The 144,179-nt window shown below is 38.0% G+C and overlaps 1 protein-coding gene across 1 annotated transcript; it reads right to left on the minus strand.

Annotated features, from left to right (window-relative positions):
* Positions 1-23,813: 23,813 nt before the first annotated feature.
* CD36 (CD36 molecule) lies at positions 23,814-110,496 on the minus strand. Its single transcript, XM_053719756.1, has 13 exons — positions 110,291-110,496; positions 100,756-100,913; positions 87,836-87,980; positions 86,362-86,526; positions 71,184-71,275; positions 67,692-67,741; positions 66,457-66,523; positions 61,697-61,884; positions 48,732-48,850; positions 31,212-31,285; positions 27,854-27,908; positions 26,062-26,219; positions 23,814-24,741 (listed from the first exon to the last, which is right to left on the minus strand). Exons 1-13 carry the CDS (start codon positions 110,405-110,407, stop codon positions 24,738-24,740), a joined length of 1,392 nt encoding a protein of 463 aa, XP_053575731.1. The 5' UTR covers positions 110,408-110,496; the 3' UTR covers positions 23,814-24,737.
* Between the last annotated feature and the right edge of the window lie 33,683 nt (positions 110,497-144,179).

The following is a 144,179-nucleotide window of genomic DNA, read 5'->3' on the forward strand; positions in this document are numbered from 1 at the left end:
TCCTGACACCCAATGGAACAACTTGTCTCTGTGAAACCAATTTCGCCTAGGGTTGTCAGAAGCCATTAAGGATGAACTATCACGTACCCAAATACCCCCTACTCTTGAACAACTAATAGATCTCAGTATTTGCATAGATAGGAGGCTTAGGGAAAGACATCATGAAAGAAGTAGTCACGACACACCCTATAGGCAAAAAACCACATCAACTCCAACCACAACACATTCAAAATCCCCAGCTGAACCTATGGATATCGCTTTCCTACGAGGTCCTCTGAGCTCCCAGGAAAAATTAAGGCGTCGCACAAATAATCTGTGCATGTACTGCGCATCAGAAGACCATGGGGTCAGAGACTGTCCCAACTTAACCCGTCAAAGAAAGGGTAAGTTGCTTACTCCCACTTCCTCAATAAAAAGCATTCTCAAATCTGCTCATTACTGTAAAATTCCTCTTGTCTTACAGTGGGACCAAACTCGGGTGACACTTCAAGGGATCATTGACTCCGGTGCCTCTCTCTCTTACATTGACGGTTCTTTCTGTAAAATAAATAATATACCCTTGCATAAAAAACTGTCTCCTGTCTACTTAAGGGGGATTGATGGTAAGGTTCTCTCCACTGGTCCAGTTACCTTCGAAACCATTCCCATCTTAATGTCAACAGAATGCCATCACAGGGAGTATATTAAATTTGACGTTATTACCTCTTCTGACTTTCCTTTGATATTAGGGTTACAGTGGCTTCGGCAACATGATCCCTTGATATCATGGTCCTCACTCTCCTTACAATTTAACTCTGAGTACTGCAAAACTACCTGTTACCCACATCTACTTCTACAAAACACCTCAGAGAGTTTACAGTCAAATGTACCTATGGAATATGCAGAGTTCAAAGATGTATTTAGTAAAACCCAATCTGAAACTCTTCCTCCACACAGGCCATATGACTGCCCCATAGATTTACTACCTGGAGCAGTCATACCATGTGGTCACATATTCCCTCTCTCCAAACCGGAATTACTACACCTCAGATCCTACATCGACGAAAACTTGAAGAAAGGCTTCATCAGGCCATCAACCTCCCCTGCTGCAGCAGATATCTTTTTTGTAAAGAATAAGGACGGTTCCTTAAGACCTATAGTGGATTATAGGCAGTTAAATAAAATAACCATAAAAAACCGTTACCCCTTACCGCTGATTTCGGAACTAATTGAGCGGTTGGTAGGCTCTAAGATCTTCACCAAGTTAGATCTTAGGGGTGCGTACAACTTGATCAGGATGCGGGCAGGAGACGAATGGCTGACTGCTTTTCGTACCCGTTATGGGTTATACGAATATGTAGTTATGCCATTCGGTCTCTGCAATGCCCCTGCCACCTTCCAGCACCTGATCAATGACATCTTCAAGGATGTGCTAGACACCTACGTCGTTATCTACTTGGACGACATTTTAATTTTCTCAAAAACCCTCGCTGAGCACAAGATGCATGTCCGTCAGGTTCTTACACGTCTACGAAACAATTCATTATTTGTGAAGGCCGAAAAATGTACGTTCCACGTAAACAGTATTCCTTTCCTGGGCTACATTATATCTGATATGGGAATACGCATGGACGAAAATAAGATCAAAACAGTATTAGATTGGCCTGTTCCCACAACCAGAAAACAAGTTCAAAGTTTTCTTGGTTTCGCCAACTTTTACAGAAAATTTATTAAGAACTATTCTACTCTGGCAAAACCACTCACTGATCTCACAAAACAAAATATCAAATTTGTCTGGTCCAACACCGCCCAAGAAGCTTTCGACAAACTGAAGACAACTTTCACATCTGCTCCTATCCTTAGGTATCCTAACACCGAACTCCCATTCACCCTTGAAGTAGATGCCTCAGACTTCGCTCTTGGAGCCATCCTGTCGCAAAGAGAGTCTCACCAACAACCACTGCACCCAGTAGCTTACTACTCTAGGTCCTTGACCTCTGCAGAAAGACATTACCCAGTGGGTGAGAAGGAGCTCCTTGCCATAAAGGCTGCTTTCGAACAATGGAGACACCTACTTGAAGGAGCCTCAACACCTACCATTGTATACACTGACCACAGGAATCTACAGTTTCTTAAATCCACTAGAACGCTTTCTGCCCGCCAAGTCCGCTGGAATCTCTTCCTATCACGCTTCAACTTCCTCATCACTTACAGACCTGCGAGCAAAAATGGCAAAGCAGATGCTCTCTCTCGGATACCACACACATTGGTAGATCATACCTTTAACCGGCACGTTATCCCAGAAAATAATTTCCTTCTCTTCTTGATAGATTCCCTACCACTTCTTCGGTCCGAACAAATCAAAGACCCATTAAAACCTCTACATCTCTTACGGAAGAATAACGACGGTGTTTATTGCCACAACCAGAAGTTTTACGTTCCCCCTTCTCTACGTGACCAACTTCTACGCTCTGCACATGACTCACCTCTCGGTGGACATTGTGGGTTGCAAAAAACGAAAGAACTCTTACAGAGGTCATATTGGTGGCCTACCATCCTTCCTGATGTCACTCAGTTCATAAACACCTGTCGAGCCTGTACCATCTCGAAAAGAAGTAAGAGGCCTCCCTTCGGACTCCTGCTTACCACACCTACTCCTGATAAACCCTGGCAAGAAATCGCTTTGGACTATATAGTAGATCTTCCAAAATCAGACAAAAACACAACTATACTTGTTGTAGTAGATCTGTTTAGTAAAATGCTCCACTTGATACCTTATCACAAGCTCCCAACTGCTGCTGAGACCATCCATTTATTGCTTGTGAATGTAATTAAACTACATGGACTTCCTAGTAAAATATTAACTGACCGTGGGTCTCAGTTCACTAGCTCTTTATGGTCTGCTTTCTGTAAACAGTTCTCCATTGACAAATCCCTGTCCTCTTCATATCATCCTCAGACAAATGGACAGACAGAGAGGTGCAACCAATGGGTGGAGCAGTTCCTACGAACATTTTGTCATAATAACCAACATTCTTGGTCCCAACAGTTACACTTTGCTGAATTCGTCTTCAACAATACTATACACTCAACCACTAAACAGACACCCTTCTATACCAACTATGGTTTTCATCCAAAATTCCAATATCTTCCAGACTTAGCCGCAACCCATCCTCACATATCAGACCTAACTTCCACCATGGACTCAAATTTCACTACTGTGAAACATGCCATTGAAGACGCAAAACTTATACAGAAAAGATACTATGACTTACGCCGTACACCTCCACCTGCATACTCTGTTGGAGATCTCGTATGGCTCTCCACCAAGAATCTTCGATTATCCACACCATCTAGGAAACTCTCACCACTCTTCATAGGACCTTTTCTTATACAAAAGATCATAAATTGTAACGCAGTTCGCCTCACTCTGCCAACCAGCTTAAAAATACATCCTGCCTTCCACGTCTCTCTTCTAAAACCCTACCGCTATGTTCGTGACCGTGGCTTAGATGCCACCTTGCCTCCTGTATCTGTGGACCCTAACCTGGAATATGAGGTTGAGGATATTTTGGACAGCAGACTATCGAGGGGTGTGTTGCAATATCTTATTAAATGGAAAAACTACCCTTTGGAACATAACTCTTGGGAACCTTCTTCTAACATCTCCGCACCCAGACTGATATCCCGATTCCATCAGAGGTTTCCTGATCGGCCTCGATCTTGAGCTTCGGTGCCGCTCCTTGGAGGGGGTATCCTGTCACACATATGCAATTCACCGTTATTGTATACTACTGTCCCTTTAAGATCCTAATACAAATTCCTTTAAATACCTCCCTCAACCTTATGTCAGTGCTTGGTATTGATTCTCTTTCCACCCAAGCTCCACCCAAACCTCCCAACCTGTTTGGTGATCACTCAGTTCGGATACTGACAGCCTGTGCCTTCCTAACTTCACACAGACCTGCTTCGCTAATCCAGAACTTGGCCTCTGTGACGTCACACGCCGTACTCAGCCGCCACAAGCCAGCTCTCACTGCTCTCACCGCTGACACCGCTGCTGCGGTTTACTCTCTACTACAGCCCGCTAAAGGTACCATTACTAAGAGGATCTCTCATAAGTTTTTGTCAATCTGTCTTTAATGCTAATTCCTTATCAAAGTACCATTTCCTATTTTTTCTGACACTTTGCTTTGCCTGACCCTCCGCTGATTTTGTTACCTTACTTTTTGGCCATTAATGTCCATTTTGCGCATATATATATATTGTTTTTCCATATTTTCTACCAGTGATTACAAGGAAGCAAGATACACTGCTGAAAACCTTATTTTTACTTGCTGCATCAGCCATAGTTCAATCTGCTGCAACTTGCATATCATATAACAAACTGCTTCATGTGTGTGTGCTGGGATTTTACTTGTTACACCGGGGTAATGCTCATGTAATTTCCTGCTACATACTTAGCAACAACCTTTCAAATTTTATATATCAGCAGCTGTGGTCCAACTTCTATTTTTTTGTCTTCTTTCCAGACATTACAGTAAGGAACTTAGTAATTTGCCTAGGTCTGTAGGTTTAGTCCCTGCAGGGGTATTAATAACAAAAAAAGAAAAAACGTGTCTAGTCTGTAGGAGACATAAGCTGCAGAAATATCACAGATGCTCAACCTAATTAACAATCCTTGAAAAGAGAAAGGTTGCAAAGGTAAAATAAAGCTTAGTCAGCACAAAACCGATAAACTGAAGTGTACAAATGCATAGAGGAAAACAACAGGTTGAACTTAATATAGATTATGAGTCTGTGTCTGATTTAGGATGGTGGATGGGATATATTATGTTCATTATGCTTGTGTAAGCATAAGAGTGATCAGTTAATGAGTTTGAGTATGTATATGTGGGGTAGGGATCAACCGGGGCTAACAAGATCATTCTTCAGATACAGCTTATGAGTTATTAGTCCTTATCTGTTCAGGGTGAGGAGTAGATTATTTGTATGTCCAACAGGGCTGCTGTCAAATTGAGTACATTTACCGTCCTTTAAGGGGTTGTCCAGAATGTGGTCTTACACCTATCCCTCTCTGTCTTCTGTAGTGAGGCATGCGTTAGGTATATCGCGCATCGCTTAGCTCCTGTTTCAAGCTGTGCACTCAAGATGGCCCCAATCTCATCAAGCAGCTCTCCGGATAACTTGCTTAATAGTGTATGCAGAGGGACTGCTCCGCTATCGCATGAAAGTTGCCGCCTCCCGGGTCCCACATACCAGGCTGGCTTGTCTTGCAGTGTATAGTCGAGGTCTTCAGCACTGTGACCGCTGCTCCCTCGCAAAACGGCAGGCCGGTAAGCCAAAAGTGAACTGGCTCTAGAGAGAAGCTCGTCTTGTTGAGCTCTGGGGTGAGAGAGATTTGTAGGTAGGAGATCATGGGCCTGAGGTACTGTGGAGCAAGTGGCTGAAGCTGACACTTAATGGCTTCTTTAAACATCGCTTGGAGATCCCCTACAGATGTGGTCTCTTCTTCCATGTCGGTCCGGACTTTCAGTGTCCTACAGCGTTCTGTATGGGGCTCCAGATTGAGTAGTGATCTCTCTTCTGCCGTCGGTTTGCGAGGAGGGAGGGTCCCTATGTTAGGCAGGACTGTGTCAGCAGGCAACAATCTAGAAGTCGGTATCTCCATTCTTGCCTGTAGTGCATCCGTATTAGATTGCGCTAGGAGGAAAAGCTGACTGATCTCCTCTTCCATGCTCCGAAAGTGGCTCTGTAGAAGTTGTTCCATCCTAAGCTCCCATCTGCACACTGCGTCCATGATCAGTATATGCGGTTTTATATCTCCTAATGGAATATATGGCTGCTTTGCTGAATTGGGTGGATGCCGAGAATTAGCTATATTAGAAGGTGAACCAGGTAGCTTATATACATGGTGTATATATGGTGTTTTCAGCATATTACAGAGAGGCTTACTGCGTGTGTAACAGCCCAGCTTAAGACCAAAATGGCGGTTCGCGCTTCTGTAGTTTGACACCAGATCCACTCTAAATACATTTCTGGGGATGTTAGGAAGGTTCAGGTTTCACGTATCAGCGTCCACATCCTTAATGGATATTCTGGCTCAATTAGGGCTAGTTTCTGCTCTTTTAAAGGTGGTAATAAATGTTAATAGACCAGACTGGGAGTCTGGAGCTCTGCAGAAATGTGTCCAGCAGCAACGGCGGTTAGCCCCGCCCCTGGTAGCTTAGGTTTTTATTAGAGTTGGGTGGTGGGTTTTACTGTTGGTGGGTCTTTGTGTTTTTTTTTTTTTACAGGTAAGAGAGCTGTTTAACTTAGGGCAATGCCCTACAAAATGCCCTTTTAAGGGCTATTGGTAGTTTATTGTAGGCTAGGTTTTTTTTATTTTGGTCAGACTTTTTTTATTTTTATAGGGTTATTAGATTAGGTGTAATTCTCTTTTATTTTTGATAACTTCCGGGTAGATTAGAGAGTCTTGCGTTAGGGTTAAAAAAAGCAGCGTTCAGAGGTCCCGACTCCCAACGCTGCTTTTTAACGCCCGCTGGTATTACGAGTCTGGCAGGTACAGGTGTACCACTCACTTTTTCTCTGCAACTCGAGCATACCACAAATCCCCTTACGTCAATTGCGTATCCTATCTTTTCTATGGGATTTTCCTAATGCCGGTATTATGAGTCTTGGAAAAAGTGAGCGGTACAGCCTCTCCTGTCAAGACTCCTACCGCATTTAAAAGTCAGTAGTTAAGAGTTTTATGGGCTAACGCCGTAACATAAAACTCTTAACTAAAGTGCTGAAAAGTACACTAACACCCATAAACTGCCTATTAACCCCTAAACCGAGGCCCCCCCCACATCGCAAACAAATACAATTTTTAACCCCTAATCTGCCGACCAGACATTGCCGCCACTTTAATAAATGTATTAACCCCTAAACCGCCGCACTCCCGTCTCGCAAACACTAGTTAAAAATTATTAACCCCTAATCTGCCGTCCCTAACATCGCCAACACTATAATAAAGTTATTAACCCCTAAACTTAAGTCTAACCCTAACCCTAACCCCCCTTAACTTAAATATAATTTAAATAAATCTAAATAAAATTACTACAATTAACAAAATTATTCCTATTTAAAACTAAATACTTACCTATAAAATAAACCCTAAGCTAGCTACAATATAACTAATAGTTACATTGTAGCTAGCTTAGGGTTTATTTTTATTTTACAGGCAACTTTGTATTTATTTTAACTAGGTACAATAGTTATTAAATAGTTATTAACTATTTAATAACTACCTAGCTAAAATAAATACAAAAGTACCTGTAAAATAAAACCTAACCTAAGTTACAATTACACCTAACACTACACTATCATTAAATTAATTACCTAAACTACCTACAATTAATTAGAATTAAATCAAATAAACTAAAGTACGAAAAACAACAAACACTAAATTACAGAAAATAAAAAAATAATTACATTTTTTTTAAACTAATTACACCTAATCTAATCCCCCTAATAAAATAAAAAAGCCCCCAAAATAATAAAATTCCCTACCCTATACTAAATTACAAATAGCCCTTAAAAGGGCCTTTTGACCCCCTCCGGAGAAGCCCTCACAATCTATGTCCTTATGGCCACAAAACTAGCCCTAGCAAGGGCTTGGAAAAAGGAGGAACCCCCAGCTCTCTCCCAGATAATCTCCACTGTACACTATATTGGTCAAATGGAGCAATACTCATACAAAGTACTTGATAAGACTGACTCCTTCCACGAAATCTGGTTTCCATGGCTTACAAAATTCCCAAATTGGACATCAAACCTCTAGGCCCTACCTCAGAACATCCTCCCACCTCCCTCTCTCCTTTCCCCCCCCCCTTTTTTTTTTTCTTTTTCTCTCCCCCTCCCTCGCCCCCCCCCCTCACCCCTATTGCGCTCACCTCTCATAAACCCCGTCTTTACACGCCCTAACAATATATGAGCATAAATTCTATTATATTTCTAACCACAGACACCGTAACCAAACGCATATCTATTATAGATCACTTTCAGAAAAGAGACCCTATCTATGCCTTTATTTGTTTTTACTTTTATCTTTCACCGCCTATACACATACGTACAAATATTTTGTTTATATAACATCCCAATATGTGTTCCATCTGTACTTATTTATGGCTTCAGATTACTTTACCCTAAGGCACTGTTGTTGCATATAAATCTGTCTCTTTTCAGAAAAGAGACCCTATCTATGCCTTTATTTGTTTTTATTTTTATCTTTCATCGCCTATGCATATACGTACAAATACTTTGTTTATATAACATCCCAATATGTGTTCCATCTGTACTTATTTATGGCTTCAGATTACTTTACCCTAAGGCACTGTTGTTACATATAAATCTGTCTCAATAAAAAAAAATTGTTTAAAAAAAAAAGGGCTTTTTGCGGGGCATTGTCCCAAAGTAATCAGCTCTTTTACCTGTAAAAAAAATACAATACCCCCCAACATTAAAACCCACCACCCACACACATAAACCTACTCTAAAACTGACCCAATCTCCCCTTCATAAAACCTAACACTAACCCCTTGAAGATCACCCTACCTTGAGATGTAGGGCTGAAGTCTTCATCCGATCCAGCCAGAAGAGGACCTCCAGACAGCCAGAAGTCTTCATCCAGGCGGCATCTTCTATCTTTATCCATCCGGAGTGGAGAGGGTCCATCTTTAATCCAGCCGACGCGGAGCATCCTCTTCAAATGAAGTCCAACAAAGAATGAAGGTTACTTTAAATGACGTCATCCAAGATGGCATCCCTTGAATTCCGATTGGCTGATAGGATTCTATCAGCCAATCGGAATTAAGGTAGGAAAAATCCTATTGGCTGATGCAATCAGCCAATAGAATTGAGCTTGCATTCTATTGGCTGATTGGAACAGCCAATAGAATGTGAGCTCAATTCTATTGGCTGATTGGATCAGCCAATAGGATTGAACTTCAATCCTATTGGCTAATTGCATCAGTCAATAGGATTTTTCCTACCTTAATTCCGATTGGCTGATAGAATCCTATCAGCCAATCTGAATTCAAGGGACGCCATCTTGGATGGCGTCATTTAAAGGAACCTTCATTCTTCGTTTGAAGAGGATGCTCCGTGTCGGCTGGATTGAAGATGGACCTGCTCCGCTCCGGATGGATGAAGATAGAAGATGCCACCTGGATGAAGACTTCTGGCTGTCTGGAGGTCCTCTTCGGCCCGGATTGGATGAAGACTTCGGCCCCTCTGGAGGTCCACTTGTGCCGGCTGGGTGAAGACGTCTCAAGGTAGGGTGATCTTCAAGGGGTTAGTGTTAGGTTTTATTAAGGGGGGATTGGGTCGGTTTTAGAGTAGGTTTATGTGTGTGGGTGGTGGGTTTTAATGTTGGGGGGGTATTGTATTTTTTTTACAGGTAAAAGAGCTGATTACTTTGGGGAAATGCCCCGCAAAAGGCCCTTTTAAGGGCTATTTGTAATTTAGTATAGGGTAGGGAATTTTATTATTTTAGGAGGCTTTTTTATTTTATTACGGGGATTAGATTAGGTGTAATTAGTTTAAAAAAAATTTAATTACTTTTTTATTTTCTGTAATTTAGTGTTTGTTGTTTTTCGTACTTTAGTTTATTTAATTTAATTTAATTGTAATTAATTGTAGGTAGTTTAGGTAATTAATTTAATGATAGTGTAGTGTTAGGTGTAATTGTAACTTAGGTTAGCGTTTATTTTACAGGTAAATTTGTATTTATTTTAGCTAGGTAGTTATTAAATAGTTAATAACTATTTAATAACTATTGTACCTAGTTAAAATAAATACAAACTTGTCTGTAAAATAAAAATAAACCCTAAGCTAGATACAATGTAACTATTAGTTAAATTGTAGCTATCTTAGGGTTTATTTTATAGGTAAGTATTTAGTTTTAAATAGGAATAATTTAGTTAATACTAGTAAATTTATTTAGATGTATTTAAATTATATTTAAGTTAGGGTTAGGGTTAGACTTAGGTTTAAGGGTTAATAACTTTATTATAGTGGCGGTGATGTTGGCGGCGTCAGATTAGGGTTTAATAATTGTAGTTAGGTTGTGGCGACGTTGGGGGGGCAGATTAGGGGTTAATAAATATAATGTAGGGTTCGGCGATGTTGGGGGCAGCAGATTAGGGGTTCATAAGTATAATGTTGGTGGTGGTGGTGTCCGGAACGGCAGATTAGAGGTTAATAATATAATGCAGGTGGCGGCGATGTCGGGGGCGTCAGATTAGGGGTTAATAAGTATAAGATTAGGGTTGTTTAGACTCGGGGTTCATGTTAGGGTGTTAGGTGCAGACATAAAATGTATTTCCCCATAGGAAACAATGGGGCTGCGTTAGGAGCTGAACGCTGCTTTTTTGCAGGTGTTAGGGTTTTTTTCAGCCAGCTCAGCCCCATTGTTTCCTATGGGGAAATCGTGCACGAGCACGTTTAACCAGCTTACCGCTACCGTAAGCAATGCTGGTATTGAGGTGAGATGTGGAGCAAAATTTTGCTCTACGCTCACTTTTTAGAGGATAACGCGGGGTTGAAAAAAACCTTTAATACCAGCGTTGTATGCAGGTGAGCGGTGAGCTGGAACTAAGCATTAGCACCGCACGGCTTTACCGACAAAACTCGTAATCTAGGTGATTGTTTGTTATTTTTTGTAATTTAGTATTTTGTAATTTTTATAGTAGGGTTTTTTTTAGTGATTTTTTAATGTGTATTTTAGTTTTCTTTAATTGGTAGTTAGTTTAATTTTAGTTTAATAGTTATATTAGTTTAATTGTTAATTTAAACTTAGTTTTTTTTTAATTTGACAGGTAAGTTTTAATTTAATTTAAGATAGGGAAATTGTAATTTTAATATAAAGTTAGGGGGGCTTTAGGTTTAGGGGTTACTAGTTTTAAATTAGTTTATTGTGATGTGGAAAGCTTTCGGTTTAGGGGTTAATAGTTTAATTTAGTATATTTCATTGTGGGGGGCTTGCGGTTTAGGGGTTACTATGTTTATTATAGTGGCGGCGGTGTCGGGGAGCGGCGGAATAGGGGTTAATATCTTTATTATAGTTTGGGCGATGTTGGGGTGCTGGGGAATAGGGATTAATAACTTTAGTATAGTGGCGATGATGTCGGGGAGCGGCGGAGTAGGGGTTAATAAATTTAATTAGTGGCGGCAATGTCGGGAGCAGCAGATTAGGGGTTAATATCTTTAGTTTAGTGTTTGTGATGTGGGAGGGCCTCGGTTTAGGGGTTAATAGGTAGTTTATGGGTGTTTAGTGTACTTTGTAACACTTTAGTTATGAGTTTTATGTAACAGTTTTGTTGTGTAAAACTCATAACTACTGCTCTCAGATTGTGAAACCGATCTTGTCAGTATAGGCTGCAACGCAAGCTTTTTAGCTGCAACACAAAACTTGTAATGGCTGTGCTATGGAAGTCCCATGCAAAAACGTCATTTCTACGAGTGCGGGACTGACATTGCGTTACAGGCTAAAAGGCTTGCGGTACAGCTATACCGACAAGACTTGTAATGGCTGCGGTGCTGTTTTAACTCTGAAATTACCATGTTTTCAACATTAAAACCCGAACGCACAACTTGTAATCTAGTTGTATGTGAGTAGTACTTTTCTTTTTACAGTGGAAGAGGTTTCAAGGGCTTTATCAAAAATAAAAGTAAATAAGTCTGTTGGTCCAGATAATATTCATCCAAGGGTTCTAAGAGAACTTTGATCAGTAATAGCTACTCCATTAGCTGATTTATTTAATCAGTCACTTCTAACAGGGGTTGTTCAAAAAAACTGGAAAATTGCCATGTAGTCCCTCTTCATAATAAGGGTAGTAGGGAAGATTCTGCTAGCTATAGGCCAGTCAGTTTGACCTCAATTGAAGGGAATTAATGGAAACTCTTTTAAAGGAAAGACTTGTATCTTTCCTTCAGACAAACAACTTAGAAGACAAATGACAGCATGGTTTCGCTGCTGGAAGATCAACTAATCTAATTCATTTCTTTGACCATGTATCTAAAATAATAGACCAGGGAGGAGCCGTAGATGTTGCATATCTAGACTTTAGCAAAGCATTTGACACCGTCCCACACAACAAACTTATTCACAAAATGTATTGCTTTGGAATAGATACGTGGGTAGAATGCTGGCTTAAAGATAGACGACAGAGGGTTTCAATTAATGGAGTACATTCAAATGAGGCATCAGTTACTAGTGGTGTTCCCCAAGGGTCAGTTATTGGGCCTGTTTTGTTTAACATGTTCATAAGTGATATTGGAAGTGGGCTTAAGGGGAAGGTTTGCTTGTTTGCTAATGATACAAAAATTTGTAACAGGGTAGATGTTCCAGGAGGGGTTGATCAAATGAGCTGTGATAATAAAAAACTAAAGGACTGGTCAAATAAATGGAATCTGAAATTTAATACGTATTACCAAGAGCAAAATTATGCATATAGGATCCAAAAACCCAAAGGCCAATTATAATCTCAATGGTACATTACTGACTGTAACTAAAGAAGAAAGGGACTTGGGAATTATTATTTCAGATGATTTAAAATTTGGTACACAATGCAGCAGTGCAGCCGGTAAGGCCAGTCGAATATTTAGTTGCATTGGAAGAGGTATTAGTAGCAGAAATAGCACGGTTCTTATGGCACTTTACAGATAATTAGTTAGACCAAATCTGGAATACTGTGTACAGTTCTGGAGTCCATATCTTCAGAAAGATATAAATAAACTAGAAGCTGTCCAAAGGAGGGGTACTAAAATGGTACATGGTCTAAAATATAAAACGTACAAAGAAAGACTCTATGATCTAAATATGTATAGTTTAGAGGATAGAAGGGAAAGAGGTGACATGATAGAAACCTTCAAATATATGAAGGGACTTAATAAAAGAGAAGCTGAAAGCATTTTTCACAAAATAATAAATACCAAAACAATCTAAAGTTAGAGGGTAGCAGATTCAGGAGAAATTTGAGGAAGCATTTTTTACAGAAAGGGTGGTGAATTCATGGAATAAACTTCAATTAGAGGTGGTAAACACAGAGACTGTAAAGGGTTATTAGACCCAGAAGCGAGAATGCATTGCATTGACTCAGGAAGGAAAGTTACTAGACCCAGAAGCAAGAATGTATTGGATTGAATCAGGAAGGAGAGATACTAGACCTAGAAGCAAGAATGCATTGGATTGATTTAGGAAGTATTGATATTAGACCCAGTAGCAAGAGTGCATTGTGTTGACTCAGGAAGTAGGAGTACTAGACCCACAAACAAGAATGCACTAGAACCTCTCCGGGAGAAGAGGCACTATGAATACATTGGATACATTCAGGGAATGCTATACAGAAGAGAAACAACATGGATGTTGTAAATGAAGGCTAGAGTTTGGATAGGAAAGTGAGCAGATAAGCACTGTTTAGCTTTATTGTATTTCATGTACAACATGACAACATGACAACAATATAAAATGTTGGTTTGCTAAGCTTTACATCTTTATACTAGGAAATGCCATCTTGGAGCTTCAGTATTCAAGTGAGAATACATTGTATTGATTCAGCAAGGAGAGGTACTAGACTTTATAATGATGTACAGGGGGTCTGACTATTCATGGTCTTCCCTGTACAATCCTGCCATAATACAAAGGACTGATCTTAGCATCAACCTAATGAATTTTAGTCATTCAGACTTGTCAAATAAAATTTTAACCTAACATACACCTAGATTACGAGTTTTGCGCTAAACAGTGTGCGAAACGAACGCTACAAAAGTTGCGCCATTTCACCCTCTATAGCGCTGCCATTATGAGTTTCTGAAAAGCCTCCTTGTGCGTGCGATATGGTGGCTTTAAGCTCCATACCGCACAAAATCCAAGGGCTGCTTTGCTCATGCACGCTTTCCCCCATAGACATCAATGGGGAGAGAGTGTTAGAAAAAAAACTAACACCTGCGATTGCGGAATGAAAATTTTCATTGATTTCTATCGGGGGAAAAAGTTACGTTTAAATCTAACACCCTAACATAAACCCCAAGTCTAAACACCACTAATCCGCAGCCCCGACATGGCCGACACCTAAATAAAGTTAATAACCCCTAATCCGCTGCTCCCGACATCACCAACACTGATAAATGCTATTAACCCCTAATCCACCGCTCCCCGACATCACCGCCACTATAATAAAGTTATTAACTCCTAAACCTCCGGCCTCCCACATCTCTGCCACTAAATAAACCTATTAAACCCTACACCCCCGGCCCACTACATTGCAAAACACTAAATTAAACTATTAACCCCTAAACCCAACAAACCCCTAACTTTAAATTAAAATTACAATATAACTATATATAAATAAATAAAAACTTGCCTGTGAAATAAATATAAACCTAACATTAAACTATAAATTAACCTAACATAACTAATCTAATAAAATAAAAAATACTACCAATTAAAATATCTAAATTGCAAATTTAAAAAACCTAACACTAAGAAAATTTTTTAAAAATCTAAATTACAACTAAAAAAATAAATCCTACGAGAAATTTAAAAAATCTAAGTTTACCAAAAATAATTAACGCTAAAATCACAAAAAATAAAAAACAATAAGATTACAAAAAATTAAACAAAATTATCAAAAATAAAAACAATTACACCTAATCTTATAGCCCTAAAAAATAACCCCCCCCCCACAGCCTACAATAAACTACCAATAGCCCTTAAATGGCCTTTTGTAGGGCATTGCCCTAAAGAAATCAGCTCTCTTACCTGTAAAAAAATACAAAGTCCCCCCAACAGTAAAACCCACCACCCAGCCAACCCCCCCCCAAAAAAACCATAACTCTAAAAAAAACCTAAGCTACCCATTGCCCCTAAAGGGGCATTTGTATGGGCATTGCCCTTAAAAGAGCATTTATCTCTTTTGCATTGCCCTTAAAGAGGCATTTAGCTCTTTTTCAAAGCCCAAAGCCCTAATCTAAAAAGAAACCCACCAAAAAAATAAAAAAAACTAACACTAACCCCAGAAGATCTACTCACGGTTTATTAAGTACGGACATCCATCTCCATCCAGACGGTGAGGTCTTCATCCAGGCGGCGAGGTCTTCATCCATCCCGGGGGCATCTTCTATCTTCATCCCAGCGGTGCGGAGCGGAGCCATCCTGGAAGCCGAAGACATCCTGTGCGGAGCCGCCGTAGACTGAAGTTGAATGCAAGGTAGCCGTTTCAAAATTGCGTACCTTGCATTCCTATTGGCTGATTTGATTCTTCAAATTCAAATCAGCCAATAGGATGAGAGCTTTTGAAATCCTATTGGCTGTTCAAATCAGCCAATAGGATGAGAGCTTCTGAAATTCTATTGGCTGTTCAAAACAGCCAATAGGATGAGAGCTACTGAAATCCTACTGACTGATTTGAACAGCCAATAGGATTTCAGTAGGTCTCATCCTATTGGCTGTTTTGAACAGCCAATAGGATTTCAGAAGCTCTCATCCTATTGGCTGATTTGAATTTGAAGAATCAAATCAGCCAATAGGAATGCAAGGTGTGCCATTTTGAAACGTCTACCTTGCATTCAACTTCAGTGTACTGCGGCAACCGTATGAAGAGGACCCTCCACACAGGATATCTTTGGCTTCCAGGATGGCTCCGCTCCGCGCCGGATGAAGATAGAAGACGCCCCCGGGATGGATGAAGACCTCGCCGCCTGGATGGAGATGGATGTCCGTACTTCAGAAACTGTGAGTAGATCTTCTGGGGTTAGTGTTAGGTTTTTTAAAAATTTTTGGGTTTTTTTTTTTAGATTAGTGCTTTGGGCTTTGAAAAAGAGCTAAATACCCTTTTAAGGGCAATGCCCATACAAATGCCCCTTTAGGGGCAATGGGTAGCTTAGTTTTTTTTTTAGAGTTAGGTTTTTTATTTTGGGGGAGTTGGTTGGGTGGTGGGTTTTACTGTTGGGGGGACATTGTATTTTTTTACAGGTAAAAGAGCTGATTTCTTTAGAGCAATGCCCTACAAAAGGCCCCTTTTTGGGGCTATTGGTAGTTTATTGTAGGCTAGGGGGTGTTTTTTTATTTTGGGGGCTTTTATTTTTATAGGGCTATTAGATTACGTGTAATTATTTTATTTTTGATTGTTTCGTTTATTTATTTTTTGTAATCTTAGTGTTTTTTATATTTCATGATTTTAGTGTTAATTATTTTTGGTAAACTTTGATTTTTTAAATTTTTTGTAGGATTTGTCTTTTTTGTTGTAATTTTCAATAAACTACCAATAGCCCTTTAATGGCCTTTTGTAGGGCATTGCCCTAAAGAAATCAGCTCTTTTACCTGTAAAAAAATACAAAGTCCCCCCAACAGTAAAACCCACCACCCAACCAACCCCCCCAAAAAAACATAACTCTAAAAAAAACCTAAGCTACCCATTGCACCTAAAGGGGCATTTGTATAGGCATTGCCCTTAAAAGAGCATTTATCTATTTTGCATTGCCCTTAAAGAGGCATTTATCTCTTTTTCAAAGCCCAAAGCCCTAATCTAAAAAGAAACCCACCCAAAAAAATAAAAAAAAACTAACACTTACCCCAGAAGATCTACTCACGGTTTATTAAGTACGGACATCCATCTCCATCCAGGCGGTGAGGTCTTCATCCAGGCGGCGAGGTCTTCATCCATCCCAGGGGCGTCTTCTAATCTTAGTGTTTTTTATATTTCATGATTTAAGTGTTAATTATTTTTGGTAAACTTCGATTTTTAATTTTTTTTGTAGGATTTGTCTTTTTTGTTGTAATTTTAATTTTTTTTAAAAAAATCTTACACCTAGATTACGAGTTTTGCGTTAGAGACTGTGCGGTGCAAACGAGAAGTTTTCCCTCACCGCTCACTTACAGACAGTGCTGGTATTACGGGTTTTTACAAACCAGACAAGAAGTGAGCGTTGAGCAAAATTTTGCTTATTACCGCACTTACTGCTTACGTTAGTGGTGAGCTGGTGTAACATGCTCGTGCACGATTTCCCCATAGGAATCAACGGGGAGAGCCGGCTGAAAAAAAGTCTAACACCTGCAAATAAGCAGCGTAAAACTCCTTAACGCAGCCCCATTGATTCCTATGGGGAAATACATTTTATGTCTACACCTAACACCCTAACATGAACCCTGAGTCTAAACACCCCTAATCTTACACTTAGTAACCCCTAATCTGCCGCGCCCAACGTCGCCGCCACTATAATAAACATATTAACCCCTAAACTGCCGCACTCCCGCAACGCAAACATTAGTTAAATATTATTAACCCCTAATCTGCCGTCCCTAACATCGCTGCCACCTACCTACATTTATTAACCCCTGATCTGCCGCCCCCAACTTCGCCGCCACTATACTAAATGTATTAACCCCTAAACCTAAGTCTAACCCTAACCCTAACACCCCCTAACTTAAATATAATTTAAATAAGTCTAGATAAAATTCCTATCATTAACTAAATTATTCCTATTTAAAACTAAATACTTACCTATAAAATAAACCCTAAGCTAGTTACAATATAACTAATAGTTACATTGTAGCTAGCTTAGGATTTATATTTATTTTAATAGGTAGAATAATTACTAAATAGTTATTAACTATTTAATAGCTAGCTAGCTAAAATAAATACAAAAGTACCTGTAAAATAAAACCTAACCTAAGTTACACTAACACCTAATACTACACTATAATTAAATTAATTCCCTAAATTAAATACAATTAAATACAATTAAATAAAATTAGCTAAAGTACAAAAACAAACAAACACTAAATTACAGAAAATAATAAACAAATTACAAGATTTTTAAACTAATTACACCTAATCTAATCCCCCTAACAAAATAATAAAAAATAAAAAATCCCTACCCTACACTAAATTACAAATAGCCCTTAAAAGGGCCTTTTGCGGGGCATTGCCCCAAAGTAATCAGCTCTTTTACCTGTAAAAAAAATTATAATTCCCCCCCAACATTAAAACCCACCACCCACACAATAAACCCTACTCTAAAACCCACCCAATACCCCCTTAAAAAAACCGAACACTAACCCCTTGAAGATCACCTTACTGGGCGAAGTCTTCATCCAACCGGGCCAAAGTCCTCAACAAAGCCGGGAGAAGTCTTCATCCAAGCCGGACGAAGTGGTCCTCCAGACGGACAGAAGTCTTCATCCAGATGGCATCTTCTATCTTCATCCATCCGGCGCGGAGCAGGTCCATCTTCAAGACATCCGATGCGGAGCATCCTCTTCTGACAATGGCTAACACTGAATGAAGGTTCCTTTAAATGACATCATCCAAGATGGCGTCCCTTCAATTCCGATTGGCTGATAGAATTCTATCAGCCAATGGGAATTAAGGTAGAAAAAATCCTATTGGCTGATGTCTTGAAGATGGACCCGCTCCGTGCCGGATGGATGAAGATAGAAGATGCCGTCTGGATGAAGACTTCTGCCCGTCTGGAGGACCACTTCGCCCGGCTTGGATGAAGACTTCTCCCGGCTTCATTGAGGACTTTGGCCCAGTTGGATGAAGACTTCTCCCGGTAAGGTGATCTTCAAGGGGTTAGTGTTAGGTTTTTTAAGGGGGTATTGGGTCGGTTTTAGAGAAGGGTTGGTTGTGTGAGTGGTGGGTTTTAATGTGGGGGGGGGGATTGTAATTTTGTTTACAGGTGAAAGAGCTGATTACTTTGGGGCAATGCCCTGCAAAAGGCCCTTTTAAGGGTTATTTGTAATTTAGTGTAGGGTAGGGCTTTTTTTATTTTGGCGGGGCTTTTTTATTTTGTTAGTGGAATTAGATTAGGTGTAATTAGTTTAAAAATCTTGTAATTTGTTTATTAATTTCTGTAATTTAGTGGGGGGTTTTTTGTACTTTAGCTCATTTTATTTAATTGTATTTAATTGTATTTAATTTAGTTAATTTATTTAATTGTAGTGTAGTGTTAGGTGTTATTGTAACTTAGGTTAGGTTTTATTTTACAGGTAAATTTGTCTTTATTTTAGCTAGGTAGTTATTAAATAGTTAATAACTATTTAATAACTATTCTACCTAGTTAAAATAAATACAAACTTGCCTGTAAAATAAAAATAAATCCTAAACTAGCTACAATGTAACTATTAGTTATATTGTAGCTATCTTAGGGTTTATTTTACAGGTAAGTATTTAGTTTTAAATAGGAATAATTTAGTTAATGATAGGAATATTTATTTTAATTATATTTAAGTTAGGGGGTGTTAGGTTTAGGGTTAGACTTTAATATAGTGGCGACAACGTTGGGGACGGCAGATTAGGGGTTAATAAATGTAGGTAGGTGGTGGCGATGTTAGGGCCGGCAGATTAAGGGTTAATAATATTTAACTAATGTTTGCGATGCGGGAGTGCGGTGGTTTAGGGGTTAATATGTTTATTATAGTGGTGGCGACGTTGGGGCGGCAGATTAAGGGTTAATAATTGTAGGTAGGTGGCGGCGACATTAGGGGCGGCAGAGTAGGGATTAATAAATATAATGTAGGTGTTGGCGTTGTTGGGGGCAGCAGATTAGTGGTTCGGCAGATTAGGGGTTAAAACATTTTTTTTAGTGTTTGTGAAGTGGGAGGGCCTCGGTTTAGGGGTTAATAGGTAGTTTATGGGTGTTAGTGTACTTTTTAGCACTTTAGTTAAGAGTTTTATGCTACGGCGTTGTAGTGTAAAACTCTTAACTGCTGACTTTAAAATGCGGTACCAGTCTTGACAGGAGAGGGTGTACCGCTCACTTTTTGGCAGACTCGTAATACCGGCGCTATGCAAGTCCCATTGAAAAAAAGAGGATACGCAATTTATGTAAGTGGATTTGCGGTATTTCCAAGTCTCGCCAAAAAAAGTGAGCGGTACACCTGTACCTGCAAGACTTGTAATACAAGCGGGCGTTAAAAAGCAGCGTTAGGACCGGCTAACGCTGCTTTTTAAGCCTAACGCACAACTCGTAATCTAGCCGTTAGTGTTTTTTTAAATTTGTAATTTAGATATTTTAATAGGTAGCATTTTTTTATTTTATTAGATTAGTTGTGTTAGCTTAATTTATAGTTTTATATTTATTTCACAGGTAAGTTTTTATTTTTTTAAATAGTTATATTGTCATTTTATTTTAAAGTTAGGAGGGTATTAGGTTTAGGGGTTAATAGATTAATTTAGTGTTTTGCGATGTGAGGGGGTGGGGGTTTAGGGGTTAATAGGTTTATTTAGTGGTGGAGATGTGGGAGGCCGGAGGTTTAGGCGTTAACTTTATTATAGTGGCGGCGATGTTGGGGTGCGGGGGAATAGGGGTCAATATATTTAAATAGTGTTGGCATGCGGGTGGGCAGCAGATTAGGGGTTAATAACTTTATTGAATAGTTACGATATGGTTGGGCAGCAGATTAGTGGTTAATAAGTTTAATATATTGTTTGCGATGCGGGAGGGTGGCGGTTTAGGGGTTAATAGGTAGTTTATGGGTGTTAGTGTATAACACTTTAGTTATGAGTTGTGAAACATTTTTGTGGCCCAAAACTCATAACTACTGCTCTCAGATGGCGGTATGTATTGAGTCAGTATAGGCTGTAACGCAAGCATTTAAGCCTCACCACACACACCTGTAATACCGGCGTTATGGAAATCCCATGCAAAAATGTAATTTTGTTGAGTGCGGGATTGACCTTGGGTTACAATCTAAAATGCTTGCGGTATAGCTATACCAACACGACTCCCAATTACTGCTTTTACACTGAAATTGCCATTTTTTCAGCGTTAAAAGCTGCAACGCAAAACTCGTAATCTAGGTGATGGTGAGGTAGGAGATTAGAAGAGGCTCAGACATTTTAATCACTTTGATTAGAACTATTTGAACATGCAGTTGTTTGATTTCAGTGCCTCTGTGAGCTAGTCATTGGGGCCCATTTATCAAGCTCCGAACGGAGCTTGTGGGCCCGTGTTTCTGACGAGTCTTCAGACTCGCCAGAAACACCAGTTATGAAGCAGCGGTCTAAAGACCGCTGCTCCATAACCCTGTCCGCCTGCTCTGATGAGGCAGACAGGAATCGCCGGAAATCAACCCGATCGAGTCGGGTTGATTGACACCTCCCTGCTGGCGGGCAATTGGCCACGAATCAGCAGGGGGCGGCGTTGCACCAGCAGCTCTTGTGAGCTGCTGGTGCAATGTTAAATGCAGAGAGCGTATTGCTCTCCGCATTCAGCGAGGTCTTGCAGACCTGATCAGCACTGTCGGATCAGGTCCACAAGACCTTTAATAAATAGGCCCCATTGACTCAAATTTAATCAGATAGTTGTATGTTCTGATAACATTAAAAGAGTTTTTTTTTAAATTGTTTGGATCCTATAGTGTAAGATTTTTCTTAAAATTAGCTATATATATTTGTTGTTCCCTTTGGAAATAACAGTAATGGGTTTTTTTCACCCGTGCTGCCATATGGTAACCTAGCTGTGCTTCTCTGCAGAGAACGATTAGGGACTGTTGGGACATTAGAGTGTGTAGCCAATCACTGTTTAGAATACAGCAGCTTGGAGTCTGCACAGAAATTGTAAAACGTACAATTTAAAGTATGAAATTACAAGAAAAGGGGAAAAATAAATCTAATGAAAGTATATTACAAGGTTATTTTACTACATATAATTAAACATTTTATAAAACATTGAGAAAGTGTCTAACATCCCTTTAAATAATGTTGTATTAGTATCTAAGTCAGGAGTTTCATTTTTAAGATAGCAATATCGCATCATTACTTTATCTTTAGTTGTGTTCATAATAAAGGACTTTTGCCTAGCCTGAAGGTCACAGTGATTATTATTGTAGATACGTTTCTTTGTCCATTTAATTATGGGTTGTTTTTTCTTTTTTTTGTCCTTCGAGACAGAAAATCATTATTACTTTATCCTTTTGTATCAGTGTTTATTACTTGGTGGATAATATTTGCAGTTATATTTCTACATGCAATGTTGTGTCTGGTTATTTGTATGTTCTTATAATTGTTCAATAAAAAAAAAATGTTTTTTTTAATTTTTATTTCATTTTGAGAAAAAAGGGCATTGAAATACCAAGATATTCTGTTTTTCTGTAGTAAAATACATAGCTTAGATAATCACATAGATGTAACATGTTTCAATTATTGCAGATATTTAATGGCTACTGTGTATCATTCACATGAAAAATACAAGAGTTAAAAATGTAATGGGTGCTGAAAATTTTAGTGCAAAAATTGAAATTTACCTCTTGTACATTTTAGTAGTGTCAGCATAGTTATGCATTATATCTGCCAATCAATACTGGAAATACATTGTTACAATTCCATAGCATGTTACAAAAAACAATATTTACTAGGCAATATCTGGTCTGGGAATGATCTGTCTTCTATAAATAATGGTTTGTAAGTCCATATATCAAGGATGTGCGAACAAAGATACCGAGGGCTTTTATGAGGTGTACTTTCTGTGGCTGTAAACAGTTGGGTCATATTTATATACTTTAGTCGATATATTATTTCTCAATATTATGTGCAAATCTCAGAGTCTGCTATTTTTTTCTGTAGTTAGGGTAATTTGAAGTGAAAGACAATAAAACTATTATGTTCAGTTACACCACACATGCAGTTGTGGTAGACATATTCTGCTGACTTGTGCTGGTTAGTATGTTGGTTTCAACTGACTTTAAATGGACTAAAAACAAGTTGCTATAAAATTATTGGAAACAATCAAATGCTTTATAGCCAATGAGAATCAATTAAAATTTTATGGAGATAGATTATGTCAGTTTCAATTTGGTATATTTTGTTGTTTATTTATTTTCTATCATTCAACCTTTCAAACTGACTTTTTAAGCATAGCCTTCTGTGAATAAGGCCCTTTATGAATAATACACTCTAAATACAATAGTGGTTGCAGACATTTGTCTTCAGTGGATTTGGATACAGGTATTTTTTATCAGCCTATTATTTAAACATTGTTACACATCAAACTACCTCGGATGAAGTGCATTGTTTTTAAAGTTTGTTTGAAGTGACACTGAAGTCAAAATTAAACTTTCACGATTCAGATAGAGCATGCAATTTTAAACAACTTTACAATTTACATCCATTAACAAAATGTGCACCATCTTTTTATATTTACACTTTTTGAGGTGCCAGCTCCTACTGAGTATGTGAAAGAATTCATAGAATATACTTATATGCATTTGTGATTGGCTAAAGGCTGTCACATGATACGGGGGGAGTAGAATTAGACATATCTTTAAAATTTGTCAGAAAAAAATTTACTGCTCATTTGAGGCTTAGACTAAGTGCTATTTCATTCTCTTTTTATCACACATCTGTTGATTATGCAAATCTATTGTATATTCTAGTCCTTTAAGTTCGTTTACTGTGTTGATTAAGTTTTTTTTTTTTATATACTGGCTTTGCTCTGTTTATTTTCTTAACAGTTAATTGAACTGAGAACTAAGGAAGTTGATATCTATCAAGTGCAGGTTATGTCTCTGTCATAATAGGTATGGATAGAGTGTAAATATATTTTGCCATATTCATTTGAAATAGCAAATATTGGCCACAAATAATTGCCAAAACTTGTCCATTCATTGCTACAAACAAATGTTATCTTCAATATTTCTTACATTATATTTAGTTAAAGGACCAGTCAACACTGTAGATTTGCATAATCAACAAATGCAAGATAACAAGACAATGCAATAGCGCTTATTTTGAACTTCAAATGAGTAGTAGACATTTTTTTCTGACAATTTTAAAAGTTATGTCTTTTTCCACTCCCCCTGTACCATGTGACAGCTATTAGCCAATCACAAATGCATACACGTACCATGTGACATCAATCAGCTATTCACAAATGCATACACACTTATTCTTGCACATGCTCAGTAGGAGCTGGTGACTCAAAAAGTTTAAATATAAAAAGACTGTGCACATTTTTTTTAATGGAAGTAAATTGGAAAGTTGTTTAAAATTGCATGCTCTATCTGAATAATGAAAGTTTAAATTTGATTGAGTGTCCCTTTAAAGAAAAAGTATCATAGAAGTACATTGAACTCTTAGACAATGAAACATTCAAACGATACAGTTTAAAATACATTAAACACTCATTGTTTTGAGTAAAAATAGTGGTTTGTCTCACTCTCCTTGGAGAAAGACAAATTTGCAGGATTTTGACAGATTTTGCTTTTTTGGGCTCTTTAAGGAGTGTGGACAAAGCATAATAAAAACCCTTTAATTGACAAAAATACTCACTTTCAAAATAGCAAAATTAACATTTGTTCTATAAAAACATTCAGTGGTAGGAATTAATGTGAAAACAGCACTTGTTTTACCATTCCTGTTATATTTCTGACATTACTGAATTCAAAATATTCCAAAATCTAAGTAGGACAATTACCTTTAGGACTTGTAAAAAAACATTTATTACAAAAAAATTATTTACATATTGAAATATATATAACACCTTGTGTGTTATTTGTGATGTATGAATTATTTATAACATACACGCATTTTATCATGTATCATAATTTCTTCACAATATTTTCTTTTTTAAAAGTATATGGAATCCTTTTACAATTGTAGCATTGTGTTTGCTTATATGAGTGAAAATAGGCCCAATTTTTTTTTAACTGTTCATGTTCTCTTTATTGTTGTATTTTCCAAAATTGAAAGATTTGCAAATTCTATCCATGTTTACCTGAAAAAAAAGATATAAAATGCAATTGTAAAATCCAAGCAGTTATAAAAAATGTAATTACAAAATTGAAACAAAGGTTACAGAGTAAAAAATATTTTTGAAAATATTCTAAATGCAGAAAGTTAAAGAGTTAATGATGATTTATAAAAAAAAAAAAAGGATATACACATAAATATATGTCTGTCAGTGTCTGTTATAGGCATTCACAGAAGCACTACTTGAGTAGCAGATGATTATTAAAGGGACAGTCTTGTCAAAATTAAACTTTCATGATTCAGATAGGGCATGCACATTTAAACAACTTTCCAAATAACTTCTATTATCTAATTTGCTTAGTTTTTTCTCTATATCGTTTGTTAAAAAGCATACCAATAAAGGCTCATTAGCAGGAGTGCACTACTGTTTGCTGTCTGCTGATTGGTGGCTGAACCTAGTTCAGCTAGTTCCAAGTAGTGCATTGCTGCTTCTTCAACAAAGAATATCAAGAGAATTATGATAATAAAAGCAAATCAGAGATTTTTTTTATAATTGTGTGTTCTATCTAATTCATGAAAGAAAAAAATGGGTTTCTGTTTTTTTTAAACCCTTAACAGCAGCGACCTACCTTGTACATTGCATACCCCAAGACCTTTTAGCCCTGCAATAGCTTGAGTCTTGCCCACATTGGTAAGACTGCCCTATTACTGAAAACCTCACTGCATGAGGCATGTAGAAATACTACAGCCTCACCACTGTCAGCAAGACTCTCGCTAATTAACCCCTAAAGACAAAAGGGGTTAAGTGGTTAAATGGACAGTCAAGTCAAAATTAAACTTTCATGATTCAGATAGGGTGTGTAATTTTAAACAACTTTCCAATTTACTTCTATTATCTAATTTGCTCAATTCTTTAGATATCCTTTGTTGAAGAAATAGCAATGCACATGTCTGAGCCAATCACACGAGGCCTCTATGTGCAGCAACCAATAAGCAGCTACTGAGCATATCTAGATATGCTTTTCAGCAAGTGATATCAAGAGAATGAAGCAAATTAGATAATAGAAGTAAATTAGAAAGTTGTTTAAAATGGCATGCTCTTTCTAAATCATGAAAGAAAAAATGTGGGTTTCATGTCCCTTTAAGATCTAGTGAATGTGAATTTATAAAATGTTCTAGCCAGCTTAATATATATGTAATTTTATATGTAGCCTAACAATTCAATCTAATTGTTAAATATAAATCTTTATTTAAAAACATTAAAACAGTGGCATCTATTTCTAAAGTTATAATTCTTGGTTATTCTTTCTCAGATATTTGTTAAATGCTTCTATTATAGACTCACCTTTTTTTGCCACGTGTGACACAGAGTGTTATTGAGCATGCTAGGAAGACAACAGCACCAGCACACATAAATACTATTTGCACTATGCCCAGTGCTGTTGTGGGGACAGTTACACTATTTTTGAATTCATTTACTGACTCATCTGTAATGGTGGCAGTCTAAAAAACACAGGAAAAAGAAGTTGTTAAAAGTTTGAATTTCTGATGCGGATTTAACAAACATCTGTAAGTTATCTATGTTGATATAAAAAGTTGCCTATAAAAGAATTCCATTCTCCCTAAACATTGTAATTTTTAATGAATAAAAAGCACTCAGAGAGATAATATTAATTGAGCTAACACTATAAAAACTTGCACAATATACATAAATTAATTAATTTTACTTTTTTAGTAGAACATACATTTTTAAAAGTGTATTCCTAGCACCTGACAATTATATTCAAATCATATATTAGCATTTGAAGACTTGAAAGACTGGAGTGGCCTCATGTACTAAGGGTTGTGCAGACAAGGTTCTCAACTTGAGAACCTGTCCCCGCGGCTTTATATAGAATGGGCAGAGGACCATGTACATCCAATGCTGGGATGTATTAAGTGCATAATGCCGCCTTATTTTTTTGCACGACCAACTGTGCGAGAGATGGGACTGTAAATCCGAATGAGCAAGTATTTTCAGGGATTTCAAAATACCCCTTCAGAGGTGGCAGTAACCGCTGCTTCTTACATTGTGGGAAGCAGGCTCACACGTGAGTCTTGACCTGCAAGAGTTCAAAAGCAGCTAACGCTGCTTAGTTCACTAAACCCAGAGTCCGCTAATGATTTTTCTGACATTTTTCTGATATTGTTTCCAGACAGAAAAACATTTTTTACTTGATCTTAATGCTTTTTCTTGTCCATACCCTAGACCTGCTCAAATATCCCTAGTCACAAAGTATGATCTTCCTAGAGTCATTCTGAATAATCGATTACTCCAGGCTTGTCATCAGAAGCCATCCTGAAGTATGCCCACAGGCCGAAATATTTAAATGAGATGACTCTAGAAGCATTCAGTGGCTGTTCATGCTTGTGAAGTAATCAGTAAGGTAGTCTGCTAATCATTCTGATGTCATCACCGAAAATGTTTTACCTTCGCTGATGACTTTACAAGTCTGGTGATGTCTGATTATGTGCAAATTAGTTCTAAAATAGTTTGATGCTCATCAAATGACTCCAGGATGGTCTCTAAAGTAATCCTGTTTGTCTTGGGATGGCTCATCACAGACAGTAATGAGAGAATAATGAACTAAGCAATACAAATTTAAACCCATCTTCTACTGATGAGAGTTAAAAACTTGAAACAGCTGCCCACAATTGTTTTTTATTGCTTTATGAACACCATAAAAGGTATTGATGTGTTTGAAACAGTATTTGGAAACAAAAATCATGAAATATTGTTGATCTAATTTGCATACCTTATCGAGAAATCCCTGGTGCATTGGTAACACTATATATAGAGAACTTTGGGGGGAAAGCAAGCTGGGATACGTGCCTAGATTTGCTAATTTTCTATACAATAATTAATTATATGTCTCTATTACTTTTATGAAATGTAGGATTTTAATCTCATGTTTTTATCTCTACCATAACTCAAATGAATAATTATGGTACAATGAAACAAAAGAAAATGGATAATCCAGTTTATTATTTATGTATTTCTGGATATTTTTTAAAGCAATGCAGAAGCACACAGAATGCTTCATATTTTTGTTCTAAATTCTTTTAGCTATCAGTTGTACATTTTTATATCAATTTACCTCATTTAGCCATAAAACAGGGAACAAATAGTCTGACTGTAGATTTGCCATGATTCTGTAAAGAGATATTTAGATATTAATATAACAATATATTTTTTTTCCATTACATCAATACTTTTTTGAAGAGCATTGATTTTAATATACACATTTTAACATGTTTGAATATAAGTATTACAGTATATTTTTCTTCAACTGATGTTGAACTTAGTTATGATTTATCATATGAAACCAATGGGGATGGGCTGGTAGAGCTAAATAAGCTTTTATCAATTCCCCACAATGTTAATATATCTGTACCCCCCCCTCATTTGAAAAAGGGGTCTTGTATCCTTCAAATAAGGGTTTTATGTCCTTACAGCTGACAAGGAATCGTCATAGTGACAACAATTACCCAATAGCAAAATCTAGCTTCATGTTATGTTATTGTTAATATCAGGACCTAATAGATCCTTCATGAACAAATATAAAATATGTGGTCTGTAAATAAATAGGAGAACTGGGTGAATGTAAAAACGTGTCTATTTGTAAAAATAAATATATATATATAGGGTGGTTTTCAGTTATTTATTTTCTACGTTACTCAGTTAGGAAAAAAAAAAATCTTATTTGTAATACAAGTAAAAGAAATGGAGAAACCACGTAAAAAAATATTTTGTCACCCCTCTGTAAAATTAGAATTTAGGGAAGTTTCAAACAGTATGTCATATGTCATAGTTTGGACATTTATTCATTCTTAGTAATTTTCTGCATAAAATGCAAGGTGGTAAACTGAGAAGACATTACATCTTATCTTTTATTTGTCAGTTAAAGGGACATTATACACTATTTTTTTCTTTGCATAAATGTTTTGATGATGATCTATTTATATAGCCCATAAAGTTTTTTTTTATTTTTTTTTTTAAATGTATAGTTTTGCTGATTTTTAATAATAAAACATTGCTCTGATTTTCAGACTCCTAACCAAGCCCTAAGGTTTTATGAGAATACCGTCAGATACCTACTCCAGCTTGCTCCTGTTTGTGTAAAGAGTCTTTTCATATGCAAAAGAAGGGAGAGGGGGGAGTGTCTTATATCCCACTTGCAGTGGGCTTTCCAACTACCATTTCAACAGAGCTAAACTGAGAGCTTCTAAGTAAGTTTATAAACAGTTTTATCCTGGATTTTTATATCAGTATCTGTGCATCTTATTCTTTATAGTAGTATCTATTACATGCAGTTATATGAAAAATTAGTGTATACTGTCCCTTTAATCATTTGTATAGGAAACATTTTGTGGTATTTGGGTAAGGTGAACTGACAGTAAATGTTTATTAAAGGGACAGTCTAGTCAAAATTAAACTTGCATGACTGAAATAGAGCATGCAATTTTAAGCAACTTTCTTATTTACTCCTATTATCAAATTTTCTTCATTCTCCTGGTATTTTCATTTGAAAAGGCAAGAATGTAAGCTTAGGAGCAGGCCTATTTTTTTTATTTTTTTTACAAAATGCCCACCCTAATCTAAATAACTCCCCCTCCGGTGCGGAGCTGAAGACTGATGACTGCAGAGCTGAAGACCGGCAACCGAGGAGCCTTGGAGCATGGAGGATTCTTTTTGTATGATCGTCGCCGTACACTGGATAGTGAATTCAAGGTACGCAATTAAAAATAGCATCCCTTGAATTCCTATTGGCTGAAAATTCAAATCATCCAATAGGATGAGAGCTACTGAAATCCTATTGGCTATTCAAATCAGCCAATAGAATTTCAGTAGCTCTCATCCTATTGGATAATTTGAACAGCCAATAGATTTGAGTAGCTCTCATCCTATTGGCTGATTTGAATTTGAAGAATCAAATCAGCCAATAGGAATTCAAGGGACGCCGTTTTTAATTGCATACCTTAAATTCACTATCCAGTGTACGGCGGCGATCATAAGAAAAAGTTCCTCCACGCTCCATGGCTCCGTGGTCGCCGGTCTTCAGTTCCAGGGTCACTGGTCTTCAGCTCCGCTGTCATCGGTCTTCAGCTCCGCTCTCCTCTCCGTGCCGGACTGTTTCTGGAAGAAGAAAGAAGAGGTCTCCACTTGGAAGAAGACTTCACCGCATGGGACAGGACCTTCTCCGCCGGACTTCAGGAATGGTGATTACCAACCTGGGGGTTAGACTTAGGGGTTTTTTAATTTTTGGGGGGGGTTTACTTAGATTAGGGTGGGCATTTTGTAAAAGAGCTAAATGCCCATTTAAGGGCAATGCCCAAACAAACGCCCTTTTCAGGGCAATGGGTAGTTTAGGTTTTTTAGTGTTTATTTTCATAAGGATTAGGTATAATTTTTTAAAATTTTATAATTTTGTTTTTTATTTTCTGTAATCTTAGATTTTTTTTATTTTCTGTAATTGTAGTTTAAAGGGACAGTCTACACCAGAATTTTAATTTTGACTAGACTGTCCCTTTAATTTATACTTAGTTTTTTTATTTTAATAGTAAGTAACTTTAGTATTTTGTAATTTACGTAATTTTGGGTTCATTTAGAGGGTGTTAGGTTAGGGGGTGTTAGGTTAGGAGGCTTAGTAATTTAATTATTTATTTGCGTTGTGGGCTTTGGAGGTTTAGGGGTTAATACTTTAATAGGTAGTTTGCATTGTGGGTTAATTGCGGATTAGGGGTAAATAGTTTTATTAGGTAGTTTGCGATGTTGGGGATGGCAGATTTAGGGGTTAATACTTTAGCTATTACTTGCGGTGTGGGTTTGATGGTGGATTTAGGGGTTAATACTTTAGTTATTACTTGTGGTGTGGGTTTGATGGCGAATATAGGGGTTAATAGTTTAATTAGGCATATTACATTGGGGGGGATTGTCAGTTTAGGGGTTAATACTTTTATTAGTTCCGATGTGGGTTTGATAGCGGATATAGGGGTTTTACATGTCAGGCTTATTTTTGGAAGGCATGTTATACTTTTACGGGAGATTTTTTTTTTTTTTCTTAAGGGCCATCAGTTTCTAAAGTGCCGTAAGTCACTAGCGACTCCAGAAATTTGTATTTACGCTCATTTCTGGACATCGCTAGTTTATCCGACTTATGGCACTTTATGAACTGCCGGCAGGGTTTATTGAATACCCCGATGTGCGAGGTAAAATTACGGGTGGCGCGGGTTGCAGCGCTTGCGCTGAAGCCTGCTCCGTATATGTAATCTCGCCCTTGATGTAAAAATTTAGGAAATAATGACTGGCAATAAAGACCAGTGTTTATCATTTATTGCTATAAAAATTATGCATAAAATTTACTTATTTTGAATTCTCTTCAGCACATAGGTGTAAAATGGAGTTAAATACATATTATATTTGAATTACAAGCAAAATAGACATTTTATACTCACTCTATTTTGTCTGTTTTCTGAAACATTAGATTGACTTGTAATCGCTTTGCAAAATGCATAGTAAATCCAGTTAGCTGGAAAAAAACACATTCTGTTATTCCTCTTAAAATGTAAAGTATACATAATTTTAATTCTGAAATAGAAACAACATCTCAATATATCATATGTTAACAAAATTAAAGTGAAATGTGTATTTTATGTATTGTACACTGTAAGCCTACAAAAAAAGGTAAGATTTTAATGCAAACATTAAGGGCTAGATTACATGTGGATCGGTATTTAATGCTCCCGCTCGAAACGCTAACTCTGGTAGAAGTAAGCTTTTTGCACGTTTTACAAGTTGAAAGCAAACTATTTTCGCTTGTGCGTTTACCTGATGAGCGTAAAAAGCAAAACGTAGAATATCCCACTTGATAACGTATACCCCATAGAAGTCAATGGAGCAAAAAAAGTGGGAAAAAAACACTCAACTCACGCACAAACATGATTGCATATTCTCATGTGCGCAAACACGACATGAAAATATGATTTCACATTCCAATGTTCTTTGAATAACAGAATATGTTCTATTTATTTATAAATACTGAAAAAGAAAAGAAAACAGCGCATCCCAGATTCAAGGTAAAATATTTTCCACTTTATTCTGTGCACACAAACTATTGAATTATATGAATTACTAATTAATAAAAAAAAAATTAAAAATTGCTTGCGTATAATTTTATTTATTCTTAAAGGGCATTTTATATTGAATTGTACTGAAATTTTTATATAGGTGAATTTTGTGGCAGCTTTTTTTTGTTTCAATCAATTGTTGTTATTAATCTGAGCACTCTGTTGATGAATCAATAATTATAATTTAAAGTAAAAAATACTGTTTTTTATGATATCATATTTTTTTTATGTTTATTTTATAAGGATTGTTTGAAGAGCATAAGTAAGAGTGTTAAAGACAGATTATCAGTAAAACAGACTGTGTAAGAAGTCAAGCGCAGCTTAAATAAATAGTTTGTTTTATTTATAAATACATATTTCTATATATCTGATGGTATTTTGGTGTATATATATATATATATATATATATATATATATATATATGGAATTGGAAAATCAGTGGAAAAAGAGTATTATGTAGTGACAAATCCAAGTTTGATATTTTTGGATCCAGTCGTCGACAATATGTGAGAAGAAGACTTGGAGAAAGATGGAAGAATGAGTGCTTATGGCCTTCAGTGAAACATGGTGGAGGGTCTGTTCTGGTTTGGGGCTACACTTCTGCCAGTGGTGTTGGCGATATTGTCCGAATTGATGCTGAAAAGTACAGACTGGTTTTATTTCATCCTGCCATTCCTTCTGGAAAGCGCCTGATTGGGAATGGTTTTATTTTTCAGCATGATAATGATCCCAAGTACACTGCTAATACAGTGATATCATATTTGGAGATAAAAACAGCTGATAACACACTGGCAGTCATGGAATGGTTCCTACAGAGTCCAGACTTGAATATTATAGAGGCAGTATGGGATCATCTGGACAGAGAAAGTAATAAAAGACAATCTAAATCTAAAGAAGAACTCTGGGAAGTGCTGAAAGAAGCCTGGTATCTTATACCAGAAGATTACTTCAGAAAACTTCAGCACAGTCTCCCCAATAGAGTTCAAGATGTGCTTAGTGCCAAGGGAGGTCAAACCAAATACTGACTTTTGCCTGAAGAAACCATTTAGTTCTGACATTTATGGTTTTATTTTATATTTTGTGTACATATTTTCTGTATTTTCTGTTTGTATCTTAATAAAGAGACCAAAAAATAAATATGGATGGTCATTAAAAATTTGCTAAAACAACAAATCTAATGGTGGCCTAAGACTTTTACACAGTACTGTATATCGCTCATGCGATGACATTTACTTTCAACTTGTAATACGATAAACCCCTTTTCACGGGTGCGTAACTGTTAACGGTCCACTTGTAATCTAGTCCTAAATGCTTTAATTCATTACAGAATATAATCTGCACTAGTTTCCTTTCTTAACTATGGGCTAGATCACAAGTGGACTGCAAGAATATTAGAGCTATTTTCTTTTAACATTGCTTAAGCTTAATCAATACTGGTTCTATTTTTGTGCTCATATTACAAGTCTAAAATTACTTTTTATTGCTTGAGAGATAGCTTAGTGTTCGCTAACATCTTCATATTGGATGTGCCAAATCCCTCACATAACAGACATATATCTTATGTCTCTAAGCCAATGAAGTGCAATAGTCTGCTCAAGTAATAGAGTTCTTCATTTAGTTCTGTGCTATTCTATGTTAATGAAGTTTAAGCATAAATGACTACACACATATGTACATACATACACATACACACATATATATGCACAAACACCTTTGACCCCTTGTCATATACCATATACCATATGACCCCTTGTCATAGACGCAGTCCTGCCCCTTGTCATTTACCATATCCCTTTTTATTCTGCCACAAACCCTTTTTTAAATTAATAAACCTTTGTTTCATAATTATGAAGTCTAAATAATAATGATAATAATAAGCATTTCATGTGTTTTATTATGCAAACTAGATAATCATTTACATCATGCCTCAAATAGAACTAAATTTTATAGTAGTTATATTTTAGACTGTGCTCAAGCACTACACTCACCGCTTGTAATACAATTAAAATATGAGCACTAATAGCACTCTCCTGCTATTCATTAAAAGTATGGGGCGAGCTAAAAAAGGTTTGATTAAAAGATTTAACCATCAACACCTCACTAGTAGCCACCAAACTAGAATTTAAACAAAAACTCATAGAGGTACATCAACGTAAAGCATTATCTATGAAACAACAATACTATGAGGGGAATAAACCTGGGAAACTGCTAGCAAAAGCCCTCCGCAGGAAACAACTTGGCTCATACATACATTCTATAGCTAGGCAGAGGGCACTTTACTAAAAAGTAGCACCCATATAGCAAAAACCTTTAGATCATATTACAGCACCGTATACAACATCAAGAACCAAATCATATACACACAACACCAAGGGGCCAAATTATCAAGCTTTGAATGGAGCTTGATGCCCCTGTTTCCGCGTGAGCCTTCAGACTCGCTGGTAACAGCAGTTTTGAAGCTGCGGTCTAAAGACCACTGCTCCATAACTTGTCCACCTGCTCTGAGGCCACGGACAGAAATCCACCCGATCGAATATGATCGGGTTGATTAACACCCCCTGCTAGTGGCCGATTGGCCGCAAATCTGCAGGGGGTGGCATTGCACAAGCAGTTCATAAGAACTGCTTGTGTAATGATAAATGCCAACAGGGTATCATGTCCGCTCACGCATTGATAAATAGGCCCCAAAGACTCAGATGACACTAAACTATACTTTATCAACAATTACATCCAAGATCTGGGACTACCATGCCTAGACAGGTAAACTAAAGAACAATTAGATTCCCCAATAACAAATGAGGAATTAATTCAAGCAATTAAAGACCGCCCGAATGACAAAAGCCCCGGACCAGATGGGTTCACCCCGAAATATTATATTATAAGACATTCTGAGACTCACTCCTTCCCACCATGCATAAAATATTTAATGACTTACAAGACCAACCACTCCTATTGAGCTACATGCTTGTGGCACACATAGTCGTGATCCCCAAACCTGGCAAGTCAGCAACTAAACCAGAAAAATTTTGACCCATATCCTTATTGAACACAGACATAAAAATTCTGGCAAAAGTGCTGGAAAACTGATTGAGCAAAATTCTCCCAGAACTAATCTCCACAGATCAGGTAGGCTTTGTGCTTGGCAAAATGGCGCCAGGCAGGGATGCCCCCTGTCTCCCTTTTTGTCAATAGAAATAATGGCCTATAAAATAGGGCAGAACAGTAAAATGTCAGGTGTAAGTATCAGCGACACTGAACACAAGCAGGTGCTCTATGCGGATTACATTCTATTCACTCTCATGAACGCAGACACCTCTATCCCAGAATTATTGACAGAGCAAGAATCCTTTGGGGCTGTAACAAACTTCCTTAATCTATCAAAGTCATAAATTCTAAATATCAACACACAACATTATCACATACAACAACTTCACAATAGATATCATATCACTATAACAGCTCACAAATTGAAATATCTAGGTTTCCAACTAACAACGTATCCCCAAAACCTTTTTAAGTATAACTACATTCCACTAAAAGAGGACATATCTAAAGACTTGTCCTCTTGGAGGAACAAACTATTATCTTGGTTTGGCAGAATAGGGGTAATAAAGATGAATATCCTTCCCCGTATTCTATATCTGTTACAGACTGTCCCTATACCCCTCCCCCCAGGATATCTCCCCCAACTGCAAAAAATACTTTAGCAATTTATCTGGGCTAGTAAAAAACCTAGAATTCGAAAGAAACAATGTATCTGCCATGAGATAGAGGTGGGTTGGGAGTCTGGGACTAAGTATCCAATAGAAGAGCTATACTGTATTACTACAACACTTGGTGGAATTGGCTCATAACACTGACGGCAAAGCCTGGGTCTGACTGGATAGTTAGATCCTTGGTTTAAATAATGTGGACACACTAGCTTGGGTACCTCCACAGTCATGCACCAAATTAATAACCAAGTACCCCCTAATGGCAGAAATATTTTCAGAATGGGACTAGCTACTAGCTACTAGTACACACATTTCCTTTAGACTTTCTCCACTCTTGCCCATCTTGGAAAACCCTGAACTTTCATACTAACACTCAGGTGCCAACATTAAAAGACCTTTTAGCCTTAGAGAGGTGATACTACAATATGTAATAGATTATGGAAAAATGTACACCCATCTACACATGCAGGTCAAATTTTGAGAATTTTTCTCATCATGGCTTAGATATAATCAACATATCCACTATATTTCACACCACAAGCACAAGACTTAATTAGATAGGGACTCTACCACGTTTGAACAGCTATGTATAATGTCTACTTTACAGAGACACCTGATTTTATTATTATATAAGATTATTTTAATACCGCAGGACACAACACTCCCAACATATAAAATCACGTGAAATAGAGAATTGGGCTCTGACGACAATTACAAATTGTGGTCTACAACCTTCAGATTGTCAAAATGTTCCTGTCTCAGCCAGCATCCAAGAAATGCACCTCAAGTTTCAGTGCAGATGGTATTTGACCCCTACAAGACTACACAGATGCTTCCCCAATTTAAGCATGAAATGCTGGAGAGGGTGCAATGGAGAAGGTACACTACTCCATTTATGGTGGTCCTGCCCGAAACTGACCAGTTTTTAATCAGAGGTTCTTGGAATAATATCAGATAAACTGAATGTAATCATACCTAATTCTCCTGAAATCCTACTTTTCCACACCTTGCCAAAACTGAAAGATGAATCCAAGTTAGCTCTCTTGCTGATAATGCTCACTGGTGCCAAAAAGCTTTTACCTAAAAAATGGTAGACAAACTGCTCCAACCACTACAGAATGGCACTCACAGGTAACAGACTTACTGTTGCTGGAAAGATACCATTACTTTAAAAACCAAAAATTAGAAGTTCAAGAGATGATGCTGGCCACTTGGAAAAATACACCCCTGTAACAAAGTTGATGATCTAATAGCAATTGAAATATGTTTCTCGCTTAGCAGTGTACCCCACCAGGTCATTTACCACCCCTTTTTTTGTGCACATTACTCTTTCCCTCTTCTTACCTGCTGATGGCGCTTAACAATGTTTATATTATTATTGTTAGTCTACTGTTACAAATGTTAAAACTTAAGCTGACAAGCTTTTATAAGGATATAACCCTTAAAAAATATGGAGCGACGAGTGAGGAAGAAAAAGAACAAAGAACATAACTACCTGGAAATGTGGACTCGCCCAATTTGATGTTCCCAACTCCAAGTTAATTTTCACATGGCATATACAGTAGACTTACAGATTCAATGTGATAGTAAACTGATGTACACGTCGCAACACTACAGTTAGCATGTAACAGTCAATATTTCATTTATAATGTATGCACTTCTGTTAATTATTCAATAAAGCTTGTTTTTAAAAATAAAAAAAAGATTTAGCCATCTACTTGTAATACTGGATAGTGTTATTCATAGTGCGAGATCCTGCGCTATGAACTGTGCTCCACTTTTAAAGGACCACTCAATACAGCAGAATGGAATACACAGTAAAAATATAATTTGATAGCACTTGAATTTGAAATGAGCAGTAGAATATTTCTGGCAAATTTCAAAGTTAATCTAATTTTATCTCCCCCTTTATCATGTGACAGCCATCAACCAATCACAAAATGCCTATACATATATACTATGCACTATTTCACATGCCATGTCTAGTAGATGCTGGAGACTCAGAACTTGTGCAATGCTGGATATTAGCAGATACATGCGTATGCTGCTCCTTATGGTTTACTGTCTTATACTTGGGTCTAGTGTATTGCATCTCACAAGAGGGATTTCAGCTATATATTAAGGTGTTAAATACTTAGGTAAAATCAATCATGCAAAAAATACATGTTTCAAGGAATATCCCTTTCATTTTTTATGCTGACCTTACAGTAATGTATTACTGGTATTAAACAATTAACTATTTAAATAGTCCAGCAATCATTATGTCATTATATCTGACAGTTTACAAAGCTGAAGGTGATTTTGGCCTCCCATTAATGTTTATAGGAGCCAACAATGATAATTAGTGCAGACTTTCCACTGAGCTCAACACCAGCTTTCGGCTTGACGTATTATCTAAACTTTTCAACAATCTCTCCTAGGGGAAAAGTGTGAAAATACCACAGTATTTTAAATGTTAAAACATTTTTTGAATATACTCAATAAAATTATATGATTAATTAAGATTTATATAAAAAAGTATCTATATTATTATAGTAAATGCTGAAAAATTGTATATTAAAGTTATAAATCATAATTACATAAATGTATTTCTTAAAACCATGATGAAAAATATATTTACTAAACTTAAGGGACAGACATAGATGTAAATTAAATAGTTTAGAACATATTTAAAAAGATATGTTGGTGTCTATTGCTGCTGAGTCGACTACAGGTGAAGATTGCAAGAATAAAACCAGTCATTGTACCATGTAGTTAGAGTTGCTAAGCAACATAATCTGAGATGTTCTGGAGGGTAAATTAAATTGGGGGAAGATTAATGCATAGCACCCCGCAAAATGTGTCTGTAAATCAAAAATTAAATTTGGAAATATGCAGGGGCGGACTGAGACCAACCAGGGCTCCTGGGCAAAAGTGTGGCAGGGCCCCCGACCTCCTCTTTGCTCCACCTACCTACCTCCTCTGCCCCTCCTCTACCCTATTGCCCCTCCCATCTCCTGTGCCCCTCCCACCTCATATGCTCCTCCCATTTCATATGCCCCCCCCACCTCACATGCCCCTCACCCACCATGTTTTAATTGCCATATAAAGAGACAATTTTTTCCTTAAATATTTTTAATAAGATCTAAATATTGTAAATTAACAAGTGCTTGTGCAAAAAAAAAAAAATTCCCCTGCCCATATGCACTACAGTATGGAGCAGAAAGTAGTGAGGGACAGACAAGGGGTTAAATCACTCTGTTTACTTGTTACTGGAAGGTAAAGAGGTAAAATCAATCATTTGTATGTTACTGGCAGCCAAGGGGTAAAATTACTAATTAGTTATCAAACATATACATCATGGGGTTAACATTGGAGCTAAGGGAGTGCTGTTAGGTGGGACATTGTGTTACCCAACTATCCTTGTGCCCATCATAGATTGTCCAGTATATTGGTGGAGGACTGCTGGAGTCTGGTTTTGAGGATACAAATAAAAAGAGCCTTTAACTTACCCTGGGTCATGTGATAATTGGTTGCAAAAAAACATTTTAAATAAGGAAGTTATATCGTCTTTTAAAGGGACAGAAAGAGAAAATTATTATATTACAGATACTGCATGTCATTTTTACAGTGATATTATCCCTCATAGCTGTCAGTAACACACAGCAGTAATATTATCCCTCATAGCTGTCATTAACACATAGCAGTGATATTATCCCCCATAGCTGTCAGTAACATATACCAGTGATATTATACCTCATAGCTGTCAGTAACACATAGCAGTGATATTATTATCCCTCATAGCTGTCAGTAATACATAGCAGTGATATTAGCCCTCATAGCTGTCAGTAACATATAACAGTGATATTATCCCTCATAGCTGTCAGTAACACAGCAGTGATATTATCCCTCATAGATGTCAGTAACACATAGCAGTGATATTATTCCTCATAGCTGTCAGTAACACACAGCAGTAATATTAGCCATCATAGCTGTCAGTAACACAGCAGTGATATTATCCCTCATAGATGTCAGTAACACATAGCAGTGATATTATCCCTCATTGTTGTCAGTAACACATAGCAGTGATATTATCCCTCATTGTTGTCAGTAACACATAGCAGTGATATTTTCCCTCATAGCTGTCAGTAACACATAGCAGTGATATTATCCCTCATAGCTGTCAGTAACACAACAGTGATATTAGACCTCATAGCTGTCAGTAACACATGACAGTGATATTATCCCTCATAGCTGTCAGTAACACAGCAATGATATTATCCCTCATAGATGTCAGGAAAACATAGCAGTGATATTATCCCTCATAGCTTTCAGTAACACATAGCAGTGATGTTATCCCTCATAGCTGTCAGTAACACGTAACAGTGATATTATCTTTCATAGCTGTCAGTAACACATGACAGTGATATTCCCCATAGCTGTCAGTAACACAGCAGTGATATTATCCCTCTTAGCTGTCAGTAACACATAGCAGTGATATTATCCCTCATAGCTGTCAGTAACACACAGCAGTAATATTAGCCCCCATAGCTGTCAGTAACACATAACCGTGATATTATCCCTCATAGCTTTCAGTAACACATAGCAGTGATAATTTCCCTCATAGCTGTCAGTAACATATAACTGTGATATTATCCCTCATACCTGTCAGTAACACATAGCAGTGATAATATCCCTCATAGCTGTCAGTAACACATAGCAGTGATATTATCCCTCATAGCTGTCAGTAACACATAGCATTGATATTATCCCTCAAAGCTGTCAGTAAGACATAGCAGTGATATTCTCCCCTCATAGCTGTCCTAAATATATTGTGCAAATGTATTATTTATTTCTATATAGCATAGTATTCATTTATATTTGTCATATTTAGGGTTACTTATCTTGCTTTTATTGGACATAATTAGCCATAATAAGATTTAATTTGGCATATGTAATGTCTTATATTTGATATATTTGTTGTTGACTTTTTAGTTGAAGTTCATTTGGCACATTTAGTTATGTTGTATGTTCCAGTTTTATTTCATATATGAAATATTTATTAAAGTATGATTGTTTTATTACTAAATGCTGATCCTTTAGTAATAAGGATGTGTATACAGTAATAAGGACAGTGTATACAAATATACTCTTAGTTGGCCCCTAAAAATATAAATATGGTTCATTAACGTTCTGGCTTAATAGTCTGGCTTCTACTTTGAAAAATATACCCATTATCTATCAATTGCCACTTAAAATAATAGATATCATATTCCTTTAAAGGGACATGAAACCCAACATTTTTGTTTCATGATTCAGAAAGAGCATGTGATTTTAAACAACTTTCCAATTTACTTCTATTATTTAATTTGCTTCCTTCTTTTGTTAGCCTTTGCTGAAAAGTTTTCTAGGTGAGCGCAGGAGCAGCAAACAACCTAAGTTCTAGCTGCTGATTGGTGGCTGCCTATTTATACCGATTGTCATTGGCTCACCCATATGTTCAGTTAGAAACAAGTAGTGCATCGCTGCTCCTTCAACAAATAATACCAAGAGAATGAAGCAAATTTGATAATAGAAGTAAACTGGAAAGTTGTATGTTCTACCTAAATCATGAAAGATTTTTTTGAGGTTTCATGTCCCTTTAAGGCATCAACAAGCTTTAAATAATCTAGGACTATGTGTAATACTCTAAAACCTAGGGCCCGATCCAATATGCAGCGTCACCCGCAAAAGCTGGCGACGCCAGATTTTGCGCTGGTTTGGTATTGCATATACGGCGTAGCATACAACTTACGCCCGTATATTTCACCGGTCGCCCGCAAATTTTACTCTCATAGACTAACATATAAAACCGCGCAATTTGGTATCCAATATCCAGCGCAAGGCCTTACGTGGCGAAAATGGAGAAAACTTACTCCATTTTCACCTCGCCATAAAATGCAGCTATAGCAGGCCTTGCGCTGAGTATGGGAGCACCGTAACTCCCTAAAATGCCTACAAAAAAAACCCTAACACCTAACGCATGCGCAATGTCTATCTACCTGTCAACTGCAATCGCCCACCGCAATCCCTAATAAAGTGTTTAACCCCTAAACCGCCGCTCCCGGACCCCGCCGCCACCTACATTAAATATATTAACCCCTAAACCGCCACTCCCGGACCCCGCCGCCACCTACATTAAATATATTAACCCCTAATCTGATCCCCCTACACCGCTGCCACCTACATTAAATATATTACCCCCTAAACCTAAGTCTAACCCTAACACCCCGTAATTTAATTATTATTTAAATAAATATAAATAATATTAATATTATTAACTAAATTATTCCTATTTAAAACTAAATACTTACCTATAAAATAAACCCTAAGATAGCTACAATATAATTAATAATTAAATTGTAGCTATTTTAGGATTTATATTTATTTTACAGGTAACTTTGTATTTATTTTAACTAGGTACAATAGCTATTAAATAGTTAATAACTATTTAATAGCTACCTAGTTAAAATAATTACAAAATTACCTGTAAAATAAATCCTAACCTAAGTTACAAATACACCTAACACTACACTATCAATAAATTAATTAAATAAATTAACTACAATTATCTAATATAAAATACAATTAAATAAACTAAACTATATTACAAAACCCCCCCCACTAAATTACAAAAAATAAAAAAAATATTAAAAGAAGTTTAATCTAATTACACCTAATCTAAGCCCCCTAATAAAATAAAAAAGCCCCCCAAAATAATAAAATTTCTGTACCCTAAACTAAATTACAAATAGCCCTTAAAAGGGCCTTTTGCGGGGCATTGCCCCAAAGTAACCAGCTCTTTTACCAGCCCTTAAAAGGGCTTTTTGCGGGGCATTGCCCCAAAGTAATCAGCTCTTTAACCTGTAAAAAAAAGCAATACAATACCCCCCCAACATTACAACCCACCACCCACACACCCCTACTCTAAAACCCACCCGATCCCCCCTTAAATAAACCTAACACTACTCCATTGAAGATCACCCTACCTTGAGCCGTCTTCACCCAGCCGGGCCGAACCCTTCATCTGATGCAGGCACAAGTGGTCCTCCAGCCGGGCAGAAGTCTTCATCCGATCGTGGAAGAAGAGGTCCTCCATCCAGCAGAAGTCTTCATCCAAGCGGCATCTTCTATCTTCATCCTTGCAGCAATGAGCGGCTCCATCTTGAAGACCTCCGGCGCGGAACATACTCCTCGCCAATCGGAATTAAGGTTGGAAAAATCTGATTGGTTGATTTAATCAGCCAATCGGATTGAAGTTCAGATCAGCCAATAGAATGCGAGGTCAATTCTACTGGCTGTTTCAATCAGCCAATCGGATTGAACTTCAATCTGATTGGTTGATTAAATCAACCAATCGGATTTTTCCTACCTTAATTCCAATTGGCTGATAGAATCCTATCAGCCAATCGGAATTCGAGGGACGCCATCTTGGATGACGTCATCTAAAGGAACCGTCATTCGTCGGGTAGTCGTCGGCCGAGGAGGATGTTCCGCGCTGGAGGTCTTCAAGATGGAGCCACTCATCGCCACAAGGATGAAGATAGAAGATGCCGCTTGGATGAAGACTTCTGCTGGATAGAGGACCTCTTCTGCCCCGATCAGATGAAGACTTCTGCCCGGCTGGAGGACCACTTGTGCCCGCATCGGACGAAGAGTTCGGCCCGGCTGGGTGAAGACGGCTCAAGGTAGGGTGATCTTCAATGGGGTAGTGTTAGGTTTATTTAAGGGGGGATAGGGTGGGTTTTAGAGTAGGGGTGTGTGGGTTGTGGGTTGTAATGTTGGGGGGGTATTGTATTGCTTTTTTTTTTACAGGTAAAAGAGCTGATTACTTTGGGGCAATGCCCCGCAAAAAGCGCTTTTAAGGGCTGGTAAAAGAGCTGGATATTTTGGGGCAATGCCCCGCAAAATGCCCTTTTAAGGGCTATTTGTAATTTAGTTTAGGGTAGGGAAATTTTATTATTTTGGGGGGCTTTTTTATTTTATTAGGGGGCTTAGATTAGGTGTAATTAGATTAAACTTCTTTTAATATTTTTTTATTTTTTGTAATTTAGTGTTTTTTTTTGTAATATAGTTTAGTTTATTTAATTGTATTTTATATTAGATAACTGTAGTTAATTTATTTAATTAATTTATTGATAGTGTAGTGTTAGGTGTATTTGTAACTTAGGTTAGGATTTATTTTACAGGTAATTTTGCAATTATTTTAACTAGGTAGCTATTAAATAGTTATTAACTATTTAATAGCTATTGTACCTAGTTAAAATAAATACAAAGTTACCTGTAAAATAAATATAAATCCTAAAAAAGCTACAATGTAATTATTAATTATATTGTAGCTATTTTAGGGTTTATTTTATAGGTAAGTATTTAGTTTTAAATAGGAATAATTTAGTTAATAATATTAATATTATTTATATTTATTTAAATAATAATTAAGTTAGGGGGTGTTAGGGTTAGACTTAGGTTTAGGGGGTAATATATTTAATGTAGGTGGTGGCGGTGTAGGGGAATCAGATTAGGGGTTAATATATTTAATGTAGGTGGCGGCAGTGTAGGGGGATCAGATTAGGGGTTAATATATTTAATGTAGGTGGCGGCGGTGTAGGGGGATCAGATTAGGAGTTAATATATTTGATGTAGGTGGCGGCGGTGTAGGGGGATCAGATTAGGGGTTAATATAGTTAATATAGGTGGCGGCGGGGTCCGGGAGCGGCAGTTTAGGGGTTAATATATTTAATGTATGTGGTGGCGGGGTCCGGGAGCGGCGGTTTAGGGGTTAATACATATAATGTAGGTGGCGGCGGGGTCTGGGAGCGGCGGTTTAGGGGTTAATACTAGGATAGGTTTATTGTGGTGTGGGCTATGGCAGTTTAGGGGTTAATAATTAGGCTTATTGCATTGTGGGGGGTTGTCGGTCTAGGGGTTAATACATTTATTATTAGGAGTGAGAGGGGGGATTGCGGATATAGGGGTATACGTGTCGGGATGATGTTTGGGAGGCGTGTTAGACAGTTATGGGAGATTTCATACTTTAGTAAGTTTTTGTAGGTGCAGGCAGTTTCTAAAGTGCCGTAAGTCACTGGCGATTCCAGAAATTTGTACTTACGCTTATTTCTGGACATCGCTAGTTTGTCCGACTTACGGCACTTTAGCAACTGCCGGCGGGGTATATTGGATACCCCGATGTGCGAGGTGAAACTACAGGCGGAGCGGGTTCCCTCGCTTGCACCGAAAACTACGCTGTATATCGGATAGGGCCCCTAATGTTTAAATTAGCTCAAGAGAAAGTTAAAAAATCTATCGCCTAGTTCTGCGTTAGCCGTCAAAAGCAGCGTTAAGGGGTCCTAATGCTGCTTTTGGCCGCCCGCTGGTATTTAGAGCCAGCCAGGAAAGGGTCTAACGCTCACTTTCAAGCGGCGACTTTTCCATACCGCAGATCCCCTTACGCCAATTGCGTATCCTATGTTTTTAATGGGATCTTCCTAACGCTGGTATTTAGAGTCTTGGCTGAAGTGAGTGGTAGAGCCTCTACCGACAAGACTCCAGCCGCAGAAAAAAGTCAGTAGTTAAGAGCTTTATGGGCTAACGCCGGTTTATAAAGCTCTTAACTACTGTGCTCTAAAGTACACTAACACCCATAAACTACCTATGTACCCCTAAACCGAGGTCCCCCCACATTGCCGCCGCTATAATAAATTTTTTTAACCCCTAATCTGCCAACCGCACATCGCCGCAACCTACATTATCCCTATGAACCCCTAATCTGCTGCCCCTTACACCGCCGACCCCTATATTATATTTATTAACCCCTAATCTGCCCCCCCCCAACGTCACTGCTACCTAACTACACTTATTAACCCCTAATCTGCCGACCGGACCTCGCCACCACTATAATAAATGTATTAACCCCTAAACCGCCGCACTCCCGTCTCACAAACACTATAATAAATAGTATTAACCCCTAATCTGCCCTCCCTAACATCGACGCCACCTAACTTCAAGTATTAACCCCTAATCTGCTGACCGGACTTCGCCGCTACTATAATAAATGTATTAACCCTAAAGCTAAGTCTAACCCTAACCCTAACACCCCCCTAAATTAAATATAATTTTAATCTAACAAAATAAATTACATATTATTAACTAAATTATTCCTATTTAAAACTAAATACTTACCTGTAAAATAAACCCTAATATAGCTACAATATAACGAATATTTATATTGTAGCTATTTTAGGATTTATATTTATTTTACAGGCAACTTTGTATTTATTTTAACTAGGTACAATAGCTATTAAATAGTTATTTACTATTTAATAGCTACCTAGTTAAAATAATTACAAAATTACCTGTAAAATAAATCCTAACCTAAGTTACAATTAAACCTAACACTACACTATCAATAAATTAATTAACTAAATTACCTACAATTACATACAATTAAATAAACTAAACTAAATTACAAAAAAAAAAAACACACTAAATTACAAAAAATAAAAAAAGATTACAAGAATATTAGGCTAATTACACCTACTCTAAGCCCCCTAATAAAATAAAAAAGCCCCCCAAAATAATAAAGGTCCCGACCCTATTCTAAATTAAAAAGTAACCAGCTCTTTTACCAGCCCTTAAAAGGGCTTTTTGCGGGGCATGCCCCAAAGTAATCAGCTCTTTTGCCTGTAAAAAAAAATACAACCCCCCTCCCAACATTAAAACCCACCACCCACATACCCCTACTCTAACCCAAACCCCCCTTAAATAAACCTAACACTACCCCCCTGAAGATCTCCCTACCTTGAATCATCTTCACCCAGCCGGGCCAAAGTCTTCATCCGATGGGGCAGAAAAGGACATCCAGACCGGCAGAAGTCTTCATCATATCCGGGCAGAAGAGTACACCCGGACCGGCAGACATCTTCATCTAAGCGGCATCTTCTATCTTCATCCATCCGACGAGGAGAGGCTCCATCTTCAAGACCTCCGGCGTGGAACATCCTTCTTGACCGACGACTACCCGACAAATGAAGGTTCCTTTAAGTGACGTCATCCAAGATGGCGTCCCTCGAATTCTGATTGGCTGATAAGATTCTATCAGCCAATCGGAATTAAGGTAGGAAAAATCTGATTGGCTGATTGAATCAGCCAATCAGATTGAGCTCGCATTCTATTGGCTGATCGGAACAGCCAATAACTGATTGGCTGATTGGCAATCGGATTGAACTTGAATCTGATTGGCTGATTCAATCAGCCAATCAGATTTTTCCTACCTTAATTCTGATTGGCTGATAGAATCCTATCAGCCAATCGGAATTCGAGGGACGCCATCTTGGATGACGTCACTTAAAGGAACCTTCATTCGTCGGGTAGTCGTCGGTCAAGAAGGATTTTCCGCGCCGGAGGTCTTGAAGATGGAGCCGCTCCTCGTCGGATGGATGAAGATAGAAGATGCCGCTTGGATGAGGATATCTGCCGGTCCGGATGTCCTCTTCTGCCCGGATAGGATGAAGACTTCTGCCGGTCTGGATGTCCTTTTCTGCCCCATCGGATGAAGACTTCGGCCCGGCTGGGTGAAGATGACTCAAGGTAGGGAGATCTTCATGGGGGTAGTGTTAGGTTTATTTAAGGGGGGTTTGGGTTAGAGTAGGGGTATGTGGGTGGTGGGTTTTAATGTTGGGGGGGGGTTGTATTTTTTTTTACAGGCAAAAGAGCTGATTACTTTGGGGCATGCCCCGCAAAAAGCCCTTTTAAGGGCTGGTAAAAGAACTGGTTACTTTTTAATTTAGAATAGGGTAGGGACCTTTATTATTTTGGGGGGCTTTTTTATTTTATTAGGGGGCTTAGAGTAGGTGTAATTAGCCTAATATTCTTGTAATCTTTTTTTATTTTTTGTAATTTAGTGTTTTGTTTTTTTTGTAATTTAGTTTAGTTTATTTAATTGTATGTAATTGTAGGTAATTTATTTAATTAATTTATTGATAGTGTAGTGTTAGGTTTAATTGTAACTTAGGTTAGGATTTATTTTACAGGTAATTTTGTAATTATTTTAACTAGGTAGCTATTAAATAGTTAATAACTATTTAATAGCTATTGTACCTAGTTAAAATAAATACAAAGTTGCCTGTAAAATAAATATAAATCCTAAAATAGCTACAATATAACTATTAGTTATATTGTAGCTATATTAGGGTTTATTTTACAGGTAAGTATTTAGTTTTAAATAGGAATACTTTAGTTAATAATATTTAATTTATTTCGTTAGATTAAAATTATATTTAATTTAGGGGGGTGTTAGGGTTAGGGTTAGAATTAGCTTTAGGGTCGGCAGATTAGGGGTTAATACTTGAAGTTAGGTGGCGTCGATGTTAGGGAGGGCAGATTAGGGGTTAATAACATTTGTTATAGTGTTTGTGAGACGGGAGTGCAGCGGTTTAGGGGTTAATACATTTATTATAGTGGCGGCGAGGTCCGGTCGGCAGATTAGGGGTTAATAAGTGTAGTTAGGTAGCGGCGACGTTGGGGGGGGGCAGATTAGGGGTTAATAAATATTACGTAGGTGTCGGTGATGTTAGGGGCAGCAGATTAGGGGTTCATAGGGATAATGTAGGTTGCGGCGGTGTACGGAGCGGCAGATTAGGGGTTAATAATATAATGTAGGTGTCGGCGATAGCGGGGGCGGCAGATTAGGGGTTAATAAGTGTAAGGTTAGGGATGTTTAGACTCGGGGTTCATGTTAGGGTGTTAGGTGCAGACTTAGAAACTGTTTCCCCATAGGAAACAATGGGGCTGCGTTGGGAGCTTAACGCTGCTTTTTTGCAGGTGTTAGGTTTTTTTTCATCCCAAACTGCCCCATTGTTTCCTATGAGGGAATCGTGCACGAGCACGTTTTGCCAGCGTACCGCTACCGTAAGCAACGCTGGTATTGAGAGTTGAAGTGGCGGTACATTCGGCTCAACGCACCCTTTTTGGAGCCTAATGCAGCCCCTCAGACAACTCTAAATACCAGCGTTGTCTTAAGGGTGCGTTGGGAAAAAAAGCTGCGTTAGCTACGCGGGTCTTTACCGACAAAACTCTAAATCTAGCCGTATGTAAACAGCATTATATTTTTTTAACTTACAGGTTCCACATCTATGTATGTCTGGTGTTCTTCTACGTTTGGTTTCAGTCCAGTCACTTGGTCCAGGAAGAAATCGCTTGCATACAGGTAGTGAGGAAGTGAAAGGAAAATTGGCTTACCTAAAAAAGAGGAGGGCACATAAATCTGTCAACAACGCCCTATTTGAAATACATATGTGAACAAACACAGCACAAGTAAGTTTGTGAGACAAAAAAAAACTTAAACTCAAAAAAGAATACCCACTAAAGTGAAGTAAGGGCCTTCGTGGAGAATAGCACACAATCTGGTATTATAAGTGAGAGGTAAGTTTACCGTTATTTTTTTTTAGTGCAGCCTACGCTTTCAATAGATAGCGTGACAACACTAAACACCAATCAAAGTGGTGAGTTATGTGGTTAGGGCTAAAATAAAAGTTATGTGTTGAGGCTAAAATAAAAGTACATAAAACACAAGTAAAACATTCAAATAAAGTATTTTACTCATATTTATAATTATTAAAAGTAGAAGATATGTTTATTATTAAGATAAATGCATACACACATATGTATACTCACGCCTACACATACAACTTTGAGCTGTTTCCATATATCATATCCCTTTATATTACTGTTTAAACACCTTTATTGATATACAGTAAATATACATATATGGATATATATATCATTTTATACTATAGGTCCGATCATTTAAACTTCACTGGTTCTGACAGGGTTTGTTTCACGTCGAACTAACAGGGGCTGCCATTGTGGAATTATCTTAAAAAAGGGGCAGTTCTTGCGAGTGGCGAGATGTCTCCTATAGAAAGTAATGGGGCTCGGTGGAAAGGGAAACTTTGCTGAGTAGAACAGGGGGAGCACTTTATAAATTAAAACCTGCATAAAAAACTAATCACTTTTGGCTAATTTCTGCACATAGCATATTACAATTGCTTCTATTTTCTATGCATGTGTTTTGCTATTAGGGTATTAACTATTTTGCGTATATTGTCACAACCTTTCCACCTTTTAATTTGCAAGAAAAAACTGTGAGATCTTTAGGACGGAAATATTTAGATAATTAAACTGGGATTTGAGAGAGAGTTTTATACACGCCCATGGTCAGCCCATTTCTTTCTAATGACACCATGAGTCCACGGATCATCATTAATTACTGTTGGGAATATCACTCCTGCCCAGCAGGAGGCAGCAAAGAGCACCACAGCAAAGCTGTTAAGTATCACCTCCCTTCCCTCCCACCCCTGTCATTCTCTTTGCCTACATTAGAGCAAGGCAAGTGGTAAAGTTAGGAAAACAATCCAAAATGCCTGTTATTGAATCAAAGAAAGTGAGATGAAGTAACCAAGCGCTAAAATAATCCCTAAGATGTAAACAGAAATAGAGGGTCTAACCAACCCCCAAAGAAGAGATTAACAGTGTAGAGTTGTGAGTACAGCGCCAAAAAAGGCCAAGGGATAAATATACACACTACAAAGAAAAACACTAAATGAGATTTAATACAATTAAAACAATAGGTTTACAAGTTAATACCTTATATCCGATAGCAATACATTATCTAAGCTGGAGGTAATAGGCAAATAATTCTAGTTACTAGAATATAGTATAAGCGAATAATGAAAAATAACTAAAAATACAGGGCTAGTGTAGGCAGCTTGCAATAAAAAACACAGTAATGGTCGTAGCAGCACAGTATACAGCTATAGGTCATGGATCCATGATGAATAATAATGTAAAAAATAAATGAATAAATAAATTAATTAATTAGGTGAATTTTGTGAAAATTAGTGTAATGTGCAATGCGATATATGAAACAATGCAATAATCCGGGACCGGATCTTGTGGGGGCAGACGTTCCTTCTTCACTCAGGCTTGGGTTCGAGATGTTCAGGATCCCTGGGGACATAGTGTCCCAGGGATACAAACTATAGTTCAAGAATTTTCCTCCCAGGGGCAGGTTTCTGCTTTCAAGATTATCTGTAGACCAGACTAAAAGAGAGGCGTTCTTACACTGTGTTCAGGACCTCTCCGACCTGGGAGTGATAGTTCCTGTTCCGATGCAGGAACAGGGTCTGGGGTTCTATTCCAATCGGTTCGTGGTTCCCAAAATGGAGGGAACTTTCATACCACTTTTAGATCTCAAGAGTCTAAACAAATTCCTCAGATTATCGTCCTTCAAGATGGAAACTGTTTGTTCCATTCTTTCTTTGGTCCAAGAGGGTCAATTTATGACCACAATGGATTTAAAGGACGCATACTTGCATGTTACCATCACAGGGACCATCACAAGTTTTTAAGTTTTGCTTTTCTAGACAAACTCTTCCAGTTTGTGGCTCTTCCATTTGGTCTTGCCACAGCTCCCAGAAATTTCTCAAAGGTTTTGGGATCCCTGCTGGTGGCGCTCCTTTGCGGGGAATTGCAGTGGCACCTTATCTGGACGACATTCTGGTTAAGGCGTCTTCCTTTCAACAAGCAAGATCACTCACGGAAACATTGTTATCTTTCCTGCGGTCTCACTGATGGAAGGTGAATTTGAAAAAGAGTTCATTAGTTCCAACTACAAGGGTAGTTTTCTTGGGAACCATAATAGTTTCCTCATCAAGAAAAATTTTTCCGACAGAAGTCAGGAAATCAAAGATTTTCGATTTTGCCTAGCACTTCAGTCCTCTCCTTGGCCATCAGTGACTCAGTGCATGGAGGTAATGGGCTGGTGGTAGCGGCAATGGACATCATCCAGTTCATCCGTTTCCACCTCAGACCTCTGCAGTTAAGCATGCTCAGGCAGGGGAACTGAGATTATGCGGATCTGTCTCCACGATTACAGCTGGAGCAGGAGACAAGGGATTCTCTAGTTTGGTGTTTGTCTCGGGATCATCTCTCCAAGGGAACCTGCTTTTGCAGACCTTCCTGGGTGATTGTGACAACAGATGTCAGACTTCTGGGATGGAAGCAGTCTGGAGCTCTCTAAAGGCTCAGGGAACACGGACTTGGTCGGAGTCTGTTCTACCTATACACATTCTGGAATTAAGAGCAATCTTCAATGCTCTCCTGGCCTGGCCTGGCCTGGCCTTAGTTAGCTTTGGCCCGGTTCATCAGGTTCCAGTTGGACAATATAATCTCAGTGGTTTACATCAACCGTCAGAGAGGAACTCGGAGTTCCTTGGGCATGACAGAGGTAGCAAAGATCATTCAGTGGGTGGAGACCCACAATTGCTGTCTGTCGGCGATCCACATTCCAGGAGTGGACCTTTGGGAGGCGGACTTCCTAAGCAGGCAGACCTTTCTTCCGGGGACTCCATACGGAATTTTTTTTTTAGCCTGATTCTCAAAGGGTCAGTCGGAATTGGATCTCATGACATCTCGGCAGAATGCGGTACGGGTTGAGGTCAAGGGAACCTCAGGCTGTAATGATAGACGCCATGGTGGTACCTTGGAATTTCAGTCTTGCATACCTATTTCCTCCGTTTGCTCTTCTACCTCGAGTCACTGCTCTTCTACCTCAAGTTATTGCTCGAATCAAGCAGGAGAGGGAGTCAGTGATCCTTATTGCACCGGCATGGCCTCGCAGGATTTGGTATGCAGACCTGGTGAACATAGACCGACTGGTTGCTGTGGAGTAATGGCATACCTTTTTTACTCATATCTTTCTTAAAACCCCTATTTTTTTGAGTGCAATTTTTTTATGTGTTCTTTTTAAATAATAAACTTACCACATTTTTCCTATGAGGCTTGCTGGATTTCTGTATTTTTCTTCAAGACCTGGTGAACATGTCATCTCTTCCATCTTGGAGATTTCCTTTGAGGAAGGACCTTCTTCTTCAAGGACCCTTCTTTCATCCAAATCTAGTTTCTCTGAAGCTGACTGCTTGGAGATTGAACACTTAATTTTATCCAAGCGTGGATTTTTGGAATCGGTCATTGTGACCATGATTCAGGTTTGTAAACCTGTGACTAGAAAGATTTCCATAGATATGGCATAAATATTTATATGGGTGTGAATCCAAGGGCTACTCTTGGAGTAAAGTTAGGATTCCTAGAATTATGTTATTTATCCAAGAAGGTTTGGAGAAGGAATTATCGGCAAGTTCCCTAAAGGGTCAAATATCTGCCTTGTCTATTTTGTTACATAAACGTCTGGCAGACGTACCAGAAGTGCAATAGTTTTGTCAGGCCTTGGTCAGGATCAGGCCTGTGTTCAAACCAGTTACTCCTCCCTGGAGTCTTAATTTAGTTCTTAAAGTGCTTCAAGGGGCTCTGTTTGAGCTTATGCATTCCTTAGATATTAAGTTGTTATCTTGGAAAGTTTGTTTCCTGTTGCTATTTCTTCTGCTCGTAGAGTGTCAGAGCTCTCGGCATTACAGTATGAGTCACTTTACCTTATTTTTCATTCAGATAAGGTAGTTTTACGTACCATGTTAGGATTTTTTCCCTAATGTAGTTTCTGTATGGAACATTAATCAGGAGATTGTTGTTCCTTCCTTGTGTCCTAATCCTTCTTCTTGGAAGGAACGGTTTTTGCACAATTTGGACGTGGTATGTGCTCTAAAATTTTACTTACAGGCGACTAAGGTTTTTCTTAAGTCTTCTTCCTTCTTTGTGGTTTACTCTGGAAAACGTAAGAGACAGAAAGCTACGACTAGTTTTCGTTCTTTATGGCTGAAGAGTATCATAGGTTTTGCCTATGAAACTGCTGGACAGCAACCTCCAGAGAGAGTTACAGCTCATTCCATGAGGGCTGTTGCTTTCTCATGGGCATTAAAAAATGAAGCTTCTATGGAACAAGGCTGCAACTTGGTCCTCTCTTCACTCTTTTTTCAAAATTCTATAAATTTGACATTTTGGCCTCAGCTGAGGCCGCTTTTGGGAGAAAGGTTCTTCAAGCAGTGGTGCCTTCAGTTTAGGTTTCCTGTCTTGTCCCTCCCTTATCATCTGTGTACTCTAGCTTGGGTATTTATTCCCAACAGTAATTAATGATGATCCGTGGACTCAACGTGTCATTAGAAAGAAAACAAAATTTATGCTTACCTGATAAATTTATTTCTTTCTTGACACGATGATGACACCACGGCCTGCCCTGTTTTTAAGACAGGTTGTTAATATGTTATAAACTTCAGACACCTCTGCACCTTGTTGCTTCCTTTCTCTCCTTTACTTCGGTCGAATGACTGGGGTGGGAGGGAAGGGAGGTGATATTTAACAGCTTTGCTGTGGTGCTCTTTGCCGCCTCTTTTTTGATGCACCCTAACAATACAATTTTTTCCTGTGTATTTTTGTGTGAATGGTTCAATTATTCATTTAGTATGGTTTTTAAATTTTGATTTTTATTGTGTACTTTTGAAATGTATGCATCGCCCTCCATACGAAAAGGCAGTATACCTCCCTAAGTGAGAAATCCTGTTTTATAGGTAAGACGTGCCTTTTTACAATTACTCGAGACTGATATTTGCAGAATTCTTAAATATTCTCACCAGGCCAGAGATCTTTAGTTAACCATGCCCTATGTGAGGAACAAAACCATTTATTTTCTTTTTTAGCGTGCCTTCGGATTAATGCTCGAGTGACCTACATTTGGACCTACATTTGGTAGCATGCCCCATACAAATATATAAACAGTAACACTTTTCAAATGTTTATTAAAGACATTGAGTAATCATTTACTGTGCAGGCTGGAAAAAGTAAGTATACCCTTAAATTTAGAAACTTGTACCTAACAGCAACAATCTCCACCAAACGTTTCCTGTAGCTGCTTATAAGACTTGCACAACAATAAGGAAGAATTTGAGACCTATTTCTCCCTAAAATTTCTGGGTTGTCTTGATTGATAGGTCATGCAACAGCATCTCAATTGGGTTAAGATCAGGATTCTGACTTGGCCATTCCAAAACACAAATCTTCTTTTTCAGGCATTCTTTAGTTGATTTACTTGTGTGCTTTGGGTCATTGTCTTGTTACATCACCCAACCTCTCTAAAAATTGTTCCCTCAATAATTGCAAGGTATTCAGGCCCTAAGGCAGCAAAGTAGTCCCAAACCATGGTACTCCCTCCACCATACTTCACAATTGGGATGAGGTTTTGGTGTTGGTGTGTAGTGCACTTTTTCCTCCATGCATAGCGTTGTGCATTTTTGCCAAAAGTCCAATGTTTGTCTCATCTGTCCTCAACACTTAGTCATTTATTCATGTGTGTCTGTACATAATTATTATCAGTTATTTGTAGAGCGCCAACAGAATCCGCAGCGCTATAAACAAAGGGGGAGTACAACAAAACAATTATAGGGTAGAGGGCCCTGCCAAGAGTTGCACTGTTGTAGTCAGCTCTTAAGAAGGTGATCCACAAACAGCTGGACTATTAGGCTTACATGCTAAGAGGGTTCAGGGGATTGCAGTGGAGGAGAGGAACTGGTATTAGGAAAGGTTAGCGTAGGTTGTATGCATCCCTGAACAGTAGAGTCTTTAGGGAGCACTTGAAGCTTTTAAAACTAGAAGAGAGTCTTGTGGAGCGAGGCAGAGAGTTCCACAAGATGGGAGCCAGTCTGGAGAAGTCCTGTAAACGGGAGTGTGATGAGGTGACAAGAGAGGAGGAGAGTAGGAGGTCATGAGCAGAGCGAAGGGGACGGGAGGGAGAGTATCTGGAGACAAGGTCTGAGATGTAGGGGGGGGCAGTGCAGTTGAGGGCTTTGTATGTCAGAGTGAGAGTTTTGTGTTTGATCCTAGAGGCAAGAGGAAGCCAGTGAAGGGATTGGCAGAGAGGCGCAGCAGATGAAGAGCGACGTGTAAGGAAGATGAGTCTGGCAGAGGCATTCATTATGGATTGTAAAGGAGCTAGGCGGCAGGTGGGGAGACCAGAGAGGACAGAGTTGCAGTAAATAAGGCGGGAAAGAATGAGAGAGTGGATTAAAATCTTAGTTGTGTCTTGTGTAAGGAAGTGTCTAATTTTAGAGATGTTTTTAAGGTGAAAGCGGCAGGCTTTAGCCAATGACTGAATGTGAGGAGTGAAGGAAAGATCTGAGTCGAATGTGACCCCGAGACGTGCGGGGTAGGGGTAATGATGGAGTTGTCGACAGTTATAGAGATATTGGGGGTGGAGATTTTGGAAGAAGGGGGGAAAATGAGGAGCTCAGTTTTGGAGAGAATTAGCTTGAGGTAGTGAGAGGACATCCAGGAAGAGATGTGAGAAAGACAGTTAGTGACACGGGTTAGCAAGGAAGGAGATAGTTCTGGTGCAGAGAAGTAGATTTGGGTGTCATCGGCATACAAATGATATTGGAAACCGTGGGACTTTATTAGGGAACCTAGTGATGACGTATAGATTGAGAAGAGAAGGGGACCGAGGACGGAGCCTTGCGGTACTCCGACAGAAAGTGATGACGGGGCAGAGGAGGCCCCAGAGAAGGCTACACTGAAGGTACGATTTGACAGATAGGAAGAGAGCCACGAAAGGGCTGTGTCACAGATGCCGAAGGATTGGAGGGTTTGGAGCAGAAGAGGGTGGTCGACAGTGTCAAAGGCTGCGGACAGATCAAGGAGGATAAGCAGAGAGAAGTGGCCTTTTGATTTAGCTGTGAGTAGGTCGTTGGTGACCTTAACAATAGCTGTCTCTGTGGAGTGATAGGGACGAAATCCAGATTGCAGCGGGTCAAGAAGGGAGTTTAACGTAAGGAAATGGGATAGGCGTGCATGTACTAGTTTTTCGAGAAGCTTTGAAGCAAAGAGGGAGGAGGGAAATTGGGCGGTAGTTGGATGGGGAGGTAGGATCAAGGGAAGGTTTTTTGAGGATAGGTGTGACCAGCGCATGTTTCATCGATGAGGGAAATGTACCAGTGCTGAGGGAGAGGTTGAAAATGTGTGTTAGTATAGGGGTAAGGATAGCAGAGAGAGAGGGGAGCAGCTGTGAGGGGATAGGGTCAAGGGGACAGGTAGTGAGGTGAGAGCGTAGTATAAGTGCTGAGACTTCATCCTCAGTAACAGGGGAGAATGAACTAAGTTTCAGGTTATGAGGGTTGTGGTTGAGTGAGAGTATTTGATGGGGGGAGAGAATGGAATTGTGTTGAGAGCTGATATCATGCCTGATGGAGTCAATTTTGTTAATGAAGTGACTGGCAAAGTCTTGGGCTGACAGAGAAGTTGTATTAGGAAGTGGGGGAGGGCGGAGGAGAGTATTGAAAGTGGAGAACAGACGTTTTGGGTTTGAAGAAAGATTAGAGATAAGAGCAGAAAAGTAGTGTTGCTTGTGGAGACTAAGGGCAGAGTAGTAGGAGTTCAAGATGAATTTGTAATGAAGAAAATCAGCTGAACTCGTGATTTTCTCCAATGCCGTTCAGCAGTACGGGAACATCTGCGTAGGTACCGTGTTAGAGGAGTATGCCAGGGCTGGGGTTGAGTGTGTGATTTCCTAGCAGTGGTAAGAGGGGCGAGATTGTCAAGGACGGATATAAGGGTGGAATTATAGTGGCAGATAGATTGTTCAGGGCAGGAAAAGGTGGAGAAGGATGAGAGGAGCGGTTGAAGGGAATTAGCAAGTTGTTGCTGATCCAAAGACCTAATACATAATACATTTACTGATGAAATCTCACTAACAAGGGTAACCAATGTCTTATTCTTTCAAGTAAACTACTAATCAGTAGGAAAGAATAAGACATTGGTAACTCTTGTTAATGAGATTTCACCAGTAAATGTGGGATTATCAGACACACGTGAATAAATGACTGAGTATCAGTATGATCCAGCTACGGTGATGAGTCTCCATAAGCATAGGGCAGAAAGGAATGTTTATAATTTGTGGAATATTTAGGGTTAATTATATAATAGAAGGAGCAATTATCCAATGGGAAAGCAGGCGGTTCTTTTAAAACAGGGAACTTATGTGTTTTAGTAGACGGCTAGGAGTACGGCAAAAGTCGAAACGCGTCAACCGGGTTTCAAGCCTGCCTCCACAATCTACTTTCCCCCCGTATGGATTGGAATATGTGTTTGTATTTTTAGTGCATGGATTTAATAAAGGTGACAATTTACTGCAGAATCTGGTGCTCTTCTTGATGTTGTATTTTGTACTTTGGGCCTTTGAGTGAGAATGATGGAGTGGTGTAGCCTGCAGGGGATTGGTCAGAGGGATTGACCAAGGTGTTATGTTCCAATAAGCACGAAGTGGAGAACCAAGCATGTGACAACTGGATTACAGTGTTTGGCAGAGTAATAGGATCTTGGTGACCGACCCACCTGAAGGAGGATATTGAGCTTGTTGCAGGAAAGGGCTGATCCAGGGACTGGGTGAGGTCAGGCAGATGGACAGCTGCCAGTACATCTGAAGCTGCAGAATACGTTAAACGCAGTAAGTGCCGTTTTTTTCAATTTACACAATGTTGAGGATGCTTATTGATTGAAGTGAACTGTCTAAACCACTTTAAGGCTGTAGATATTGTTTATTGGAAAGGACAGAGACTCAGCCAAAGAGAAATACCTTACACCCATAACCATCTTTGTGATTATTTTGAGTGTTTGATTAATCTACAAAATATTCTATATACTTTAATGGTGATTTTCTGTTGAAACCATTAGATGCATTCTAAAGGACTGTGATTGACCCCATAATGAGTAATCAATGCAGATATCCCAATAATTTCAAGGTGTTCACAAATTGTTTCTTGCAACTGTATAATTTTGCTCTGGAGATTTTTTTTTTACTCTTCTGCCCGAGAAATATTTCTGCATCCACCATGTCTTTAAAGGAACATAAAACATTAAGGGTACTGACAATTAATTAATTAATTCTAATATGTTTAATAATTGTAGGCTAAAAAAACATATCTTTTTTATTTGTTGTTAGAGTATATGCAGTTTGTGCCTACCATAACATTGTTTCTGGACTATCTGGACCAATGATCTCCCTTCCAAAATATCAAGTCTCTTCATTTTTCATCCCTCCAATCAGTAACTATATCATAATGACACTTTTGAATGTGTAATTTGTCTTGTTACACTCCCACTTGCTTGTGCTGATAATATCACAGTGGCAAGTATGAGCAGTGGTATGGACCAACAATAATGCTGCTCACTGTTTCTACCTGATGTTGTGTTTGTGCACAATACAGAGCACTTGGATGTACGCTTGTGCAAGACACGTGTGAGCACTTTATGGACTACCTAGGTAGACTTTCATTATAGATGTACTATAATGATGATAACAAAGATTATTGAGATGATTATTATTTCAGTGCTAAATATTAAGAGAACAGTACCAAACTGTTAAAATGTATTTATAAATTATTTAGTAATAATGTGTTCTTAATATTAGCAAATTAAAGAAATTGGGGTTTACTTGAGTAAATAGTAAAAAAAGCTCTCAGAATACTGTAAATGTTAACATTACATTGGAAAACAATTGTGTATGCTAAGTAAAACTAATCTCACTTAAAAGGTAAATAATGCTGCATATCCTCGTAGCCTTTAACAGGAGTGACTAAAAAGCAGCTAAATTATTAGTTGGGGGATCATATACTTAATCCTTCCCATAAATGTAATTTATTAAACCCCCCCTTGTTATTGTGATATTGCTAAAATTACATAGACAACATTTTAAACATGCTCTAAAGATGTGCGCCATTTTGACAATGCAATGTCCCTCCATTTGAATGAACTTTAAAGACTACCTTGAATCCATCTCAAAATGTTTAATTAAGGAAAGTAAAATAAAATTGGGATGCATTATCATTACGTTTGTTGCCTCTGCTTGGTGTAAAGCACCTCTGAACATTGTACTTGATCTGTTAATTGCAGAGAAGCTTCAGTGTAGTGAAATTAACTGATTCTGCAAAATTCTGCACCGTGATTTCTTGAAGGGACAGTCTACACCAGCATTTTTATTGTTTTAAAAGATAGATAATCCCTTTATTACCCATTCCCCAGTTAAATTAATATGCATTTAACCTATGTGACTAACTTGTATCTAAGCCTCTGCAAACTGCCCCTTTATTTCAGTTCTTTTGACAGACTTGCAGTTTAGCCAATCAGTGTCTGCTCCCAGATAACTTCACGTGCACAAGCACAGTGTTATCTATATGAAATACGTGAACTAACACCCTCTAGTGGTGAAAAACTGTTAAAATGCATTCTGAGAAGAGGTGACCTTCAAGGTCTAAGAAATTAGCATATGAACCTCCTAGGTTAAGCTTTCAACTAAGAATACCAAGAGAACAAAGCAAAATTGGTGATAAAAGTAAATTGGGAAATTGTTTAAAATTGCATGCTCTATCTGATTCATGAAAGTTTATTTTGGCCTAGACTGTCCCTTTAAATCTGAGCCCAATCTCAGTTAAATCTGTCCCTAACTGGCAAAGAAGACTAACAAGCATGGTGTTTATCTGAACTGCTCTTGATTTGCAAAACATTTTAAATTGCATGACATTGTTAAAGTATTTTAAAACCTTAAGGCCTAGGTTACAAGTAGAGTGCAAATATATTAATGCTACTGTGCGTTAAAGGGTCATGAAACCAAAACATTTCCTTTCATGATTTAGGTAGAAGAAACAATTTTAAACAACTTTCCAGTTTACTTCTATTATCAAATTTGCTTAATTCTCTTGGTATCATTTGTTGTAGAAGCAGCAATGACAATCAGTATATAAATGCAGCCACCAATCAGCAACTAGAACCTAGGTTCTTTTCTGCTCCTGAGATTACTAGCCAAACCTTTCTACAAAGGATAACAAGAGAAGGAAGCAAATTAAATAATGGAAGCAAATTCGAAAGTTGCTTAAAATTGTACATTTTATCTGAATCATGAAATAAATGTTTTGGGTTCCATGTCCCTTTAACATCTCTCAAGTGTAATTAATAACATTTCTATTTTTGCACCCATATTACAACTCCAAAATATATTTTTTGTCATTAAAGCATTAGTCTAGGACATGCTAACATCTGCATGTTGGATAGCTTTGGTGTGCTACATCCCTCACATAATAGACTTCTATGGGGAAGAGCAGTAAAATCCATGTAGGATATCACTCAAACTCAAAGCCAAGTGTAGAGTTCGCAAGTAGCAGAGCAGATGGTGAGTAGAGTGGATGGTGCACAAGTAGAAGAGTGGATGGTGTGAAAGTAGTAGAGAGGATGGTATGCAAGTAGTAAAGTGGATAGTGTGCAAGTAATAAAATGGTGCACAAGTGGTAGAGTGAATGGTGTGCAAGTAGTAGAGTGGATGGTGCGCAAGTAGTAGAGTGGATGGTGCGCAAGTGGTAGAGAGGATGGTATGCAAGTAGTAGAGTGGCTGGTATGCAAGTAGTAGAGTGGATGGTGTGCAAGTAGTAGAGTGGCTGGTATGCAAGTAGTAGAGTGGATGGTATGCAAGTAGTAGAGAGGATGGTATGCAAGTAGTAGAGTGGATGGTGTGCAAGTAGTAGAGTGGATGGTGTGCAAGTAGTAGAGTGGATGGTGTGCAAGTAGTAAAGTGGATGGTGTGCAAGTAGTGGATGGTGTGCAAGTAGTAAAGTGGATGGTGTGCAAGTAGTAGATGGTGTGCAAGTAGTAAAGTGGATGGTGTGCAAGTAGTAGATGGTGTGCAAGTAGTAAAGTGGATGGTGTGCAAGTAGTGGATGGTGTGCAAGTAGTAAAGTGGATGGAGTGCAATTAGTAAAGTGGATAGTGCCCAAGTAGTAGAGTCAATGGTGTGCAAATAGTAGAGTGGATGACGTGCAAGTAGTAGAGTGAATGATGCACAGGTCTTGAAATGTGCTAACTTTTCCAGCTGTCTTTTGTATAGCCCTCAAGCGCAACACTTAACCAATTGTAATACAAACACAATGAGCACACTAATAATGCTCTCTCCAATATCCATTAAAAGAACAGGGTACTCTAAAAAAGCATCAGCCATGTTAAAATGCTTTGGTGACAATAGTTAACCATCCACTTGTACCAGATTGTGCATTATTTTTTGCATGAGATTGTGCAAAAGATATTTTCCTTTTATTAGTAACTTACCACCTTGACAGGCTCTGAGGTCCAGTACTCCGGCGGCTGTGCAATTTCGTGATAGAAGTTGGTCTGTACAAAAACACTGGTTATCTGGATTGATTGTGGGGGATGCAAGTGCCATTTCTGGCAGTACAAATCGATAGAGTTCAATCCCCTTCAGCTTATAAGATTTTTCAAACAATCCATATATAGATCTGTTACATAAATAATAATAATCATTAGATATTTATCAATTTTTTTTACAAACTACAATATTTTATATTAGTTTTTTAATTACCTAGATACAAATCAATAGCTAAATTAGGCAATTTTAAATAAAATCTAGGTTATATGATTTGTTTTTTGTCTTCTCTAGGGAGTGTCCAACAAGCACAATCTGCACAGAAAAGCAAGAGATATTAAAATGTCCCTTTAAAGGGACATAATTCTCCCAACAAGCTTAAAGGGATAATAAACACCAAAAATGGTATTGTTAAAAAATATAGATAATGCATTTATTTACCATTCCACAGTTCTGCATAACAACACTCTTATAGAAATATACTTTTTACCTCTGTAATGACCTTGTATCTAAGCTTCTGCTGACTGCCTCCTTATCTCAGATATTTTGATAGACTTCCATATCAGGCAATTAGTTATTTATATGAAACACACAAACTAAACACCATCTAGCAGTGGAAAACTGTCAAATGCATTCAGATAAGAGGCAGCCTTCAAGGGCTTAGAAATTAGCATATGAGCCTACCTAGGTTTAGCTTTCAACTAAGAATATCAAGAGAACAAAGCAAATTTGATGATAAAAGTAAATTAGAAAGTTGTTTCAAATTACAAGCGCTATCTGAATCATGACATTTTAATTTGGACTTTATTATCCCTTTAAGATAATAGTGCAAGCATTGCAATAAGTATTGGGTGTGCCCAGGCCAAACCCTAATGGATTTTTAAATCTTGGTTATCACATCTTGTTACTGTCATGCGACTCCTTGCTATTGCTGTACTGCCTGCCAGCGCTACCCAGTATCTGCTTCATGGAAGACATCTTACCACATCCTTCTAGGCAGTATATAATGAGGTACAATCCTTAGCCTGCTGCCTTCAAAAGAAGTGGCTTGTAGAGTGGCTGAGAAGTGAGAACTCATGTACTTCCAGACAGCCATGGAGAGGGACATATCCTTTTTGTGATTCTATTAATCTTAATTTGCAGGCTGAGCTCTCAGACCATGTGACCTGTGGGATTTCTATTTGAACACTGTTTAGCAGACCTTCCAGAGAATAAGGCTAGCAGCTGTGTGTGGGCTATAGTGTTATAGTAACTGTACTGAGCAGATTTACTTGTATAATGTCTGTAATGCTACATTCAGAGGAGGAAGAACAATGAATAATACTACAATTTAGTAAATAAACTCACTTAAATGTAGTTTAAACCTGTGCTCAACTGCCAACAAGATATTGATTTTATTATTAACAAGAAGAGGACAAAATATATTAAAGTCAAACCCTTCTAACAATCTCCATCGATATAAAATAGCTACACATGAGAATAAAGTGCTATTCTTGTTAAAACACGTACATTTATCTTTTGTAGTCCTATATTTTAATTTCTCTCCCCTCATCAACTGAATTTTCATACTTTTAAACTTTTTTTGGAAGAGATCTATATATCTTCGCTATCTGCTGAAGTGACAATATGAGAGTGTTTAGGTATCTACACTAACCTTAAAGGGACACTGTACCCAAATTTTTTCTTTCGTGATTCAGATAGAGCACGAAATTTTAAGCAACTTTCTAGTTTACTCCTATTATCAAATTTTCTTCATTCTCATGGTATCTTTATTTGAAAAGCAAGACTGTAAGTTTAGATGCCGGCCCATTTTTGGTGAACAACCTGGGTTGTTCTTGCTGATTGGTGGATAAATTCATCCACCATTAAAAAAGTGCTGTCCAGAGTCTGAACTAATAAAAAAGCTTAGATGCCTTCTTTTTCAAATAAAGATAGCAAGAGAACGAAGAAAAATGATAATAGGAGTAAATTAGAAAGTTGCTTAAAATTGCATGTGCTATCTGAATCACAAAAGAAAAAAATTGGGTTGTGTCCCTTTAGAGTGATAGAAAACCCCAAATTTTTCTTTCAGGATTCAGATAGAGCATACAATTTTAAACAACATTTCAATTTCCTTCTGTTATTAATTTTGCTTCTCTCTCTTGGTATCTATTAAAGCAGCACCAATGTACTACTGGGAGTTATCTGAGGTAAGCCAATGATAAGAGATATATATGGACAGCCACCAATCAGCTAACTTCCAGTTCCTGGGCCTACCTAGGTATGCTTTTTAACAAAGGATACCAAGTGATAATAACTAATTAGATAATAGAAGTAAATTGAAATGCTGTTTAAAATCGTATTCTAAGTCTGGATCATGAAATATTTTGTTTTGGGTTCCATGTCCCTTTAATTAGTAACAGCAAGTGACTTTACAAGAGTTGTGTCCCTGGACTGCAATCCAATGCAATTTTTAGAAACAAAATGAGAATTCTAAATCAATTTAAACCATTTATTTTGAATGTAGATCTTTTACAATGCAGTGTTTAATATATATACAGTATATATTGTAATGATATAATTTTTTAACCTCATGGATTGTCCCTGCTTCCTGTAACTATATTCTTATTATCTAGATTAAATTAGACACTTGGGGGCATATGTATGAAGGTCTGGCGGACCTGATCCGACACTGCGGATCAGGTCCGCCAGACCTCGCTGAATACGGCGAGCAATACGCTCGCCATATTCAGCATTGCACCAGCAGTTCACAAGAGCTGCTGGTGCAACGCCGCCCCCTGCAGACTCGAGGCCAATGGGCCGCCAGCAGGGGGGTGTCAATCAACCCGATCGTACTCGATCGGGTTGATTTCCGGCGATGTCTGTCCGCCTGCTCAGAACAGGCAGACAGGTTATGGAGCAGCGGTCTTTGTGACCTCTGCTTCATAACTGCTGTTTCTGGCGAGTCTGCAGGCTCGCCAGAAACACGGGGCATCAAGCTCCATACGGAGCTTGATACATATGCCCCTTGATCTGCTTTGATGCATCAGACAAATATGTTCTCTTCAATAAGTGTTTTCTAAAGTCAGAACACTTTGTCCATTTGTTCTATTATTGTGCATTTTCATTTAAAGGTACATGAAACCCAATTTTTTTTGTTTAATGATTCAGACAGAGCGTGGATTTTAAAACAACTTCACACTTTACCTCTATTAACAATTTTACTTTTGGTTTCATTTATTGAATGAGCATCAATGCACTACTGGGAGCTAGCTGCATACATTGTTAAGCCAATGCAATGAATAGTCATATATGTACAGCCACCAATCAGTAGTTAGTTCCCAGCTCCTAAACCTACCTAGGTATGCTTTTCAACATAGGAGATCAAGAGAACTAAGCAAATTAGACAATAGAAGTAAATTGGAAAGTTGTTTAAATTGTATGTTCTATCTGAATCATGAATGAAAACAATTGTGTTTCATGTCCCTTTCAGTGTATAGTTTAATAGTTTAAACAGCATTTGCTCTTTCACTATCATCTATCTATCTATCTATCTATCTATCTATCTATCTATCTATCTATCTATCTATCTATCTATCTATCTATCTAACTATTAATAATATGGGCTTCAGTTTTTGAGCAGCATTTGACCACAACTTCTTAAAGGGACACGAAACCCAAATTTCATATTTCAGATAGAGCATGCAGTTTTAAACACGTTTCTAATTTACTTCTATTATCAAATTTTCTTTGTTCACTTGCTATCTTTTTGTTAAAAAAACAGGGAGGTAAGCTCAGTCTGGAGCACTATCTGGCAGCAGTTTTACAAGAATGTTATCCATTTGCTAGAGAACTAAATAGGAGCACTATTTCCTGCCATTTAGTGCTCCAGACACCTACCTAGGCATCTCTTCAGCAAAGAATACCATGGGAACTAAGCAAATTATATAATAGTAGCAGTAATAAAATTGTATGCTCTGTCTGAATCACAAAATACATTTTTTGGGTTTGATATCCCTTTAAACGTGTATGTTTGGGTGATTGACAGCTATAAATTAAATGCAGGCAGTGGACATAGAGTAAAGAACCATTGTCTGTCAGTGATTTCATAAATATATTAAAGGGACACTCAATCAAAATTAAACTTTCATTATTCAGATAGAGCATGCCATTTTACACAACTTTCCAATTTACTTCCATTAACTAAATGTGCACAGTCTTTTTATATTTAAACTTTTTGAGTCACCAGCTCCGACTGAGCATGTGCAAGAATAAGTGTGTATGCATTTGTGAATGGCTGATGGCTGTCACATGGTACGTGTATGCATTTGTGATTGGCAGATGATGTCACATGGTACAGGGGGAGTGGAAAAAGACATACCATTTAAAATTGTCAGAAAAAAAAATCTACTACTCATTTGAAGTTCAGACTAAGTGCTATTGCATTGTCTTGTTATCTTGTATTTGTTGATTATGCAAATCTACTGTGTTGACTGGTCCTTTAAATAACTACTGAGTGTTCTGCATTCCTCTTTGTTGTGCATGGGGTGAAGCAATTAATACTACTTTGAGCTGCCAATACAACTGGAAAGTAAGCGACATTTATTTTTTGGTTATGTAATACAATTTTATTATTGGGTCTTTGTCTGTTATGTAGGTAATGCATAATTGGAGCACCGTCCGTCTGCTTTTTTTGGGGGTATATTTTCTTAAATATTTAACTTACCTGCAGATTTCAGAGGGAAAAAAGTATAGTTTATCCTTTTTAACAAATGGGGGAAAGGAAGCAGCATCTAATATAAAAGGAAAGAAAATATTTTAAGTAAATACAAACGAACTACCCGCCACTGGTTGCTTGTTTTGGCCTTTAAAACAGTGTTATGTATAATTTTTGATGTGGCCTAGATTACAAATAAAGCGATACATTTTAATTGGTCTTGGGCACCAACTGTGCTCAAGGTAAAGCAATAGTGTTGCCATGTTAGCACTGATATTACAAGTTTAAAGTTAAAATTGAGCATGCGAGAAAAAGACTTGGGCTCACTAACATCTGGATATAGGAGTTCCCATAGACTTCTATGGGGAGCTATAAAAATCCTTTCCTTTTTATTGTTCAAGCACCATCCATAACTTTCAACTTGTAATATGAGTGATGTTTCGATTGGTCGTAATATCCATTGAAAGTATAGAACGTGATGTTGGCTGCGCTATACTTTCTCTGGTAAATATGTTTAACAAAGGACTTTATTGCCATTATTTTTAACAGGAACAGCAAATAAATACTACTAATAAAATAATAATAATAACATAATACTATTTTTAACAAAAATTCTAACAATTGAAAGAATCTATCTTTCAATACTAGCAGAACATACAACTTGCTGATTTAATTTGAGTTAATAACTATCTCACAGAGTTACAGAACTGCATGTTCCAATAGTCAAAGTGATTGAAAATGACTGAGCTTCCCTTAGTCGCCCACCTCCCTGTACTTGGTTAAGGTTTGACTGTCCAAGCCTGTATGACTAAGTTTCAACATTTAGTGCCTGACTGGCCATCCCTAAAATTAATCATTGCTAATACTTTTGCAGGATTTGACAAGGGACAATAGGCACATGAATGGTGAGACTTCCTCTACATCATTAGAAAAGGAGCTGATTAACCACACATTATACCTCCTTCCCTGCACCTTTTTTGGAACCAAATGACATTAAATATGTAATTGATTTGGTCAAGCAATCATTCATTCTTCCTTTGTTTGTCCAGTCATGTGTTTAGTTATTCATGTACTTCAGAGAAGTGACAAATTCAGAAAAATATGTACTCCTCCAAATCCAAATGCACATCTGTAGTGTATATAGTGTGCATGTCTTTAATAGTCAATATATATTTTATTTTGGACACAGCAAAAGGATGAGTTGTGTTTCCCATTGTTAGGTTTTGCTTATCTTTTAAACATACCTGTTCCATTTAACATGTCACAATAGTTATCTTTCCAGTATGAGAGGGTCCTGAAAAATAAAGTTCCAAAATATAAACAAAATTAAAAACCTGGCGATATCTGCACATAACTACTGTATATCAGAGCCTCATAGTGAGCGTATAGCAACAGAACATCAAACCATAATGTATTTTACAATAAAAGACTTTGTTTTCTTCAGAGCAGATGGATAAAGGATGATGAACGTGCTTTGAGCACTGTTTAGCAGTAGACTTTGACACAATTGTTGATTGTATTGCTAGAAGCAAAACTATAATGTTGTGAAGACAGGCACAGTAAAGTCAAAACGTCTATGATTCAGATAGAACATGGATAGAAAACAACTTTCCAATATACTTCTGTTATCTAATTTGCTTCAGTCGCTTGGTATCGTTTGTTGAAAAGCAGAACTAGGTAAGGTCAGGTGCAGTAATGCACTACTGGGAGTTATCTGCTGATTGGTGGCTGCACATGTACTGTATGCCTCTTATCATTGGCTCACCCAATGTGTTTAGCTAGCTCCTAGTAGTGCATTGCTGCTCCTTCAACAAAGGATACCAAGAGAATGTTATTTAAAATTATGTGGCCTATCGGAATCAAGAAAGAAATAGGTTGGGTTTCATGTCCCTTTAAATATGTATTCATTCTATAGGAACATTCAAAGGGACAAAACAAATGTTCAGGGTTTATTCTATTGTCATATTTTTTGACATTTCTCCAGTCCTTCCTATGAACTTTCTCCCTCTGTAGAAACAGAAAACTCTATGGGCTAGATTAAAAAAAACAGTATTTCTATTGAGAGCTAACACTGCTCAAGTTAAATCAATAGCGCTCAAATTACAAATGGAAAGTAACAAGGTTTTGCTTGAGCAGAAGCCTCAGGCACGCTAACAGCTGGAGTTTTAATAACGAGGCCACATTTAAACTTTCACCCCACAGACTTCTATGGGGTGAGCTTCACAGCCCTATTCTGGCTTTTGCTTGCGCTCTAACCCAAAAGTCCACTAAGCCAAATGCGCTAAAGCCAAAGGTGCATTGTTATTCACTTAGAAGAAATATATATTTCTCACTTAGTCTGATGAAGGGGTGATGATCCCCGAAACGTTACTGTTTTTATTATGTGTCATTAAAGCACATTTTCGCTCAAATCCAGTGAGTGCATGCCTTTTTGGAATTATATATATATATAGCAACATTGTATAACAAAGCTACAAAAGATGTTGCAAAACAATGCTGCCATAAAATACTAAAGGCACGTGCACACTCCTGAGCTCTTATAAGTCTACCTAGTTTTACTCTTTAATAAAAGATACCAAGAGAACGAAGCAAATTTGATGACGTAAATTGGAAAGTTGTTTAAAATTGCATTCTCTATACGAATCATGAAAGTTTAATTTTGACTTTACTGTCCCTTTAACTACCATCAGATTCTATGTTTCTACTTTTGCTTAACAGATGAAGGGGTAATTAAAAATATAAAAAAATCTGAATTTAATGTCCTTCGTTAAAGTGAAGGTCAAGTCTGGCTTAGTCGCTCACTCCGTTCTGCAGTTAATTAAAAATCACCTTTATGTTCATTCATCGTTTTTACTCAATTTGGTCAGAAACTTTTATATTATACCTTTCAATTCTCGCTTGTTTTACTTTTATTGTCTGCCCGCCATATTGATAATTTTGATTGACAGTTTTTTAAGATGTAATCTCCAATCGCCGTTTCCCCCCCCCCCCCCCCAGGGCGTTCAGCCCCTTTTTCTCCACGTCATTAATCACTTATGCACATGCGTTAAAGTCCCACTAGCGTCATCAACCTGTCATGCTCGTGCACGAGATGCGCGAGTTCTAGCGAGTATCACGATTGCATAGTAATCAATGAATGAATGTATTCATTCATTGAATACTATGTTTCAATGTTATGAGCTTTAAAATTGTAGCACATGCAAGATTGCGGTGACTGTACGCATGCGCAGTTTGTTCTCTGTATTGTGCACAAGCTTTGCGGTGACATAGTGAGCATGTGGGACTACTCGCTACGTCACTAGTGCCGAATAAGGAAGTAGTGGAGGGGAGGAGTCACCATGTAAAATGGAGGTATAATATACTTTGAATTTATATAAAAAAGACAAACGATATTGAAAAATGTAGTTAGCGACTTTAATGCTGATAGGCAGGGCCGTCTTTAATATTGACTGGACCCTGGGCAAAAATTTTCTTGGGCCCCCCCTTGCAATTTTGCTCTCCACCCCAACATCCCAAAAAAACAACTAAATATTTTTTTAAAAAAATTATTAGCCCAGCAGCGGATTATCCACTGCTGAGCTAATCATTTAAAAAATGAAATAAATTGCAATATGTGAAACTGGACCTAAGCAGTACTAATAAGTATATAAATATATAAATTCCTCCACTGTGGATTCATTTAATATTCTTTGGAATGTGATTCTGGTGTGAGGTTAGCTGGTTAAAGAGATTTAGGGCAGCCAACAGGAGCAAAGCAAGTTAAAGACTGAGGAGGAAGCATGGAGGTGCAGTATAAGTTTACTGACTGGAACAGCAGAACTACTATGGGAAGCTGTAAAATCTGAGACAGAGACAAACAAAAACTATAAAAAATAAACCTTACATTAATGTGTGAAGTATCAGCATGACACTATACATCAGCCACAGCAGCACATGTCACTTCTTTGCTAGGAACAAGTTCCCTCTCACCTTGCACTAGACAATGCTGCATGGGGAGGGGTGTGTGTGCACTCACTTATTCTTCCCACTGACACCTTTCTACAAAGCACTGTTCCTGTAGCAAGCTTCAGTTAGTTGATCTTAGGGCCACAGCAGAAAGAGCAGGGCTAAGGGGACCAGCAGACTGGATGCTGTCTGTCCAAGGCTGCATGGATACAGTGTGAGATGAGTCACACAGCTTCAAGACTGAAGAGAGCAGTGTATGCAGCTGCACAGATGCTCAAATCCTCACGTGCTTGCCACTCCAGCTTTCTGCTGCATGCGCCTACAGTCAGCCCTACCCAGAAACAATCCCCACCACCAGAGCAGTTACCTGGTAACAGTGGTAACCCCAGTATGACCTTTTATGATGCAGTGGGAATGGCTGGATGCCGAGTTAGGGCTTTGCATTCAGTGCTGCACAGTGCACATCTAAAACAGCACATGGCAATAGCTTGGCATGTCACATGACACCGGCACGGTCTGGCACAGTTTTTAAAAAAAAAATATAAGCAGAGTATATTTTTTTAGGACTCTTGGGCCCCTCAACAGAAACTGGGCCCTGGGCAGCTGCCCCTTTTGCCCTGTGTTAAAGACGGCCCTGCTGATAGGTTAATATGTAAATAGATGCATTCCAGTATCATAAAACTGACCTTCACTTTAATTATATTATGTAAGAGTGAAATGCTTAATAAACAACTACAATAGCACAGCACACTTCAATTTTGAGTTACAAAGTTACATAAATACATGTATACCTTTCTCCCTTGTATCTGTCAATCATTGCAACTTTGCTGATATCATCCTTGCCATTATACACAGTATAAACACCATCTGCTGTTCCTTCATACTGTTAGAAAATAAATAACAACAGAAATCAAAATGGCAAACATTACATTTTAACAAATATAATTTTACTGTGGTAATTATTTATCTATCTATCTGTTTATTTATCTATCAATCTATCTTTGCCTGTCTATGACTGATATATATATATATATATATATATATGTTGCCCACACACATTTTTCTATAGCCTTTATTTCACCTTCATCATTTGCTATTTCTGACATTGGGTCGGTCCTCTGTCAATATGTTTGTATAAAAAATGGTGTACATTACATAAATAAAAAATAAATAGATCATGTGCCACCATGTCTTGCTGTGTACTAGGATTAATGTTTTCTTTCAGAGAATAATCACCTGGTATTTAAGAACTAGACTATTGTTTCTTCGTGTTTGGCACAAACATACTAAAGACCCTAAATAAAACTGTAGCGGGAGCTTTAAAACAAGCACATTGTTTCAGCAGGTTTTATATTAGAAAGTATGTTTATTATATAAGTAAAAGTAAAACGTTCACAACGCAAAAAAAGCAATTTATTTATTTTTTTCAAATTTGTAGCTATTAGAAAAAAAAAACCAACAAAATTAATTATGAGGTAAAAAGTTCTAAAGCATTAAACAAACAAATATAGGCCTAGATTTGGAGTTCGGCGGTAGCCGTCAAAACCAGCGTTAGAGGCTCCTAACGCTGGTTTTGGCCGCCCGCTGGTATTTGGAGTCAGTGATTAAAGGGTCTAACGCTCACTTTTCAGCCGCGACTTTTCCATACCGCAGATCCCCCTACGCCATTTGCGTAGCCTATCTTTTCAATGGGATCTTTCTAATGCTGGTATTTAGAGTCATTTCTGAAGTGAGCGTTAGAGCTCTAACGACAAAACTCCAGCCGCCTGAAAATAGCAGGAGTTAAGAGCTTTCTGGCTAACGCCGGTTCATAAAGCTCTTAACTACTGTACCCTAAAGTACACTAACACCCATAAACTACCTATGTACCCCTAAACCGAGGTCCCCCCACACCGCCGCCACTCGATTAAAATTTTTAACCCCTAATCTGCCGACCGCCACCTACGTTATACTTATGTACCCCTAATCTGCTGCCCCTAACCCCGCCGACCCCTGTATTACATTTATTAACCCCTAACCTGCCCCCCACAACGTCGCCGCCAGCTACTTAAAATAATTAACCCCTAATCTTCCGACCGCAAAGCGCCGCCACCTACGTTATCCCTATGTACCCCTAATCTGCTACCCCTAACACCGCCGACCCCTATATTATATTTATTAACCCCTAATCTGCCCTCCCTAACATCGCCAACACCTAACTTCAATTATTAACCCCTAATCTGACGACCGGAGCTCACCGCTATTCTAATGAATTGATTAACCCCTAAAGCTAAGTCTAACCCTAACACTAACACCCCCCTAAGTTAAATATAATTTAAATCTAACGAAATAAATTAACTCTTATTAAATAACTTATTCCTATTTAAAGCTAAATACTTACCTGTAAAATAAATCCTAATATAGCTACAATATAAATTATAATTATATTATAGCTATTTTAGGATTAATATTTATTTTACAGGCAACTTTGTAATTATTTTAACCAGGTACAATAGCTATTAAATAGTTAAGAACTATTTAATAGTTACCTAGTTAAAATAATAACAAATTTACCTGTAAAATAAATCCTAACCTAAGATATAATTAAACCTAACACTACCCTATCAATAAATTAATTAAATAAACTACCTACAATTACCTACAATTAACCTAACACTACACTATCAATAAATTAATTAAACACAATTGCTACAAATAAATACAATTAAATAAACTAGCTAAAGTACAAAAAATAAAAAAGAACTAAGTTACAAAAAATAATAAAATATTTACAAACATAAGAAAAATATTACAACAATTTTAAACTAATTACACCTACTCTAAGCCCCCTAATAAAATAACAAAGCCCCCCAAAATAAAAAATTCCCTACCCTATTCTAAATTAAAAAAGTTACAAGCTCTTTTACCTTACCAGCCCTGAACAGGGCCCTTTGCGGGGCATGCCCCAAGGATTTCAGCTCTTTTGCCTGTAAAAAAAAACATACCATACCCCCCCCAACATTACAACCCACCACCCACATACCCCTAATCTAACCCAACCCCCCCTTAAATAAACCTAACACTAAGCCCCTGAAGATCTTCCTACCTTGTCTTCACCATACCAGGTATCACCGATCCGTCCTGGCTCCAAAATCTTCATCCAACCCAAGCGGGGGTTGGCGATCCATCATCCGGTGCTGAAGAGGTCCAGAAGAGGCTCCAAAGTCTTCCTCCTATCCGGCAAGAAGAGGACATCCGGACCGGCAAACATCTTCTCCAAGCGGCATCTTCAATCTTCTTCCATCCGGTGCGGAGCGGGTCCATCTTGAAGCAGGCGACGCGGATCCATCCTCTTCTTCCGTTGTCTCCCGACGAATGACGGTTCCTTTAAGGGACGTCATCCAAGATGGCGTCCCTCGAATTCCGATTGGCTGATAGGATTCTATCAGCCAATCGGAATTAAGGTAGGAATTTTCTGATTGGCTGATGGAATCAGCCAATCAGAATCAAGTTCAATCCGATTGGCTGATCCAATCAGCCAATCAGATTGAGCTTGCATTCTATTGGCTGTTCCGATCAGCCAATAGAATGCGAGCTCAATCTGATTGGCTGATTGGATCAGCCAATCGGATTGAACTTGATTCTGATTGGCTGATTCCATCAGCCAATCAGAAAATTCCTACCTTAATTCCGATTGGCTGATAGAATCCTATCAGCCAATCGGAATTCGAGGGACGCCATCTTGGATGACGTCCCTTAAAGGAACCGTCATTCGTCGGGAGACAACGGAAGAAGAGGATGGATCCGCGTCGCCTGCTTCAAGATGGACCCGCTCCGCACCGGATGGAAGAAGATTGAAGATGCCGCTTGGAGAAGATGTTTGCCGGTCCGGATGTCCTCTTCTTGCCGGATAGGAGGAAGACTTTGGAGCCTCTTCTGGACCTCTTCAGCACCGGATGATGGATCGCCAACCCCCGCTTGGGTTGGATGAAGATGTTGGAGCCAGGACGGATCGGTGAACCTGGTATGGTGAAGACAAGGTAGGAAGATCTTCAGGGGCTTAGTGTTAGGTTTATTTAAGGGGGGTTTGGGTTAGATTAGGGGTATGTGGGTGGTGGGTTGTAATGTTGGGGGGGGGTATGGTATGTTTTTTTTTACAGGCAAAAGAGCTGAAATCCTTGGGGCATGCCCCGCAAAGGGCCCTGTTCAGGGCTGGTAAGGTAAAAGAGCTTGTAACTCTTTTAATTTAGAATAGGGTAGGGAATTTTTTATTTTGGGGGGCTTTGTTATTTTATTAGGGGGCTTAGAGTAGGTGTAATTAGTTTAAAATTGTTGTAATATTTTTCTTATGTTTGTAAATATTTTATTATTTTTTGTAACTTAGTTCTTTTTTATTTTTTGTACTTTAGCTAGTTTATTTAATTGTATTTATTTGTAGCAATTGTGTTTAATTAATTTATTGATAGTGTAGTGTTAGGTTAATTGTAGGTAATTGTAGGTAGTTTATTTAATTAATTTATTGATAGGGTAGTGTTAGGTTTAATTATATCTTAGGTTAGGATTTATTTTACAGGTAAATTTGTTATTATTTTAACTAGGTAACTATTAAATAGTTCTTAACTATTTAATAGCTATTGTACCTGGTTAAAATAATTACAAAGTTGCCTGTAAAATAAATATTAATCCTAAAATAGCTATAATATAATTATAATTTATATTGTAGCTATATTAGGATTTATTTTACAGGTAAGTATTTAGCTTTAAATAGGAATAAGTTATTTAATAAGAGTTAATTTATTTCGTTAGATGTAAATTATATTTAACTTAGTGTTAGTATTAGGGTTAGACTTAGCTTTAGGGGTTAATAACTTTATTATAGTAGCGCTCAGGTCCGCTCGACAGATTAGGGGTTAATAAGTGTAGGCAGGTGTCGGCGACGTTGAGGGGGGCAGATTAGGGGTTAATAAATATAATATAGGGGTCGGCGATGTTAGGGCAGCAGATTAGGGGTACATAGGGATAACGTAGGTTGCGGCGGTTTACGGAGCGGCAGATTAAGGGTTAAAAAAAATATGCAGGGGTCAGCGATAGCGGGGGCGGCAGATTAGGGGTTAATAAGTGTAAGGTTAGGGGTGTTTAGACTCGGGTACATGTTAGGGTGTTAGGTGCAGACGTAGGAAGTGTTTCCCCATAGGAAACAATGGGGCTGCGTTAGGAGCTGAACGCTGCTTTTTTGCAGGTGTTAGGTTTTTTTTCAGCTCAAACAGCCCCATTGTTTCCTATGGGAGAATCGTGCACGAGCACGTTTTTGAGGCCGGCCACGTCCGTAAGCAACTCTGGTATCGAGAGTTGCATTTGCGGTAAAAATGCTCTACGCTCCTTTTTTGGAGCCTAACGCAGCATTTGATTAAACTCTCGATAGCAGAGTTAAATTTATGGTGCGGCCAGAAAAAAGCCCGCGGAGCGTTAACAGCCCTTTTACCGCCGAACTCCAAATCTAGGCCATAGTCTCTTTACAAATCAGCATAAATGTATAAACATACCAGGTTTATCTGAAGAGGACACCATTTTGTAGTAATGCTGGCATCACCAAGTGGGTGTGACCTTATGCATTTTTCAAGGTAACTCCCTATTTCCTTTTGAAAGTGAGTAGTTTATTAAGATGTTAAAAAATTGGCACAAAAAATAAAAAATTATGAAAATGTTCTTTGCTGTCAGATTCATCAAGATGAATCTTTTCCCAAAAAAATATATATTATTTTGCATTTTTGTGTTTTTGACTTATTAACAGGACAGTCTACTTGAAAATGTTTATTGTTTTAAAAGATGACACCTTTATTTCCCATTCTCCAGCTTTGCACAACCAACGTTGTTATATCAATATACTTTAACTTATAACGCCTCTAAATGTCTGCCTGTTTCTAAGCCGCCTCTTATCTCAGTGCATTTGATTTGCTTTTTACAGCCAGTGTGCCATATAGTTTTTCACAGTAAGACGGTGCTCACTCCCCTGTAGTTATGCATGAGACAGCAATAATTGGCTAAAATGCAAGTTAGTAAAAAGCACTGAGATAAGGGGCAGTCTGCAGAGGCATAGATACAAATTAATCACAGAGGTAAAAAGTGTAATAATATAACCATGTCGGTTTTTCAAAACTGGGGAATGGGTAATAAAAAGGGATGGGCAAATGTAAGCAATAGTATTTCTAATGTCATCTTTAAATGTAATATGCAATTCAAATTTTTATAATTCAATTATTGCATAATTTGAATTGAATTATGCAATATTGGAATTAGAAAAAAATTGAATAAATGTATTTGTAATATTATTTCTAAGGCACTTTTTAAATGTAATATTCAAATTCTGCAATATCCAAATAATTTTTTTATCAATATATTTGTATCTATTATGTATCAATTTACTACATTCCCTACCACATGAACTTCTGAATAGTATTTGTTAAATTGAATGTTACATTCAAAATTTCAAATATGGATATTTGATCTAATTATGAACATTCAAAAAGTAAAGTAACATTTGAAAACCAGTAATAACATTCGACTACCGAATTCTAATGGATTTTCATTTTATCAACATTCAATTGTCCAAAACGAATGTCCACAGGACTATTTGTTCTGCCAAGCGAATTGCTCTTTCAACACATTCGCCCATCCCTAGTAATAAAGGGATTATCTACCTTTTGAAGAATAACAATTTTCAAGTAGCCTGTCCCTTTAACCCCTTAACGACCGACAATGTGCAGGGTACCTCTTCTAAAAAAATTAAGTTAACGGCCGAGGACGTAGCCTGTACATTGTCGGTCTGGGAAAGCAGTAGAAGCGATCCTGATTGCTTCCAGACGCTTTCCGGTTATTGCAGTGATCCTTCGATATCGAGGCATCCTGCAATAACACCCCTTGGCCATCCGATGCAGAGAGAGCCACTCTGTGGCCCTCTCTGCACCTGACATCGATGTCCAGTATTGTTGGTGGGTGGGAGCCGAACTGGGAGGCAGGTGGGCGGCCATCGATGGGCCATGTTATGAGGAGGGGGGCGGGATTGGGTACGGGATTGACGGGGGCGCACACTGATGCACGTGCATGCACGGTGGGGGCGGGCACATGCACGGGGAGGGAGTGGGTGGGAACCGCTACACTACGGAAAAAATCTAACTGTAAAAGTGAGAGAAAGGGGAGAGGGAATAGTTTTTAAGAAATAACTAAAGGATCTGGGAGAGGGTGGGGGGTTGATCTTTGGGGGGGAAGCTACTCTACAAAAAAAAAGAAATAAAAAAAAAGATTTTATTGTAAACTGGGTACTGGCAGACAGCTGACAGTACCCAAGATGGCCCCCAATAAGGTAGAGGGGGAGGGTTAGAGAGCTGTTTGGGGGGGATCAGGGAGGTTGGGGGCTAAAAGGGGGATCCTACACAGCAGCATATGCAAATATGCTGAAAAAATTAAATAAAAAGATAGCTTTTATTTTAGTACTGGCAGACTTTCTGCCAGTACTTAAGATGGCAGGGACAATTGTGGGGTGGGGGAGGGAAGAGAGCTGTTTGGGGGTGATCAGGGGGTCTGATGTGTCAGGTGGGAGGCTGATCTCTACACTAAAGCTAAAATTAACCCTGCAAGCTCCCTACAAGCTACCTAATTAACCCCTTCACTGCTAGCCATAATACACATTTGATGCGCAGCGGCATTTAACGGCCTTCTAATAACCAAAAAGCAACGCCAAAGCCATATATGTCTGCTATTTCTCAACAAAGGGGATCCCAGAGAAGCATTTACAACCATTTGTGCCATAATTGCACAAGCTGTTTGTAAATAATTTCAGTGAGAAACCTAAAGTTTGTGAAATATTTTGTGAAAAAGGGAACAATTTTTTGGTGGCATGAAATATACCAAAATGGGCCTAGATCAATACTTTCAGTTGTCTACTACACTAAACTAAAGCTAAAATTAACCCTACAAGCTCCCTAATTAACCCCTTCATTGCTTGGCATAATACACGTGTGGTGCCCAGCGGCATTTAGCGGCCTTCTAATTACCAAAAAACAATGCCAAAGCCATGTCTGCTATTTCTGAAGAAAGGGGATCCCAGAGAAGCATTTACAACCATTTGTGCCATAATTGCACTGCTGTTCGTAAATAATTTCAGTGAGAAACCTAAAATTGCAAAAAATGTAACTTTTTTTTTATTTGATCACATTTGGCGGTGAAATGGTGGCATAAAATATACCAAGATGGGCCTAGATCAATACTTAGGGTTGTCTACTACACTACACTAAAGCTAAAATTAACCCTACAAGCTCCCTACATGCTCCCTAATTAACCCCTTCACTGCTGGGCATAATACACATATGGTGTGCAGTGGCATTTAGAGGCCTTCTAAATACCAAAAAACAACGCCAAAGCCATATATGTCTGCTATTTCTGAACAAAGGGGATCTCAGAGAAGCATTTACAACCATTTATGCCATAAACAATTTTTTTTATTTGATCGCATTTGGCGGTGAAATGGTGACATGAAATATATCAAAATGGGCCTAGATCAATACTTTGGGATGGACAGGTTGGTAGTGGCTATAGGGATAACCACTGAAAAGAGTACATCTGTAGCACTCAAGAGCTAAATTAGGATATTGGTTATACTAATCTTGAAGACTGAGTTATTACTATTATATTCAGATCTCTGAAGAAACACAGTACTGGTGTGAACTTGACAGATTGGTTGTGTCTATAGATAACCACTGGAGAGAATACATCAATAGCACTCAAAAACTATATAGGAATATGTTGTTGTACTTTACTAATCCTAGAGACTGAGTTGCTACTATTTTATTCAGATCTCTAAAGGAATGAAGTCAAGATATCACGTTATAAAACGTAACTTTTATTGTCAAAACACTACTAAAAATATGCGGGGGAAAAATAGAATTTAAAAACACAAGAAATAATATTAGTAGTAATAAATTTCAAGCTTGTTCAGAGAGTGAAAATATCACAAATTATAGATACCTTCAGGATTTGTTATATACCAACTATTGTAATTGGATCTATATTAAATATAATAGTCCTGCGTTTATGTACTGATATTATTCTACCTGAGGTGGCGATCAATAGTGGGTTGATAATAACGTTTTATTAATTGATCTCAAACAATGTGTGATTGTATATGTTACTTTATGTATTTATACTTGGCATAATCGTTCTAATTCACAAGAAAAGAGACAGAGAAGATCTAGATCTAGGTCTAAAGTAGCTAATGTAAATTCTAGCGACAAGCAGGATAAAAGAGTAACCTTCTCAGATCCTGAGATATCTGACGAAGAGAGGCCTACTACTAGTGACATCACCAACCCGAATAGTCAACCCTCAATAGACATACAAAGTACATTATCAAAAGCACAAAGAGACATTAGATCTGAACCTGTGTTAACCAGGAACTCTGCTAAAAATAAAATGAGCACACAGCTGCCCATCTCAGATCAACTGAGTAATGCAGACTTCCTGGCGAATGATGATTCAGATCCTAGACCACCAATTCCATCCTCTTCTAATTTACCCCCCAATAGGATGGATGTGCAGCAGGGTTTTCAGAGTGCCATACGGTCAACCGAGGGGGGAGGAAACGGAGGAAGAGGAGGAAGAGGCAGATGGGGTGCAAGAAGAGGCAGAGGCAGATGGAACAAATACAACATTTAAAAATAATTAACCTATCATCAATAGAATTAAATGAGACAGAAAAACAAGTTCTGGGTCTGGGTTTGGGATTTGTACCTAAAAATGATTTCAACCTTTTTGATACAATAGTTGATGTGAACAGAATGGTAAGAGATCTTACACTTAAAAAATTCTTTTGGGGTAGATCTACACTCCCCCCAGACCCGGTTGACAATTTTTCCATGCACACTGATGCAATTTCTAATGGAAGCATAACTAGTCAAGATGTTTTTGACATAGTTAGTTTCCAAGATACTTGTGATTTGGTTAATCTGCGAGAACTCTACTCAGAATCAAATGTAGACAATCAAGGTCTAAAGACCTCACATTCTGGCTTTAGACCACATTCAGTGTTTTATCCAACAAAAGAACGTGGTCCATTCTTAGAAGCCTTTCACAAAAGGATTGAAGAGGACTTAATCAGTCTCTCAAAAAATCATAAAAGGACTTACCCCAATCTCACTATTTTACAAGAGAAGCCCTCAAAAATCTGAGTACCAGAAATGACATAGTAATTAAGGACTCAGACAAGGGCGGGAGTATAGTCATTATGAATCGAGATGACTATGTCCAGGAGGCACATAGACAACTTTATGATGTTAATGTTTACCAGAAACTGAGTAGAGATCCCACTGATATCTTTAAGAAACAGCTCTGGGATCTTTTGGATGATGGTCTTGAAGAGGGAATTTTAGATAGAGATACAGTTGATTATCTCTTTGCCCCCCGACCACTAATATCGGTCTTCCATCACTTGCCAAAAGTGCATAAATCTATAACAGAGGTGAAAGGAAGACCGATAGTCTCCGGCATAGGTTCCCTTTTTGAGCGTCTATCCAGTTGGGTTGAATCCCTCCTTCAGCCCCTTGTGCTTCAGATCCCGTCCTACCTCAAAGATACTAAACATCTTTTAAATTTTCTATCAGAGGTCAATTGGGACACAAAGTGTTCTTGGCTCACCATAGATGTGGTGGGTCTCTACTCGGCAATCCCTCATCAAGAAGGATTTTTTCTAAAACAACATAGCAACTATGACCCTTTACTAATAGACTATATCATGAGGGTATTAGATTTTCTTCTGAGCCATAACTTTTTCAAGTTTGAGGGTGAGTACTTTCTGCAGAGACGTGGGACCGCCATGGGGGCCAAATTTGCCCCTGCCTATGCTAACATCTTCATGGCATGGTGGGAAATATCCCACGTCTATGCAGAGAGTAACCCCTTCAAATGCTACATTAAAATGTATAAACGTTATATTGATGATTTACTGATTGTCTGGACTGGTAATGAACAACAACTGATGGACTTTGTCCAATATATTAATCTAAATGATTTAAACTTACAGTTCACTTTCCAGCATGATACCACACAGATTGCTTATTTGGATCTCATCCTTCAGGGTGAACCTAACTCTGGAAAGGTAGTCACCAGTTTGTATAGAAAGCCCATCATGTCTAATGCATTGCTACATGCACGTAGCAACCATCCTAAGCACACAGGTTTTGGATTAGCCAAAGGGCAATTCATATGAATTAAACGCAATTGCACCGAAGAGGCTAATTTTCTGCAAGAAAGTGAGATTCTCAAATCTCAACTTCTAGCAAGAGGATATGCAACTAAAACCGTCAACAGAGCATTCCTTGAGGTCACTAGGATGAACAGGTGTAGTATGCTGGCCAGTAACACTAATGGGACGCGACCGAGAACTTTCAATCGGTCAGCACCCCTTTTTGTCACGACATACAGCTCTCAATTTGACCAGATTTGCAACATAATAAATAAACATCTGCCTATCCTGTCAGCAGAGGATAGTCTCAAAGATTATGTCAGCAAGGGCTGTAAATTTTCAGCCAGACTTGCACACTTTCCAACATACTATCTCCCAGTATGCTAAAAAAAACGAACCACAGTAGCAAGCAGTTGGCTTAGTGTCAAGGGGCACTACAAATGCCATTTTTCAAAGTGTATTGCATGTGGTCACACCAGAGTTACGAAAACCTTTCAGTCGAAAGTGACTCAGAGAATGTATGACCTCCTTAGTTGCACCAACTGTCGCTCGTCCAACGTTGTTTATCTTGTGGAGTGCACATCATGTAAAAAACAGTATGTAGGGTGCTCTACTAGGGAAGTACGGTCGCGTATAAGAGAGCACCTCAATAATGTTGAGAATGGTGCTGAAGTATCAGACCTTGCTAGGCATTTCATCAGTGTGCATGACAAAAATGTCAAAAGTTTTGTCTGGCAGGTCATTGAACAGATCAGGAGCCCTGAGAGAGGAGGGGACACCACAAGTAAATTAATGTACCAAGAAGCATTCTGGATATTCCAGTTAAAAACTAGAAAACCCCTTGGTTTCAATATTGAGGGAGATGTTATTAACTTTTGGAAAAGAATCAGATAAAGGCTGTAACAATTTAGTATGTGTCACAAGATTTTTTGCATACCAAACATATAGCTCTATTGATTAGTAACTTGTAAATAAAGTTTACTTATGGATTTATTTCTAATACACAGTAGAGGTTGCATAGTTTATTACATATAATAAGTATACTAGCCATTTGGGAAGATTTAATATCAGCAACGGGTAATATTGTCTATCTTTATTACTTATTCCTTTGTATATATATGTCTTCTTATCTATAGAGCTGCACTGTACAATGCATAGTTTAGTCAGTCCAAATCCTGTGTCTAACAGTCTAAATCGAGTTTACTGAGTCCTGCAATGCCTAGTTAAGGTTATTAATAATAAGTGCTAACAAAGTTTTAGGGTACTAATTGAAGCTTAAGATAGCAATCATCCCCAATAGTTAGCTTTAGCCAGGATAACCAGTTACATGTTAATAGTTAATATGCTCCTTATGTCTTGACTGTCTCTGATTGTTAGAAAGTTTTTTAATTCATTGTATATGTCTTTTACAGCTTATACCCACAAGATGACTCAATGAGTGTATTTCTCCTTGGCTAGAAAGAAACTACGGTTGCTTATACAGTTCATCTCTTAGGTGCAACTTAATGTGGTAAAAGATTCAGCCTATGTTTACTTTGTGAATTCATCTGTATTAGTTCATTTTGTATATATTGGTAACAATTGATCTAGTGCAACTAAACAAATCCATTTGTCTCATAGGAGGGTCAAAAAATCTAACCTATCAATGCCCATTATTGTGATATTCACTATTTAAAACTGACAGCTGCTTTTAATCTGTGACCCTGAGCACTTGCTATTTAAGCCAGTAGCTCCGGGTCACAGACATGTCTATGAGTAAGGCTATTCCCTAAGCCGAAACGCGTAAGACACTTTGTCTTAGGAGCTGTCAGGCTCGTTTTTGCGGATTTTAATTGTTCACCAAATAAAGCTCTAATCTTGATTTAACGTAAGTGCCTTGTAGTCCTGCTTGGTCTTTTGCTACATTGACTTTATGTATATACCCATGAATTGTATATTCTAATATATGTGGTCAATTTGAACAGCAGTTATTGTAAAGAGAAATATCAAATTTTGTCTTGCAGTTTTGTAATCCTTAGTTAAACATCTCCTATCTCTTATATAGAGATTTTTTTAAACATGTTATGGTGTACTTAGTTGCAATGGTATAGCAGGTATTGCAAAAATATAGTTTGTTGAACATCAGACGATGTTTCTTTAGTTACAATTCATCATATCTATGGTTGTGAATCATTTGTTAAACATCAATCTTTATATAATCGTTTGTTGAACATCAGACAATGTTTCTTCAGTTGCAATTCATCATATCTATGGTTATGAATCATTGGTTACACATCCATCTTTATATATGCTGAGCAATTGTTAATAGCATACTGTAGGTTGTTTTTGCAATAATTTGTAATCTGCTGTTTTTAACTATAAGTTAGTTGTAGACTTACACTGATAATATAGTGCTACTCTTGAGAGATGTTTTAACAGATTAAATAAAATTTGTACATAAAGTTCTGCACTAATAACAGTTCACTTAATAATAAGTTTATCCAATGCCTCAAATTGCACACAAAAATATTGGAGATCTATCTTTAGATTATATTTGTTTGAGGCATGTGAATGTTAAGTGATAACAGTATGTTTGTATCTGTTGCAACAATAATTTATTAACTGCAGTTTTCTGCTGTTAGTCTATTGCTAGCTTACACTAGCAGTGTGATGTTACACTTAAAAAAGTGTTGGTATTAGAATGAATACGTTTTTATCATAGGGTTTTAAATGGGTTTTATACATATGATTTTGTATGATATTAAAAATACTTGCATAGACGCTTTATTGAATAATATACTTTATTAAATAAATATATTGAATAGTTAATAATGATGGAATGCTGTTGTTTGTTTCCACAATTGTTTGTAGCCTGCAGTTCTCTGCTATGAATCCGTTATTGGCTGTCACTAGTGATAACCTTGTGATTGCTACAATTCATAAATTAGTTTGTTTTGGTTTATTTCGCCGTTCTGTTAGCAGAATTTGCTTTATTCAGCAGTCATTTGTGTTAACTTATTCAATAGATACACTTTGTTACAGTCTATGTTTATTTGTAACATTAAACAAATGGTTGAGTTGAAATTGCTTGACATGTAACTAAATATGTTCTTAAGATCCCCACACCATGTGTCAGTATTTAACTCAATGGCTACATAGTTCAGTGTAAGATTAAATGAGTAACGCTTTACCGTATTAAGTTATCACAGAAATACTTAATCAAATTACAGCGTGTTTAAATATCATTGTGCATGACTAAGAAGTTTGAAATGCACTATTATAGTACATGTTTCGCCGTCTAGCACGGCTTTGTCAAAGGGTTATGATAACCCTTTGACAAAGCCGTGCTAGACGGCGAAACATGTTAGGGGCTTAGGGAATTGGTGAGGAGTCAATGCAAACTCCTGTATTTTAGAGGCAGCAATAATTGGTTAACTCAGATCTATTTATTTAATCAAGCTACAGTTATATGGGCTAGATGGTAAAGCGATAGCCTAATAGAGTGATAACAAAGCAATCCAAACAACTGGATAAGCTTGGTCTAACTTGCTACAATAGTGGATAATAGCTACCGCACATAACGAACATAAATAGCGGGGAACAACCAGCTGATTTATATTACGATACTCAAAATATGTAACAAAATTCTAAGTACTATAATAGTGCATTTCAAACTTCTTTGGCGGCGCAAAGTGGAGGTGGCCGCAGAGCAGGAACGGCGGCCGTGCAGACATCCAGCTTGAAGGTCTTCTTCATGCAATTGCCGCAACACACTGAAGACTGAATGCAAGGTACCCCATTTATATTGGGTTACCTTGCATTTGTATTGTTTAAAATGTTGAAATCAGTCAAAAGGATGAGAGCTACTGAAATCCTATTGGCCGATTTGAACCGCCAAAAGGATTTCAGAAGCTCTCTTCCTATTGGCTGATTTCAAAATTTTAGCCAATTGGAATGCAAGGTACCTAAATGGGGTACCTTGCATTCAATCTTCAGTGTGCGGCGGCGATCGCATGAAGAGGATCATCCACGCTGGATGTCTGCATGGCCGCCGTTCCTGCTCCGCGTCACCTCCGCTCAGCGCTGCCTTCGCCCTGAATGAAAATAGAAAATGTCCCCAGGCTGGATGAAGATGGAGCCACCTGGAAAAAGACCTTCACCACCGGACTTCAGCAACTGTGAGTACCTATTTTGAGGTTAGACATTAAGGGTTTTTTTTTTTGGTTTTTTAGGTGTTTTTTTTTTTTTAGATTAGGGATTTTTTTTTTATTGGGCACTAAAGAGCTGATTGCCTTTTTAAGGGTAGTGCCCATACAAATGCCTCTTTAGGGGCAATGGGTAGCTTAGGTTTATTTAGACTTAGGTTTTTTTATTTCTGGGGGGGGATGTGGGTTGGGGGGTTTACTTTTAGGGGTAATTTTTACTTTACTTATGTAAAAGAGCTGATCGCTTTAGGGCAATGCCCTACATAAGGACCTTTTAAGGGCAATTGGTAGTTTAGTGTTAGATTAGGGGGTGTTTTTGGGGGGGTATTTTTATATGGGTATTAGTTTAGGTTTAAAAATTTTTATTTTGGATTATTACGTTTATTTTTTTCTGTAATTTTAATTTTTTTTAAATTTTACCTCACTTTAAAACAATAGACTAGTTAGCCTAGTTAATAGATAAAAAATATAATATCCTGCATCACTATGTAATATTATAACATTATGGACGGAATATGCCTTTTAGATTGTAGGGTTTTCATAGCATCTCATATTGTTCAAATTGATACTTACCGGATAAAACACTCCTGTTGTTGTATCAGGGAGTAGTCCTTTTAAAAATGGATCTTCGTATCCCCATATCAGCTCTTTAACACTTCTGACTTGAAAAAGTGAAGAATTTGTTCTTTTAATTATTGTGTTTATAAGCCCTGGAATTGGAAAGAGTGTGGGTGCCGCCTAAAACAAATACAAAGAATATATGTTTGCCAGTCAGAGTTACTTCACTGAATCATGCGTAATGTGTTTAAAGGGACACTACACACCTTGTAATTACAAGATATGTGTTGTCTTGCTATAGAATAACATATCAGCCACACCTGAAACCATTTTAAAACAAATAAACATCTTGTTTGATGCAATTGTTTTTCCATAAACAAACTCCACCCACTATTTCTTTCATTTGGAAAAGCCAGCCTGGCTTGAGTCCACATCTGACAAAGTTAACCAAGGTCATTATGCAGCTCTTATCTGTTATAGCCAATTAGCGACATGTATGCAGCAGGGTTAGCATAAAGAAATATGCAATGTGCATTTGGAGCCCTGAGAAATAAAAAAGCCACAATGTTAAGAGCTAAATTACATAACAGGGGCAAAATAAATAATGAAAGTATACTGCAAAGTTGTTTTACTATTTATAACTAAAACTTTTTTCTATTAAAATCTCAGGTTGTTTACTGTCCCTTAATGACTGGCAAGCTGCTTTATTGTATTCAGTTGCCAGATTGTACAGAAAGAGTGTGTAACACGTGTTCTTGAGGGCAGACCAGGAATGTATAATTTCATTGTTAAAGTATAGATAACTTAAAGGGACATGATGCCCAAATGTTGAAGCACTTGAGAGTGATGCAGGATAGCTGTGAAAGCGGACTAGAAAATATCACCTGAGCATCTTTATGTAAAAAAGGAAGATATTTACTGCAAAGATTCCTAAGTGTTCACACCCCATTGTAAAGGGACTTTAAGTAGCCAATCAGGATAGTAGTCCCAGGACTTGCAAGGGAGTTTCTGGCATGTGCAGGCGTTACGGGAGACAGGTTCTTTTGAAATGTATTCTGGTGAGTGTGGTTGGGGATAGTATTCCCTTAATGTCCTGTGGTGCATTTATTGCATAGATCATTATCCCAGCTATCTTCATCTTGTCTATTACTGCCTCTTATAAGTGTTACTATTGCATATCAAACCTATGTCTGTACTGCTGGGGAAGCTGTTGACACAATGCAAATATACTATAATAACAATCATTTATTTTTTATTCATCTGCAAGGAGTTTTAATATGCCTTAAGGCTGATTTAAGTCCTTTACCACAAATCAAGGGGAATGATGCTAGTCTAGGGCTGCCATATTGCCCTTTAAACGAGGACAATTGCAAAAAATAAATGTCTGAGGTATTTTAAAGAAAAGGTTTGTAATTGTTTGGTTATGGGAACCCTAACATATGTATTTTTCATAGAACCTTGTTGGTTTTAAAAGAAACCTCTTACTTACAGCAACAGCAAGGTTTAGCACGGTGTAACTGTCATTATCAGAGCCAATAGACATATGTCGTTGAAACTCAGCAGAATTTGGCTGTAGATAAGACACTGTGTCGTTATTATTCTGTGTGATGTTAGATTTTGGTAGATGTCGGACACTGGAAAATTTAAAGAAAAAAACACACATTACAACAGCAATTAGAATAAGTAATAAGTTGTCATTTTACACATTCTATTCTCAATTACATTTTACTCAAGTAACTTAAATTATTGAAGCATTGTGACAGTCAAAAAAACTCTACAGCTCTAATGGTGTGTCTGTTGTACTTGAGAAAGAGTTAACCCACTAGGGCTGATTTATTAAAGTGCGGACGGACATGATAGGATGTAGCGTATCATGTCCGCCACACATCGATTAATGCCGACAGCATACGCTGTCGACATTTATAATTGTACAAGCAGTTCTTGTGAACTGCTTGTGCGATGCCCCCCCTGCAGATTTGCGGCCAATCAAACCAGATTGTGTGTCAATCAGTCCGATCGAATAGGATCGGGCGGATTGAAGATCGCAGCCTCAGAGGCAGCGGTCATGTTATGGAGCAGCGAACTTTAGACTTTAGACTGCTGCTTCATAAATTCTGGGGCATCCAGCTCCATTCAGAGCTTGATAATTTGGCCCCTTTATCTCCTAGAGAGAGCTGCAAAGAGGTTAAAATGACATTCTAATGTAATCAGTTTTTAACCATACCTTAACACTGTGAGTCCATTAAATTAATTTGGCATTTATAATAGCTGTCAAGCACAGTGAATTATCAGATTGGCACCAGGCAACCATTTCTACAAAACTTAAAGGGATAGTAAAGTCCAAATTAAACTTTCATGATTCAGATAGGGCATGTCATTTTAAATAACTTTCTAATTTACTTTTATCATCAACTTTGCTTTGTTCTCCATTATTCTTAGTTGAAAGTTAATCCTAGGTAGGCTCATATGCTAATTTATAAGCCCTTGAAAGCCGCCTCTGCATTTGAAAGTTTTTCACAGCTAGAGGGCATTAGTTCATATGTTTCATATAGATAACACTGTGCTCATGTACGTGAAGTAATTTAAGAGTTAGCACTAATTGCCTGAAATGCAAGTCTGTCAAAAAAGATCAGTAGAAGTTTAGATACAAGGTAATTACAGAGGTAAAAAGTATATTTCTGTAACAGTGTTGGTTAAGCAAAACTGGGGAATGGTAAATAAAGATATTATCTATCTTTTTAAACAATAACATTTTTTGGTGTTTACTATCCTTTTAATGAGCTTATTCAAAAGCTAGTTAGGTGAGAGTCCATAGGCAAATGCCTTGTTAACCTAAGGATAAATCCAGTGCTTGGCTTAGTTCTGTTAGACAAGTTTCTTCTGAAAACTATTTCTGTTTTAAAATGCTTACTTTTGTAGTGCTCACTCATTATTTTGATAAACTCTATAGTAACATTAGCTTTAAAAGTTACTGCTTAAAACTATGTTATTTTTGTTTATATAATTAGAAATCAACACGTTTGTTTTAATGTGAATAGAGCATGTGCAAAAACCACACAAAATAATGTATCAGAAAAGCTGAGATATGGCTGAATAGAAAACTGTATAATACATGTGAAAAATGTTTAAAGTGTTTTTTAGTGAACTGGAATATAAAAGACAATGCCTTCCAAAAAAAGTGCTAGTGAATTGTATCTAGTAGAAAAACATTAAAAAAGGGGGTTGTATTATTGAATAGAAGATCTAAAGGGGCCGAATTATCAAACTTCTTAAGGCTCGCCGGAAACAGTAGTTATGAAGCAGCGGTCTAAAGACCGCTGCTCCATCATTTGTCCGCTGCATATGAGACTGCGGTCTTCAATCCGCCCGATCCTATGCGATCGGGCTGATTGACACCCCCTGCTAGCGGCCGACTGGCCACAGAGGGCGGCATTGCACAAGCAGTTCACTAGAACTGCTTGTGCAATGATAAATCCGCTATATCCGATCATGTCCGCTCGCACCTTAATAAATAGGCCCCTTACACTTAAAGGACCACTCAAAGCAGTAGAATTACATATTTAACAAGCGCATATTAAAAATACAATTCAATAACACTTACTCTAAATTTCAAATAAGCAGTCGATTTTTGATTTCTGGCAAATTTATTTTCTGCTCGGGAACAGCAGTGCTCTGTGAGTCCCAAGCGGTATTTATACAGTGTGTATAATTCCTTTACAGGGGTTAAACACACAGTAGTGTAGGGTCAAAAGTCTTAAAATTACATGCGCTAATGTATTAGAGCATGTACTGTTTTGACTATAATGGCCTATTAAAAAAAATAAAAGATTTCAAGATATCTTTTGAAAATATGTGTTGGAGATGCAGACAGATTTGTTTCACCCTACAGTTAGAAGATAAATGATCTTTAATTTAAAACTCTCAAAGGGATAGTAAAGTCAAAATTAAACTTTCATGATTTAGACAGAGCATGCAAGTTTAAGCAAATTTCCAATGTACTTCTATTATCTAATTTGCTTTGTTCTTTTGGCATACTTTGTTGAAAAGCATACTTATGTAGGCTTAGAAGCAGCGGCACTACTAGGAGAAAGCTGCTGATTGGTGGCTGCACATATATGCCTTTTGCTATTGGTTAACCCAATGGGGCCTATCTATCAAGCTCCGAACGGAGCTTGAAGGCCCGTGTTTCTGGCGAGTTTTCAGACCGCTAAAGACCGCTGCTCCATAACCCTGTCCGCCTGCTCTGATGAGGCGGACAGGAATCACCGTAATTCAACCCGATCGAATACGATCGGGTTGATTGACATCCCCCTGCTAGCGGCCCATTGGCCGCGAGTCTGCAGGGGGTGGCATTGCATCAGCAGCTCTTGTGAGCTGCTGGTGCAATGCTGAATACGGAGAGCGTATTGCTCTCCGCATACAGCGATGTCTGTCGGACCTGATCCGCACTGTCGGATCAGGTCCGACAGACATATGATAAGTTGGCCTCAATGTTGTTCAGCTATCTCCCAGTAGTGCATTGCTGTTTCTTCAACAAAGGATACCAAGAGCATTAAGCAAATTTGATAACAGAAGTCAATTAGAAAGATGTTTTAAATGATATGATCTATTGGTATTATTAAAGTATATAGAGATATGTGTGTGCTTGCACATTTCTGTCTCTCGTGTGTGCATCTGATATTGTGACATCACCACTTTTCAGATTATACGCTAGACAGAATGCATGTGCGAATAATCTACAGCTGATGTAATTTGTTTTTTAAATTTCAAAAAACCTAAATTGTTTTATCAGCTCTATAAGGAGAAATCTAATAACGGTGAAACTCTTCAGATTCTGATTTAACAAATGTCATATTGGCCTCTATTTATCAAGGTCTGGCGGACCTGATCTGACACTGTGGATCAGGTTCGCCAGACCTCGCTGAATACGGAGAGCTATACGCTCTCCGTATTCAGCATTGCACCAGCAGCTCACAAGAGCTCCTGGTGCAACCCTGCCCCCTGCAGACTCGGGGCCAATCGGCCGACAGCAGGGGGGTGTCAATCAACCCGATCGTACTCCTACTGAGCATGTGCAAGAACTCTAAGACTATACGTATATGCATTTGCGATTGGCTGATTGCTATCACATGGTACAGGGGGAGTGGAAATATACATAACTTTAAAATGTGTTAGAAAAGAATCTACTACTCATTTGAAATTCAGAGTAAATGCTATTGTATTGTCTTGTTATCTTGCATTTGTTGATTATGCAAATCTGCTGTGTTTACTGGTCCTTTAAACAGTCTGTTGATCACTATTGTTTTTCGGTGAGTTAATACATATTATATGTGTCTTAAAAGTTGTTCCAAGTAATCAAACACCTGATAGAGTAAAGTGTGCAATGTGATTTATTATTACACCTAATATTGCAATGAAAGTCTTTGTACTTTGATAGGATTCTGGACTATGAACCGTTAGACAATTTATGTTGCTATTTTGCTTTCTTAAGCATTAAACACCATTTTGCAATACTTCAACTCTTTTATCTGTTGTACAAGGACACAAACATATTTTTCAGCTTTACTATTTTTTTTGTATTTTTGGTGAACATAGAAATTCCTTTTAATGTTTTATCAGGTGCTCTCAAAGACGGGGAGGGGGCTAGACGGGTGAGCCAATGAAACCTTTTGGAGAAATAGCTACAACCGGTTGGCAGAGTCAGGACCATGGCTGGACTGCGATCAAAAATAGAACCAAACATTTTAAGACAGAGTAACCCCCCCCCATTAACTATTTCACCATACTGCTAAAATTACTAGTATAATGTACTAACTTGATTGACACAAACATATATAGGGGTAGATTTATCAAAGCTTCAACTGATATTACGCTGGAATCCCGCGTCAAATTCAACGCGAGATTGATCCGCCGTAGTTAACAAAGTGTCACGATCGTCAAATGTTAAAACCTGTGACGTAATATACGCTCCCGCGATCTCAATCCGATGCAAATCAATGCTTGCGTCATTCCAGATGTTTCGAATTCACAATCAACTCTATTTGACCCTCTTCCAAATTTATCAAACATTCAACAGGTACGCTCGCATCAATTCCGACGCAGTGTACCTATAGTTCAAACAGACACCTTTGAGGCCTCGAATGCCTTAGAAATCAATGGGAGACTGAAAACACAGAAAAGTTATGTTCAAGGCTTCAAGACAATGAAGCATATTACATAATAAAAGTAAATTAGAAACTTTATTAAAATTGTATACTCTTTCTAAATCAAACAGAATTATTGCTCCAAATTTGGTGTGAAGTATTGCTCTAAATTTGATGCACTAGTAGATATAGGGATAAAAATGAAATAAATACATTATTACTTATGGATTATGTTACATCTTTGTCTCTCATTACAAAGCAAGGGGTTAGATTCAGTGGAGAACACCTAGCCTGAATGTTGTGTAAGAATGGATCAATATCTCCATATAAAGACCTTTGGAAACTATGGATCTAAATCTAATCTAGTATTGAGAGTTTTAAAGGTGGTTTGGAAATAAGAGTTTGAAAAGGGAGATATCCCGTGAATTTTATGAAGTTTTATTAGCCTTTTTTTATAGTGTCTTTAATTTAATATTTATGCACTTCATTGTATAATAAATCATACTTAAGTATTGAAAATATATAAAAAATGGAAGAGAGAGGACTTAAAGAATTGGAGAATTAGTCACAATTCTAATTTAATTTACAACAAGATTGTTGGTGCAGACCCTCAAAAAAGTAAATATCAAAAAAAGGAGAAATATAGGGCAGGATTTAGGAAAATCCTGAATAAAGCGAGGGGATACAGCACTCTTTTAATCAAATATATCAAATGTATTTATGCAATTCATAAATTTCTGCATTGTGAGTGAAAGTTCCTATATACAAAACTATACATTTAAAATATTCTTTAGCACAGAGCTGGCCAGCCAATAAAAATTCATATGATCTCTCATATACATAAAGAGCACAATCCTAAGCATGAAAATCATAGAACAGGCTAGAATCAATATAGCAGTATATATTAGGACTATGAGCAATGTCCCAAAACAAAACACATGAATCTCAAGGCAACATTTTATAAGTTCAAAAGATAGTAGCCATATAGGCCCGATACTTAAAAGTCAGTGACAAGTTCTAAGATTGTGGTACCTCAAAGCTGCACTGTACCATGTCTCAGATTTCAAACAGCCTGTAACAGAAACAGACTGTAACATAAGAGTCAAAGGTAACCATAGTTACTGCTGTTTGCCCCAAATTGCTTCAAAACATCTAGAGACTTGGAAAGCACATTACCATTTCGTGCTCACTAGCACCTCAAAGTCTTCTGTTAAACAGCTTCTCATGAAAGAGACCTTACCCGCGTCACCATAGGGAACCCGTGTCAGTATGCGTTTAGTCAAATGGTATTCACCCGCGTCGGGCTACACGTTTCCAAAGGACAGCGGTCAGCTGAGTATTGGGAGGACCCCAGTTCTGGAGTTGTCTGCGGCTGCCTGTTTGATATATCATTACCAATCTTCCCAGGAGACGTGATCATCCACACGTCAGTTTCTCCTTCTGGGGCAGGTATCAGTGAACCTTTGGTACAGGAATAGAGCCATGTATCACCATCTCAGCAGATTTCCAAGGGCACTTTTCAGATGGCATTTGTTCCCCTGTTGAAGCCCCTGTTTGTAGGAGCATATGGGGGTGAAACGTGCGTTGGCAAGCATCTGACTATTCTGCACATGTTGCTGCCAAGTCCTGGTACTCTGCAATGTCCACTGACACATGCCAGACCCAAGAGATAAGGGGAAACAAATGCCCTCTGAAAAGTGCCCTTGGAAATCTGCTGAGACAGGGGTGCTCCCAGTCAGCATACAAATATTACTTTAAGAGTCGGACATGTTGTTCCTTGCTGTTTAGCACAACTCAGAGTATACAGGTATATATGTTTCTAATAATAATTTATCTATAATGCAACTATTACAATGTATAAAGCATTTTTATTATAGCCTGTATGTTAAAAGCTACAAAATAATACAATCTCAGACATATGATCTTTTTTAGCTAACATTTCTAATTTTCACAAAAGTCTTTATAGTTTTTAAAAAGCTTGAAAATATATAAAAATATATATTTTCAGTTTAATTATGATTAGTATTCATACATTCATTTGAAATAATAGATCAACATACTGTGCACTATTTGATAACTGAAGTAAACTGTTCTCTTAAAATTGAATACTCTATCTGAATCATGAAAGTTTTATTTTGACTTTAGTGTCTCTATAAATAATAGCATAATCAACTGACATCTCTCATACAATGGCCTCTATTTATCAACCTGTCAACTTACCTGCATTCGACGGCCCCAATATGCTCACCTAAGTTCGCCTAACATCGCTGCCGCAGACCTGAATACGTTCTCCAAAATTATCAAAAAAGCTGTCAAAAAGCCGCGCACCAAGTACGGAGCGATGAGCAGCAGACTGTTGTTAACTAACAGTCATCGATCTCACTGCTCTTCGGCTTTTTTACAGCTTTATTGATACCCTGTCACTAAGCACCCACACTATACTATACTGTTTTACCCCCTATACCGCCGCTCCCGGAGCCCCCCGCAACGAAATAAAATTATTAACCTCTAAACCGCCGCTCCCGGACCCCGCCGCACCTACATAAAGTTATTAACCCCTAAGCCACCTACATTATACATATTAACCCCTAATCTGCCGCTCCCTATACTGCCGACACCTATATAAAGTTATTAACCCCTATCCTGCTGGTCCTGCATTGTGCACTATGTGATTCATTCCCTCCTTCATGACTATCAGAGAGGAGTCATACATCTCTGTACTGTCTGGGTCATAGGAGGTGGTGAGTGCCCCAGCCATTGGGGTATAGAGGTGCCGTTATTTTATTTTAAAAAAGAGGATGTTTTATCTCTCTAGTTCTCCGGTTATTGCACTAGTGATGGAGGATTCAGTTTCTTTAGAGGGCACTCCCTCTATTCCTAAAGAGCAATTCCTGTTTATATGGGGAGGAGGCCCTAGTTCCCACTCTCAATTATGTTCCATATTCCTTGATAATGTTATAATATCAAACATGTTTGATATCACAGAGCCGTCCACCTCTGAGGATTTGTCATTCAGTGAGGTGTGTACCCTACATTGTTATCTCTATACACATGCAGTTTTCCCGTAGCATTGCTGATCCTCCATCTGGAGGGGGCCTTTTTTCTCCAGATGTTACTGCGCAGTTCAGGCAACGATGTCTGCGGCCTTAATGCTTTACCTCACCCTGCTAAGCGCTAGTGAAAGGTTAGATATTGCACTCCTTCCCAGAGTACATCAAATAATTTTTGGATTTAACTAATAGGGTTATCTGAGGATGAAGATCTTTATGAGACTTCAGAGTATGAACTTTCTGGGTCAGTCTGCTGCCTCTCAACCTCCTGCTGTGGAGGAACCAGACTTTAGTTTCAGGAATTTGCGCTTCTTCTAAAGGAAGTTTTTGGCGAATTCAGGGGTTCCAGAGGTTATATTGCCTGATGAACCTTTATTTCCTAAATTGAATAGAGTTTGAGGACAGGGTGGTGCCTTCCCTTCCCTGCTCCTGTTGTCCCAGGTATTCCACCTTGGACTGTACAGTTCCCTTCGTGTGTTACTCAGACATGTTTCTTTCAGTTATTGAATGACCCTATCCTTATCGGATACGGGAATACTCAGTCTGCTCTTCGAATGGCACACCTCATTAGACATGTGGGGATGATGTAATCTCTTGATTGTCCATGTATTGAGATCTTTTTCAGTTTTTTTTGGTAGAACAGGGCTCCGTTTGGCTGGACCTACGGGTTGCCTTGTATTTTATTTTCATCCGATAGGATTTCCTGTCTGTTTTCCTTCTTCCCCTCTGAGGGAGGATTTATGCGGCTTGACGGTTAGGACCCGGATTGCAGGCTGGTCCTGTTTGGGTTCAGTTCTGTCTGGTAGCTGTTCGGACACGTGGTGCCGCTCTGCTTGGCTGGTCCGGTAGAGGTGCAGAGTGCTCATGTTATCCTCTGTGTTCACCTAAGCATTCTAGAGGACCGATGGGTCCGTGAGGAAGGAAGGATTGCCTCAGAATTTTTAGCCTTCAATTTGGATGACTGGGTCAGTGGAGTTCACTGCGTCTCTCTCTCTTGTGTCTGGGGTTGTCAGACCCTAGAGCCCCCTCCCATGTAGTGGAGGGTTGGTGGGATTGCGCCCTCCTGCTGCAGAGTTGGGCGGTTTGGCTTTTTTTCTTTTGAGGCCCTGGGAATTGTCCTTCTGGACTTAGTTCTCAGCAGCTATTAGTTTATTCAGTAGTTCAGCTGCCTTGCAGTGGATGGGTTGCAGAATGTGACCAGCTGCAGCTATTGCCCATTGACTGTGTACTCTCTAGCTGTTTTTTATGAGACCTTTTAATCTTCCTCTGTTGTCTCCATGTGCGTTAGGTCTCCTTTTAGGGACCTGGGTTCCCCTCTGGGATATGGTCGTTCCCTGTTAGGGGCACTGGACGTGGTCTCTTTTGGCTCTGCTCGGAGCTAGGGATGCTGTGCATCCTTTTCTCTCTATGATCCTCTGATTGTATGGAGGTGATGCGGAGACCAGCCTTTGCTTGAGTGATTTTGGCCTTGGGGTATCCCCTTTCTTGTTGTCCTGTGGCTGTTTGAGAGTCTATGGTCTCTAGTGTTGTTGTATGACTTTTAACGCCTTAGCTCCTTTGGAGCATTGGACTTTGGCAAGGGATGGTCTCTTCCTTGGGTCGGGACTTGCGAGTTATCTCGTTATCTGGGTTGATCTGGATATTGTATTGATATCTCCCTGTGGTCTGGTTTTTTATATGAGACTGGGAACTCTCTGATATTGTTTGTTTAAACAATTGGGGGCTCGGATCTGTTTTCTCCCTGGTGCTTCCGGTTGCTGAGTGTTTTCCTTTGTGGAGTTGTTGCTGGACTTTTTGGCTCTAGGGCTGGTTCAGGGTTCCCCAGTTCCTGGGAACTTGGGCTATGTCCTTTTACTTGGACTAATTGACCTGGTCCCGGTTGGCCAGGTTGTCTGAGTGCTGATGCTCATTGGGCTGGACTTACGCCTTTATGGTCGGTTTCCCTTGGTCAGCTTGCTGTGGTTACATTATGGATTCACTGCTCTGCAGGCGAATGGGTTTGCAGTGTCTTTGCTGCAGCTATTGCACATTAGATGTGTGTTAGCAAGTGAATTCCTTAGGGGGATTCCTTCCAAGTTCATCTGCATTGGAGATTAATCTCTCCTTTAGCCTGTGGCTTTGTGTCTTGTGGGTAGGTGCTCTGCCTTTTTGGCCCCATCCCTTTTCTTAGGGTGGGGGGCTTATTATCCTTCTTATGGAGGTGTGGTCCTTTTTCTAGGGATTCTCTTGGATTCAGGAGGTTGGAACTGAGAGTTAACCTTTCAGAGAGGGGTGCTTTTCTCTGGGTTGTTACGTTCCACCTGGAGTCTTGCTGGCTCCGTGTCAAGACTATGGTGGGCCTTTTGTTAGATTTCTTTGGGTCTACGGCCTTGTCGTCTGTTTCTAAGGAGTCAGGTTGGCACCCGTGCTCTGTTGGGATGGCTGTGGCCATTCTTTCGCTAGTTTTTGAGCTGGTGTTGGGGTTCTTCTGTTCTGTTTTCAAGACCTACCGATACTTGGGCTGGCCCGGTTGGGAGTGGGTTCTGAGATGCGTTGTCATCTTCAGGATCTAGGTTGGCATTGTAGCTAGCCCCCTGGGTTTATAAACTGAGGGTCCCAGGTTACCATTTACCTTCGGGTTCTGGGTATAACCTCTCTCTCTCTTGGGGGTGCAGTGGGTCTCGTTGAGGTTATGTGCTTCCCCTTTTGGAGCCCTGTGTGTAGGTCTAGCGGCTTTGATTGCCTGAAAGTGTGTCATCTCTCTGGGAGTTCTCTTTTTGCAATCTGTTCTCGTGCTGGCCACTTTTTACTTCTCAGCAAGTATTCTTTTATGTCATCCTAATGATGACTGCGTGTTCTTGACTCATGGATTTTTGTCTGGGTCTGTTACACATTCTTTTTTTGTCTGAATACTATAGTATTCTTAGTTCTGATGATGTTAGGACTCCGTCTTCAGTTGTGTTTTGGTTCTTTTGCACGATGTTGAGAGAAAGGTTTCTCTGTTTCGAGGCCTGGTCCTAAACCTCTGGTTTCTACTTGGTCTTGGCGTAGCCTCCCTTTGTCTGTCAGGACCCATTTGGGTCTTTGTGAGCTGAGCTCGCTATTGGGGGTTTTCCTTTTATGGATTTTGTGGTGACCTTTCGGTTCCCCTTCGGTTCTTCTTTGCCTTATCCATTGGTGAGGGACCGCTTGTTGGGCGATGGTGTCTCCTTGAGGACTGTTGGCTCAGTTGAGTCCGATTTTGTGGTCTCTAGCTAGGCTTCTGGACTATCTGCGGGTCCGTGCCCTTGGAGCCTTTCTTTTTCAAAGTTTTCTCGGCTTCGGACGAAGCAGGGTTTTTTGTTGGGTAGTGGTTTCTGGCTTGGTGCCCTCAGAATGGGCCGCCTATTGTACCCTCCCGTTTTGGCATTCAGTGTCCTCTTTAGCTTGGGTATTGTTTTCCCAAAAGTAATGAATGCAGCTGTGGACTCTTTCCAGTTAGGAAGAAAAACATAAATTATGCTTACCTGATAATTTCCTTTTCTTCCGTTGGAAAGAGTCCACAGCTCCCCACCCTCTACGTGGGGCGTCTTTTTTACTCTTCTGGCACCTTGTTCCTCGGCAGAATAACTGGGGGATGAGGGAAGTGGGAGGAGTATTTAAGCCTTTGGCTGGGGTGTCTTTGCCTCCTCCTGGTGGCCAGGTTCTTATTTTCCAAAAGTAATGAATGCAGCTGTGGACTCTTTCCAACGGAAGAAAAGTAAATTATCAGGTAAGCATAATTTATGTTTTTAGAACATCACTACATGTTAATTCCATTTTTCATATTAATTATGAACCAAAGACATGCCCTTCAATATATACATTTGACATATATAATGTAAGCTATCATGAGAGAACAAGTAACTAGAATTATATTTAACTAGAATTATACTTTAATTAAGAAAAAAAGTTGTTGGTTATATTACCTTATTTTATTTATTTGTTTAAATCTAGGGAATCTTCTTTTTCTGTTTTAACCATATTATTGAAATGCTCAGTCACATTAAAGGGACATCCATTTACAAAAATGTTATTTTTTAATAAGATAGATAATCCCTTTATGCGGCAGACCAGTGTGTGCATTCTCTTAATCGCTCCGACCATCGCATACAAGAACCGCTATGATACTGAGCGGTTTTCTTTAATTCCTAACTGATAAAGCCCCCTTCAGCATAAACGGTGCGTTGCGCATGCGCAAATTGCCGGGTATGCGCTAGATCAACTTGTTTGATTTAGTATACGATGAGAGGAAGATTAGGGTAACATCAGGGGTAGGAGGGCTCAGGCGCCCATTTCTAAACGGCCGAGGGGGAACTAGTAAGTACTTTTACTTCCACAGTATTTATCAATTTAAATTGGGATACAGTTTGCAGCAATATTCGTTGCACACATTATATAATTAAGTCAGAAAATGTTTTGGGTTGACTGGCCCTTTTAATAGATTATATTCCAAGAATCCAATTTTAATATAAAGGCTTTTTAATTAGGAGTTTGCTTTCTTGGGACAAAGCTGTTTAAAATAAGATGAATTACAAGTGCTTAAATTTAACACTTTGGGGCACCCTTTAGTAACACGTTTATTGACATATTGCATTTGTTTATTTTTCTTAAAGGATATAGGAAGAGATCAAAAGAACGCATAAGAAGAAAGGTCTAACAAATTTTTTCTTGCACGTAACTGGAATAAACCTTTTTAGCCAGCAGAAATAGCCGGCTTCCTAATCGTACCTATCTCTCTTTACTGTAAGGCCTCCTTATCTTACCTCTCTGTATATACACAATGGCAAATACAAAGAGCTATTGAAAAGGAACTTTTACTACTTATCTCTACCACCCCCAACTGGGAGCTTAATTGCTCCTTGCTGCCTCCTGTTTACATAGTTGTCTAAAGATAGTACAAAAGTACTCCTATTTTCTGTATACGTAGGTGGTGGTTTCAACAGGCAAAAACAGCTAGTTTCAATTAAAAAAAGGTAAAGGATTTTTTTAAAAATAAAAATTTCAGACACTCTAGTGGGTAAAAATGATAATTGGGAACACATTAGAGCAGAAAAAAAAAATTACAGTAAAATGTCTCTTTAACGTTAACATACACTTTTTGCCATTGAATATTACATTTTTACTGAAAAACTGCTTTTTATAATCTGTGAATAAATCCTAAGTACTAATAATATAGTAAATAATATAGTAAATAACATAGTAAAATGTGTAGTTACAGATAAGTGTACGGGCCCTTTTGTTGTAATACTGGTTTTGATCCATTTATAATTTCTTCAGGATTTAAGACATTATATATCCAAAACTGCCTGTAGACAGGACTTCCTGTTTTCTCCCAGTTTTCAAAAGCAATAGTTCCCTTCTCAATGACTGCTTCCTGTTGAAAAGCAAAACACAGATTTTTTTTTAAACTCAAACAATTAACACAAACCAATTTTTCTGACAAGAATCAATTTAAAGTCGCCTTAAATAACATGTAAGTACATATATCTCTTAACGGCCTATTTTGTAATGTGTTTCTAAAATATGCTGTTGATTACATAAATAAATTATGATTACATACATTTTATAGGTAAAACCCACTTTCTGGGCTTAAAGGGACACTAAACCCAATTTTTTTTTCTTTCATGATTCAGATAGAGCATTCAATTTTAAGAAACTTTCTAATTTACTCCTATTATCAATTTTTTTTTTTGTTGTTGTTCTCTTGCTATCTTTATTTAAAAAGCAGGAATGTAAAGCTTAGGTGCAGGCCCATTTTTGTTTCAGAACTTTGGTTGCACTTGCTTATTGGTGGCTTAATATAGCCACCAATAAGCAATCACTTTCCAGGGTGCTGAACCTAAACTTTACATTCCTGCTTTTTTAATAAAGAGAACAAGAGAACAAAGAAAAGTTGATAGAATGAGTAAATTAGAAAGTTACTTAAAATTGTATACCAAGAAGCATATATGTGCAGCTACAAATTGCAAGCTAGTTCCCAGTAGTGCATTGCTGTTCTTGAGTCTACCTAGGTATGCTTTCAAACACAGGATACCTAAGACAATGAAGCAAATTACATATTAGAAGTAAATGTTGTTTTAAATTGCAAACTTCATATGAATCATGAAAGTTTTGATTTGTATGTCCATATAAAGGGCTTTGCACTAGGAACAATCACCAGCTCAATTTGCTGATTAGGCAAAGGAAGCTTATACTGATCATCATCAGCCAGAATTACCCTTTTATACAATTTCACTAATGTGTTGGGATTTGTTTGTATAGAAAATTCTCATTACTTGCCTAAGTTTCAGGTTAAAATTAATTATATTAAAGGGATATGAAACATATATTTTCTTTCATGATTCAGACAGAACATGCAACTTTCTAATTTACTCCTATTATCATTTTTTCTTCATTCTCTTTCTATCTTTATTTGAAAAAGAAGGCATATAAGCTTTTTTTCTTGGTTCAGTACTCTGGACAGCACTTTCTGATTGGTGAATGAATTTATCCACCAATCAGCAAGGACAACCCAGGTTGTTCACCAAAAATGGGCCGGCATTTAAACTTACATTCTTGCATTTCAAATAAAGATACCAAGTGAATAAAGAAAATTTGATAATAGGAGTAAATTAGAAAGTTGCTTAAAATGTCATGCTCTATATGAATCACAAAAGAAAAAATTTGGGTTCAGTGTCCCTTTAATAAATGGCCCCTAAGTCTTATTCATCTAGAGTAGAAAACTATTTCCATACAAAAATATAGAGAGTGATGAGTACAACACACTCCTCGCCCTTAGGGGGCGCTTCCTTGGTATTGTATATATACAGGTGGCCCTCATTTTACAACGGTTCAATTTACACCGTTTCAGAATAACAACCTTTTTTTCCAGTCATGTGACTGCTATTGAAAAGCATTGAGAAGCAGTGCATTTATTAAAATAGCCAGTAGGTGAAGCTGTCCGCTTGTGCAAGCAAGCTGAATTTAATCAGTTTAACCAGACCTGAGCTATCGAGCAGATTTCAAAGGAACAAGATCTTCCTGTCTATAAATCAGTCCAGATTGGAATGCATAGAAAGAACTGTTTGCAGAAAAATGCAAGTGAAGTCTGTGTTGTGTGATTATTTTATTAGGTTTATAATGCTGTTTAGCAAATGTTTTTGTTCATTTAACTTAGTTTAATTATATATTCTGTGTTGTGTGCTTATTTTATTAGGTATATAATGATGTGTAGCATTTAAAGTCTTCATTTCAAAGCTTTAAAAAGAATGTATTAGGTGTTACTTATGTAGGCTGACCATATTGCCGCTTTAAAAAGGGACACATATGAAAAATACATATGTCAGGGCTGTTTTCAGGGCTGTTTAAAGAAATGGTTTTGTATAAGAACCCTCACATATGTATTTTTCATATGTGTTCCTTCTTAAAGCGGCAATATGGTCAGCCTATACTTATTGCAATTTTGAGAGGGGCCTGGAACCTATCTCCCTCACTTCCCATTGACTTACATTATAAACTGGGTTTCAATTTACAACAGTTTCGATTTACAACCATTCCTTCTGGAACCTAACTGAGGGCTACCTGTATATATATGAGCAGAAATAAATAAATATGGTAATGTAAAGAGCCCCTATAAAATGCAGACAAAGCCTAAAACTCAGATACTATACCCCATATATGGTATTAGAACAGTGTTTGCAAAAACATAGAAAACCCCATATAACCAAGGTGACAAAAGAATCCAGACGGATAGCAGGTAGATGTGAATACTCACAAACGTGAAGCACCCAACTGGTGCTAATAAGGTAGGCTGAAACTTCACAGTAGTCAAGCACACTGTTTATCCTCAACACGGGCCCACTCAGAATTCATCAGAAGTACCAATGTTCATGTGCCTGGAGAAGCAAAAAAGGCAAACCAACATGGCCTGATATCATCTGGACAAGGACAAATGTGACCAATGCTTGTACTTACAAGATAGCAAGCACCTGTAGGTGCAATATCAGCAAACTGGAACCAAGGCGTCGCCCAGTAGACTAAGCAGAGGACAATTCTCAGCGAGAACAGGAACAAAGGTGTAATTACCAAAAGGTGATAAACCACAGGAGGTGATAGACCACAAAACAGCAAGTGTATAGATAAAATATAACTTTAATAACACAGCGACGCGTTTCTCAGCCTAAAGTATTTCAAATGTTTGTTATAGCCTGATGAAACAGCCCTAGTAGGCTGAGAAACGCGTCGCTGTGTTATTAAAGTTATATTTTATCTATACACTTGCTGTTTTGTGGTCTATCACCTCCTGTGGTTTATCACCTTTTGGTAATTACACCTTTGTTCCTGTTCTCGCTGAGAATTGTCCTCTGCTTAGTCTACTGGGTGATGCCTTGGTTCCAGTTTGCTGATATTGCACCTACAGGTGCTTGCTATCTTGTAAGTACAAGCATTTGGTCACATTTGTCCTTGCCCAGATGATATCAGGCCATGTTGGTTTGCCTTTTTTGCTTCTCCAGGCACATGAACATTGGTTCTTCTGATGAATTCTGAGTGGGCCCGCGTTGAGGATAAACAGTGTGCTGGACTACTGTGAAGTTTCAGTCTGCCTTATTAGCACCAGTTGGGTGCTTCACGTTTGTGAGTATTCACATCTACCTGCTATCCTGTTATATACATGTGTTGGTGGTACTAGGCCATGGTGGCACCTCAGTTTTTTACTAATTCCAACTATTTCCATACGTTTCTTTTGTTCGAGAAAATTGAATATATTTAAACTTCAAGAGAAACTTAAAGAATTCAGCTGCAGAGTAAAGTTTTCCTCTGTTGTTTAGAACACAAATGCTTAGTGCACAGTGCATCAGATATATGCCTTAGAATGGACGAATGCTGTAGACTAGAGTTCAACTAGAGTTGAAATTATACCTTTAGAAAAATGTGTGTAAAGAAGAGTAAAGGATGTACTGCTGTGATTAAATTATTATTATTATTATTATTATTATTATTATTATTATCGGTTATTTGTAGAGCGCCAACAGATTCCGCAGCGCTAAGTAAGCATGAATTAAATGTAATTCAGGCTTACTAAACTGAACATTTACTGCCCCTTTAACATGTGATAGTAAAGCCTCTTCATTTAAAGCAAATACAAATCAAATTACATTTTTTAGAGCTTTTTATAATGCATTTTTTCCAGTTTGCTATAATAATTATTTCTATCACTTTAAACAGTTTGTCTCAGAATTTGAGAAAACCTCACAAGTGCACATTTACTACTTATAGCTGTGATAGCTGTTAAAGGGACAGTCTACTCCAGAATTTTTATTGTAAATTCCTTTATTACCCATTCCCCAGTTTTAAATAACCAAAAAGGTTATATAAATACACCTTTTACCTCTGTGATTACATTGTATCTAAGCCTCTGCAGACCCCCTTATTTCAGATCTTTTGACAGAGTTGCATTGTAGACAATCAGAGCTGACTCATAAATAACTCCACGGGAGTGGTGCTTAGAACTTAGCATATAAGCCTACCTAGCTTTGGCTACTTTAGCTTTTAACAAATAATACCAAGTGAACAAAGCAAATTTGATGCTAAAAGTAAATTGGAAAGTTGTTTAAAATAGCATGCCCTATCTGCATCATGATAGTTTAATTTTGACTAGAATGTCCCTTTAGCTTGTTGTATACCAGCCACAGTTGCAAAAAGAGCTCACAGTACTATAGAACTACTTTTTAGCTCACTCAGACACTGCATAAAACGTTACCATTTAATTTAATAGGGGTATAAGTTGGGTCTATCGAGTGAATGTGTTAAATGATAACGTCAGGTATAAGGTGTAAGAAGAATGATACAATATGAGGGCTGCCGTTGTATATTTCCACTCCCCTTGTACCATGTGATAGCAACCAGCCAATCACAAATGCATATACGTATAGTCTGTGAATTCTTGCACATGCTCAGTAGGATCTGGTGACTCAAAAATTGTAAATATAAAAGACTGTGCATATTTTTTTTAATGGAAGTAAATTGGAAAGTTGTTTAAAATCACATGCTGTATCTGAATCATGATAATTTAATTTAACCTGAGTGTCCCTTTAAATTGAAATTCATGGCTACAGCCATTATTAGCTTTTCCTAGCAATACCTCTTACATACTGTAATCATACCAGTTATGTTACCATATCATAGCACTGATATAAAATTACTTATACCAAATACTTTTATATTCTTACACCTATCCAAGAAATAGTTCTTATACTGCAGCACATAAGATCTTCTTCTTTATTGGTATGTAACATTTTCATTTTCCTAAATTTTCTCTTAAAAATAATAATATAAAAAGAACAAATACTTTGCATTGCTGCCCATGTCCCTCAATAGTTCTTATGTGGAAAATGTATGTGTTTTATTTGTAAAAACCCTGTGTACCACACACAATCTACTGGTATATGCAAGTAAGGCTATGAGTGTTTGTGACACATGATTTCAACGTGTTAAGAATCATGCAGGGAAAATATCAGGTTTCAAGTATTTTAAAGGAGTGTTTGTAAATGATTTTTTTTTTTTTTGTAATAGGTCTAGCAAGTAGCCATAAGCAAAAAAACAAACAAAAAACACTGGACACTCTAGTCTGTATTTATAAATTCCAGGGTACTACTCTAAGCTTAGCTATAATATAGAAGCTTAAGACTTTGTAATTAAAAAAAATAGTTAATTTTCCACATTTATTATATTTGTTAATGTTCACTAATTATGATCTTTTTTAAAGGAACAGTCTAATCAAAATTAAACTCTCATAATTCAGATATAATGTGTAATTTTCAACATCTTTTTCGTTTTTCTATTATCAGATTTGCTTTGTTTTCTTGGTATGCTTTGTTGAAGAGATAACACTGGAGCCATCACCTGCTAGCTCCAAGCAATTCATTGCTACTCCTGAGCCTACGCAGGTGTGGAGGCTCCTCCATTTGAGCACATTTGAGCACACGTTAAGCATGATTAAGGGTCTGCGTTACCCGAAACGTCGCTGTCTGACTCTGTTCATTATGTCACCTTAATAAAGGTTATTTCACTTTTAAAAAACAGCGCTGGAGCCATCTACTTTTTTCCCTTTGGATTTATATATTGGAGGTGAGCAGGACCCTCTGGCTACCGTGCACTCTGCTAACTATTCCTGAACTGTTGATTTGTGCTGGACCTATTGCTTTCTTTGTATGTGTATATATATATATATATATATATATATATATATATATATATATATAGTGTGTGTGTGTGTATATATTTATTATCTATATATTTATTGTATGTATATATATATCTATATATATATATATATGTATATATATGTATATATATGTATATATATATATATATATATATATATATATATGTGTTCTTATACTGCCCCAGTGACAGGACTCTTGTACCCAATATATATATATATATATATATATATATATATATACATATAAAATGGGCGGATCCATCTGAGGGGCGGAGCTAGTGCTCCCCCATCTTCAAAAGTCACCAGCCGCCACTGGCAGGTATGCTCTTCAACAAAGGATACCAACAAAGGGATACCAAGAAAACAAAGCAAATAAGGTTACAGACATAAATTGGAAATATGTTTAAAAATGCATCTTTATTTGAATCATGAAAGTTTAATTTTGACTTACGTGTTCCTTAAAGTGAAAGTAAAGTTAGTTGATCTGCTATACCCAGTTACACAGTTTAGTTAAAAATAATAGCATGTTTTTTTTTAAAAGTTCGATCTAAATACCTTTTTCGCCGCAAATAAAGTAACATTTTTCTGATTTTCTAGTCAGCCCGTTTTTCTAGAGCTAATTCACTTCCTGGTCACGTGTATTTTTTGTGCAATTTACTTTCTGCCCAATCGGCGGCCGTGAAGCTATGTCATCCCACTATCTGGTCAATTGCGCATGCGCCAAAGTTTTTGTACCCAGGATTATGTCGGGCATGCGTTCCCGATTCGCGCATGCACATAACTTTTTATCTGTTGCAGCTGCGAAGACCGGGTGATAAGAAAATTGCTTTTGCATTGCGGCCACGATCAACTATTCGCGCATTTGCAAAGCGTTCCTTGCTCGTGAACGTGCATTTCTCCTACGTATAGAGCGGGTGGGACCGCTCTATACATAAAGGCAGCAATATATAGGAAGTGGAGGGTGGGCGGAGTAAGGCTAATGACTGTAAGCTAAATATATATTAAAAAATACAATCAAATTAGTAATATAAAAAAAAAAATAGCGATCTCAATATAATATTGTTATAGAATACATCCATGTTTTGCAGAGCATACAAATTTACTTTGACTTTAAGTTCCCATGTAGACTAACTCACTTGTACCATCATTGAAAAGATATTTTGAATTAACCATAATGTAAGGTAAGGCTTCAAATAAAAAGGTTGTATCAAGACTAAGCAATATTTTGTTACATTAAAGGAGAATGAAACCTACAATTTTGTCTTTATGATTCAGATAGAGCATGAGATTTTAAACAACTTTCTAATTTACTTCTATTATCTAATTTGCTTTGTTCTCTTGGTATGTTTTGTTGAAAAGCATGGATATAAACTCAGGAGCGTGCACATGTATTTTGGGCTTTATATCCCTTGTAATTTTAAATGTTTGAACCAAAAATTTCCGACACCATCTTTTGCATGGCTTAAAAATCATACACATAGTACATAAAACATAATAAATAGTAGGTAAACAAAAATAATTCAATTACAAAATGATCATCTGCTTGTAAACAATGTTTTTACAGCTTCACTATGGAAGATATTGCAGTTGGATACGCAGGCCCCTATTTATCAAGGTCTGTCGGTCCTGATCCGACAGTGCGGATCAGGTCCGACAGACCTCGCTGAATATGGCGAGCAATACGCTCGCCGTATTCAGCATTGCACCAGCAGCTCACAAGAGCTGCTGGTGCAACGCCGCTCCCTGCAGACTCTCGGCCAATAGGCCGCCAGCAGGGGGTGTCAATCAACCCAATCGTACTCGATCTGGTTGATTTCCGGCGATGTCTGTCCGCCTGCTCAGAGCAGGCGGACAGGTTATGGAGCAGCGGTCTTTGTGTCCGCTGCTTCATAACTGCTGTTTCTGGCGAGCCTGCAGGCTCGCCAGAAACACGGGGCATCAAGCTCCATTCGGAGCTTGATACATATGCCCCATAAGCACAGAGTCATAGCTGAAAATTGCAGGGTTATGTTTGGATATTTTAGTTTAATTCCTTTTTTTGCGTTTTAAAATATGCAAGTTTATTGTTCCAACAGAAAATTAGGGGGATAACATGCAGAAACACTGAAATCATAACGAAGATTATGAGCTGTAGCGTATTTATAAAGCTATATAATTAATTAAACACATAATTAATATGTAGTAACATTTTCTTGTGCAATATTTATAGGGTGTTAAATATTTATGCAATGTCAGCAGAAATTAGATACGGAATGTGCAGAATGGAAATTCATGCATTGCCATTTAAATTAGTATTTAAATAATTTGTAGTGTTTAAAACAATATGTGTACAAATTTGCTATCAAGCCGAACATTTAACCAAATCCAATTACAAATCAACATGACTCAAACACAAAATTAATGTTAATAAATATATGAAAAAACACACACACTGGGCGTTTAAAATAAAAAAAAATTAAATGCATGTGTGAGTTTTTTTTCTATTTTAGGTGTGTGAGTTACAGAAAATAAAAATAGCAAAAGATAATATCCAAGTAAAGATTCACATCTACAAATGCTGCATTTACATTTTTATTAGAAATTGAAAATGAAAACATTTGTATATGACCTCTTGCCCCTTCAAGTAAAAAATAAGCTGAGAATTAACATTTAAATATTATATTTACTTTAAAATGCTATATTTTGACAACACTATTCAAAATCAAGCATATTGTTGGTAAATTCCATTGTAAACATTGGGGAAAAACAGGCACGATAAGGGCACACACAGATAAAGTATCTACACATTTTTTAGGGCATTTTTTGTTCATCATCTGTGCACCCAGCAACAACTATTTCATATAAACATAATAAGGGGGTAATTTCACATGTATATTGAAATATATTTTGATAACAAATCGGATTAAGTGACAAAAATGTTTATGTTGCCAGTGGTTTACATACAAGCAAAGATACAAGCTTTTGTGTGTTTTTTAAACAAATATATAAGATTTTGCTCGATTTCAACTTGATTTTCATTGTCGCAACTTTCATGCATATGAAAGAACACTATTTAAAAAAAAAAAAGAAATGTTAAAAAAAAGGAAGAAAGCTTAAATTTAAGTTCTTTATTTTGTTTTTGGATAAGTGCTGTACAGTAGATCACTGGTTGGGCAAAATCTACAGCTCTTTTGTGAATATATATATATATATATATATATATATATATATATATATATATATATATATATATATATATATATATATATATATATAGTAGCAGTTTCCCAACCCTGCAACAGAGACTTATTTACATCTGTCTTGTATACCAGAGCAAATTAGCCAGGTGAGGTAAACATAATAACTCTCAGGACCTGAAAAATCCTGCAACCCTAGCAAACATAATTACATTTGTACATGTTTATAAATCCTATTTTTTTGTATTGTATTCAGATATTCTGCATTAGAGTGCTTAATTGTTGATATATATATTTTATATATATATATAAAAAAAAGGAAAGGTAACAAAAACATTTTTAAATGCATGCTATTTAGTATATATACTGTACCTTATCTATTTTCCCCTTAATGATAATATCTCCCACAGGTATGAGAATTCCACCAAGTATCGCCAACAGCCCCCCAATGACAGATCCAGATATTAGCCAGCATTTTGCGTTGCACATTGTTGTTATGACAAATCCACACAGAGCTGTGAGACAGGCTGCAAAACTAACTTTACTTTTATAGTCATATTTGTGCCCTGGATGATAAGGATTAAGTTATTGTTAACTGTAGCCATAAAGAAAAAAATCAGTCATTAATGATCAAAGTGCATAAGGCAGCAAGGCTGAGATAAGATAATCGGTCAAGCAAACATTTAGTAGCAAATCATTGCATCGACTGTGCAGCATAAACTTTAGTGCAAATCTTTACAAACAATTTATCCCCATATTCACGGTAACAAAACTTCATTACTACCTTGTAGAAACCTTGGAGCCTGTTAATTTGTATAATATCTACAGTACTGTATATGTCTGAATTGTGATTAGAAAAACATTAAAACACATTGTGTTGTAACAAAAACATACTCTAATTAATGTGGTAATGCAATTTCTTTGTACTGCTCATTATGGAAAGGAGTTAAACACATAGATAAAGTCCAACTCAGGAGTTGTGTGACTACCAATACAGCGTGGTTCTCTGTCCATTTCCCGTTCAGGACTAGTAGTTCTCTGCAGCTCCCATGTTGGACTTTATCTATGTGTTTTACCTCTTTGAAGGCACAATTATCTAAAGGTCTCTGGTTTTATCAGATTATCTAAGAATTCTCACCAGGGGATCAATGATATACAGGTTTCTGAGTTGGTGATATTCTATAAGAATGCTCCCCAGTAGTTCTATTTCCTGGTGGAATGATCTAAAGCCACTTTTTACCCTTAAAACAGGGTGTCTCGATAAGGGGCGTATACTGCATTTTCGTATGGGAAGGAGTTGCAGACATTACAAAAGTGCAGCACGGAAATCATAATTTTAAAAATCATACAAAACTAATAATAAACCATTTATACAAAAAATTGTAACAAAAACGTTAATCAAAAATCATATTTTCTCAAAAATGTAATTTTTTTTGTAAATTATAGAAATCATAATTTAAGAACACTGGACATGCAAAAAAACCCCATAGAAATTCATATTTATAACTACAAAATACAAAGCATAATTGGGTTTTTATATCGTAAAATGGGCTTAAAGGTACAGTCTACAATAGAATTGTTATTGTTTAACAAGATAGATAATACTATACCCAGTTTTGCATAACCAGCACTATTATATTAATACACTTTTTACCTCTGTGATTACATTGTATCTAAGAATCTTCTGACAGCCCCCTGATCACATGACTTTTTATTTATTATCTATTGACTTGCATTTTAGCCAATTAGTGCTGTGTTGTGCTGACTCTTAAATAACTCCACGGGCGTGAACACATGGCTATCTATATGGCTCACATAAACAAGCAGTCTACCTGTTGTGAAAATCTAAAAAAAAAAAAAAAAAAGCATGTGATAAGAGGCTGTTTGTAGAGGCTTGGAAACAGACAGAAATTTAGAGGTTTAAATGTTATAAAGTTTATTAATATAACAATGTTGTTTGTGCAAAGCTGGGGAATGGGTAGTTAAGGCGTGTTCTATCTTTTTAAACAATAACAATTTTAGTGTAGACTGTCCCTTTAACATGGAATTTCCATTAGCATGTGTGAAATTGTCTCTCAAATCCCAGCGTCATTATCAAAGTATTTCCGCCCTAGAGACCTCACAGTTTTTTTCTCACAACTTTATCAAGATACACATAACACTAATTACTCTGAAAGGAAAACCTATGAATACAAAAAGGTGCAATGCACTGAAAACAGCGTATTTTGATTTGTATTAGGTGTAATATTAAAGTTTAAACATATGCTGGGTTCTTCCTGTTTACTTCGTCCTCCGTTGCGAACTTATACATAGCAGAGAACGCTCATTATTTCTATGTGTGACAGCTCACCCCTCGCAAGGACAGACCATTTTCTTTAACCCCTTAACGACACGAGTCGTACAGGGTACGTCGCACACAACCTGGTCTTTAAAGACCAGCGACGTACCCTGTACGACTTTGGGGATTAAAGCGGCTGGAAGCGATCCTGATCGCTTCCAGCCGCTTTACGGTTATTGCAGTGATGCCTCGATATCGAGGCATCCTGCAATAACCTTTTTCCCCCATCCGATGCAGAGAGAGCCACTCTGTGGCCCTCTCTGCACCGGCATCGATGGCCGCAATCGTTGGTGGGTGGGAGCTGACCGTGGGAGGCGGGTGGGCGGCCATCGGTGACAAATTGAAGAGAGAGGGGGGCGGGATCGGGGGGCGGGGTTGTTGGGCGCGCGCACGGGAGCGCGCGCGTGCACGGGGGCCGGTGGGTGGGCGCGTGCACGGGGAGGGAGCGGGTGGGAACCGCTACACTACAGCAAATTAATTATATAAAACTGGCAGTAAGGGGGGATACAATCCCCAACAATAATAAATCTAAGGGATCTGGGAGTGGGTGGGGGATTTGTCTGTGGGGGGGGAAGCTACACTACAGAAAAAATGGATTTTTTTAAAAAACAAAACAAAAAAAAAAACATTTGTATTTGCAAACAGGGTACTGGCAGACAGCTGCCAGTACCCAAGATGGCTCCCAGTAAGGTAGAGGTGGAGGGTTAGAGAGCTGTTGGGGGGGGGGGGGATCAGGGAGGTTGGGGGCTAAGGGGGGATCCTACACAGCTGCATATGTAAATATGCTTTACAATTTTTTTTTAAATTTTAAATATACCTTTTATTTTAGTACTGGCAGAATTTCTGCCAGTACTTAAGATGGCGGAGACAATTGTGGGATGGGGGAGGGAAGAGAGCTATTTGGGAGGGATCCTGGGGTGTGATGTGTCAGGTGGGAGGCTGATCTCTACGCTAAAGCTAAAATTAACCCTGCAAGCTCCCTACAAATGACCTAATTAACCCCTGCACTGCTGGGCATAATACACGTGTGGTGCGCAGCGGCATTTAGCGGCCTTATAATTACCAAAAAGCAACGCCAAAGCCATATATGTCTGCTATTTTTGAACAAAGGGGATCCCAGAGAAGCATTTACAATCATTTATGCCATACTTGCAAAAGTTGTTTGTAAATAATTTCAGTGAGAAACCTAAAATTGTGAAAAATTTTACGTTTTTTTTAATTTGATCACATTTAGCGGTGAAATTGTAGCATGAAATATACCAAGATGGGCCTAGATCAATACTTGGGGTTGTCTACTACACTACACTAAAGCTAAAATTAACCCTAGATGCTCCCTACATGCTCCCTAATTAACCCCTTCACTGCTGGGCATAATACACGTGTGATGCGCAGTGGCATTTAGCGGCCTTCTAATTACCAAAAAGCAACGCCAAAGTCCTATATTTCTGCTATTTTTGAACAAAGGGGATCCCAGAGAAGCATTTACAACCATTTATGCCATAATTGCACAAGTTGTTTGTAAATAATTTCAGTGAGAAACCTAAAGTTTGTGAAAATATTTGGGAAAAAGTGAACAATTTTTTTTTATTTGATTGCATTTGGTGGTGAAATGGTGGCATGAAATATACCAAAATGGACCTAGATCAATACTTTGGGATGTCTTCTAAAAAAAAATATATACATGTCAAGGGTTAATCAGGGATTCCTGACAGATATCAGTGTCCCAATGTAACTAGCGCTAATTTTGAAAAAAAATGGTTTGGAAATAGCAAAGTGCTACTTGTATTTATGGCCCTATAACGTGCAAAAAAAAACAAAGAACATGTAAACATTGGGTATTTCTAAACTCAGGACAAAATTTAGAAACTATTTAGCATGGGTGTTTTTTGGTGGTTGTAGATGTGTAACAGATTGTGGGGGTCAAAGTTAGAAAAAGTGTGTTTTTTTCCATTTTTTCCTAATATTTTATAATTTTTTTTAAAGTAAATGATAAGATATGATGAAAATAATGGTATCTTTAGAAAGTCCATTTAATGGCGAGAAAAACGGTATATAATATGTGTGGGTACAGTAAATGAGTAAGAGGAAAATTAGAGCTAAACACAAACACCGCAGAAATGTAAAAATAGCCCTGGTCCTTCAGGGAAAGAAATTGAAAAATGGCCGTGTCCTTAAGGGGTTAATAATCTGTCCATACAAGGCAAATCAAGGTTTTTCATGTTTTTGGTGGCAAACTTTTAATCATCGGGGCCCAATACTATAAAGCCCCTGTTGTAATTGGTAGGCATTTTTTACCTACAGAGCAATGTGTCTTGCAAATGGGTGTTCTTTGCATTTAACTACTTAACTATGTAAAAGAGATGCATAGATTAGAATAGGGCTTAGAATGTAAAATCTTATTAATAGATTAAATCAAATATTGGAAAAAAAGCATGAAGTAAATATTTGTGTTGTTAAACAGTAACAAAATTGTTACGCAGGAAAAACATAGTTGATGCACAGAGTACAAATTGTAATAAAAAATACTGCATATGCAAAAAAAAAAACAAAACCTGACATTTGTACTTATAATATAAATACAAGGCATATTGTTTTCTTTATTGTAAAAGGACTTCCCTTCCTCTGCTACTGGGTTGAACAGGGGCTTTCCGTGGTCATAGCTGAAAGCTCACTGCCAGGTGTGGTGTATTTTCCACCTTCAGTTCTCAAAGCTTTATCTCGTAAACTGTAAAGCGGTGAGATTGTGTTAAAAAATGCAAAAAACATATTACCCTACAATAAAGGGATACAAAAACAGAAACAATTGTAAGACACTATGGGCTAGATTACGAGTGGAGCTCTATTTATTGCTTGTGCGTTAACTGTGATTAATTTACGGCTAGATTACGAGTTTTGCGGTAAGCTGAAAAAGCAGCGTTATCTGGTTCTAACGCTGCTTTTTCACGCCCGCTGCTATTACGAGTCATGCAGGTTTAGGGGCACCGCACACTTTTTTGGCCTTACCGCAACCAACTAACGCAAATTGCATATAGTCTTTTTTCAATGGGACTTCCATAGCGCTGATATTACAAGTTTGTCCTGGGAGGCCAAAAAGTGAGCGGTACACCCTATCCCGTCAAGATTCCTAACGCATTTTAAAGTCAGTAGTTATGAGTTTTATGGTCCAAAGCTGTAGCATAAAACTCATAACTAAAGTGCTAAAATGTACACTAACACCCATAAACTACCTATTAACCCCTAAACCGAGGCCCTCCCGCATCGCAAACACTATAATAAAAATATTAACCCCTAATCTGTCGCTCCGGACATCGCCGCCACTAGAATAAACATATTAACCCCTAAACTGCCGCACTCCCGCCTCACAAACACTAGTTAAATATTATTAACCCCTAATCTACCACCCCTAACATCGCCGCCATCCCCACCCCTAACTAAATACTTACCTGTAAAATAAACCCTAAGCTAGCTACAATATAACTGATAGTTACATTCGGCTAGATTTAGAGTTTTGTTGGTAAAAAGCCGCGTAGCTAACACTGCTTTTTTTGCCAACGCACCCTTCCAACAACGCTGGTATTTAGAGTTGTCTGAGGGGCTGCATTAGGCTCAAAAAAGGGTGCGTTGAGCCTAACTTAGCTCCACTTCAACCCTCAATACCAGCGTTGCTTACAGTAGCGGTAAGCTGGCAAAACGTGCTTGTGCACGATATCCCCATATGAAACAATGGGGCATTTTTGCCTTAAAAAAAACCTAACACCTGCAAAAAAGCAGCGTTCAGCTCCTAACGCAGCCCCATTGTTTCCTATGGGGAAACACTTTCTATGTCTGCACCTAACACCCTAACATGTACCCCGAGTCTAAACACCCCTAACCTTACACTTATTAACCTCTAATCTGCCGCCGCCCCCTATCGCTGACACCTGCATTATACTATTAACCCCTAATCTGCCGCTCTGTACGCCACCGCAACCTACATTATACTTATGAACCCCTAATCTGCTGCCCCTAACATCGCTGACCCCTATATTATATTTATTAACCACTAATCTGCCCACCCAAACGTCGCCGCTACCTTACTACACTTATTAACCCCTAATCTGCCGACCGGACCTTGCCGCCACTATAATAAATGTATTAACCCCTAAACCGCCGCACTCCCACCTCGCAAACACTATAATGAATAGTATTAACCTTTAATCTGCCCTCCCTAACATCGCCGCCACCTACCTACAATTATTAAAACCTAATCTTCCGCCCGCACCGTCGCCACTACTATAATAAAGTTATTAACCCCTAAACCTAACTCTAACCCTAACACCCCCCTAACATAAATATAATTTATATTAAACAAAATAATATTCCTATAATTAACTAAATTATTCCTATTTAAAACTAAATACTTACCTATCAAATAAACCCTAATATAGCTACAATATAATTAATAATTACATTGTAGCTATTTTAGGATTTATATTTATTTTACAGGCAACTTTGTATTTATTTTAACTAGGTACAATAGCTATTAAATAGTTAATAACTATTTAATAGCTACCTAGTTAAAATAAATACAAAATTACCTGTAAAATAAATCCTAACCTAAGTTACAATTAAACACTACACTAACATACAATTAATTAAATAAATTACCTACAATTACCTAAAATAAAATACAATAAAATAAACTATTCTATAATACAAAAACAAACAAAGACTAAATTACAAAAAATAAAAAAGAATTACAAGCAGTTTAAACTAATTACACCTAATCTAAGCTCCCTAATAAAATAAAAAAGCCCCCAAAAATAAAAAATTCCCTACCCTATTCTAAAATACAAAAGTAATCAGCTCTTTTGCATGAAAATAAAAATACAATACCCCCCCAACATTAAAACCCACCACCCACATACCCCTACTCTTACCCACCCAAACCCCCCTAAAAAAAAACCTATCACTAACCCCCTGAAGATCTCCCTACCTTGAGTCGTCTTCACCCAGCCGAGCCAAATTCTTCATCCAAGCGGAGCAAGAAGATGTCCTCCATCCGGTAGAAGTCTTGATCTAAGTGGCAAAGAAGAGGTCCTCCATCCGGGCGAAGTCTTGATCCAAGTGGCAAAGAAGAGGTCTTCCATCCGGGTGATGTCTTCTTCCAAGCGGCAACTTCTATCTTCTTTCTTCCGGATCCATCTTCATCCCGCCGACGCGGAACATCCTACTTCCCCGACGGACTAACGACGAATGAAGGTTCCTTTAAGGGACGTCATCCAAGATGGCGTCCCTTCAATTCCGATTGGCTTATAGAATTCTATCAGCCAATCGGAATTAAGGTAGAAAAAATCTGATTGGCTGATGCAATCAGCCAATCAGATTGAAGTTCAATCCGATTGGCTGATCCAATCAGAATTGAAGGGACGCTATCTTGGATGACGTCCCTTAAAGGAACCTTCATTCGTCGGTAGTCTGTCGGGGAAGGAGGATGTTCCGCGTCGGCGGGATGAAGATGGATCCGGAAGAAAGAAGATAGAAGATCCCACTTGGAAGAAGACATGGCCCGGATGGAAGACCTCTTCTTTGCCGCTTGGATCAAGACTTCTTCCGGATGGAGGACATCTTCTTGCTACGCTTGGATGAAGAATTCGGCTCGGCTGGGTGAAGACGACTCAAGGTAGGGAGATCTTCAGGGGGTTAGTGATAGTTTTTTTTAAGGGGGGTTTGGGTGGGCTAGAGTAGGGGTATGTGGGTGGTGGGTTGTAATGTTGGGGGGTATTGTATTTTTATTTTCATGCAAAAGAGCTGATTACTTTGGGGCAAGGCCCTGCAAAAAGCCCTTTTAAGGGCTGGTAAAAGAGCTGATTACTTTTGTATTTTAGAATAGGGTAAGGAATTTTTTATTTTGGGGGGCTTTTTTATTTTATTAGGGGGCTTAGATTAGGTCACGTGTAATTAGTTTAAACTGCTTGTAATTCTTTTTTTTTTTTGTAATTTAGTGGGGGGTTTTTGTATTATAGAATAGTTTATTTTATTGTATTTTATTTTAGGTAATTGTAGGTAATTTATTTAATTAATTTAATGATAGTGTAGTGTTAGGTTTAATTGTAACTTAGGTTAGGATTTATTTTACAGTTAATTTTGTATTTATTTTAACTAGGTAGCTATTAAATAGTTATTAACTATTTAATAGCTATTGTACCTAGTTAAAATAAATACAAAGTTGCCTGTAAAATAAATATAAATCCTAAAATAGCTACAATGTAATTATTAATTATATTGTAGCTATATTAGGGTTTATTTGATAGGTAAGTATTTAGTTTTAAATAGGAACAATTTAGTTAATTATAGGAATATTATTTCGTTTAATATAAATTATATTTATGTTAGGGGGTGTTAGGGTTAGGGTTAGAGTTAGGTTTAGGGGTTAATAACTTCATTATAGTAGCGGAGACGGTGCGGGCGGGAGATTAGGGGTTAATAATTGTAGGTAGGTGGCGGCGATGTTAGGGAGGGCAGATTAGGGGTTAATACTATTTATTATAGTGTTTGCGAGGCGGGAGTGCGGCGGTTTAGGGGTTAATACATTTATTATAGTGGTGGCGAGGTCCGGTCGGCAGATTAGGGGTTAATAAGTGTAGTTAGGTAGCGGCGATGTTGGGGGGGGCAGATTAGGGGTTAATAAATATAATATAGTTGTCGGCGATGTTAGGGGCAGCAGATTAGGGGTTCATAGGGATAATGTAGGTGGCGGCGGTGTCCGGTCGGCAGATTAGGGGTTAAAAATTTTTATTAGAGTGGCGGCAATGTGGGGCGGCCTCAGTTTAGGGGTTCATAGGTAGTTTATGGGTGTTAGTGTACTTTATAGCACAGTAGTTAAGACCTTTATATTCCAGCGTTAGCCCATAAAGCTCTTAACTACTGACTTTTTTTGGCGTTAGGAGTCTTGTCGGTAGAGGGTCTACCGCTCACTTCTCCCAAGACTCCAAATACCAGCGTTAGGCAGGTCCCATTGAAAAGATAGGATATGCAATTGGCGTAAGGGGATCTGCGGTAGCCTGGAATCGCGGTAGGGAAGTGAGCGTTAGACCCTTTCCTGGCTGACTCTAAATACCAGTGGGCGGCCAAAAGCAGCGTTAGGACCCCTTTATGCTGCTTTTGACGGCTAACGCAGAACTCTAAATCTAGGCGATTGTAACTAGCTTAGGGTTTATTTTTATTTTTCAGGCAAGTTTGTATTTATTTTAACTAGGTAGAATAGTTACTAAAAAGTTATTAACTATTTAATAACTACCTAGCTAAAATAAAGACAAATTTACCTGTAAAATAAAACCTAACCTGTTACACTAACACCTAACCTAACCCTACAATTAAATAAATTCCCTAAATTAAATACAATTAAATAAATCAAATACAATTAGCTAAATTAGAGAAAAAACAAACACTAAATTACAGAAAATAAAAAACAAATTACAAGATCTTTAAACTAATTACACCTAATCTAATAGCCCAACCAAAATAAAAAAAAACCTAGCCTAACCTAAACTACCAATAAAAATTGCCCCAAAGAAATCAGCTCTTTTACCTGTAAAAAAAATACACACAACCCCCCAACAGTAAAACCCACCACCCACACAACTAACCCCCCAAATAAAACCCTAACTAAAAAACCTAAGCTCCCCATTGCCCTGAAAAGGGCATTTGGATGGGCATTGCCCTTAAAAGGGCATTTAGCTCTATTGAGGCCCAAAGCCCTAACCTAAAAATAAAACCCACCCAATACACCCTTTAAAAAATCCTAACACTAACCCCCAAAGATCCACTTACCGGGAGAAGTCTTCATCCAAGCAGCAAGATGTCCTCAAAGAAGCCGGCAGAAGTGGTCCTCCAGACGGGCAGAAGTGGTCGTCCAGACGGGCAGAAGTTTTCATCCAGATGGCATCTTCTATCTTCATCCTTCCGACGCGGAGCAGGTCCATCTTCAAGACATCCGGCGCGGAGCATCCTCTTCCAACGACGATTACCTGATGAATGAAGGTACCTTTAAGTGACGTCATCCAAGATGGCGTCCCTTAGATTCCGATTGGCTGATAGAATTCTATCAGCCAATCGGAATTAAGATTGAAAAAATCCTATTGGCTGATGCAATCAGCCAATAGGATTGAAGTTCAATCCTATTGGCTGATCCAATCAGCTAATAGGATTGAGCTTGCATTCTATTGGCTGTTCCAATCAGTACACATGTGTAATTTTGCAACAAAACAGGCAGATCCCTTGCAACAGTAACCAAGTTAGTCAGACCACCAAATATAATTCCTGCAATAGACAATAGTGGCAATATCACCTCTAGCCCAGAAGATATTCAGAAAACATTCACTGACTATTATGCAAATTTATATAGACATCAAGACATAAATACAGACCAACTTCAAAGCTTCTTAAACCGATTGAAACTGCCCAAATTATCAGAGGACCAGATAAATATGCTTAACACCCCCATAAAGACATCAGAAGTGCTTAAAGCTATACAGAACACCCCCTTGGGCAAAATGCCAGGACCGGATGGCATGCCAGTGGGGTTTTATAAATTATTGACAGATGAAATCGCTGAGACCCTAACTAAATTATACAATGGCATCACTACAGGGCAGGTTCGCTCTAATAAACGATTTACAGAAGCACATATTAGTATAATATTAAAACCGGGGAGGGACCCACTACAGACAGCATCATACCGCCCAATATCACTACTCAACACTGACTATAAAATACTGACTGAGATCCTGGCAACTAGGATAGAATTGGTTCTACCTTCCATCATACATGCAAATCAGACAGGTTTTGTGCAGGATAGGTTCTCAGTTGGCTATGATTTTAAAGTAGTCTCAAAAGAATTTAAATACTTGGGAATTAAATTGTCTCTAGACCCTGACAGGTGGTATGCCCTTAATTATACCCCCATAATTAAAAAAAATTACAGACCAGCTACATAGTTGGAAGGGTCTACCTCTATCCCTTTCAGGATGTATAAATCTCATTAAAATGATAACATTTCAAAAAATATTATACATCTTTCAAATGCTACCAGTTCCATTAAGGAAAAAAGATCTAAAAATACTTAACTCCAAAATCCTGGATTTTGTCTGGACGGGTAAGAAGCACAGAATAAGCTCCCAAATACATATGAGCTCACCACAATATGGAGGCTACGGCCTACCAAACCTTATACTATATAACTGGGCTGCCCTCTCCAAATTTATACTAGATTTGTTAAGTCAAAAATATCACTTTACCTTTAAATCTATAGAGGAGGAGTTGATTAAACCATATTCTCTTGCAGTGCTGCCTCACCTGACCCCCAACAGATACAGAGACACTTAGGAGAAGTACACCCTCTTACGGGTCCACTGCAGGCCTGGAGATCACTATGTAAATGGCTTAACATCCCACAGACGCACACAAAATATTTACTTCTACTGGGGAATCCCAATTTTGTTGCAGGTATTACTACTTACCCTTTCCAGGCATGGTATCGTAGTGGACTCCAGGCCATACAACATCTGATAGATGAATTGGATGGCACTATCAGAAGTTTTAGAGAACTACAAACACAATACACGCTACCAAATACACATCATTTTGCATATCTCCAAGCGAGACATTATGTGAGAGATATATTGAGAAATGGGGATTTACTCCAACAGACAAGGCCAATACCACAACTAGTATCACTGGTGTCTCAGGGGATATACTCAATCTCCCCTATATAAAGACTATTGCTAGAACCTATAAACATTAACACTGGGGCTCAGGTTGTGGGCAAGTGGACTAAAACACTTGAAGAGGAAATAGACGTAGCAGTAATACAGACTAGCATGAAAACCCTACAAAAGAGCACTCTGTCCCAAGACTTACGAGACTCGCACATTAAGTTATTACACCAGGCCTACATAACCCCAAGACTCTATCAGAAATTGGTGCCTTCAATGGCGAATGTATGTCCAAAATGTCATATAGAGACTCCCGATTTGGTACACTTACTATGGAGATGCCCTAAATTAGTGAGATTTTGGAAAAGTACCGCATACTGGATTAAACAAAAATGTAATATTGACTACACACTAGATTCTGAGACCCTGATTTTCTTGAAATTGCCAAAAGTATTAAACAGAAAGGATAAACTGCTGGGAACGGCCCTCTTGATTGCCAGACAATTAGTATTTAAAACATGAAACACTCCAACTCTTCCTACCCTGACACAATTTAAAAACTCTCTCCTCCATCAATTGACAGTGGAGCTCTATGACTCAGTTGGGGACATAGCATCTAGAACAACTAGCTTTATGCACAAATGGGAAATCTATTTACTTAGCCTCCCACAACATTTACAGACCCAGTTACTGTATCCCCTGAGAAATGCTGATTTTATTCTTAATGCTAGACTTGGAGGAGAATGGCTATTAAACTTCGAGTATAGGAATTGTCAGGGCATTCATAAAAGAGGAAAGACAGTATTAAAGATGGTTAGAAATAAACAGTGAATAATAATGATCAAAAGGCCCCAATGGATGTCGCAACTAGTGTTTATTGTTAGTTTAAATTGGTTAATTGGTTGTTTTGTTTTGTTAGTATTTAAAATAAAAAAGCTCTGGAGACACAGACCCTCCAAATACCACCAAGAGACTAAGCAAGCTTTATGCCTTTTTCTATATATGGACAAGATAACTCTGGACATTTACCTTAAGATTGTAAATCCTTGAATCCAAATATTGTTTCACAATGTACTATGTAATGCTTGTTGGTGTTTCTGGAGATAATAAATAAATAATTTAAAAAAAAAAGAGATTGTGGTTCCTTCCTTGTGTCCCAATCCTTCTTCTTCGAAGAAACGTTTCCTTCATAATTTGGACGTGGTTCATGCCTTGAAGTTCTATCTTCAGGCTACAAAGGATTTTAGACAAACTTCTTCCTTGTTTGTTGTCTTTTCCGGGAAGCGTAAGCGTCAGAAGGTCTCTTCGACTTCTTTATCTTTTTGGTTAAGGAGTGTTATCCGCTTAGCTTATGAGACCTCAGAGGATTATGGCTCATTCTACTAGAGCAGTGGCTTCCTTTTGGGCCTTTAAAAACGAGGCATCTATGGATCAGATTGTAAGGCTATCTGGTCCTCCTTACATACTTTTTCTGAATTTTCCAAGTTTGGTGTTTTTGCTTCAGCTGAAGCAGCTTTCGGGAGAAAGGTTTTGCAGGCTGTGATGCCCTCAGATTAGGGTCTGCCTCTCTTTTTGTCCCTCCTGTTATCATTCAGTGTCCTCTAGAGTTTGAGTATAGTTTTCCCAACAGTAAGGAATGATGCCGAGGACTCTCCTTATATTAAGAAGAAAAACATATATTATGCTTACCAGATGATTTAATTTCCTTCCGTATAAGGAGAGTCCACGGCCCCGCCCATGTTCTCCGATGGGCAGCCCTCCAAATTATATTTTTCTTCTGGCACCATTTATACCCTGATATTTCTCCTACTGTTCCTTGTTCCCTTGGCAGAATGACTGGGGGAAGTGGGAGAGGTATTTAAGCCTTTGGCTGGGGTGTCTTTGCCTCCTCCTGGTGGCCAAGTTCAGTATTTCCCAAAAGTAAGAAATTATGCCATGGACTCTCCTTATACAGAAGGAAATTAAATTATCTGGTAAGCATAATTTATGTTTTTAATGTACATTGAGATCATATGTATTTTAAGTATTGTGATTTAAAAAAGGTTTTATTAATATATTTGCATGTTTTTTTGTTTTGTTTTTTGTTTAGGAAGATTTCTTTTTTGTGATATTAAAAAAACTATAAAGTTGCAGCTACTGTCTTCTATGACATTAATATCACAAAAAATAAAGTTTCCTAAGAAACACAAAAAGATAAATAAAACATTTTTTTTTTTAAATGACAACAATACTTTAAAATACATATAATCGCATTATACAATGAAATACACATACAATAATTATTGTATATACATGTATAATATACCCACAAAAATACAGCCCTCAGAGGTGTATTTTGCATGTCCTACTTTTACCATTAACCCCTAAAGCACCATAACCTTCACTGAAACCTAACCCCATTACTCTATTAACCCCTTAGACATCATAACCCCTACCACAACCTAATTCCACTATACTATTAACCCCTTAAAGAGACATAACCTCAATGCAAACTAATAACCCTTGAAGTGCCAGAACCCCCATCACAACCTAACCCCACTACAATATTAACCCCTAAAGCAACATAATCCACAACATTAAACAAATTCAACAGATTAACAAAAAAAAAAAACAATAAACCACAGCAAAGTAAACAAACATTAAAACAAAAGCTTAACTACAATAAACAACAACAAAGTAAACAATACAACAATACAAGAACAACAAAGTTAACAAACATCAAAACAAAAGCTAATCACATAAAAGAACAAGCCATCAAAAAAATTAACGGGGTTCTCTTCTTTCTTCATCAGATGTAACCAATGGCAGATGGAAGACCAGTGTGTGCCCCCCCCCCCCACATTCCTGTTTACATAGCTGTTCTATAACCATTTCATTTGTACTGCAATTTTTAGTATGGGTGGGGGAAAAGGCAAAATAAGTTATTTCAAATTCAAAACAAAGGTAAAAATATAATACACTCCAGCTGGCTGTATAGGGAACACATTAAAATGGAGATATAAAATCACAGTAAACTGTCAATTTAACATGTTTACATTTTTAAATACTTTATTGCAATCATTAAAAGGACATTCAAGTCAAAATTCAACTTCCTTTATTCATATAGAGCATAATTATCAAATGATGCAGTCTTTTTATATGTACAATTTCTGATGCTTTGGGAACATCAAAGTTTGTCTAATTATCTAAAAATGGAGATCATTCCTAGGGGATTTAGGATTAGATTAGACCCTGGTATAAATTTGAGGGGATTGATGCTAATAATGAGTTCCTTATGAAATGGAATGAAATTTTGACTAAATGCTCGCTTGATTTGATTACTTTAATGATTGCAGAGGATGAGAAAAAATTGGAACATTGTAAAATAGAGGTTGATACGATCTATGAGAAGCTGCAACATTATGAAAATGATTCCTCTTTTGAGAAATTAAACAAGGAGACTCAGAAACTGATTGAAAAATTGCAGAGTGAGATTAAATTGAGAAAGAGACATAAGTTAATTAGAGATCAGGATGTTTACAAGAGAAATAAGGTGTACATTTATCGTAATAGATTCAATAGTAGAAACTATTATGATTCGGGAACTGATGGTTCAGATATGGACTCTGATCACGATAATGTAGGCTTAGAAACAAATCAGGAGCCGCGCCCTTTAGGACTAGGACCAGGAGAGGGCGGAAGCGGAGACACGCAAAGGCCCCCTCAAGAAAGAAGGGATGGGGGAGGGAGGAGAAACAGAGGTCACTATATGATTGATCACCAGGAACAGGCTGAGGTACAACTAGCACCTGATGCTTTATCCCTTATGGGAGAGCCTCCGTATGACCAAAAGTCAAATATTGTTAATTTATCTTCTTTTCCCCTGAATCGGCAACATATCAAATTCCTTGAAAAGGGTCTAAGTTTTTGTCCTTCTAATAGACTAGATCTATTTGAAATTACTAAAGATCTGCATCTTTTTGCACGCAAGCTTGCATTAAAAAAGATAATGACCAGTATTGATTAAGTAGTAGTAGTGATAGGGAGGCTATCCATGATCTAGAGAGTCTAGCTTTTGAACAATCTGGGGAACCCATGGCGATATGTCCGCGAACCGGACTTAAGAAAAGATCAACGTATATGCCATCTTTTTCGTCAATTCCTAATATTGCAGTGTTTGCAGTATTTGTACAGAGCGTGACTGAACAATTTGCACAGATTCAATTTACTGGTGTTATCAATGATAACCTATCAAAAGGTGAACGTAATGCTTTAGAGGAACTGATATCTCATAAAGAGCTTGTTAAAAAACCAGCTGATAAAGGCAGAAATGTGGTGATTCTTGATCAGAATTACTACATTAGTGAGGCTATACGTCAACTTCAAAATGAAGATCAATACATTTCAGTAACCTTTGATGATTTTCAGAAATCTCATAATGAACTTTTGTTTCTCCTAAATGATGCAAGGAGATCAAATTTGATTACTAGTCAAGAACAGGGATCTTTGTATAATGCCAAACCCATAACTCCAGTTTTTTTACTGGATACCAAAACTGCACAAGTCGCTGGTGAAACCACCTGGTCGTCCCATTATCTCTGGGATTGGTGGTCCAACGGAGGGTATTAGTAGATACGTTGATTATTTCCTTAAACCATTTGTTAATGAACTTTGTACTTTTGTACAAGATTCAACTGATGTTATTAAGAAATTAGATGGAATAACTGTATGTGAAAACACACTACTAGCTTCCCTAGATCTTGAATCCTTGTACTCCTCTATTCCCCATTCGGTTGGCATAGAGGCGTGTAAATCTTTTTTGAAAACTAGAGGGCCAGGTTATTCAAAACACACACAGTTTGTTGCTGATCTTCTTGAGTTTGTTTTGACTAATAATATTTTTCTTTTTAATGGAAAATATTTTAAACAGAAACGTGGTATGGCCATGGGGGCTACATGTGCACCGACCTACGCCTGCCTCCATCTTGGTTGGCGGGAAGACAACATTGTGTTTGGTGAAAATTTTGAGTGGGTCAATGCACATGTGGCCCTCTGGATCCGGTATGTGGATGATATATTCATCCTGTGGGATGGAACAGAACAGGAACTTTTTAACTTTGTTTCTATTCTTAATCAAAATGATTTAAATATCTTTCTAACATGCAACTATGATGTTAATGAAATCAGTTTTCTGGATCTCCTTTTTGGCAGAAAATGGAACTTGGTGGTAACTCAGGTATATCGAAAACCTACAGCGTCTAATAGCCTCTTGTTGGTATCTAGTCATCATCCTGAGAACTTAAAAAAAGTATCCCCTATGGGCAATTTTTGAGATTACGTCGAATCTGTACTGATGATTGGATTTTTAACAAACAGACTGTTGAGATGGCTGATAGGTTTTATGCCAGAGGGTATTCTAGAAGATGTGTAAAAAGAGCCCTTTTCAGAGTAAGGAATACTAATAGGAGAGATCTTCTCTTTCAAAATTAGGTAACCAAAAGTGATGTTGCAGCTACCAAAATCAGATATATTACTAGATTTAATTCTCATTGGGATAAGATCAAAAATATTCTACAAAGAAATTGGCACCTCCTCTCATTGGACCCTGTTCTAAAAGATTATGTTGGGGAATATCCCCTTATGACGGCATGAAGGGCAAAAAATCTGAAAGATTGTTTGGTTAATAGTGAATTTAATCAGGTTAGAGATACCAATTGGTTTGATGCGCATTCTCAAAAAATTGTAGGATGCTCTCCTTGCAATCACTGTGTGTGCTGCCACAAAAACGTTTGCAAGCAACACTAATAAAATCTATCAAATCAAATCTTTAATAATTATTCAACAACAGGGGTTATATACCTCTTGTCATGCTCATGTCCCCTCTTCTATGTGGGAAAAACATACAGAGAGTTCCGCTCTCGCATAACTGAACATTGTGACGATATTAAAGATTTTAACATCGACAGCCCCATTGCCAGGCATTTTGCCCAGTACCATCAATCCAAAACGGACAGCTTGAAATTTTTTGGGATTGAATCTGTAAAAGCTAGTAAAAGGGGGGGGAATATAGATACAATACTGTTACAAAAAGAAACCCGTTGGACGTATTATCTCAATACATTGTCCCCTAATGGGTTAAAAGAAAACCCCCTGAAGATCTCCCTACCTTGAGTCGTCTTCACCCAGCCGAGCCAAATTCTTTATCCAAGCGGAGCAAGAAGATGTCCTCCATCCGGTAGAAGTCTTGATCTAAGTGGCAAAGAAGAGGTCCTCCATCCGGACGAAGTCTTGATCCAAGCGGCAAAGAAGAGGTCTTCCATCCGGGTGATGTCTTCTTCCAAGCGGCATCTTCTATCTTCTTTCTTCCGGATCCATCTTCATCCCGCCGATGCGGAACATCCTCCTTCCCCGACGGACTAACGACGAATGAAGGTTCCTTTAAGGGACTTCATCCAAGATGGCGTCCCTTCAATTCCGATTGGCTGATAGAATTCTATCAGCCAATCGGAACTAAGGTAGAAAAAATCTGATTCCCTTAAAGGAACCTTCATTCGTCGGTAGTCTGTCGGGGAAGGAGGATGTTCTGCGTCGGCGGGATGAAGATGGATCCGGAAGAAAGAAGATAGAAGATGCCACTTGGAAGAAGACATGGCCCAGATGGAAGACCTCTTCTTTGCCACTTGGATCAAGACTTCTTCCGGATGGAGGACATCTTCTTGCTACGCTTGGATGAAGAATTCGGCTCGGCTGGGTGAAGACGACTCAAGGTAGGGAGATCTTCAGGGGGTTAGTGATAGGTTTTTTTAAGCGGGGTTTGGGTGGGTTAGAGTAGGGGTATGTGGGTGGTGGGTTGTAATGTTGGGGGGGGTATTGTATTTTTATTTTCATGCAAAAGAGCTGATTACTTTGGGGCAAGGCCCCGCAAAAAAACCCTTTTAAGGGCTGGTAAAAGAGCTGATTACTTTTGTATTTTAGAATAGGGTAGTGAATTTTTTATTTTGGGGGGCTTTTTTATTTTATTAGGGGGCTTAGATTAGGTCACGTGTAATTAGTTTAAACTGCTTGTAATTCTTTTTTTATTTTTTGTAATTTAGTGGGGGGTTTTTGTATTATAGAATAGTTTATTTTATTGTATTTTATTTTAGGTAATTAGAGGTCATTTATTTAATTAATTTAATGATAGTGTAGTGTTAGGTTTAATTGTAACTTAGGTTAGGATTTATTTTACAGTTAATTTTGTATTTATTTTAACTAGGTAGCTATTAAATAGTTATTAACTATTTAATAGCTATTGTACCTAGTTAAAATAAATACAAAGTTGCCTGTAAAATAAATATAAATCCTAAAATAGCTACAATGTAATTATTAATTATATTGTAGCTATATTAGGGTTTATTTGATAGGTAAGTATTTAGTTTTAAATAGGAATAATTTAGTTAATTATAGGAATATTATTTCGTTTAATATAAATTATATTTATGTTAGGGGGTGTTAGGGTTAGGGTAAGAGTTAGGTTTAGGGGTTAATAACTTTATTATAGTAGCGGAGAGGGTGTGGGCGGGAGATTAGGGGTTAATAATTGTAGGTAGGTGGCGGCGATGTTAGGGAGGGCAGATTAGGGGTTAATACTATTTATTATAGTGTTTGCGAGGCGGGAGTGCGGCGGTTTAGGGGTTAATACATTTATTATAGTGGTGGAGAGGTCCGGTCGGCAGATTAGGGGTTAATAAGTGTAGTTAGGTAGCGATGTTGGGGGGGCAGATTAGGGGTTAATAAATACAGGGAGTGCCGAATTATTAGGCAAGTTGTATTTTTGAGGATTAATTTTATTATTGAACAACAACCATGTTCTCAATGAACCAAAAAAACTCATTAATATCAAAGCTGAATATTTTTGGAAGTAGTTTTTAGTTTGTTTTTAGTTTGAGCTATTTTAGGGGGATATCTGTGTGTGCAGGTGACTATTACTGTGCATAATTATTAGGCAACTTAACAAAAAACAAATATATACCCATTTCAATTATTTATTTTTTACCAATGAAACCAATATAACATCTCAACATTCACAAATATACATTTCTGACATTCAAAAACAAAACAAAAACAAATCAGTGACCAATATAGCCACCTTTCTTTGCAAGGACACTCAAAAGCCTGCCATCCATGGATTCTGTCAGTGTTTTGATCTGTTCACCATCAACATTGCATGCAGCAGCAACCACAGCCTCCCAGACACTGTTCAGAGAGGTGTACTGTTTTCCTTCCTTGTAAATCTCACATTTGATGATGGACCACAGGTTCTCAATGGGGTTCAGATCAGTTGAACAAGGAGGCCATGTCATTAGATTTTCTTCTTTTATACCCTTTCTTGCCAGCCACGCTGTGGAGTACTTGGACGCGTTTGATGGAGCATTGTCCTGCATGAAAATCATGTTTTTCTTGAAGGATGCAGACTTCTTCCTGTACCACTGCTTGAAGAAGGTGTCTTCCAGAAACTGGCAGTAGGACTGGGAGTTGAGCTTGACTCCATCCTCAACCCGAAAAGGCCCCCACAAGCTCATCTTTGATGATACCAACCCAAACCAGTACTCCACCTCCACCTTGCTGGCGTCTGAGTCGGACTGGAGCTCTCTGCCCTTTACCAATCCAGCCACGGGCCCATCCATCTGGCCCATCAAGACTCACTCTCATTTCATCAGTCCATAAAACCTTAGAAAAATCAGTCTTGAGATATTTCTTGGCCCAGTCTTGACGTTTCAGCTTGTGTGTCTTGTTCAGTGGTGGTCGTCTTTCAGCCTTTCTTACCTTGGCCATGTCTCTGAGTATTGCACACCTTGTGATTTTGGGCACTCCAGTGATGTTGCAGCTCTGAAATATGGCCAAACTGGTGGCAAGTGGCATCTTGGCAGCTGCACGCTTGACTTTTCTCAGTTCATGGGCAGTTATTTTGCGCCTTGGTTTTTCCACACGCTTCTTGCGACCCTGTTGACTATTTTGAATGAAACGCTTGATTGTTCGATGATCACGCTTCAGAAGCTTTGCAATTTTAAGAGTGCTGCATCCCTCTGCAAGATATCTCACTATTTTTTACTTTTCTGAGCCTGTCAAGTCCTTCTTTTGACCCATTTTGCCAAAGGAAAGGAAGTTGCCTAATAATTATGCACACCTGATATAGGGTGTTGATGTCATTAGACCACACCCCTTCTCATTACAGAGATGCACATCACCTAATATGCTTAATTGGTAGTAGGCTTTTGAGCCTATACAGCTTGGAGTAAGACAACATGCATAAAGAGGATGATGTGGTCAAAATACTAATTTGCCTAATAATTCTGCACTCCCTGTATAATATAGTGGTCGGCGATGTTGGGGGCAGCAGATTAGGGGTTGATAGGGATAATGTAAGTGGCGGCGGTGTCCGGTCGGCAGATTAGGGGTTAAATTTTTTTATTAGAGTGGCGGCAATGTGGGGGGGTGCTCGGTTTAGGGGTTCATAGGTAGTTTATGGGTGTTAGTGTACTTTATAGCACAGTAGTTAAGAGCTTTATATTCCAGCGTTAGCCCATAAAGCTCTTAACTACTGACTTTTTTTGGCGTTAGGAGTCTTGGTAGAGGGTCTACCGCTCACTTCTCCCAAGACTCCAAATACCAGCGTTAGGCAGATCCCATTGAAAAGATAGGATATGCAATTGGCGTAAGGGGATCTGCGGTAGCCTGGAATCGCGGTATGGAAGTGAGCGTTAGACCCTTTCCTGGCTGACTCTAAATACCAGCGGGCGGCCAAAAGCAGCGTTAGGACCCCTTTACACTGCTTTTGACGGCTAACGCTGAACTCTAAATCTAGGCGATTGTAACTAGCTTAGGGTTTATTTTTATTTTTCAGGCAAGTTTGTATTTATTTTAACTAGGTAGAATAGTTACTAAAAAGTTATTAACTATTTAATAACTACCTAGCTAAAATAAAGACAAATTTACCTGTAAAATAAAATCTAACCTAAGTTACACTAACACCTAACCCTACAATTAAATAAATTCCCTAAATTAAATACAATTAAATAAATCAAATACAATTAGCTAAATTACAGAAAAAACAAACACTAAATTACAGAAAATAAAAAACAAATTACAAGATCTTTAAACTAATTACACCTAATCTAATAGCCCTATCAAAATAAAAAAAGCCCACCCAAAATAAAAAAACCCTAGCCTAACCTAAACTACCAATAAAAATTGCCCCAAAGAAATCAGTTCTTTTACCTGTAAAAAAATACACACAACCCCCCAACATTAAAACCCAACACCCACACAACTAACCCCCCAAATAAAACCCTAACTAAAAAAACCTAAGCTCCCCATTGCCCTGAAAAGGGCATTTGGATGGGCATTGCCCTTAAAAGGGCATTTAGCTCTATTGAGGCCCAAAGCCCTAACCTAAAAATAAAACCCACCCAATACACCCTTTAAAAAATCCTAACACTAACCCCCAAAGATCCACTTACCGGGAGAAGTCTTCATCCAAGCAGCAAGATGTCCTCAAAGAAGCCGGCAGAAGTGGTCCTCCAGACGGGCAGAAGTGGTCCTCCAGACGGGCAGAAGTCTTCATCCAGATGGCATCTTCTATCTTCATCCTTCCGACGCGGAGCAGGTCCATCTTCAAGACATCCGGCGCGGAGCATCCTCTTCCAACGACGACTACCTGATGAATGAAGGTACCTTTAAGTGACGTCATCCAAGATGGCGTCCCTTAGATTCCGATTGGCTGATAGAATTCTATCAGCCAATTGGAATTAAGATTGAAAAAATCCTATTGGCTGATGCAATCAGCCAATAGGATTGAAGTTCAATCCTATTGGCTGATCCAATCAGCTAATAGGATTGAGCTCGCATTCTATTGGCTGTTCCAATCAGTACGCATGTGTAATTTTGCAACAAAACAGGCAGATCCCTTGCAACAGTAACCAAGTTAGTCATACCACCAAATATAATTCCTGCAATAGACAATAGTGGCAATATCACCTCTAGCCCAGAAGATATTCAGAAAACATTCACTGACTATTATGCAAATTTATATAGACATCAAGATAAATACAGACCAACTTCAAAGCTTCTTAAACTGATTGAAACTGCCCAAATTATCAGAGGACCAGATAAATATGCTTAACACCCCCATAGAGACATCAGAAGTGCTTAAAGCTATACAGAACACCCCCTTGGGCAAAATGCCAGGACCGGATGGCATGCCAGTGGGGTTTTATAAATTATTGACAGATGAAATCGCTGAGACCCTAACTAAATTATACAATGGCATCACTACAGGGCAGGTTCGCTCTAATAAATGATTTACAGAAGCACATATTAGTATAATATTAAAACCGGGGAGGGACCCACTACAGACAGCATCATACCGCCCAATATCACTACTCAACACTGACTATAAAATACTGACTGAGATCCTGGCAACTAGGATAGGATTGGTTCTACCTTCCATCATACATGCAAATCAGACAGGTTTTGTGCAGGGTAGGTTCTCAGTTGGCTATGATTTTAAAGTAGTCTCAAAAGAATTTAAATACTTGGGAATTAAATTGTCTCTAGACCCTGACAGGTGGTATGCCCTTAATTATACCTCCATAATAAAAAAAAATTACAGACTAGTTACATAGTTGGAAGGGTCTACCTCTATCGATTTCAGGACGTATAAATCTCATTAAAATGATAACATTTCAAAAACTATTATACATCTTTCAAATGCTACCAGTTCCATTAAGGAAAAAAGATCTAAAAATACTTAACTCCAAAATCCTGGATTTTTTCTGGACGGGTAAGAAGCACAGAATAAGCTCCCAAAAACTTATGAGCTCACCACAATATGGAGGCTATGGCCTACCAAACCTTTAACTATATAACTGGGCTGCCCTCTCCAAATTTATACTAGATTGGTTAAGTCAAAAATATCACTTTACCTTTAAATCTATAGAGGAGGAGTTGATTAAACCATATTCTCTTGCAGTGCTGCCTCACCTGACCCCCAACAGATACAGAGACACTTAGGAGAAGTACACCCTCTTACGGGTCCACTGCAGGCCTGGAGATCACTATGTAAATGGCTTAACATCCCACAGACGCACACAAAATATTTACTTCTACTGGGGAATCCCAATTTTGTTGCAGGTATTACTACTTACCCTTTCCAGGCATGGTATCGTAGTGGACTCCAGGCCATACAACATCTGATAGATGAATTGGATGGCACTATCAGAAGTTTTAGAGAACTACAAACACAATACACGCTACCAAATACACATCATTTTGCATATCTCCAAGCGAGACATTATGTGAGATATATATTGAGAAATGGGGATTTACTCCAACAGACAAGGCCAATACCACAACTAGTATCACTGGTGTCTCAGGGGATATACTCAATCTCCCCTATATACAGACTATTGCTAGAACCTATAAACATTAACACTGGGGCTCAGGTTGTGGGCAAGTGGACTAAAACACTTGAAGAGGAAATAGACGTAGCATTAATACAGACTAGCATGAAAACCCTACGAAAGAGCACTCTGTCCCAAGACTTATGAGACTCGCACATTAAGTTATTACACCAGGCCTACATAACCCCAAGACTCTATCAGAAATTGGTCCCTTCAATGGGGAATGTATGTCCAAAATGTCATATAGAGAATCCCGATTTGGTACACTTACTATGGAGATGCCCTAAATTAGTGAGATTTTGGAAAAGTACCGCATACTGGATTAAACAAAAATGTAATATTGACTACACACTAGATTCTGAGACCCTGATTTTCTTGAAATTGCCAAAAGTATTAAACAGAAAGGATAAACTGCTGGGAACGGCCCTCTTGATTGCCAGACAATTAGCATTTAAAACATGGAACACTCCAACTCTTCCTACCCTGACACGATTTAAAAACTCTCTCCTCCATCAATTGACAGTTGAGCTCTATGACTCAGTTGGGGACATAGCATCTAGAACAACTAGCTTCATGCACAAATGGGAAATCTATTTACTTAGCCTCCCACAACATTTACAGACCCAGTTACTGTATCCCCTGAGAAATGCTGATTTTATTCTTAATGCTAGACTTGGAGGAGAATGGCTATTAAACTTTGAGTAAGGGAATTGTCAGGGCAATCATAAAAGAGGAAAGACAGTATTAAAGATGGTTAGAAATAAACAGTGAATAATAATGATCAAAAGGCCCCAATGGATGTCGCAACTAGGGCTTATTGTTAGTTTAAATTGGTTAATTGGTTGTTTTGTTTTGTTAGTATTTAAAATAAAAAAGCTCTGGAGACACAGACCCTCCAAATACCACCAAGAGACTAAGCAAGCTTTATGCCTTTTTCTATATATGGACAAGATAACTCTGGACATTTACCTTAAGATTGTAAATCCTTGAATCCAAATATTGTTTCACAATGTACTATGTAATGCTTGTTGGTGTTTCTGGAGATAATAAATAAATAATTAAAAAAAAAAGAGATTGTGGTTCCTTCCTTGTGTCCCAATCCTTCTTCTTCGAAGAAACGTTTCCTTCATAATTTGGACGTGGTTCATGCCTTGAAGTTCTATCTTCAGGCTACTAAGGATTTTAGACAAACTTCTTCCTTGTTTGTTGTCTTTTCCGGGAAGCGTAAGCGTCAGAAGGTCTCTTCGACTTCTTTATCTTTTTGGTTAAGGAGTGTTATCCGCTTAGCTTATGAGACCTCAGAGGATTATGGCTCATTCTACTAGAGCAGTGGCTTCCTTTTGGGCCTTTAAAAACGAGGCATCTATGGATCAGATTGTAAGGCTATCTGGTCCTCCTTACATACTTTTTCTGAATTTTCCAAGTTTGGTGTTTTTGCTTCAGCTGAAGCAGCTTTCGGGAGAAAGGTTTTGCAGGCTGTGATGCCCTCAGATTAGGGTCTGCCTCTCTTTTTGTCCCTCCCGTTATCATTCAGTGTCCTCTAGAGTTTGGGTATAGTTTTCCCAACAGTAAGGAATGTTGCCGAGGACTCTCCTTATATTAAGAAGAAAAACATATATTATGCTTACCAGATAATTTAATTTCCTTCCTTATAAGGAGAGTCCATGGCCCCGCCCATGTTCTCCGATGGGCAGCCCTCCAAATTATATTTTTCTTCTGGCACCATTTATACCCTGATATTTCTCCTACTGTTCCTTGTTCCCTTGGCAGAATGACTGGGGGAAGTGGAAGAGGTATTTAAGCCTTTGGCTGGGGTGTCTTTGCCTCCTCCTGGTGGCCAGGTTCAGTATTTCCCAAAAGTAAGAAATTATGCCGTGGACTCTCCTTATACAGAAGGAAATTAAATTATCTGGTAAGCATAATTTATGTTTTAATGTACGGCGCTGGTCTATTGAGTGATTTTCTCTAGTAAGTAAAGAGAAAAAAGGCTTGATGCATATATTGAAGCCAATTAATATGGGTGCAGTATACTCACTCCATAAGATGAATCTTTACAGCTGAAAGGGAACGTAGCATTAGATGGCAAGAGTCCACAGTTTCCTGGAGTCAAATACTGAATTTTCAGGTTTATCCAAAAGTGGACTATAAATGAATAGAGACCCAATTGACAAAAGAATCCAGTGTGTAATTGAAAAAAATATAGTAACTTACTCCATAAATAAGGAGATTCCAGCTCAGCACAGCAAAACAAGATCTTGACAATCTTTCAACAAAGGATAAAAGGTTTTATTTGCTCAACGCGTATTACACGTCTTTATCAAGAGCATAAATTAAAACAGGTAAGTAAAACGTTTCCTGTTTACATAGCTGTTCTATAACCATTTCATTTGTACTGCAATTTTTAGTATGGGTGGGGGAAAAGGCAAAATAAGTTATTTCAAATTCAAAACAAAGGTAAAAATATAATACACTCCATCTGGCTGCATAGGGAACACATTAAAATGGAGATATAAAATCACAGTAAACTGCCAATTTAACATGTTTACATTTTTAAATACTTTATTGCAATCATTAAAAGGACATTCAAGTCAAAATTCAACTTACTTTATTCATATAGAGCATAATTATCAAATGATGCAGTCTTTTTATATGCACAATTTCTGATGCTTTGGGAACATTAAAGTTTGTCTAATTATCTAAAAATGGAGAGCATTCCTAGGGGATTTAGGATTAGATTAGACCCTGGTATAAATTTGAGGGGGATTGATGCTAATAATGAGTTCCTTATGAAATGGAATGAAATTTTGACTAAATGCTCGCTTGATTTGATTACTTTAATGATTGCAGAGGATGAGAAAAAATTGGAACATTGTAAAATAGAGGTTGATACGATCTATGAGAAGCTGCAACATTATGAAAATCATTCCTCTTTTGAGAAATTAAACAAGGAGACTCAGAAACTGATTGAAAAATTGAAGAGTGAGATTAAATTGAGAAAGAGACATAAGTTAATTAGAGATCAGGATGATTACAAGAGAAATAAGGTATACATTTATTGTAATAGATTCAATAGTAGAAACTATTACGATTCAGGAACTGATGGTTCAGATATGGACTCTGATCACGATAATGTAGGCTTAGAAACAAATCAGGAGCCGTGCCCTTTAGGAGTAGGACCAGGAGAGGGCGGAAGCGGAGACACGCAAAGGCCCCCTCAAGAAAGAAGGAATGGGGGAGGGAGGAGAAACAGAGGTCACTATATGATTGATCACCAGGAACAGGCTGAGGTACAACTAGCACCTGATGCTTTATCCCTTCTGGGAGAGCCTCCTTATGACCAAAAGTCAAATATTGTTAATTTATATTCTTTTCCCCTGAATCAGCAACATATCAAATTCCTTGAAAAGGGTCTAAGTTTTTGTCCTTCTAATAGACTAGATCTATTTGAAATTACTAAAGATCTGCATCTTTTTGCACGCAAGCTTGCATTAAAAAAGATAATGACTCCTCGCACCAGTATTGATTTGAGTAGTAGTAGTGATAGGGAGGCTATCCATGATCTAGAGAGTCTAGCTTTTGAACAATCTGGGGAACCCATGGCGATATGTCCGCGAACCGGACTTAAGAAAAGATCAACGTATATGCCATCTTTTTCGTCAATTCCTAATATTGCAGTGTTTGTACAGAGCGTGACTGAACAATTTGCACAGATTCAATTTACTGGTGTTATCAATGATAACCTATCAAAAGGTGAACGTAATGCTTTAGAGGAACTGATATCTCATAAAGAGCTTGTTATAAAACCAGCTGATAAAGGCAGAAATGTGGTGATTCTTGATCAGAATTACTACATTAGTGAGGCTATACGTCAACTTCAAAATGAAGATCAATACATTTCCGTAACCTTTGATGATTTTCAGAAATCTCATAATGAACTTTTGTTTCTCTAAATGATGCAAGGAGATCAAATTTGATTACTAGTCAAGAACAGGGATATTGTATAATGCCAAACCCATAACTCCAGTTTTTTTTACTGGATACCAAAACTGCACAAGTTGTTGGTGAAACCACCTGTTCGTCCCATTATCTCTGGGATCGGTGGTCCAACGGAGGGTATTAGTAGATACGTTGATTATTTCCTTAACCATTTGTTAATGAACTTTGTACTTTTGTACAAGATTCAACTGATGTTATTAAGAAATTAGATGGAATAACTGTATCTGAAAACACACTACTAGTTTCCCTAGATGTTGAATCCTTGTACTCCTCTATTCCCCCATTCGGTTGGAATAGAGGCGTGTAAATCTTTTTTGAAAACTAGAGGGCCAGGTTATTCAAAACACACCACAGTTTGTTGCTGATCTTCTTGAGTTTGTTTTGACTAATAATATTTTTCTTTTTAATGGAAAATATTTTAACAGAAACGTGGTACGGCCATGGGGGCTACATGTGCACCGACCTACGCCTGCCTCCATCTTGGTTGGCGGAAGACAACATTGTGTTTGGTGAAAATTATGAGTGGGTCAATGCACATGTGGCCCTCTGGATCGGTATGTGGACGATATATTCATCCCTGTGGGATGGAACAGAACAGGAACTTTTGAACTTTGTCTCTATTCTTAATCAAAATGATTTAAATATATTTCTAACATGCAACTATGATGTTAATGAAATCAGTTTTCTGGAATCTCCTTTTTGGCAGAAAATGGAACTTGGTGGTAACTAGGTATATCGAAAACCTAAAGCGTCTAATAGCTCTTGTTGGGATCTAGTCATCATCCTGAGAACTTAAAAAAAAGTAATCCCCTATGGGCAATTTTTGAGATTACGCTCGAATCTGTACTGAATGATTGGATTTTTAACAAACAGACTGTTGAGATGGCTGATAGGTTTTATGCAGAGGGTATTCTAGAAGATGCTGTAATAAAGAGCCCTTATTCAGAGTAAAGAAATACTAATAGGAGAGATTTCTCTTTCAAAATTAGGTAACCAAAGTGATGTTGCAGCTACCAAAATCAGATATATTACCTAGAATTTAAATTCTCATTGGGATAAGATCAAAAAATAATTCTACAAAGAAATTGGCCACCTCCCTCTCATCTGGACCCTGTTCTAAAAGAATATGTTGGGGAATATCCCCTTATGACGGCACGAGGGCAAAAAATCTGAAAGATTTTTTGGTTAATAGTGAATTTAATCAGGTTAGAGATACAATTGGTTTGATGCGCATTCTCAAAAAATTGTAGGATGCTCTCCTTGCAATCACTGTGTGTGCTGCACAAAAACGTTTGCAAGCAACACTAATAAAATCTATCAAATCAAATCTTTTAATAATTATTCAACAACAGGTTTTATATACCTCTTGTCATGCTCATGTCCCCTCTTCTAGTGGGAAAAACATGACAGAGAGTTCGCTCTCGATAACTGAACATCGTGACGATAATTAAGATTTTAACATCGACAGCCCCATTGCAGGCATTTTGCCCAGTACCATCAATCCAAAACGGACAGCTTGAAATTTTTTGGGATTGAATCTGTAAAAGCTAGTAAAAGGGGGGGGGGGGAATATAGATACAATACTGTTACAAAATGAAACCCGTTGGACGTATTATCTCAATACATTGTCCCCTAATGGGTTAAATGAAAAATTAGAGTTTGCCTCCTTTTGAACTGACACTCTCTGTTTTTTTAACTCTGTAATAAGTTTTGGTGCATAGCCATGGTGTTCTTCGATATCGGCGACCTGTGGGTTAATACTCTATTATGTTTTAAGAAATCAAAAATGTACATTATTATGTGAAATTAAGTTGTTCCTGTTAGTTATAGAAAGTGATATTATAATCCCTTATAATTTGGTATGTATGGCAATGTGATTGGATGTTTTAGGTTATTTGTATGTCACCGAGTTTATCAGCTGTCTAAGAAATTACTGACAGTCTTGCCCCTTCTGTCAGAACTTAACCAATAAGAAGCTTGCAAGTGTGTAATAACAGACGGGCCCCTGTTCAAATAATGGCACTCGTTTGACAAGTCAGTGTGTTCTTATTGTCCAATAAAAGCAGCTGTTACCGAGGTGACGTCAGACCCCGGAAGAAGCTCAGAGCGCCACACGAGCAGAGCGAAACGCGCACAGGGACGCGTTGGTTGGTCGCCTGCCTCACACTGCCCTCACACTGTTGGGAAATCCCTCCTTTGCTACGTTGACCCTCTGTGACCAGTGGAACGGTTCATGCCTACTGAATCCGTTGTGCGGAATAAGTATTACCTCTGCTTGGAATAGAGATGCCGCTCGATGCGGCTGGTATGTGATGATCCGCAACAACTGGGACACTATGTTTATGGAACTTTCATATGTCTTCGCTTCAAGTGTCTAGCCTTGGCTCACATTTACTGAGGGCAACCTTTTAAGCACTGGGAAACATACTGTGCTTTATAATATATTGTTTTGTCTACAGAGCAACTGTGTTTGTTTGGAAACTGTCAGTAATCGGCTTCATTCATCAGGGCCTTACCTTGCATTTATTTTGGAACACCTGTTAAGCCTTTATTGCTCTGCCTGTGCATACGCAACTTTCATGCATTAACTTTTCATTGCCTGGCTTTGCTCTTTTGCTTTCCTTGATCTGCAGTTTCTGGACTTTTAATGTGGTTCACCACTTTTATCATTCTTGCTCTGTTTGCAATTGGGGGACCCCATTGAAGTGTGTGTATGGATGATTTTATTATTTTCTATTGTATTTTGACATACTATAAAGTATTTTTTGCACTATATATATTTGTTTAGTTTTTTCTTTTTACTAATTGCTTTCTTATATGTGCTATTTTCCTAGACTTTGAGACTGCACTTATTTGTGTAGTCTACTCTCTTCTTACTGTTTATAGTTACTTTCTGGTGGTGCTTGCACATTTAAAAAAATTGTGTTGAGTGGGTTATATGGGGTTTTCAGACTGATGGGATGTGTATGAATATCAAATGGTATGTAAGGAACGTCAGGCAGGATTCTGATGGACTGGAATGAAGCCCTATATTATAGATACCAGTGTTCTCACTTAATAAATATATTTTCTTATTGACACTATAGTCAAAATTATTCCCAAATCCCAACTATAACTAACTCTAATCAAACCTCTTGGAATTAATCATAATCATGCAATTCACCCAAAAGAGCTATCCTACACCACAGGTCATCATGACCATACTGGCCTCACTATCTTAACCTATCTTTGAATATGACCCCCAATGCATTTACCTTCAACACACAAAGGAACTCACACAATCACCAATCTTAATACTCAAGGAACCCCACAACATGACCCCCAAATGCACAAATAAAGGCCCAGATCTCACCCACATACAATAAAAAAGACCCTAATCATTCCTGCATGATCAGTACTGGCTACTTGTATGTTCCATACAGTCACTACATATCAGGGGTCAGAATTTGATGCAATCAAATGGAGATACAATGATAATGGCGTTGCTATATTTTTTTAAACCGCAGTTCTCTTTTTGGCAACTAAAATATAATTAATCCCTAAGGTTTTACTTTCCACTCCTAATTCAGAATAATGATAACATATGTTTGATTTTTTGTTTGTTTTTGGTTTGTGTTACTAAAGTTTAGAGATTCTTGAGTCACCTTTTATATAGGATACTACTGCTATTAGGTTGTAGTATTTGCCATAGAAACTAATAACATGGATACTGCCACTGTGCTTGCTTAGCCTAACTTCTGAGCAGCTTGAGCGTGATGGCTACTGCTACTGAGAGCAACAGGACTTCCTCTATACTGCGCTTTTGTAGTTATCAATAACGGGGGACAAGGAAACAAGCCTTCAGTTTGCAGAGTTCGTGATTTTAGCAAATTGATAGTCAACTAATCACCAGCTCCTGCACTCTACTCTCTCTCACAAAATTCTCCAACGCAACTGCTGGAATCTTTGACTTTAATCTAAATATCTTAATTACTTCTAGAAGAACATCACAATCCCCTAACACCTGTTTATCCTTCTTATTACTGACATTTCTAAATGACAAGCAGGAGCTAGCATAAGCCGTATGTGTAACATTTTAGCATTCTGCTTGAATAACTGTTAGCCTCTGACAAATCATTTTTTTCTGGTTTCTATGTTTAAGTGTAAACATTTGCATATTCACAGTACAAAACACTTACTATATAACAGGTAGGCTTGCCACCTAACTTAGAAAAATACTGGTGGTGCTAATTACTATAATTAGCATAAGTCATTATGCAGCATTGCTGAGAAACTAAAGTTGCTATGCCTGATTTTAAAAGTGATTATTTCGGATTTGCACACACTTCAAAAAGTTTATTTTTATATTTACTATTCTTTATTGTCCTCGTTGACCTGAATATTAAAAATTACCACCCGCTCTAGTAAAATACTTGCTGGGTGGGGACCTTAACAACAGGCTTGTCCATTCTAATGCTTGGGGAACAATTCTGCCCTACATTGAATTTGATTCTTTCAATCTTAAGACTGTTTAGTTCAGAACCAGGGAGGAATTATTCATCACTTTAATCTTATTACAGCAATATTCATCTCTCAAGCAGCAAAAGTGTACTGAGAGGGGTGTGTGTCCAGGCAGCTGCCATAACAGACAGCAATATTGGTAACTTTGAAGGGTTGCTGGTAATTATGCCAATTATCAGCAGCATCTGAGGAAATTCTGCCATTTTAGTGACTAAAATAATTTCAGAATCTTTATCTGAACTAATTGATATGATTCTTTACTATGGACTTCCCAGTTATACTCCGTGCTGTTGGGGCCTACGGCAGTGCATGAGTGCATAGGCCGCAACACCAACCCCCCGGTAAATGGGTTAAGGTGCATAGCATAGTTATATGCTTTTCACCTGTTTTGTGCTTTACAAGTCTTGATATTATGGAGGAGCATTGTGCTGCACTATATACTTTATTTGAGGACTTTGAGCACAAGATCACTGAGACATTTGATCATTACGGAGATGGTGAAACATGTGGCCATGGAGCAGTGACGTGCAGTGACGTCAGAGGCTGGTGAGGCAGTGGCTAGGATATGCCTTCATTCTTTAGATATCCTTTATTGAAGAAATAGCAATGCACATGGGTGAGCCAATCGCATGAGGTATTTATATGCAGCCACCAATCAGCAGCTACTGAGCATATTTAGATATGATTGTCAACAAAGGATATCAAAAGAATGAAGAAAATTAGATATTAGATGTAAATTGGAAAGTTATTTAAAATTGCATGCTCTTTCTAAATCATGAAAGAAAACATATGGGTTGCATGTCCCTTTAAATGGTGTCTTGGAAAACTGGTCAACTTAATAAACATCTGATTTTAGTCTAAATGATTGTAACAGAAACTCTTGCCAGATAACAAAATGCTTGCTCTGATTATGAGATCTAGAAATCCAGGCCCATTAAAATATGTTTAAAACATACTTTTTACTTTAATGCTGCAAATTATGCTTATAGATTCCTTCATTATTCAGTAAATATAAAAATGTCTCTTGATCCAGTGGCGGCTGGTGAAATTTAAAGATGGTCGGGCGCTTGACCCCACCCCTTTAAATAAAGCCACATCCTCAGATGGCACCACTAATTCATTAATTAAATAAATAAAAGGTAGACTGAAACACAGAAAAGCACTCGGGGGGAGAGGGAGAGAGAGAGACGTGGGGAGAGGGAGAGAGAGAGACACAGAGTGTTAGAGAGAAAGAGAGAGAGACACAATCACACAGAGGGTTAGAGAGACACATAAGGGATGAAAGAGTCAGAGGGGGAGGAAGAGAGACACAG

This window comes from Bombina bombina, chromosome 6 (assembly GCF_027579735.1).
Source record: "Bombina bombina isolate aBomBom1 chromosome 6, aBomBom1.pri, whole genome shotgun sequence".
NCBI lineage: Eukaryota > Metazoa > Chordata > Amphibia > Anura > Bombinatoridae > Bombina > Bombina bombina.

Coding starts and splice junctions, on each gene's coding strand:
- CD36 (XM_053719756.1), bottom strand. CDS start 110,407: ATGTGCAACGCAAAATGCTGGCTAATATCTGGATCTGTCATTGGGGGG. Junction 86,527..87,835: donor TGCTAAACCTTGCTGTTGCT/GTAAGTAAGAGG, acceptor TATTTGTTTTAG/GCGGCACCCACACTCTTTCC. Junction 61,885..66,456: donor TTTCCCTCTGAAATCTGCAG/GTAAGTTAAATA, acceptor TTTATGTAACAG/ATCTATATATGGATTGTTTG.